Source organism: Podarcis raffonei, chromosome 4, assembly GCF_027172205.1.
Source record: "Podarcis raffonei isolate rPodRaf1 chromosome 4, rPodRaf1.pri, whole genome shotgun sequence".
NCBI classification, from domain to species: domain Eukaryota; kingdom Metazoa; phylum Chordata; class Lepidosauria; order Squamata; family Lacertidae; genus Podarcis; species Podarcis raffonei.
Window position 1 is genome coordinate 30,860,073 of NC_070605.1, and position 144,179 is coordinate 31,004,251.

The 144,179-nt window shown below is 44.9% G+C and overlaps 1 protein-coding gene and 1 non-coding gene across 3 annotated transcripts; both read right to left on the reverse strand.

The window, feature by feature from the left end:
- Positions 1-9,444: 9,444 nt before the first annotated feature.
- Positions 9,445-74,832, reverse strand: LOC128412750 (galactosylgalactosylxylosylprotein 3-beta-glucuronosyltransferase 1-like). Of its 2 annotated transcripts, XM_053386073.1 has the most exons (8): positions 74,022-74,832; positions 43,375-43,474; positions 34,566-34,787; positions 28,102-28,246; positions 27,407-27,942; positions 23,937-24,233; positions 22,712-22,818; positions 9,445-12,174 (listed from the first exon to the last, which is right to left on the reverse strand). In XM_053386073.1, exons 4-7 carry the CDS (start codon positions 28,211-28,213, stop codon positions 22,732-22,734), a joined length of 1,032 nt encoding a protein of 343 aa, XP_053242048.1. In that variant the 5' UTR covers positions 28,214-28,246; positions 34,566-34,787; positions 43,375-43,474; positions 74,022-74,832; the 3' UTR covers positions 9,445-12,174; positions 22,712-22,731. The 2 variants fall into 2 exon arrangements, with proteins under 2 accessions (XP_053242048.1, XP_053242049.1); XM_053386074.1 differs by lacking the exon at positions 43,375-43,474.
- On the reverse strand, positions 26,326-26,402 carry TRNAN-AUU (transfer RNA asparagine (anticodon AUU)). The gene has a single exon. It is a non-coding gene; the product is annotated as a tRNA-Asn (tRNA).
- Positions 74,833-144,179: the final 69,347 nt, after the last annotated feature.

The following is a 144,179-nucleotide window of genomic DNA, read 5'->3' on the forward strand; positions in this document are numbered from 1 at the left end:
CATATCCCTGACAACGTGCTCTGCTTGCTGCAAGTACAGATATAGCCCCACATACCTGGTTTTCTCTTCTCCTTAGTGAAGACATATTCCTGAGATCATTCTTTCTATGTTTTTCAGTAGCGAATGATTCTTTACTCTTTACAGCTAAGGTGTATACGTTTAATGATTGTATTGCTGTCCGCATATGTGGAACCTTGATGACTGAAGGCTATATACTTTATATGTTTCATTTCCATGTAATAAACCAATCTTTATTTACATTATGGTGTACAAAGGTCTTTATGGGCATAAGGGTGAAAGGTGTACACCATTTTAAATGGAGACACGTACTGACTCCATGCAAAATATTCCAGTTCTCTCAGAGCTGTACGCTGAAGACGCATGTGCGGTAGGCGTGTATGTGGGTTCAGGCATACACAGTGTAAAATGAGACTACAGTTTTGGTCCAATTCTCACAGAGTTTGCTTCTGCAAAGTGACTCTTATCCGCATCCTGCACATGATAATTTCTTCATTGGCCCATTGAAGTAGTAAGCTCTTACATATGTAGTCCAGACAAGGATGAAAAGAATAACCTGAATATTGTATATGATTTTTACTTGCAAGAGATTTCACATTATGGTAAGGGTTGTGTAGACTTGGCTGGATTCCATCTGTTGGCCAAAGAAGAAGCAGTTGCAATTAATTTGTTTTCTTGCCGGAAAGAGCAATCTGCTCCAATTGTCAGTTACTCTAGGATTACAGAACTGAAGGGGAAGTTCACCAGATTTTCCTAGGAGGATACACTCTATTGTTGAAGGAAAGTAAATCTATTTTCTTCTCTTAAGCTTCTTGTTAATGCATGTGTTGCTGTAAACAACCAGAGGGCCCTGTTTGTGTAGCAATCTAGCCAGCATTTGTTGGTAGCTCTCTGTCTAAGTTAGCTCCACCCCTAAAAGCTGAGTCCTTTTGTTTACTCTCCAGACAACATATCTTCTATTTCTTCCCTTTTATCTCCATGCATCCTGTAAATAGTTCCTGCATGAATAAAACCTTTGAATTCCAGATACTGATTATTCTAATCTAATCCACCCAAGCTTCAAGGTCTGCTAAAACCTCTTGTCTTCTACACTATGTCCACAGTATCCCCCTGGTCCACCAAGCTTGTAACTCTTTCTATATATAAAAAAGAAATCATGTAGTGTCCTTGCATACTGAAGACACACCTCTTTACCCTTACCTTTGACACATGAGATATATTGATTGTATTTGTTTTAAACTGATTTTTAATATCAAAATTTTAAATTGCAACGGTAACCTGCCCTGGAACTTTGTGATAAAGGGCAGGTAAGAAATCAAATCATCACCATCACTTGGTGACATTCTCAGTAGCATTCTTTTTGGGGGATGCTACAGTGGATAGATATTTCCTATCAACTGGATCTTATTTCTGCATTTAGTCTTAGAAAATTTCAGAATGAAATGTCTATGTGAAATTTCCTTCATCCAGATCTATTCCCAGCCAACCTGTCATCAGTACAGAGTTATGTATCCACAGGGAATTCTTGTTCCTCCTGCTAAAGCATAGGAAGCAGATTCAATGGAGCAAAGAGCAACGCAACAGAGACCTACTTAATTCTACTTGAGTAGAAACTAATCTTTCTGCCATAGAAAGATCCTTGACAACTTATCCTGCATCCTGGAGTAATAAATGTTAACCGTGATAATGAGCCTAAAAAGACGAGCGGGAGCTTGTAACACAACAAGCAAGCTAGTTTTCCCCCCTCTCCAACATTTCCAGTAGCTCACAATAGCAATGTCAAGGTATTGTCAGTTATCTCTTGTGCAGATGCACAAACAAGCCCAGAGAAATGATTTGTTCAGAACCATATGGCTACGCAATGCATAGCTTGGAACAAAAAAGCATATGGTGCACGGACCTTTCCAGACAAAGATTAAAATGAGTTTTATTTTTAGCGCTTTATTAGCACGAGCCGTGATCCAGCACCAGTGATATAACTCATATCCTGCCCTTATGTAATGTTTCAGCTTGGGGGCATAACAACATCTCTGCAACGGAATGAGCTCCATATGGAACAATGTTTTGAGATCTGAGCAACATCTGTGCACGCTAAGAGAAACATCTGGAAAGTCCCTCTGCTTCTCCCCACACAACAAGGCCTTCTGGTGAAATGAACCCTTCGTAAGCAGGAGTCTCGACTGTCTTCTCTGCTCCCCGCAATTGACTGATGGTTAAAAGCAGAGATACGGTAAGAAAACCATATAGTAAGCACAGGAAGCAGATAGGGAGAAGAAGGAAGCCCTGGCAACCATGCAGGGCCGAAGATATTAAATGAAATAAACCCTGCTTTACACAGATAAGCTGGTGAATGTGTTCCCCGACTGTGACGCTTCAAACAGCAGGTGCAAGATCACTTGGATGAATGCTTCTGAAATGAAAAAAAGATTCCCAGGACGTTCAGAACTCATGTATTGTCGGGGTAGAAGGGAAGCTGGGTTGGACTCTCACATTTAGTTTTCTATGTGTGGTGACTTTCCATGTGGAAAAACATCAGATCATGCAAATGCTCCTCATCTCCTGCACACACCCTGAAGCAGTGAAGTCCAGGAACACTTTTTATGTCTTAATTTGCTGTTTGTGTGAACTAAGCAAATATCAATGTAATCGAAGAGCGCTATAGTTCGGAAAGGAGGGTTGCTGTGCAACCACAAACTCACTTTTAGCTCCCTGCAAAAAATAAAATAAATTATTTTGACAAGGTCTGTGAGCTTTCAGGTCTTATGGACTTTTATTGAGCTTCCAGAGATAACCACTTTGTGATTCCTTTGACCCCTAATTTTTTCCTCGTTCTCCATGAGCCTGTTAGCAGCTAGGGATGCACTGCAATACTTTGTTGCAAGTTCCCATTTGCTGCTGCTGCTTGTGAGACACAATTCATTACACTAGTGGGGAAGAATGGAGGAAAACGCTTTCTTGCTTTCAGATGACCGACTTTTGAGTGACTACAACATTGCCTTGATATAAAATGTACAGGGTTGCAGTTGGATGCTAACTTCTTGTGCATTTCTATATCACTGTGATATATGGCCCCTCAAATTGAGCTATTAGTGAATCCACAATCAGTTAAAAACAAAACACAAATTCCTCTCACCATTGACATATATCTAAGTAATTAATTCTCCTCCTGTAGAAAAGGTATCCAAAATATTTGTGGCATTTTCACCTGTATCAAATATGTTATGCCAGGCATAGGCAAACTCAGCCCTCCAGATGTTTTGGGACTACAACTCCCATCATCCCTGACCACTGGTCCTGTTAGCTAGGGATGATGGGAGTTGTAGTCCCAAAACATCTGGAGGGCTGAGTTTGCCTATGCCTGTGTTATGCCCATATGAATGTGCTCCTTGAAATTGTTTTCCTAAAACATCATTTGCACCTGTGGTTGTGTCACAATGGGTTTGCTGGAATGGCTTTCATATAATGTCTTCTGGCTTCAGAGGTACCTATGAACATCGGGTATATAAAGCCATTGTCTCTGTAGCACCATCTGTTTCGTTTTTGATATTTAGGAGTAAGATTGACAGAGCAAGAACTGAATTTGTTATTCATGAAGAGTCTTTGAATTTACAAATGTATGCATGATTGGAAGTGGATTCCTTTCTTTCTACTTTCTCCCCATGAATACACACATTTTCACAAGCAGCTCTACGAGATTGGATATCCATTTTGCAATATGGGATTTCTTTTTTGATATTTGTGTACGTTGTGTCTTAACATTTTCAAGCTGGCCTCATCACTTTTCAGTATTTTACAATGCTCAGAATCTATTTTAGTTTCTTTCCCATATTTTGTTATAAACCTTTTTAAGCATAGCCACTTTGAGGCCTTGTGGTTGGGTATATTGACAGAATATTTTATTGGGCAGGGTGGGGGAAGACTGCAAAAACCCTTTTCTGCCTGTGCCAGAAAACATCAGTGCTACAGGTTGACCACATAAAGAGCCCAACTTCCAATGGCTTTCAACTTTCCCCTTTTTAAAAAGGACATTCCCTTATTCCAAATAGGATTCCTCGCAAGAAAAGGGGGAAGTTGACAGCTATGGCTATAATTCTGTAAATATGAAACCAGTGCCACTGGTTTGTGAAAAGAATGGATGAAAACTGTGCAACTTCCACACTGGAGCTGTTTCCTGATGGGATTCAGTCGAGTACTGGCAAATTTAGGTTGTGCAATTAAAGGAGATTTGGTGCTCTTCTGTGACAAACCTTTTAAAAAGAGAGAGAGAAATACATTTGTGGTAACAAAAGTGACTGGAAAGTGTGAGATAACGAAGCAACATCATATACTCTCCCTGAAAACAAATCAGAATGGATCCTCAATAAACAGCCAACAGCCGGGTCCAATCCCTTCCGGCTTCTCCTCAGACCACACTCTCCAGCCCCATCCCACGTGGCTGCCCATCAATCCCACCACGATCCCAGGCGCACCAGGGAGGTGTGTGTGTGTGAGAGAGAGAATGAGTAAGTAAGTGAGAGAGCGAGACGCTGCCAGTTAGTGGCAGCTCCCTCAAACCACTGGGAAGGAACCACCGGTTCAGCGGCGGCCACAATTCCCCCTTGTTTCTCCTTCACATACGCTCCTCCTCCTCCTTGGTTGCCAGGTGAAGTGGGTCTGAAAGAGGAGGGACCGGCCCATGGACCAGCCGGGCCTGGAGCTGAGCCCGGAGGAGCCGCTGCTGCCAAGGAAGCCCTGTGGAAATACAAACGTAGTGCAAAGGTGCAGTGGCCGTCACCAGAGCCACAGCCGGGCTGAGGGTTTCTTGCTGGAGGGCACTGAGGGAGGAGCAGCCGAATGCTGCCGCCACCCAGAATGCCTCTTTCCTTTCCTCCCTCTTACTCGGTCACTCTCCTCTCTCTCTCGTATCCCCCCCCCCATTGAAATACTTATAAGTTTATGTTGATTCAAACCGTTCTTCATTTTAAATATTGTATTGTTTTCCCTGTTTTGTGTGTGTTCTACAAATAAAATATGTGCAGTGTGCATAGGAATTGGTTCATATTTTTTTCAAACTATAGTCCGGCCCCCAACAGTGTCTGGGGGACAGTGAACTGGCCACGTTTCAAAAGTTTGAGGACCCCTGGTAGATAACCTTTTCTTCTGCTCTGGAGGGTAGGACTCGAACCAATGGCTTCAAGTTTCAAGAAAGGACATTCCGACTAAACATACAGAAAAGCTTTCTGACAGTAAGAGCTGTTCAGCAGTGGACTCTCCTTTCTTTGAGGTTTTCAAACAGAGGTCGGATGGTCATCTGTCATGGATGCTTTAGCTGAGATTCCTGCATTGCAGGCGGTTGGACTAGATGACCCTCAGGGTCCCTTCCAACTCTAAGATCCTATGAACTCCAGTGTGCAGTTGGAATTGACGGAGAACTAGAGAGGCCTAGACAGAGAGTGTGTATCTCTGGAGTGTTAGTTGAAACTGGGTAAGTGACCTTGTGGGGCCCTTCACAAGTCCCTCTTTCGGGACTTTCCTGTCTATGGAAGGAGTGCCTGTTTGCTAGAAATGTGTTTTCCTAACATTGTAAAACAAAGCAAATACTATAAGCACTCTGTACAGTGTTCTCTCTTACAAATAAAACTTTTATTGGAAACGGCCAGTGGTCTAATTAAGCCATTTTAGACTCTGAGATGAAAGGTCTTACATGAGCCTCCTTTTTTAGGTAGTAATGTGCACTATATACTTCAAAATGTGGTAGGCAAGTTCTGCTGCAATTTGGACGTCACCTGATGGTTGGGACCTACATTCTGCCCCCAAAGTCTTGCCCTGACATCACCACCAGTGGAAGTTCTCCTTTGAAAAGCCTCTTTACTGAAGGGAAGATGAGTTATCAGCAGCGTCTGATTTTGGGCAGTGTGGGCAGCCGCTGCACAGGGCACCAAGCTGAGAGGCTGCAAAATTAAGAACATCCATCATTGAAAAAGATCCATTTGGAGGCACCAAATTTTGGCTTCGCACAGGGTGCCATATTGCAAAAGATTACCAAAGTCCGCCCTTGATACAAGTTATCTCCATGTGCTGTTTTCATAGCATGTTTAATAATAGCCAAGTGCCCACCATCATAAACAAACATCACAAAACGACTTCGTTGACATTTCCTCTCTTTCTCTTGTTAACACCGCGGTTGTTTTCATTTTTGCTTTGACAATACAGAAGGTTAATGTCATTCATGAAATTCAAGGACTACACCACTGGTCCCAATGAGATGCCACAAAGCCTGCTTGAAGCCTTTCTTCACAGCTCTTTACAAACAACTCACTCTTCTCAAAGGACCTTTCTCTGTTAGTTCTGAAAGCATCCTTCTGCTGGTCTATAGCATACCTGTTACAAGGTCACACCTATACCATATATTTAAAACACTCTTATACCACTTCAGCTGCCATGTATTCCCCCAAAGAACCCTTGATAAGCGTGCTGAGAGTTGTTAGAAGACCCCTCATAGAGCTACAATTTTCAGCATCCCTTAACAAACTACGTACTGGGGCAGCAAAGCTCCTGAATGCTGTTTGGTGGTCCCGGTTGGCTACTGTGAGAATAAAATGTTGGACTAGAAGAAGAAGAGGAGGAGTTTGGATTTGATATCCCGCTTTATCACTACCCGAAGGAGTCTCAAAGCGGCCAACATTCTCCTTTCCCTTCCTCCACCACAACAAACACTCTGTGAGGTGAGTGGGGCCGAGAGACTTCAGAGAAGTGTGACTAGTCCAAGGTCACCCAGCAGCTGCATGTGGAGGAGCGGAGACGCGAACCCGGTTCCCCAGATTACGGGACTACTGCTCTTAACCACTACACCACACTGGCTCTCTAGATGTGCCATTGGCTTGATCCAGGAGACTTGTTTTATATTCTAATGTAACCACAGTTCCCATGAGTCTCTGGGAAGAAGCCATGGCTGTTAAAGTAGTATAACAGGGTTTTAATTGTATGGTTTGGATGCGACCTTACCTCATACAGTTCTGCTGGTCAATTACATCTCCTCATCACAAGGCAAGGTCAAAGATGCCACAAACTCTGTCCCATTTATTTTCATTTTCTGGAAGCTGGCCTGTCTCTCCACATATGCAACGCAGGTGAGGGCTCTGTATTAAGTGGGACCTTTGGAAGTTATTTATCCAGCTGCCAGAACATTTCAAAGGCATGCCCTCAAGCTATGTCCTTCTTCGATCTGTGGCTCAACAGAAGGCTGCCATCAGGAGCAGGGAACCTGCAACACACCAGATGTTTCTGAATCCCAACTCCCAGCCAGCTTGGCCAATGGCCAGGCACGATGGGAGTTGTAGTCCCACAACATCTGGAGAGCCATCCTTGACAGGAATCCTGAAGTCCTTCCTGAAAGCTCTACTTCACACTCTTCACACACAATCCTACCAGCATTCCACTTTCTGCATTTTTGTTTCAGTAGCCTCTGGATAGGCAAACAGTCCCCAAGAAGCAGGAAGCAGGAAGCTGGCGCTGGCTCATCTAGTCTGACAGGAAGTGGCTTTCTGGAGATTCAGACAGGAATCTTTCTAACCATGTGTGGAAATGCAGGGGCTGAGACCTTTTGCAAAGTAAGGCGTGTATTTTACCAGGATGGCCTGTGACAGCCGGAGACTGCTACTAGTTCCTAGATAACACGATGACCATGTACATACGCAATAGACAATCTTTATAGAATTCCTTCAAACCATAATAAGTACAAAATGAAATCTTTAATCTAAAAGTCTCTGAAAATCCTTAAATGAAGCAAGGTACCACCAGACTTTGTATGATGAAAGACAAGCTGTGAAGCTTTGTGTATTCAGCAAATATGAGGCCCAACACTGAACAGTGATTCCGGATATTGACTACTGTTTCGTAAAATTCTTCATCAGCGTGGTGGGAGGATATAGAATTACTTCATAACTGAAAATAAAATTTTACAGACAATGACCTGCATGACATATCACTTTACAAAAATTATAAACTATAATACAAACAGTAATGAAAAAGAGTACATACTCCATCTTATTTCGAATGAATGCATATAAATGAAAATATCAAATGCTGTGGAACAGTGCTCATATAATAATGTAGTCACTGCTACTAACAGATTTCATTTTGTACTTATTATGGTTTGAAGGAATTCTATAAAGATTGTCTATTGCGTATGTACATGGTCATCATGTTGCTTAGATATTGCTGATGTTCTCTTTGCAACACAGGCGTTTGTTTGGTTCCTAGGTTCCTAGATGGCAGTGACACTTCTGTGCATACCAGCTAGGAAGTGAGTCCTATCCAATTCAATGGGGCTTGACCTGACTAAGCATGCTTAGGAGCAGATAAGAAGGCACAGGATATGCAATGTAGTTACCCAACTCTTGTTGCTAGCAACAACGTGACACACAGAAATTTAACTGATGAAGCTTTCCCTGGTATGATTTTAAAAGAATAAGATTGCTGCTACTTTTTTCTTTTTCTTTTTGCATATCAAGCTGCTCTTAAAGTCATAGCTGCAGGCCAGTAAAAAAAAAGTTGGCAACCACAGTGGAAAACCTGGTCACATTTAGAAAGGGGGTCTTTCTACCACCATTAACCATGACTGCCCTTCCTTCCTCTATTGCCTGCAAGCTTGAGCTCAGAAGAAGAAGAGGAGAAGAAGAGTTTGGATTTGATATCCCGCTTTATCACTACCCTAAGGAGTCTCAAAGTGGCTAACATTCTCCTTTCCCTTCCTCCCCCACAACAAACACTCTGTGAGGTGAGTGGGGCTGAGAGACTTCAGAGAAGTGTGACTGGCCTAAGGTCACCCAGCAGCTGCATGTGGAGGAGCGGAGACGCGAACCCGGTTCACCAGATTACGAGTCTACCGTTCTTAACCACTACACCACGCTGGCTCTCTTTACTGGGGAGGCACAGTAGGGGCTTGAAAGGGTTACAGCAAAGTTTTAAACTATTCCTGCACACAACGCAATGATAGGTGAAGCTTGAATAATTGGATGATGGGGGATGTGGAAAATTGGGTCGGGGGGTTGGCAGGCCACTGGGGAAGTCTGGGCAGTCTGGATCAGTTCCTTCCTTGCCCCTGCTAAAGGCTGTTATTTAGCAAAGCAATTGCAATTTTGCAAAACAATTAAGAAAGGCATTCGGGGGGGGGGGATTCCAGATTATCAGTAGTTTCAGATGGGATTCAATCGTATGCCACCAAATTCATGTTGTGCATTTAAAGTGTATTTGGAGATCTTGCATGACAAGCCCAATCTTCCAGCCTTGCTCCCAAACTGGACTATTTACAACAAGGAAAGTCATGGGGGAAATGCCCTGCGTAGTGTGGGGTCACTTGCTTGATGCAACATTGTATAGCTTCCCCACATATAAATTGGCCCTCAAAAGCACAGCAGTAGACCTGACAGGAAGAAAAAACACACCTTAAAGAGGTGCCAAGTTCATATAATTTCTCTTCTCAGTTGGACCTCATCCTTCTCTCAGTGAAAAGAACAAAAGTGGCTTGGTCTTAATGCTAGAGGTTCAGTATGGGCCCTAGTCCCCAGTCTTCAAATATTTTCTACAGCTAATGTTCTCTGAGATTTCCCAGGATTCTCTTTGTTCTATAATGAGGTGACCTCCATGATTTCCCACAGAAGCAGCAGCTGGCAAGGGAATCAAAAAGCTTGACAAACCTTTCCTGCCAACCTTAACTCCCACATAGCCTCTTTCTCCTTTAAATTATACTTTCCTCATTACTGTGATTCTAATTATTTTGCTAATTTAAGACACCACTTCTCTCCCCCCCCCCCCCCGTAATGCAGCGAGCATGAAATATATATGACATTTCAACGGAGAGTATAAAATTGGTTATTCCCTATTGAGATTCAGAAGAGCAGGGGGGGGGGAAAGTATATTTTCCATAAAACACGCCAGGCGACCCAGGTTGATATAAATGGCATAGGCAGAAAAGACCCATGTTACAAACAAGCTAAGAAACAAATCGGTATTCTGCCATTTCTGAATCATTTTTAGGGGTGGCTCAGTTGCTAAAAAAAGTGTCCTTCTAATTCTTGAGTGTGAGAATTTCCACACATATGTAAAAACACCAGCAGTGGGCTTTTGTGAGCACAGCCCACCACAGAAACAAACATTTGTGCTATCATGTCATTCTACCTTTTCAGGTATTTGGGTCCATCGATTCTTTGTTTCTTTGACTCTACATTGGCCCCATACCTTATTCATGTGCTGACAATACTTTTCCAATTACAAATATAAGAAATTACTTGTAGGTGATTTGTTTCCCTTTAACACTCATAATGGATGAATATTTCTGTTTTCAGTAGTCATTTCCCTCCCCAGTGGTTCCAAGTCTTGTTTCTGGGTGATGCTGCATTTTTTGCCACCATCACATGTATTTAAAGCTTGGAGTCAATGGCTCAGTATGGCTGAATGCTCTCTGCTCACTCCAAACATGTTGGTTTTGTTGGAGTTCATAGCTGTCCGGACAGGAAATGAGTTGAGTTTGATCATGCGAGTGCACCGACAGTTCCAGAATGTGTAATAGTTCTACAAAGCCACAAGAATAGAATAACTGACCAGCTGTATCTAACCAAAAGTCCACCTATTGCAGTATCACACTCCCAGCCATGGAATTTCATGAAGCCCCTGCCTAGCTATTAGCCAGGATTTCACCCACTTGAAGAAGGAGAGGGAAGCTCTGGAATCAGAGCATCTTCTCCTGTGAAAAAGATTTAGCCAAATAATACCGCACACAAGGATTTTATCCTGATAGGTTTTAGACAATGGTGTCATTCACACATCATGGTAAACCATAGTTAATAGTTTCCTGTGCACATGCTGGTCTTAGCCAGTTTGCCCCTCCCAGCTTTCAGTGACAAGTAACAAAGCACATTCACTGGCTTAGCATTACATCTGAACCAGGGACCATGGTTTGTTTCACTCCCAATAAATCATGCTCTGTACCCAAGGCTTCTTCTTGGCTTACTGATCATGGTTTGTTGCAGCAAACCAAGCCATCCTCCCTGGTTCAGATATAGCACTAAACAAGGGATCATGGTTTGTTTTCTTCATACACTAGTGGGGAGGAGAAACAGCCCCCTTTGTGCATTCACAGCAAACCATTACCTATGGTTTACTGTGACATGCAAACTGGAACAATGAGGCTCTTGGGTTCAATGGACCCACTTTCTAGCTCAGTTTATCATTCCGATCCAAGAGGAACTGGAGATGGCTGGAACCATGTGTGTCACTTTGGATCTTATATACAGTGGTACCTCAGGTTAAGTACTTAATTCGTTCTGGAGGTCTGTTCTTAACCTGAAACTGTTCTTAACCTGAAGCACCACTTTAGCTAATGGGGCCTCCTGCTGCCACCACGCCGCTGCAGCGTGATTTCTGTTCTCATCCTGAAGCAAAGTTCTTAACCCGAGGTACTATTTCTGGGTTAGCGAAGTCTGTAACCTGAAGCGTCTGTAACCTCAAGCGTATTTAACCAGAGGTACCACTGTAAAGGGAACTGATGCAGAACTCAACAAAGCCAAAGAATGAACCACATGTACCTCCAAGCATGAACTGCCCTACCGCATTCTTCTGGGGGGCAAACCCCTCAGATTGAATGAGGCTTTAAGCTACTCTGAGGGCTTCTCTTCCCCCAAAGTGATGTTGGCATATTCCATTGTTCCCATTGCAGGGACGGCCTCCTTTTGAACTGCTGTGGCATGGAGCAGATTTGCAGAAGCCCTCATCCCATTGCTTCACAATGCAGAGCTTCAAAAATCAGGATGCGAAGTTACCAGAAAGAGCTTTGTCCAGAGTGAAAGCCTGGTTCTTCTTCCCTTGCCCTGGAAGGGGTGTGTGTGTGTGCGCGCATGCATGCGCATGCACACATACACACACATTTATATTTTTTAAAAGTCCTTCAAGAAATAAATACAAACGCAGAAACAATTTCTCCTAGCTGCAAGATGAATGGCCATTGTACAAAGCAACTGGACTTGGGGTTCCACATTCCCTTCCTTTCAGTCTTTCTGTCTTTCTTTCATGGCTTTCGGGACGTGGGAAGCTGGTAGCTATGAACACAAGTAGGATGTTATTCTTCATTGCTGCATCAGTTTGCTGCTGAGCAAGTGTAGAGATGAGAACAGTTGCTACCTGCAAAACAAACAAGGGAGGGGGGATTTTTAAAGAAATGTGATTAGGTACTCAGCATGTCTTAGGACATAGTCAACCAGATCATTGTCAAAGAACACCTTGCATCAACGCAGTAGAATCTCTGCTTACGATAAGGTTACCAGATTTCCCCCCCAATGAATCCAGGGACACTTCAATCAATCAATCAAATAAATACTACATGTTCAGGACGTTGATGCTGCAGAGAAGGCGGTGGCAGAGGGGCGGCCACCGCCTTGACCTCAACCACCAAATTTCCCCTTCCTCTGAGGCTTCTATCTCTTTTTTCCATGAGCCTGGGCAGCCCCTGAATTGTTGGTTCTTCGGTGGTGGTGGTGGTAGGGAAGCGATGCGTGGTGCGTTGTGCATGGAAGGCGGAGAAGGAGGGCCAAGAGTGGCGGTGGCGAGGCTTGGGCACCGCGATGCCTCCCTTCCCATCAGAGCAGCCTCAATCCCATTCCTACTTGCATGCAAGCAGGAGGGGGCGGGGATCCCTCAGATGGGAAGGGAGGCTTCCCGTTGCCTAACTGAGAGATCCCTGCCTCCGGCTGCTTGCATGCAAGCTCTGATAGGCAGCGTGAAGCCTCCCTTCACAGCTGAGAGATCCCTGCCCTGCTCCTGCTTGCACGCAAGTAGTTGAGAGGCTGTGCCGATAGGCAGCATGAAGCCTCTCTTCACAGCTTAGTTGCTGGGGTCAGAGAAGGTGGAGGCAGCCCAGAAGCTGCATTTTAGAGCCCCTGCACCACCATCATATGGAGACTTCCAAGCAGCTCTTGAAGCCAGCCAGAGACAACTGCTCCGGGCTGCTGAGACTGCCGCTGCTGCGTTTCCTGGGACATTAGATGAAATCCGGGGACATTCCAGGGATGGAATTTGCCCGGGGACTTATTCACAAATCCAGGCACTGTCCCCGGGAAACGGGGACGTCTGGTAACTTTAGCCTACAAGGTTTCGCATTGTTGCAACAGCTGACTCACCCACCTCCCAAACTGGATTGCGTGCATCTTTTATACTTATTCTTATGAAACTTCTTTTGATCCATTTTCAAAAACAATGTCTCACACAGGGGGGAGAGCTATCATTTAGGAAAGGCAAGCTCGAAGTGACCTTGGAACTAATTTCATGGCTGTAATAATATTATTTTTAATTACATTTTCACTCCATCCTTCCTTCGAGGGCTTCAGGGCTTCAGAAAAAATGGTCTTCCTCCAGTATTTACTTATCCTCACAACAACCCTGTGAAGCAGGTTCAGCTGAGAGAAAGTGACAGGTATAATAAGGTCACTACAGTTCCCAGCATTCTTTGAGGGGAAGCCATGACTGTTAAAGTGATATAAGAAATGCTTTCAACGTATGGGATGGATGTGACTGAAGTGTTATAATTTGCTCTGCTTCTTTCTTCCAGCTTTATGGAGTTAGCCAGGAAACCAAACATCATGTTTCTGAAACTAATACATATATTGTGGAGGACGTTTATCACAGCACTGAAGGGAAATGGATTATTCAGATGGATTTGGGCTTTTCAAGATGGCAGTGGTGTAACAATCCCAAGGGAATATTTCCTCATTCATCACACTTCTTTGCACTTCCTTCCCAACCGTTTGGAATGGATCCAAAGTTACAGGCAAGTTGCCCAGCTGAGCAGGGATTTGAACCCAGATCTCCTGGAAGGCAGATCAATGACTATCCTCACTACAACACACTGGCTCTGATGCAAGACCCACAGAAAATGAGTAGGAATCCCAGTTTTATTAATTTCAATAGTGTTTGCCCTTGAGTAGGTTTGGATGCCTCCCTCTGCCTGTCACAATCCAGCGCAGGGCCAAGCGTACTCAAGCCAATTTATTTTAGGGGAGTTAAGCTTGCTTAAGTCTGTGCTAAATTGTGCCCAGTGGGTTGAAGAATTTAGCTAGGTGGGGGGGGGGGGAACCACACCTGTGCTTGAACATTTTATTTTTTTCCCAGATCTGAAGAAGTTGTATTATAAAGAGGATTGTAAGCAACTATCTTTTACTTCCATGGTTAAGGATAGTTATTTATGCCATCCAGTCTCCTAGAAAAGCGGGAGATGGGAGGGGAGAGAGAAAATTAACTGGCGACTTGGAGGCAGCTCTAAGACATATGCTTGCTGCAGGCGGAAACAAGCTTTTTACATCAGTGATGTAGAATGGAGACAGAGCAGCTGCATAAAACAGCAAGAAAGGAGGGAGAAAAGCAACCCCCCCACTCCTTGTTATTGTGGGGGCTTATTATATAACCCCCCAAAAAGCAACCACAGTCATCTTTTTTATTCTTCTGGAGGGCATTTTTGAGGGTTGCAACAGCACAAATGAGTATTTTCAATCCTACAGCTGAAGAACATCTTGCAAATTGACCATTTAGCCTCGGGGTTCCCAAAGTGAGAGGAAGATCTCCCTAGAGAGATGCAGACAGTTGCTAGGCTAAATCAAGCTTTTCCACGAGACACTGCAATCTGTGTATGTGTGGTTGGCCCAGGAGGCAGCAGAGAATTGCAGGGGGGGGAGAGAGAGAGAAAAAACAACAGCAGCATTTCTATACACACACAAAGTGAAAAACTTGACTTTGTACAAACCAAGATGTCTGTGGTGGACTGACTTTGCTTGTTCTTGTTGCAGTTTTCTGATATCTGTCTGTCTGTCTGTCTGTCTGTCTATCTGTCTAAAATGAAGTGCAGGATGAGCTCTGAAGTAGGTATTAATATTTTGTAGACGGCAGGTAGGTTCCTGGCTTACAAAGAACAAAGTGATCTTCACTTTAGTGCTGGAGAAGGGGGAGCATACTGCATTTCGGGCAAGAGAGAATGAACGCAGAAAGATTTAATTTCTGGTTCACAAGCTGCGTTTGAAAAACAAGCTCTGAAAGAGCAAGCTTGCATACCAGGAATTCCTGTGGTTTAGATAAGGAGTTCCGTCCTGAGCAGGTTGCTAGGCAACGTCTGCCAGTTACTGAATGGCTGGGAAAGAGCCTGGGAAATCGAAAGTGTATCAGCGCAGCTGTGCAAGGGTTTTGAAAAAACAGCCCAAAGGCAAGCCTGCCAGTGAAGCAGTAAACAGAGACTTTTGGAGTTTTACTGGCTTGGAAAGTGAAAGCTGGCTTGAGATTGAGTGTAAAGCTGACCCTTGGATTCAGCATGGATGCCAAGAAGGGGGGAGTGCCCCTGAGTGCCGTGGTTCTAGAAGAACACAGCCGGCATGCTGCACTGGAAGAAAAGGACAGGGGGAGGGAGGAACGGAGTTCTATTTCCCCCACTGATGAGGCTACTGGAAAGGAAGCTGTAGCTTTGAACGCTGTCCGATGCTACAATTGTGGACAGGCTGGGCATCTTCAGCGGAACTGTAAGAAGCCACGTCAGCCAAAAGGAGCGAAGGGCCGCTCAGCAAAGCCTGAGGCGTCAGGCAAAGGTCATACCAAGCCTATGGTGGAACCTGCAAAGGCTTTGATGGCGAAAGGAACCACGCCAGATGTTGGGAACGCGTTTATTATCGACACTGCAGCGACGGTTCATATGTCCCCACACAGAGGACTCTTTTCAACGTTTAAGAAGCAAAGCTTCACTGTGACACAGGCCAATGGTCAGGAGCTAGAAGCGGCCGGCGTGGGGACTGTCTATCTTAAGAGTCTGGACTTGACAATAAACAATGTTTACTTGGTTCCTGAATTGAAGTTCAATCTGCTGAGTGTTTCGCAGATTGCAAAGAGAGGACTGAAACTGTCCTACGATGCTGAGAGCTGCAAGATCTACAAAGATGGAGAGTTATTTCTTTCAGCCAGGGAGAAGGATGGACTTTATTTGTTGACTTTTGCACAAAGTGATTACATGGAATGTAATTCATCTGTGTCTAACCTAGTTTCTCTTGCAGGTGTGAGCAAGAAGAAGACCGGAGTCAACAGAGCATTTCAGCGGGTGTATGCTGATGTGATTGGTCCTCTAGAACCATCTAGAGGCAATGCAAGATATTATCTTGTGTGTGTGGATCATTTCTCTAACTATGTCTGGGTTTATGTGTTGCGAAAGCCACAGGAAGCCTTGGAGAGGTTTCAGGAGTTTTGTGACAAAGTTAAGAGTATGCATGATGCTAACATTGATTGTCTATTCACAGATGAGAAGCAGATTTTTCTTTTACAGGATTTCCAAAGGTTCCTGCAGAAGAAGAGAATAAGACACAAGGTTGCTGTTTCAGCGGAAGCGTGGAACAGGGGTGTCTGTGTACGGGTGAACAAAGAATTGCAAAAGGGGATGGAAGCGCAATTGCTAAGTTCACATCTGCCACATGAGTACTGGGCCGAGTCTCTAATGTCGTTCTGTTATACGAAAGTGAGAAAGGTTTCAAAAGAGTTGGGAAGTTCTCCTTTTGAGAAACTGTTCCACAGAAAACCTTCTGTTGCCCATTTCAAGGTTTTTGGGTCTCATGTGAGAACAGAAGCTCCAGGTGGAGTAAAGAATGCCAGAGGCATTTTTGTGGGGTATGAAAAGGGTCTCTACAGAGTAATTTTGTCTGAATCTGGTCAGGTGATTCTCACATTATTTCTAGAGAGTGCTCCTGAACAGGAGAGAGTGATAGTACACACATTTCCCACTGAGGACGATTCAGATGATGATGATTTCACTGATTTCAGCTGTACAGAAAGTGATGACACTGATAGCTCGGAGAGCTCAGTTGTCACAGTCATTGAGAGGAAGTCTCACACAATAGATAGGCCTTCACAACTGAAGGATGAACCACTGTTTACCATTGGAACTAGTTCTCCAAAGAGTCCTGAGACTGGACCAGTGAGCAGAGAGGATCAGCACCTCATACGTAGGTCTGAGAGAGTTACAAAGGGTCAACCACCCAAGAGGTACTCAAAAGAGTTTGCAAACATAGCTGTTGCATGTGTTGCTGTTGTAAACAACCGAGGACAGGTTGGAGCTGTGTCTAAGTCAGAGACAAAGACACAACAGAGAGTTGCTAGCCAAGGTAATGCAGATGCACTCATTCCTTGGAAACCAGACAACCAGAGAGGTACACTGGGGAAACCAGTGGCGGGGAGTTCCAAGGGTGGAACTGAAACAACAGGGGAGTGTTATGTGTATAACAACTGTTTGTTTTCTTCTCTGGATCATGCTTTGCTTGCTGCAACACGCATTGATTCTTTTGGGGGAGGATGTTACGAAAAAGGAGCAATGCAGAAGCAAGCACCAGGTGGCTGGAATGGTAAACAGGATGTGGGTGATATTGGATTGTACCGTGGGAACCAGGCACAGTCTGTAAAGTGCTCTGAGAGCCGGATGTTACCTCAGAGCAGCACATGACCCTGTACTGGAAGTACATGGGTGGAGTTTATTCTCTCTCTGCACTGGGAATCAGAGTGTGCAGACATGTTTCTCTGTACTGGTGAAAGACAGGAATAAAGACATGTAGATATATTTCTGTCTGTCTCTTTCCCCCTCCCTGGGAGAGGAGTGGGGGAGGAGTGGTGTGTTCTCCTTCACGTTGAGGAGAATCGCCGAAGAGACCTCCCTTGATCTTGCCGGCAGGCGCTGGCAGGGGAGGTAAACAAGGATTCAAGCCGGGCACCTGGAGGGTGGCCAAATTCCTCTGGACTAAGAGAAGAGCTGGAGGCTCTTCTGGCTTGAATCCCGACATACACCACCCAAAGAGAGATGGGGAAGGAATCAATCTTCTTCTTCTTCTTTTTAAAGTAAGACAAGTGAGAGCTGGACCATAAAGAAGGCTGATCGCTGAAGAATTGATGCATTTGAATTATGGTGCTGGAGGAGACTCTTGAGAGTCCCATGGACTGCAAGAAGATCAAACCTATCCATTCTGAAGGAAATCAGCCCTGAGTGCTCACTGGAAGGACGGATCCTGAAGCTGAGGCTCCAATACTTTGGCCACCTCATGAGAAGAGAAGAGTCCCTGGAAAAGACCCTGATGTTGGGAAAGATGGAGGGCAGAAGGAGAAGGGGACGACAGAGGACGAGATGGTTGGACAGTGTTCTCGAAGCTACGAACATGAGTTTGACCAAACTGCGGGAAGCAGTGGAAGACAGGAGTGCCTGGTGTGCTCTGGTCCATGGGGTCACGGAGAGTCGGATATGACTAAACGACAACAACAAAGTATTTCTGAAATAGGGTATATTTGCCATGGGGAATGGGTAGCCTTTTACTCCTTGTGTTGTTTTTTTAGAGGGCTATAGGATGACTTATGCAGGGAGAAGCACTCATCTTTTCGTAGCAGTAATTAATAATGAATTTTCAAAAACTTGAAACAACATCCAGAACTGTTCAGTATATGGAAAGGAGGTGAGGAGAAAGGCAACAGAAGGGAGAAACTTTTTTAAAATGATTTTAAATATCTTTCATGGGTACTATCCCATATCCACAGAACCCTAAGGCCATTCATTTCCACAGGCAGCTCTTGAGGTGTTCCTGCTGAATGAAGTGTGACAGATGTTGACCAGGCAGAGGGCCTTTGTGGTGGTGGGGCTTCATCTGTGGAAAGCTCTTCCCAGGGAAGCTCACAGGTGCCCACACTGCTATCTTTCCAGCTCCTGGCGAATGAATAATGATAAATATATATTTATTCAATACTTTGCTTTTCAAAGAAAAAAACCCCTTAGATTTGAATTTGAAGTGATTTTATGTTGCATTACCTGCGGCGTTGCTGTTTTTTCCCTGGTCATATTTTATAATGTTATTTTAACTGAATGTTGTGCAAGTACGCTTTGATTTGAAAGGCAGTCTAGAAAATGTATTAGTATCTACCATGTATTTTGAAAAATGGCTTGTCTGTTCGTTCCCTGTGTGCTTCAATGCCTATCAATATATTGTCACTGAGAATTAAAAGCACAATGGTTACAAAGTGGGGGCAGAGATCTTTGTCAAAGTTCAGATGTTGCCCCCATTTTGATTCAAGATGGAAGTCTGGAACATCACTTTGGTGTGACTTTGCCCCCTCCGTGGGCATAGGTTTGGCTGCCTCTTGATATCGTTGCCAAATGCAGCATCAGGTTTCCTGAGGTGGGGGTGGCAGCTTTCACCATCATTTCTACATCAGACGCCATTTTGAATCTGTAGTGGCACCTGCCCTGTGGAACGCCCTCCCATCAGATGTCAAGGAAATAGAGTGGTACCTCGGGTTACAGACGCTTCAGGTTACAGACTCCGCTAACCCAGAAATAGTACCTCGGGTTAAGAACTTTCCTTCAGGATAAGAACAGAAATCGCGCAGCGGTGGTGCGGCGGCAGCGGGAGGCCCCATTAGCTAAAGTGGTACCTCAGGTTAAGAACAGTTTCAGGTTAAGAACAGACCTCCAGAACGAATTAAGTTCTTAACCCGAGATACCACTGTAAACAACTATCTTGCTTTTAGAAGACATCTGAAGGCAGCCCTGTTTAGGGAAGCTTTTAATGTTTGATGTTCTGTTGTGCTTTTAATTCTGTTGAGTGGCCAGGGAAACCCAGCCAGATGGACGGGGTATAAATAAATTGTTGTTGTTGTTGTTGTTATTGTTATTGGTGTGATGGGTCAAAACTCACAAATTACGCATTTAAAAATTAAAATACTTCTTGGTTTCTAAAAATTCTGGCACAACAGGAGAGAGAGATATATAGACTGTTCACACATTAGTGGCATAAAATGCAGGGAGATGTCTTCCCTCTGCTGTGTCATAAACCACATGTTTACATTGCTGTACACACCAGAGAGGAGCCGGGGTGTCTTCACCCGATGCACATTACCTGATTCATTTCTCTGACCTGCAACCTGCCCTGAACTCCTTTTCAATGAAACCACCATCCGTGCATGTGCTGCCATCTGCACGTGTTTGACAGACACCTGAAATGCACACACCTTAACAATGGCTGGTGTTTTCAAATCAGACAGAAGCTGAGAGCAAACCCATCAAACAGCGGCAATTCTCAAGAAGCTACAGGACAGATATGGATTGTGGCAAGCATCACGCGTACGCGGCTTCACACACCAGTGGTGGGAGCACAATGGAGCCGAAGTAAATGGTAATGTGTGCATAAAGATAGAGAGACAGAGATATAAAGATAGCTAGACCTGTATCTATTTCTCTATCTGCATATAGACAGAGGTAGACAGAGATAGACAAAGATACATAAGATTAAAACATTCACACTAGGTGTTCTGGAGGGAGAAAAGGTAAACATGTGGCTGCTGTTTTCTGTGGCAAGCCCACTGCAGACCCCAGCACTGAAGTTAAAAGGAGCAGGTGACATTAATGTAATCTGCCTGGGAGCCATTCCAGTCAGAGTAGACAAGATTGGGCTGGATGGACAAGCAGCCTGACTTCTTATGTTCCACACTCAGCATTTAGTTTGGCTCCCAATTCAGGTCATATTTTTTTCCACGCTGCTTTCCCTCTTTAATCTACAAGCCAAGCCCAAGATGGACAACAACCCATTTTTATATGCACAGAGAATTAGGGCACCGTCTTTCAGAAACTCTGACATAAATCCTGTTGGAATTAACCGGAACAGAAGCCTCAGTCCCTGAAAAGCCGTGTTTCGGAGTCGTCAGCAGATACTAATTCCCCTCACTTTGTTACGCTGCTCCAAAGGTTTTACAATATGTCTTTTCTGTGAAGCCAGGATCAGATTTGTAGTCCCTGACCTCTGCCAGGCTATGATGGCGCTGCCTGAGGGTAACAAACTTGGTCGTGTCCGGGCCAAGAGGGCTTTATCGTTTCACTTCGCAAAGATAGCTAAACTAGGATTTTCTCAACAAATCGTCTCTTCTTTTTTTTGTAAAAAAACCTAAAAACCACAAAGAAGCTAATATTTTGGAGAACAAAGAAGTATTTATGCTGCAGTGCTGCATATAGGTGGTTTCAGATTCTTGCCTTTGGGCAAGTTTGACTATTAAAGGAAATCAAGCCTTCCCTACCTTTGCCTTCCAAGTCCATTCCACCGGCTGAACCTAATGCTGTGATGTAGAATTCATTTCAAGGAGGTCCCTTGCGGCATGAACTGTGTTTACGTGACATACATAGCTAAAGGAAAACCTTTGCAAGACTAAATTAACCATTGCCTATGCCCTGGAGACTGCCCTGACTCTTATTTACACAGCCAAACACTTTATTAGAATCTGTACCAGAGGTTGTTCCTATCATGGGCTGAGTCAGGGCCACTCCAGACTAGGCAATTTGGGTTTCCCCCCCCCTGCGGTATATTTTGCAATATGTCATTGTCCCCAAAATGGTACATTAATGCTGCATTTGTACTGGATCATTCTGCTTTATTAACTGTTCTGCAGTGCTTCTCCAACATTACCACTTGGAAGGGCACTCTTGTGCTATAGAACAACAATGACGGGATGAAAAACAAACAAAAACCCAGCAACATTTTCAGTTTTAAAAAAAATTACAGGGTTTCTGCAGAAGCTAGAGGGCATGGAAGTAGGATCCTGTAGAATTGCCCAAATATCATCATGAGCACAAATCATTATGGCATCTGCAAAGGCCCTGAGTTCCAGTAAGTTAGGACACATTAATGCCATACATGTAAAGCACTATGAATACCACTTTAAACTGCCACAACTTTCTCTAAAGAGTTGTAGATTTTGTTAGGAGACCTCTGTTTCCTTCCCAGGTCAAAAATTCCCAGAGTGGTTTAACAGCCAATTCCTCTTCACAGGGAACTCTGGGAACTGGAGTTTTGTGAGGGGAATACAGGGGTCTCCTAAAAACTCTCAGCACCCTTAACAAACTACAGCTCCCAGAATTATTTGAGGGAAGCCATGGCTGTATCATAGTGCTTTAAATTTATGGTGTGAATGTGGCTGTCAAAGATAGTTAGGATGACTGAAATATCTTAATGTTTTCAGGTTCTGCATCCTACATGTAAGTTATTCAGGAGAGCTATTCACAAGCCCACAATGAAGTACAGACACACGCAAACATGGGCGTAGCCAGGATTTTTGTTGGGAGGGAGGGGGCAGAACCTTAGTTAGCTATGTATTTTTATTGATTTAGGGTGGGGCAGCTGCACTTCCCTGTGTTAGAATTCCTGCTCCATGATTGCAGTCATGGGATTTTTGTCTTTCACATGACGGTATATGTTTTGACTCCACAGAGTGGGAAGTGATGGAGACAGGATGTTTGTGTTCCTGTGTTCCGTGAAGTGGGACTATTGTCCTTTGTTCTTTTTCCTCTTTGCTGTCTGATACTAGAGAGAGAGGGAGCCATGTTGCAGTGCTCTGTGTGTGTTTATATGTAAATAAAGTAGATCAGCCAACATGCTGAGTTGCTGAGTTCTGTCATGCAATGCTGCGAAGACTCTGTGGATCCCTAAGTGTGCCGGTGTTGGTTGGCATTGGTCGCTGTGATGTTCGGGCAGAAGAAAGCTTTTGAAGCTCCCGAACAATCGACCAGGAGGGAGAGAACATGCCAGTCGGGCATGTGTCTCTGCCAGGATCCTACTCGAGTGTAAGCCAAACTCCCGACACCCTGCCCCCCCCTTTGGATATGCCCATGCATGCAAATACTTACAGAATAAGGTGATTTCCCGATTACACCTCCACCCTTGGATCTGTGAATCCGCGTTTGCCTTCATTAACCAGTGTTGGTCTTTCTGTCCTCGTGTGCCAGACCAAGACCTACGGAGAGAATGTGCACCTTATTAGGATGTCATGGCTGAACCTGAAGGCAAATATTGGCAAATATGCAAGGCAGCCATCCATGAAGCCTCTGGAACATATACATCTGTGGTACCATACCATGGTACCCCATGTACCCCAGTATACTTCTGTCTGAACAGAAGAATCTCTGGAACATGTATACATCGATAGGAGCTGCAAGCCTTGTTGGAAGGGTATGTTGATACTGCTCTTTCTATTAATGAATTAAATGTATATTCCGCCCTTTGTCACAAGATCTCAGGGCGGTTCACAGAATAAAATATAAGATAAAAACACCAAGTAAATAATTAAATCAAAAGATAAAACAAAGCAATAACCTTCTGTTTTAAACGATGAAACAGGATTTCGCAAAAAACAAAATCAATTAAATAACAATCACTCCTACTAATGTGGGATTCATTTGAGTTGAGGTAATTTTAATCTGTTTCAGTTTTTTAATTGTGTACTTAAATTAGGCTTGTAATTTTATTTTATTGCTTATCTTTCTGTAAACTGCTTTGAGGTGGGTTTTGTTTGTTTTTTACAATCAAGCAGGATATAAATTTTATGAAACAAACCAACGAACAATTCCATGAGCACTGATCCCTTTGTAACCAAACAACCCCCATATTTACACAAGAGGGAGGGGGAGTGGAGGGCTTGGCAGAACCCCAGTGTTTGGGAACACCCCAAATGAAGACTAAGCACGCTCCGTAGCCACAGAATGTTGAGCCATAAGACATTACATAAAATATCAGTAAAACGTTAATGTTCATTGCAGTAAGATGCTAAAACATGTTGGAAACACTCAGCAGTGGGTGCCTACCCCGTGGCAGACCTTGGTGTCTCAAATTTCAGTGGCACCCCTGTGGGTGACGCTAAATCCGGTCCTCCCCCCCACCTTCCATTGGCTGTTATAGTTATGGCACCATCTGTGGTACCCCAGAAGCTCTGTGCCCAATACAACAGAACTGGATGTGCTCCCCATAATATACCTTTGGCCTGCCTAATCTCTGATGAGAGGCACCTTCCAGAGTGGAAGTGGATGGCAGGGGGTGGGGGGAAGGCTGCTGCGCAAACATTCAGGCCATGCTAACCTTTGTGCAGTTGGCGGCTCTGGGCTCCAATCCATCCATTGTAACCAGATCCTTCAGCAGACTAGTTTCTTGGTAACCTTCTTTCACTCCGTCCAGCTTGAAAGTGGCCTGAGGCTTCTCCAGGATCAGCCTGAGGCTGATGGCAAAGCCAGCCATGTCGATGGCAAAGGGCCGGTTAGGGTCGAACACGACCTTCCAGCCCACCACTTTGCCTGCCGGGCTCACCTTTGGGGACTCGTACCTGAGGCCCCCGGCAAAGGCGACTGGCCAGACGGACACCTTCTTTGTGTAGCGCATCTGCTTGTCAGAAAGAAAACAAAATTGTGATGGCCGTTCCTCTGAGAATTCCTCGAGTGTTCCCCTTTGATTCCTCCGACTTCCCTTCTATGCACCCACCTTCTGAAAAGCCCGACAGGTTAATGAGCACAGCAATAGCTTTGTAAAAAATGGTAGCACAAACAGCACAATCCTAACCATGTCTACTTGGAAATAAATCCCATTGAATCCAATGGGGGTATGCACCCAAGTAACTGGGGCTAGGGTTGCAGCCTACACTTCGTGCTTACTCAGAAATATGCCCCATTGTGTTCAATGGGCGGCAGTGTGCAAAGGATTGCAACTGATGGTTGTGATTGATGATAGTTCTTGCACCTTTATTTTTAGATCTTATTATGATTTACTTGGAAATCATTTAAATTTGGCTGTGTTTGGAATTTAGTGATGTATGGAAGTGAGAGCTGTACCATAAAGAAGGCCGATCACCAAAGCATTGATGCTTTTGAATTATGGTGCTGGAGGAGACTCTTGAGAGTCCCATGGGCTGCAAGAAGATCAAACCTATCCATTCTTAAGGAAATCAGCTCTGAGTGCTCACTGGAAGGACAGATCTTGAAGCTGAGGCTCCAATACTTTGGCCACCTCATGAGAAGATAAGACTCCCTGATGTTGGGGAAGATGGAGGGCACAAGGAGAAGGGGACAACAGAGGATGAGATGGTTGGACAGTGTTCTCGAAGCTACCAGCATGAGTTTGACTAAACTGCGGGAGGCAGTGGAAGACAGGAGTGCCTGGCGTGCTCTGGTCCATGGGGTCACGAAGAGTCGGACACAACTAAATGACTAAACAACAAATGTTTGGAATTAATAATAATAATAATAAATAATAATAAATTTTATTTATATCCCGCCCTCCCCAGCCGAAGCCAGGCTCAGGTCGGCTAACAACAATAAAATAAAATAAAAATTTTCTTTCCAGTAGCACCTTAAAGACCAACTAAGTTAGTTCTTGGTATGAGCTTTCGTGTGCATGCACACTTCTTCAGATACCAATAAAATAGTACAATATTCTAAAAACATTTCATTATAAAAATTAATTAAAATCAAATTGTTGGCAACCATTAAGCTAAGGTTCTGTGGAGATTGCTAAAGGAGGGAGTCAGGCTGTGCCCTGACCAAAGGCCTGGTGGAACAGCTCTGAATTATGTAAATCTTTTCATGTTGTAAGCTGCCTTGAACATGGTTTTAACTATGGAAAGGCAGCATACAAATAAAATGAGGAGGAGGATGAAGGTGGATGAGGCCAGTGGTCCATCTAGGCCAGCATCTTGCTCTCAGGTGCCAACCAGGTGCCCATGAGAAGTCTGTACGTAGGACCTGAGCACAGGACCACTCTCCTCTGCTAAGGTTTCCAGCAACTGGTATTCAGGAGCATTACTACCTCTGACTATGGAGCTAACCATCGTAGTGAGTAGCCACTGATAGCCTGATCATCCATTAGTTTGCCCAATCCTCTTTAAAAAGGGTAAGGTAAAGGTAAAGGGACCCCTGACCATTAGGTCCAGTCGTGGCCGACTCTGGGGTTGTGGCGCTCATCTCACTTTATTGGCCGAGGGAGCCAGTATCCAGCTTCCGGGTCATGTGGCCAGCATGACTAAGCCGCTTCTGGCGAACCAGAGCAGTGCATGGAAACGCCGTTTACCTTCCCGCCGGAGCGGTACCTATTTATCTACTTGCACTTTGTGCTTTCGAACTGCTAGGTGGGCAGGAGCTGGGGCCAAACAACGGGAGCTCACCCTGTCACGGGGATTCGAACCGCCGACTTTCTGATTGGCAAGCCCTAGGCTCTGTGGTTTAACTCACAGCACCACCCCTGTCCCTATTTTAAAAAGGGTAGTTGGTAACTATTACTACCCCTTATAGGAGTAAGTTCCATAGCTGAACTGTGTGAATAATTATTTTCTTTTGTCTTCCTATCTTAAACTTCACTGGATGACCATGAGGTCTAGTGTTTTGAGGGAGGTGTGGATTTTATTCTCTAACCGGTTTCTCTACAACATACACAATCTTATGCACTACACAGCATCACAGATTTGTAGAGTCCAGGAATCTTTTGCCCAACGTGGGACTCGAACCCACGGCCCTGAGATTAATAGTCTCATGCTCTACTGACTGAGCTACCCTTCGGGGTACTTCTATCCTGTTGCCTGTTCTCTAAATTAAAAAGCCCCAAGTATATTAACCTTTCTACACAGAGGAGTTTCTCCATCCCCTCGATCATTCTGGTTGCCGTTTCCTGAACCTTTCCCAACTCTACAATATCCTTTGGGAGGTGAGATGACCAGAACCACTGTACACAGTATTCCAAATTTGGCTGTGCGGTAGATTTGTTTCATGATATTCTTTCTATTGGCAGTTTTATTTTCAATTCCCTTCCTAATGGCCCCTAGCATGAAACTTGCCTTTGCACAGCTGCTGCAAACTGGGAGTAGAAACCGAAGGTCTGTCACTGCCAGCTAAGATACCATAAGCATGCACATGAAATTCAGATTTTGTACTTCACTTTAAGGTTGTTTACAATGATTTACATTTGCCATTTTGACACTCATTCACTCAGTTTGGAGAGGTCCGTCTATTTTATTGTAGAAAATCCTTTTCTTGTTTTAATGACCCTGAACAGTTTAGTGTCAGCAGCAAACTGGATTACCTTACTGCTCACCTTGATCAATTATGAACAAGTTAAAAAGCACAAGGCCCATTACTGATCCTTGGGGGCGGGCCTCCACTTTCTACATCCATCCATTGGATGGACCATTTATTCCTACTCTCTGCTTACTGATCCACAAGAGGACCTCACTTCTTATTCCATGACTGCTAAGCATAACCAGGAGTCCTTAGTGAGGTACTTTGTCAAGAGTTAGCTAACTGTTGTTTACAATGACTGGCTGAAGCTCTTGAGGATTTCATACAGGCCTATCTTTTATTTTAGACATGCAGGGGATCCAATCTGGGACCTTTGGGATTAAAAACAAGTGCTCTTCCACTGAGCTCCAGCACCTCTCATTTGTCATATGGCTGGCATCTCTTCCTATCCACCCAAATAACGCTGTCCACTATGGCTAGGCAATGCACTCAACCAATGTGCCTAAATCATGGACCCCAAAGATGAAACCACCCTAAACTCGAGTCTCATACCTCTTCAAAGAGCTCTAGGCTGTAGGTGTTGTCATCATCAGCAAAGTAGACCACACCCTCTGGAGGGGGTGTAGTGCCGAAATTCTCCCTCAACCAATGCAGTCCAAGATTCCTCTGCAACGTGCCCCTCGGTTTGTGAGATGGGAGCCAGGAAGGGTTCTTCAGACTCTTAGGAGTCTCAACGTTCAGGTGCGTAAAATTGATCCCTGTCTTCTCCAGCAGATTGGATACTAGGTTGGTCCTTCTGGGAGCGTCTTCCACCACCACCCAGTGGAGGTTCTGCACGTGGAGGAAAGTATTGGCCAGACGGGTCAGCTCAGCCTTCTGCACTGGCCGGCTGTAGGTAGGGGTGATCACAAAGATGGAAGGCAGAGCCTCTGACCACGGAGGAGGCCTGGAGTACACATAGCTCCGGATTATTTTTGGAGCTGCCCCAACAGCCGGCTGCCGAGCACATGATGAGAGTCCATCCTCCCTTGTGAGCGATGTGCTATTATTGAAGAGAGATTTGGCCGTCACGTTTTCATCTGTTTCCTCTAAGGCAAGTTGAATAGAGAGAATAAATCATAAAACACCCACTGCAGTGCCACCAAGACCTTCATCACATTCACATTTGTATTTTAATTATCCCCGAGCATTGTAATTGCTATGGGGGAAAAAGAAGCTCTTTGTAAGGTTGGGCCAGGTACACTTACTTCTCAGAATGCTGAGGTAGCGGGTAGTTGGGTACTGATGCCACAATGTAAGAAGAAGCCCCCATGGCAAAGCAATCAGAAGTGTAGTGAGAAGGTTACGTCTCCTCAGCATGCTGCAGAGATGTCCCACTGTCCGGGCATCTCCCTACATTTCAGAACAAAGTGGTGGGGGGAGATATAAAAGTGTATGGATAAATATAATGACACTTGGAATACACTTGTAAAATTATAATTCTTTTTTAATAATTATATACTCGTCGGAATAATAGCATTACTTACTGTATTTTTTGCCCTATAGGATGCACTTTTCCCCCTCCAAAAATGAAGGGGAAATGTGTGTACGTCCTATGGGGCGAATGCAGGCTTTCGCTGAAGCCTGGAGAGAGAGAGGGGTTGGTGCGCACCGACCCCTCTCGCTCTCCAGGCTTCAGGAAGCAATCCGCAAGCCTTGGGAGCACGCGGGAGTTCCCGCCGGGCTCCCAAGGCTTGCGGACAGCAGCCTGCAGCCCGAATCCTGGGGAGCGCAGCGGAGCGCACCCCGGGCTTCGGGCAGATATCTGCAAGCCTGGGGAGACCGGCGGGAGTTCCCGCCGGGCTCCCAAGGCTTGCGGATAACAGCCTGTTCTGGGGGCTGGGGTCGGGGGAAGGTCGGGCTTCCCCCGCCCCAGCCCCGCGCCTGGGGGGGAAAATATTTTTTTTCTTTATCCCCCCCCCAAAACTAGGTGCGCCCTATGGGCCGATGCGAAAAATACGGTATATACCTAAATACCGTATTGTATTACAGTCCCCCCCCCATTTATTATTTCATTTGCATTTTTAAAAACAGGAACAGGGAGCATACTTAGCCCCTTCCCTCCCTCTCCCTGTTCCACTTACTACTTCGTACCAAATACAGCATGTATACATATACCATATGGGTTCCCTTCCACCCTTATCCTGGTTCCTTTGCTTTTCTACTACTCTGCGTAATCCACATCTTTTTAATCATCCAATTTCTTATCTATTAAAAACTCTATTTCAACTCTGCTAGATTTACTAAAGTTCTGCTAAGCTATGTATTCGTTTATACTGGTTCTTAAAATATTCAATAAACATTATCAATTCCTCCTTTTTTACTTATACTCATTTCCTCTTATCCTGTACGTCAGACCAGCCAGTTTGGCATACTGAAGCATTTCACACAGCAGTTCCTCCTTAGTGGGTACTATACTTGTTCTCCACCTTTGTGCCGACAAGGTTCTAGCTGCGGCATTGGCGTATAGTGTTTTCTGGGGACCTCCGTTGTTACCATCCCCAGGAGGAAAATCACAGGTGGGGAAAGTTTTCTTAATTATCTTTTAAAAATTCATTATATATAGTTTCTCAATATTCCTTAATTACTTTACAGGACCACCACATGTGGAAAAAAATCCCTCATTTTCATTACACTTCCAACATATACCTTTTTCTTTTTTTATACATTTTCGCCAATCTTGTGGGTGTTATATACCATCTGTGGGTCATTTTCATCATATTTTCTTTTATTGCAAAACATGTCATGAAATTCCTATTTATTTCCCACAACTTTCCCCATAATTCATAATCAATATTGTGACCCACACCTTGTGCCCACTTAATCATTTCACAAATTCATCGTTAGTTGTATTGTACAGCTGTATTGTATTACGGTTTAAAGCACCTTTTTGTTTTCCTTTTTCCCTTTCTTTTACTTTATTTGTCCACTGAAAATTTTCTCATATGTTTGTGTGTGTGTGTGTGTGAGAGAGAGAGAGAGAGAGAGAGATTTCTATCCCTGACAATGTGCTCTGTTTGCTCCAAGTTCTGCTATATCCCCACATACCTGGTTTTCTATTCTACTTAGCGAAGGCATATTCCTGAGATCATTCTTTCTAGGTTTTTTAGTAGCAAATGACTCTTTACTCTTTGCACCTAAGGTGTGAATATTTAATGATTGTATTGCTGCCTGCATATGTGTAACCTTGATGACTGAAGGCTATATACTCTATATGTTTCATTTCCATGTAATAAACCATGGGTAGGGAAACGAAGGCACGGGGGCCGGATCTGGTCCAATCGCCTTCTAAAATCGGCCCACGGACAGTCTGGGAATCAGAGTGTTTTTACATGAGTAGAATGTGTCCTTTTATTTAAAATGCATCTCTGGGTTATTTGTGGGGCATAGGAATTTGTTCACACCCCCAATATAGTCCGGCCCGCCACAAGGTCTGAGGGACAGTGGACCGGCCCCCTGCTGAAAAAGTTTGCTGACCCCTGTAATAAACCAATCTTTATTTACATTCTGGTGTACAAAAGTCTTTGAGCATAAGGGTGAAAGGTGTACACCATTTTAAATGGAGGCATGTACTGACTCCATGCAAAATATTCCAGTCCTCTCAGAGCTGTATGCTGAAGACGCATGTGTGGTAGGCGTGTACGTGGGTTCAGAGATACACCTTGTAAAATGAGACTACAGTTTCAGTCCAATTCTCCATAGAGTTTGTTTATGCAAAGTGACTCTTATCCTTATCCTGCACATGATAATTTCTTCATTTGCCCCTTGAAGTAGTAAGCTCTTACATATGTAGTCCAGACAAAGATAAAAAGAAAAACCTGAATATTGTATATAATTTTTACTTGCAAGAGATTTCACATTTTGGTAAGGGTTTGTAACTGGGTTCCATCCATTGGCCAAAGAAGCAACAGTTGCAATGAATTTGTTTTCTTGCCAGAAAGAACAATCTGCTCCAATTGTCAGTTACTCTAGGATTGCAGAACTGAAGGGGAACTTCACTGGATTTTCCATGGAGGATGCACTCTATTGTTGAAGGAAAGTAAATGCATTTCCTTCTCTTAAGCTTCTTGTTAATGCAGGGGCCCCTGTTTGTGTAGCAATCTAGTCAGCATTTGTTGGTAGCTCTGTAAGTTAACTCCACTCCTAAAAGCTGAATCATTTTGTTTACTGTTCTGTCTTCTATTTCTTCCCTTCTATCTCCATGCATCCTGTAAATAGTTCCTGCATGAATAAAACCTTTGAATTCCACATACTGATTATTCTAATCTAATCCACCCAAGCTGCAAGGTCTGCTAACACCTCTTGCCTTTCAGAAAGCCTGGCACCATCCACTGGCTGAGAAGGTGCAGCTGTTCCAGTGCTTCTCCACCCCCTTCCTTCACTCTGTATTCCTTTTGTATAATGTCTGTTAGACTGTAAGCCCAAGAGTAGGCAGAGTCTTATTTTGTAAGCTTTGTACAATACATAGAAAAAAAGAGGCAATTTATAATATTGCTAAATAATGGTGACGAGAATGATGTTGCTAGGTATAAGAACTTGCAGGCGACAACATAGTTTTTTTATTTTTGTGAAATCCTAGCACTTTCAGATGTTTTTTGCAAAACCCCAGCTGGATTTTCTGCTATTATCTGCAAGAAACCTGAGACAGGCACTCACACAGAACTGTCAACTTTTACATTCAGCTTTCTGTGGCATTCACTCTATCAAGAAATACTTGGGAATTATTTCAGTAGTTAGTCCCACACTTTAACAGCTGCCTTAATACATTTTGCCTCTGCAGGCTCTGAGACCGGAAGTGAGTTTGTCATAGATATTAGGGATGCGCATCAGATTCGGACAAACCCTGAATCCTGAGCTGAAGCTGCTTTGGGAAAGATTCTTGTCTGAACCAGAATGGGGTCTTTCCAAAGTGCCCCCTGAAGTGAAGCTGGGGCAACCAAAGTGATTTGGAATGCTTTGGATATTCAGGCAAAAGGCTAAAAGTGAATTCTTTCCTCCCAACTTCGCCATATGCGGAAAACTCTGCAGAGGTGACGGAGAGGGTGGGATGAGAGCCATTGATTTTGGAGCCATTCTCTTGGCTCTCAGATTTGAAGTACCTGCTAGCTGTGCCTGCCACCCAGTTGCTAAGTGAGCCCCCAGACCACCAAGTCCAAACTCCAGTGGCAGCCCCCTGAAATGAGCCACCATTGGCAGCAGCAGCTACATTTTACGTTTAAGATAATACTTCATTTTCTTGCTAATTATGCCACTTTAAATGTGCATTCTATACCTGACCTCCTTTAGTAATGTTTCATTTTGAAATGTCTAAGAAAATATTTTGTCTTAATTTTGCTGTGTTAAATGTGTATTCTGTATTTGACCTTCTTCCATAATGTTTTATTTTGAAATCTTTTAGATAGCATTCTATTTTCTTGTTAATTACGTTGTTTTCATACAATCATAGAATTCTGGAGTTGGAAGGGACCTTGAGGATCGTCTATTCCAACGCCCAGCAATGCAGGTATACACAGCTGTCCCATACGGGGATCGAACCTGCAACCTTGGCATTATCAGCGCCACAAACATCCTGCTCCCTTTTAAGGTGGAACGGAAATATCCTAACACCAACCAACCGGTCCAAGATCACTGAGTATATATATTTTATATTTGAACCTCTTCTGTAAGAAGTTCTGCTTTATTTTTTAATGTTCTATTTGATGTTTTAATGTAGGCTTGTAAACAACTTTGAGATTTCCCCCTATTTATAAATAGAAATGAAAAATAATGATAATCAGAGGGAATAATCTTACCAGTGTTTTCCAATCACAGCAATGCATCACCTTGATCTGCTCTGCGCTTTTGCTAGTTCTGCTACTGATGCTTGCTTACTTGGAAAATGCTGGGCATTTAACTCCTTCTGCCTTTGCCAATGCCACACATCCACTCCCATTAAATCAACTCTGCACTTAAGTTTCTGTGGCTTTTAGTGCCAACTGAGCATCAAACAAGCCTGAAGCTGTTTTTCCTTTCCTTATAACTTATAGCCTATGCACCTGTCTTTCTGGTATTTTGTAAGTTACTTTCCTAAAGGCAACTCTACCATGCATGCCATTTTCATGCAAAATTGTTGCCTGCAAAATGTCAGGGATGGGGGAATGACTCCCTTTTAGTTCTCCTCAAGAAAATCAACTTTAAAAAGTACCCAGCACAAAAACCCCTGCACCAGTCCTTTTGAATTATGGCAGCTTTCTTGCTTTGGGACACCTGTCTGATATGTATTATTTTCACACACAATTATTTTCACACCTATTGCCCACAAAACAATAGGGGAATTAAGTTACGGTAACTCTTTTTAAAACCACCTCCAAACTGTAAATGCTGCCCTGGCAGGTAAAGCACTGCAGATGTATTTTGGCAGAATTCATCCTCTTAGAAATGCCTGAAAACTTCATCCATTTCTGCCAAAAACAAACAAACAAACTGGTCAATATTTTAATCAGGCAAGAGACATGAAAATGAAACAAATATTGGTCTTAATTCATGAACTGAAATTCAAGCATGAACTAACGGAAAATGGGTGGGGAATCTTTTTTAGCTTGAAGGCCATATTCTCTTGTGGATTTTGCCAGAAAAATCATTGTTTCCTTAGCTACTGGGATGTGATAATGCATCCATACAAAGTACATCCTGACAGGGAGCAAATGTTGAAAACAATGGAGCTTGGGGAGAGGAACAGGTTTGACTCCACACTCCTAGACAGTCCCATGAGTGTAAAAAGTGAACCATTGCCACTCTGTTGCAGCTGAACCAGGGAAAACATGTTTAATAAATCAGCACTCTTATGGTCTGATCCTTAGTTCTGAGTAAATATGCCAGGATTGCAGCTAATTGCCTCTCTCTCTCTGTGTGTGTGTACACACATAAATTAAACAATATTTGTTTTTAAAAATATGGATCTCTTTAGAGATATGGATCTCCAAAGAAGTTACTATGCTGGACCATCTTTTTCTTCAAACACTGAAAGCATAGGATCCCCATCTTCTTTCTTCTGTACTAATGCTATTGACACCTGAGCAAGAGGCAAAACTTCAGCGGGTGAAGCTTTTCCCTTAACTGAATTCCCACTCTAGAAAAAGGCTCAGATGTGGCAGCAGTTTTGCCTGTCATAAAGGTGCCAAAAGGCCCTGATGGAAAGAACCCAGCAAGTCTAACGAACTGTCAGCTCTACGTGCAAACAAGCAACGGACATCTTCCATAATCAGTCTCATAATTACATTCAATTACCTAGTTCCGGGTAGAGGAACAAAAACAGTTTCAGCAGTGTGCCAAGTTTGTTTGGTGTTTTATGAAATACTTTCAAGTTAGCCAGCAAAAGCAGAACACTGGAAGCAGTAGCTGCAAGAGCAGGTTGATAGGCAGGAACAGAATAGCTATGTCATAATCCTGTCAGCCATTTCCAATCCCTCTCTAGGATCGCAGTTTTGCTGATCAAGGCTGACAGGAGTCCAGGAACATTTCAGGGACCGCAGGTATCCCACCCCTGAGTCAGAGCTGTGATTCTCCTGTCCCTGCCTGCAATATGTAACTGCTGACAGTTTTGAAATTTAGGAGAAAACCCTATTCATAATAACGGCATTCCTTCCCTTGCTAGGCGAGCACACCTCATCAGCCATGCTGCAAAATGACTCACCAGTTATCTGTCACAACAGAGGGCATGCCTTGACACCAATGGCTTTGAGGAAGAGAGTCTAGCTGGCAGGTTTGTTTAGCCCCCTGGCCTTCCTGGGATCTGCCAGGAGTTGGTGCCCTCTGAGATGCTCCTCAGGTGCAGAGTGTATACATTTGGCACTTCCTTGCAGGCCTTCTTCCACATTCCTGTCTGTCAGGGGGGGACGGTGCTTTCTCTGGAGGCCTAAGCAGACACAGACCTCATTAGTCACAAAGCAAAGTTTCTCACCTGCTTGGAAGAAATACGACCGTGGCCGTTCCTGATACGAAAAGCACAACTACAAGTATTTCATTTGAAAAGCTGATTCACATACTTACTAGGCATCTTCAAGAGTCCCTGTGCTACAGCCATACGTTTACAAAGTCAATTACGTCACTGCTTTAAAAAAAACAAAAACTGTTGCTAAAGGGTTGGATATTTTTTTTAAAAAATAGCTCTATTTTGTTCTCTCTAGGCTGAGTACATACATAGGTGCTTCAAGCCTTTCCTCAGATGACAGGTTTCACTTGAGCTCTGAATCTTTTCTGATTTAGCAACATGCTCCTGGAACTGTGATGTTCCTAGTAATCTACATGAGGCCTTGCCAGTGCAGCATAAAACATATTATTCCTGCTTGAGCCTTGGGTAGAATGTTTCCATAAACCAGAATTGAACTGGCCTTTTGTGCTGGAGTGTCGCATAGCTGACTCACATTCAGTTTGTTCTTCACCACGAGTCCAATCTTCACTTTACATGTGCACAGCTAGTCTTCCTTCCAGTGTTTAATTAGTGTTCTTTCCAAAGTTTACAGTGACATTTGAGAAAGACCAAGCAGTCATCATCAGTCTAGTGCTCCAATTGATGTCAATAATTTTGCCATTTTACCCCATCGTATAAAAAGGGAATGTTCTGAATGGGAAGGAGAGCACTTTCGCCATGACGACACACCTTTGCCAGCATGCGCTCACACCTCACGTATATAAGGGTCGTCCTACTAGATCAGACCAAAGGCCTATCTAGTCCAGCATCCTGTTCTCACAGCAGACAACCAGATGCCTATGGAAACTCCACAAGCAGGATAGGAGGACAAACACTCCCCCCCCACTTGTTATGCCTAGCAACTTGTATTCAGAGGCACACTGCCTCTGACACTGAAGACAGCACAAAGCCATCATGACTGGTATCCATTGTTAGGCTTATTCCCCATGAATTTGTCTAACCCCATTTTCAAGCTCTGGAAGTTGGTGGGCATTATTACTACTTCTTGTGGGAATGAATTCCATAGTTAAACGATGCACTGTGTGAAGAAATACTTATTTTGTCTGCTGTCAATCTTTCAGCATTCAGCTTCATTGGGTTTTAGTGTTACAGAGAGGGAGAAAAACATCTCTCTCCATTCATAATGTTATACACCTTCAGGTCAGCTCTGGGTGCCCAGTGTGTGCTTGTGCTGTACCGCCCCTAATATTCCACTTAAAAACCTGGGAATGGAAAAATGCCATGAGAAGTTTTGAGAGTTAATGGCGTTCTGCAAAAACTCAAGCAACTTTTGTTAGGAGTTTAGAAGAACTGTGAAGGGCAGTGACATATAATAAAAACAGATGAATGGAAAACAATTAATGCAAATTAGGCACTGGGAGACGTAGAGAATGACTAAAGAACTATATGCAACAGGAAAAGATCCACAGCTGGCAGGGGAAAATGCTATTGTGAGTGTGTATTTAAATATACCAGGGACAAAAGAAATCCGAACAATGATGTAACTTGTTCTCATTACTAGAAGCAGAGGGCAAAACGGTTAATAGTGAGCAGCGAAAGCAGTTGTGTTTAAAACAGATTCCCAGATTAATTATGGAAAGGAGTGGGATGATGCATTCATGACACATAATGATGATGAACTACTTCCTGTTCCAACTGTATCAAGGGACAAACACAAACAGATTTAAACGAGCCAGCCTGGATAACTTGTTTCAAATCATATTTTGGATTCTGAATACAACACATGCATAGAAAAAAGTAGTTAACACAACATTTTCACCCAGTCCCTTTACTTTTTCTTGCAAAGACCCATATCACTGAGACACGTGCTCACATGGCAACATCCCTTTAATTAACACGGTGTCAGATTTGTAATGTCTGAATGCACTAGACACTTTCTAGAGGGCTTTGCTCAGGAGCAATGAAATAACAGCAACCAGCGGCTGCTTTTTTTGACGTTTCACATTCTAAATGCTGCTCTAAAAACTATGATTTCAAAAGTACAGCTACAGGACTCAAAGGATGAACAAACCAGTGTTTGGAAACACATCACCCAAGTATACTGGTCAGGTAGTCACAATTGGTTACATCTGGGTGGCCACTTACACAGAGTCAAAAAATGTGAACTACATCACCAAAAAGAGACAAAAATGGGGCAGATGTGCATGACATTTGCCTATACACTAGTATTAATAGTTTAAATGAAGCTTGTAAATGTTGGAAGGGCCTCTGAAAGCTAGGATCAGAAATGAGCTCTCATCACTCCCTATTCCCTTTCATCACCTTTCTTCTTTTCTGAGGTTTCCTCTTCTCAGCTCCCATATCTGTTAATGCCTGCTTCAGAACTTCATTCCTAACCACCTATAACAACATTCACTGGCCGAATGATGGATGCCTTCAATATGCTGCCTAAGATCCTTGAGCCGATTTCCAATTATACACGTCTCGCTTTAATTTCAGCCATCCATCATCCGTTTTCCTTTTATATAGAGATATCTAAAGGAGAGCTTCATAATTAAAAGTTTGAGACGCAGCCTTTGAAACAGATGCTTCCCCTTTAACTTAAGTGTTCCTGTCATCTACGCAACCAGCTAATAATTGTGGGTGGGGGTTATGAGTCAGAAGGATTGGCTAAATAAGCATGGGGAACCTGTAGTCCTCCAGATGTGTTGGCCAACATCTCCCATCATCCCAGCCCAGTGGACAAGCTGTCTGGGGCTGATGGGAGTTGACTGGAGTCCACCATCATTTGGCAGACCACAGATTCCCATCCCTGTATCCAAGGAAAGCAAGTATTGGTTTCAAGTCAAAGAAGTGAAATGAATATAATTTTGTATGTGAAGAAGAGGAGGAGGAGGAGGAGGAGGAGGAGGAGGAGAAGGAGGAGACTCTTGGAATTAGCAGCCATTCAAAGATTGTTGACAGTGTGAACAAGCATGCTTTAGATCTGTCATTCTACACATATCTGCCCATATCTTTACAAGCAAAATCTCTCCGTAGGAAGCAGATTTGCATATCCATCTACGTGGAGCCCCAAGAAAAAGCACAGAGCACAACCTTCCATTTCACATGCTACACTCGGCAGGTTCGTTTTGAACAGTTAAGTATGATACTCAAATTATGGAGCAATTAATTTTAACCAGCTGCAAAGGTAAAGGGTGTGACAACCTGTATACAAGGGATTATCTCTCCATAAAGAAATATGGCCATGTGACACAATTGGCTACATATATTTGTTAGTTTGTCCCTCAAAGCTGGTTTCTATAAAAACTTTATTGGATAAGACATGATGTTACACACCGTATTTTTCGCCCTATAGGACGCACCGTCCCATAAGGCGCACCTAGTTTTTTTGGGGGGGGGGGAAATAAAGGGGGAAAAATTATTTCCCCCCCAGGCACGGGGCTGGGGCGGGGGAAGCCCGAGCTTCCCCCGACCCCAGCCCCCAGAACAGGCAACTCTCCGCAAGCCGTGGGAGCTCAGCGCGCCCAGCCTTGGCATGCAGGCAACTCTCCGCAAGGCGCAGGAGCCCAGCGCAGGGCTCCCGCGCCTTATGGAGAGCTGTGCGAAGTCTGGGCGGGCTGAGCTCAGTGAGCCCATCCTTCGGCATGCAGGCAACTCTCCGCAAGCCGTGGGAGCCCGGCGTGGGCTCCCACGACTTGCAGAGATCTGCGCGAAGCCTGGAGAGCGAGAGGGGTCGGTGCGCACTGACCCCTCTCGCTCTCCAGGCTTCAGCGAAAGCCTACATTCGCCCCATAGGACGCACACACATTTCCCCTTCATTTTTGGAGGGGGAAAAGTGCGTCCTATGGGGCGAAAAATACGGTAAATATGTGGTTCTTTTAATTGTCTTTTTTTCTTTTTTTGTCACCTTTAAACCTTTCTTCGACCTTTTTGAGGTGACGAATTCTTTTTCTTCTTCTTTTTTGTGCTAAATTTTGTTATACTTACCTTTACTGTATGATTGTATTTTAAACTAATAAAGATTTATATTTTTTAAAAAAACAAAACAAGCAAACAAAAACAAAGCCAGTTTCTGTAATCACTGGCTCCGGTGAGTAGGCCTTGGCAGCTGGGTTGCTGTCCAACTGCTAGCTATTTCCATTCTAGCTGCGTATATGAAATTGGCCCATACAGGGGGAGATGACTGGGATGGACGCTCTGATGGTGGCGATGAGAAGGAAAGGGGCTTTAAACCTCCAACTGCTGCTTATCTGGATTAGGCCCTTGCGCATAGTATTTATACTGGAAAGAAACATCCCCTTAACAGCAATGGAAGACATCCTAATGCAAAAAACACATTTGGATGGCCCAGTCTTTGCTGTGGCAGGCAAAGTTCCCAAACTGGATCATTCAAATATGGACATATATATGAGCCTCTCTCTTTCTTCCCCAGGGTGAATGGAGCCAAAATCACCTCTCACCAGTGTAACTACAACGCTTAGGTCAAATTCACCTCATACTTTTAAAGCATGTGGCTTTCCCCCAAATAATCCTGAGAACTACACCCTAAAGAGCTACAATTCCCAGCACCCTTAACAAACTACAGTTCCCAGGATTTTTTGGGGGGAGATTGTTACGAAAAAGGAGCAATGCAGAAGCAAGCACCAGGTGGCTGGAATGGTAAACAGGAAACTGATGTTATCGGATTGTACCGTGGGAAACTGGGACTGTCTGTAAAGTGCTCTGAGAGCCGGATGTTACCTCAGAGCAGCACATGACCCTGTACTGGAAGTACATGGGTGGAGTTTATACTCTCTCTGCAGTGGGAAGCAGAGTGTGCAGACATGTTTTCTCTGTACTGGTGAAAGACAGGAATAAAGACATGTAAATATATTTCTGTCTGTCTCTTTCCCCCTCCCTGGGAGAGGAGTGGGGGAGGAGTGGTGTGTTCTCCTTCACGTTGAGGAGGATCGCCGAAGAGACCTCCCTTGATCTTGCCGGCAGGCGCTGGCAGGGGAGGTAAACAAGGATTCAAGCCGGGCACCTGGAGGGTGGCCAAATTCCTAAGAGCCGGAGGCTCTGCTTGCTTGAATCCCGACAACTGGTAGCAGACCGATGGTTATCTGATCTATGAGAATCTGCATGAGAGGTGAGAGGTCGATGAATCGTTGCCATCCTCTGCACCTAAGGAGATAAAGAAAAGCGTCTGCCTGCAGCCAGAAAGCTGAAACAGACAGCTGGACACCGAGAGGAGTGTGTTTCAAGGCAACGGAGCCCCAAGAAAAGGTATGCTGCATTTTGGGGGAGAGAGAATGAACGCAGAAAGATTTATTTCTGGTTCACAAGAGCGGCGTTTGAAAAACAAGCTCTGAAGGCAAGCTTGCATACCAGGAATTCCTGTGGTGAGATAAGGAGTTCCGTCCTGAGCAGGTTGCTAGGCAACGTCTGCCAGTTACTGAATGGCCTAAAAAGAGCCTGGGAAATCGAAAGTGTATCTGCGCAGCTGTGCAAGGGTTTTGAAAAAAATAGCCCAAAGGGTTTGCCTGCCAGTGAAGCAGTAAACAAAGACTTTTGGAGTTTTACTGGCTTGAAAAGTGAAAGCTGGCTTGAGATTGAGTGCAAACTGACCCTTGGATTCAGCATGGATGCCAAGAAGGGGGGAGTGCCCCTGAGTGCCGTGGTTCTAGATGAACACAGCCGGCATGCTGCACTGGAAGTAAAGGACAGGGGGAGGGAGGAACGGAGTTCTAATTCCCCCACCGATGAGGCTACTGGAAAGGAAGCTGTAGCTTTGAACGTTGTCCAGTGTTACAGTTGCGGACAGGCTGGGCATCTTCAGCGGAACTGCAAGAAGCCACGTCAGCCAAAAGGAGCGAAGGGCCGCTCAGCAAAGCCTGAGGCATCAGGCAAAGGTCGTACCAAGCCTATGGTGAAACCTGGAAAGGCTTTGATGGCGAAGGGAACCACGCCAGATGTTGGGAACGCGTTTATTATTGACACTGCAGCGACGGTTCATATGTCCCCACACAGAGGACTCTTTTCATCGTTTAAGAAGCAAAGCTTCGCTGTGAAACAGGCCAACGGTCAGGAGCTGGAAGCCGCCGGCGTGGGGACTGTCTATCTAAAGAGTCTGGACTTGACAATAAACAATGTTTACTTGGTTCCTGAATTGAAGTTCAATCTGCTGAGTGTTTCGCAGATTGCAAAGAGAGGACTGAAACTGTCCTACGATGCTGAGAGCTGCGAGATCTACAAAGATGGAGAGTTATATCTTTCTGCCAAACAGAAGGATGGACTTTATTTGTTGACTTTTGCACAAAGTGATTACATGAAATGTAATTCATCTGTGTCTAACCTAGTTTCTCTTGCAGGTGTGAGCAAGAAGAAGACCGGAGTCAACAGAGCATTTCAGCGGGTGTATGCTGATGTGATTGGTCCTCTAGAACCATCTAGAGGCAATGCAAGATATTATCTTGTGTGTGTGGATCATTTCTCTAACTATGTCTGGGTTTATGTGTTGAGAAAGCCACAGGAAGCCTTAGAAAGGTTTCAGGAGTTTTGTGACAAAGTTAAGAGTATGCATGATGCTAACATTGATTGTCTATTCACAGATGAGAAGCAGATTTTTCTTTTACAGGATTTCCAAAGGTTCCTGCAGAAGAAGGGAATAAGACACAAGGTTTCTGTTTCAGCGGAAGCGTGGAACAGGGGTGTCTGTGTACGGGTGAACAGAGAATTGCAAAAGGGGATGGAAGCGCAATTGCTAAGTTCACATCTGCCACATGAGTACTGGGCCGAGTCTCTAATGTCGTTCTGTTATACGAAAATGAGAAAGGTTTCAAAAGAGTTGGGAAGTTCTCCTTTTGAGAAACTGTTCCACAGAAAACCTTCTGTTGCCCATTTCAAGGTTTTTGGGTCTCATGTGAGAACAGAAGCTCCAGGTGGAGTAAAGAATGCCAGAGGCATTTTTGTGGGGTATGAAAAGGGTCTCTACAGAGTAATTTTGTCTGAATCTGGTCAGGTGATTCTCACAAAATTTCTAGAGAGTGCTCCTGAACAGGAGAGAGTGATAGTACACACGTTTCCCACTGATGACGATTCAGATGATGATGATTTCACTGATTTCAGCTGTACAGAAAGTGATGACACTGATAGCTCGGAGAGCTCAGTTGTCACAGTCATTGAGAGGAAATCTCACACAATAGATAGGCCTTCACAACTGAAGGATGAACCACTGTTTACCATTGGAACTAGTTCTCCAAAGAGTCCTGAGACTGGACCAGTGAGCAGAGAGGATCAGCACCTCATACGTAGGTCTGAGAGAGTTACAAAGGGTCAACCACCCAAGAGGTACTCAAAAGAGCTTGCTAACTTAGCTGTTGCATGTGTTGCTGTTGTAAACAACCGAGGACAGGTTGGAGCTGTGTCTAAGTCAGAGACAAAGACACAACAGAGAGTTGCTAGCCAAGGTAATGCAGATGCACTCATTCCTTGGAAACCAGACAACCAGAGAGGTACACTGGGGAAACCAGTGGCGGGGAGTTCCAAGGGTGGAACTGAAACAACAGGGGAGTGTTATGTGTATAACAACTGTTTGTTTTCTTCTCTGGATCATGCTTTGCTTGCTGCAACACGCATTGATTCTTTTGGGGGAGGATGTTACGAAAAAGGAGCAATGCAGAAGCAAGCACCAGGTGGCTGGAATGGTAAACAGGAAACTGATGTTATCGGATTGTACCGTGGGAAACTGGGACTGTCTGTAAAGTGCTCTGAGAGCCGGATGTTACCTCAGAGCAGCACATGACCCTGTACTGGAAGTACATGGGTGGAGTTTATACTCTCTCTGCAGTGGGAAGCAGAGTGTGCAGACATGTTTTCTCTGTACTGGTGAAAGACAGGAATAAAGACATGTAAATATATTTCTGTCTGTCTCTTTCCCCCTCCCTGGGAGAGGAGTGGGGGAGGAGTGGTGTGTTCTCCTTCACGTTGAGGAGGATCGCCGAAGAGACCTCCCTTGATCTTGCCGGCAGGCGCTGGCAGGGGAGGTAAACAAGGATTCAAGCCGGGCACCTGGAGGGTGGCCAAATTCCTAAGAGCCGGAGGCTCTGCTTGCTTGAATCCCGACAGAGATATGCGATCTTAGGGAGGGAAAAAAGCACCTTTCTATCTGTACGTAGAAAGTGATTTTGGCTCTGATCACACTATGAAAGCAAGAAACAACCCTCCCTTCTCTGCATTAAACCTTCCCTGAAAGGATCACACACAAGCACATGCTTAAGTACACACCCCTCTGATTAAAGTTCAAACTTAACACACAGCTGTATGTTTTATATCAAACAAACATCTCGCTTTGCTCTCAGAGGGCAGTGAATCTGGGTCAGGCTGTAAATGCTTTATCACATATTTGTAACCAGGTGTGTGATGATGCCAAGAAAGAAATAGGAACATTAATTTCAAGAGTGGGATTAAGGCCCTTTTCTCTATGCACCAGGCATGTGGTTGGTGTGCAGATCTGTGTGGAGTCTGGAAGGGAATTTGAAGTTTTTTGGTTGGTGAGATTCACACAAATATCTGGTGCCCCTTACGTTACCTTTAATGCAAACTGATAGGCAGGAACTGCAGTCCAGGAATACACTGGAGGCCAGCTTTTCTAATCTTCCTACATCCCTCTAACGAAAACCAAACCAAACCTAGGAGAAGAAAAGAGGAAGGAAGTTTAATAAAAGTTTTGCCATGCTCATGAAAACCAATTATTTATTTGTGCCACAGAGTATTTAATTGCAGAAAGATAAAACATGTTTTCTTTCCTTAAAAATGGTGCAATCTGTGTCTTTCAAAGGGAGAGTTTAAATCTATGACCCTTAATGATGACTGGAAGATCTGCACTCAAGTGTATTAGGCTGCTTGAGACAGTAGGTGAGGTTGGGGGTGGACTTTCTGCTATGTGCTCATTCCAGTGGTGGAAATGGCATTGGGAAGGATCTCAAACATAGGAGGGACCCCCATATGAGGTCTGTGTTGGTTGGCAAGGAAAAAACAGTTATATGAAAAGGAAAGTTTCTGGATGTCAAGATCCATGCATGGGGCAAGTACTCTTTGGGGAGAGAACACCAGCAGAGATTTAAAATCACAAAATATGCAGCAAAGTAAAGCGTGGAAATACAGGCTGTTAGACCTTTACAATATGCCCTTGTGAGTTCCTTCCAAAGTTTCCCTCTTCCCCCAGCATAGAAAAAGACCACACATTTGGTAAGTTAAAAATGGCTTACTTAATAGCTCAGATTCATGTGCTTTTCCATATAGAAGTCAGAAAAGCTGCACAGGCAGTAAAACTCTTCTTAGTTACTGTGGTGAAAGAACCTGAATTATTGGTATAGGAACACAAGCATGGCTTGTGAAAGCCATGTGGTCTGAGCTGCAGCAACCATCTCAGATCTCCTCACGCGTTGAGCTTCTCTGGTAGACCGAAGGAACAAAGACTTGATTGCACAGTCCCTCCCAAGGTGAGCTAAGTCTGGCAGGACAGCTTACTTTATGGTCTTAACCCCTGCATGCATAAGATTTAAGCATGTTGGTTATATGAGTCTAGTTATTCCACAGTCTGGAGGTGACACACCAACCTAAGTGCATTTTCCCTGCCACTTTCCTAATCGCAAAAGACATTTTTAAAAAATAATTGGACTGGTAGCGCTTGGGCAACAGAATGCTTTAATCCACTTTCATTGTGAAAACCTAAACTTCCCACTATCCACCTCACAAAGCTATGACAGTCTGGAGGTACCCTCTAGCATCCAGAGACTCAAACCAGGTTTGGACGTATCCTTAGTGAGCTGCCTAGGTCTGTCGATACTCAGGCCTCAGAGCCATGGAAAACCACTCCCTGTGATTGGCAGCCTCTGTATAGGCCAGGCCTGTACTGGCCAGAACAAGAACAAGAACAAGAACAAGAACAAGAACAACAACAGGATATTGGGCTTCTGTCCAGGCCTGATCAACATATCAGTGGCCTTTGCCCACTGCACATCAGATTCAGCCCTAGTTTAGCACAGACCCTGCTCAAGTCAAGTTCTAGCGCCAGACAGCAAGGCTCTTCCTGGGCCTGGTTTCAAGTCCAGCCATGCATGGCCCAGCCCTGACATTCAGATATGCATCACATGAGTATTTCTGCTTTTAAAAAAACATAACAGGGCAGGCAAATAACCTGCCCATCTGGCCTTAACAACAACACTGGAAAACTTGGAGAAGTGACTCTTTTTTCCCTTTCTTTTTCTTTTAAACTAAACAGGACACTGTGCTGGTGAGTACAGATGTGTCTGCCTTAAAATTTGTCACCAGTTGGTGAAACAGAGTCAGTATTGCAAGTCCCAAGCCCGTATGCACGAGCTGCAGTCAGCTGCATTTCACAGGCAAGTGTGCATTTGTGGGCCTGTGCCAGAAAGGATCTAATCAGATCTGCGCAAATGAATCCCGCACTCATTCGGTGCCTTGTAAACATGCACAGAAATTTGCCGCAGCTCGATGTGCCGGTTGCTTCCTGCTCTGCGGCTTCTTCCCCCCGGCAGCCCATAAACACCCTGAGAAAGTCCATGCAGATTTCATGAGTTGTTGGTGCTGGAAGATGCAGGCAGAAGGCAGAGCGGGGAGCCTTTCCTCCATTATTGATGAGGCTGACCTCTCTTCAGACAAGGGATGCATAATTCATGCCAGCTCGGGTGTCTGTGGCGCTCAGCAGCTCTTCTTTCTGCTCCCTGAAATCAGGAGGAACGTCCTGTTGCCCATTGCCACCCTCCTCCCTCCACATCCCACTTGGAAGGGAAGGGCCATAGCTCAGGGGCAGATCATGTGCCCAGCATGTAGAAGGTCCCAGTTTCAAACCCTGGCATCTCCATCCCTGTCTGATATCCCAGAGAACAGTTGCCACCCAGTGTAGACCATACTGAGCTAGATTGTCAGGGGACTGCCATCGGAACAGGGAAGGGAGGGAGAGGGGCGGTTGGGATACAGGGAACCTTCGAAAATCTTGCCAAGCAGTTCCTCTTCCTGCGGTGGGGAAAGCCACACCTCTGGTGGGGAAGAGAGGAAGGGACCAGAGGATGCTGCTGGGAGCCCCAGCACCGCACCTCTGAGGGTGGGGAAAGCCTCACCTCCAGGGTTAAGGAGGGGAAAGGGCTAGAGGATGCTGGGGGCAGCCTCAGTACCACTCCTTGCAAAGCCGGCCAGGAGGGAAGCACGCCTCTTCCGTTGCCCACCTTGCGCAGAGGGGTAAAACACAAAGAAGGAAGGAAGGAAAAGGCTGGGGGTGACTAAGCTCTTTTGTTGGGGGAAGACACAGAAACGACCACTCCCAGATTCTGCTAGCGACTGAGGCAGACATGAACTTGTGGTTTTGCACTGTAAATAGTTTTGCACCATAATAAAACCTGTAAAAGACAGGTCGGAATCCTGACTGGCTACTCGCGAGCAACCACCATTGCCATCTGACACAGATGGACTAACGGTCTGACTCAGCATAAGGCAGTTTCCTACTATCTCAGAACAAGCAAATGTTGTGATATGGGGTCAAGAACAGAATTTGCTATAGATCTGTATCTTTTCACCCCCTGCCTGCTTCAAAACACCCAGGGTTATTTTTTTTCTATTTAAAGTATTTTCCTTGTGCAACGAAAGATGCCGTCATTACCAAGCGAGAGTTGTGTGCATTCCAGATATCTCTTTGGCCGAGTAATGCTTGCTATCAGGATATTGTGTTTTCCCCAGCAGCTACACAGCGGTGTTTTTATTACTGGGGGGAAAGCAGTTGTCTCTACTCCTCTGCTGTTAACGTCAGTTGCAACGGCGAGGGCTGTGTGAGATACAACTGTGCAGATGTCATATGTACCTGCTGGAGAGTGCCTGTGAGGAGCACAACAGTTGTGTGATTCTCCAACCACCCACCTGTATCTTGAAGTGGTAACGTCACAAAAATGTGTCACATTTTCTGTGCCCCCCAGAATGAGGTAGGTCAGCCCATAAATACACAACTGAGGGGTATGTGTGTGTACAAGTCCTGGAAAATCCATACACAGGATATATATTCATTATCTACTTTGTCATGTTTATATCCCACTTTTCCTCCAAGGAGCTCAAGGTGGTGAATGTGATCCTCTCCATCATTTAACCCTGACAACAATCCTGTGAGGTAGGCTAGGGTGAGAGGCAGTGACTGGCCCAAGGTCACCCAGTGAGCTTTGCGGCTGAGTGGAGATTTGAACCCTGGTCTTCCAGGACATAGTCTGCAAAGGATAAAGTAAAGGTAAAGGGACCCCTGACCATTATTCGGTCTAGTCGCAGCTGACTCTGGGGTTGCGGTTCTCATCTCGCTTTATTGGCCGAGGGAGCCGGCGTACAGCTTCTAGGTAATGTGGCCAGCATGACTAAGCCACTTCTGGCGAACCAGAGCAGCGCACAGACACACTGTTTACCTTCCTGCCAGAGTGGTACCTATTTATCTACTTGCACTTTGATGTGCTTTCGAACTGCTAGGTTGGCAGGAGCAGGGACCGAGCAATGGGAGCTCACCCCGTCGCAGGGATTTGAACCGCCAACCTTCTGATCAGCAAGCCCAAGGCTCTGTGGTTTAACCCACAGTGCCACCCATGTCCCTTTCTGCAAGGGATACACTGGCTATAAAACGAGGTTCCAAAGCTGGTGTTTGGTCTATGGTTATTTGAGCCTTGGTGGCTCATGCCTCCACATGCCACAGGCGGCTTTTATGAAACAGCTATCCAGCCTGATCACATTCTTATTCAGGTAACTCTGAAAATTGTGGCATGGAAGGTTGCATTGTCATAGGAAAATGGTAAAGTGCCAATAGACCATCAGATCCAAGGGAATGGAGTCAGTGGATCCCAAACCTTTCCCACAATGGACCACTGGAAAATACTTGGGGGTCTTGGTGGACCACTTAAATGATTTTTTTCTGCAGCTTGTAATGTGCTGGGCTACATTCCATGTGGTTTTTAATTGTATTTTTTATCGCCACTTTCATTTCTTAAATTGTATTTTACTGTTTCACAATTTGAATTCCACAGAACTCAAATTGTAACCCAATAAAAATAAATACAAATGGTAATAGAAGCAATAAAAATACAATTGAAATCCATACGGATGTTTTAATGCGGACCCTCCTTTCTTTCAGACCACCTGAACGAAAACTTGCAGTTCACAGTTTGGTAACTCCTGCAGTAGTTGATAGCTGGCTTCTTCCAGTATTCCCTGATCACACCCCTCTATCTACCTAGAATCATAGAGTTGGAAGGAGCCCAAGGGTCATCTAGTCCAACCCCCTGCAATGAAGGACTCTCAGCTAAAGCATCCAGGACAGATGGCCGTCCAACCTCTGCTTAAAAGCCTCCAAGGAAGGAGAGTTCACAACCTCCCAAGGTAGACTGTTCCACTGTTGAACATCTCTTACTCTCAGAAAGTTCTTCCTGGTGTTAGTTAGAATCTCCTTTTCCAAATGTTTAGACAGAATCTCCTTTCTTGTAACTTGAAGCCACTGGTTTGAGTTCTACCCTCCAGAGCCGGAGAATACAAGTTTGCTCCATCTTACAACATCTGACAGCCCTTGAGATATTTTAAGATGGCTATTGTATCTCCCCTCAGTTCCCTCTCTTCCACCTCTAAACATACCCAGCTCCCTCAATCATTCCTCATAAGGCTTGATTTCCAGACCCTTGATCATCTCGGTCGCCCTCCTCTGTACACATTCCAGCTTGTCAACCTCCCTTCCTAAATTGTGGTGGTCCAGCTCTTCTGTGGAGGATGAACTGGTGCTTAGATTCCCAAAACATGGAATGCTTTGTACAAATTTGAACCTTTTTAATACTTGATTTGACTGGGGACACCAAATGGTAACACAGCAATCAACACTTAGCATCCATTCTGAAAAAAGCAACGGAGCACAACCAATTTCTTTTCTTAAAAAAATCCCACAGTACATTTTCCTGCCAGCGCACTGCAGTGAGGAGAGCTATGTATGCAAAGACGTTCATCCCCTGTTACGCAAAGGGGAGGTGGGCTAACAAGGGCATTCAAATCAGCTACAGCAGATTTATCAGAGCGGGTTCAACATACTGTTTGAGATTACGGTTTATCCATATCATTCTACAGACTATGGGAGCAGATTGTGGCTGATGGAGCAGCTGGTCACCAGGCATAGATCACCCTAAGAAACAGGATAACACTGACTCAAGGAGGTAGCTACTGAGATGGAGTTCTGCTAAGCATGGGCTTGGCTTCTCCTGGCTCTTTCATTGTTATGCAGACTTAATGAGATAGTTGTTTAAGCAGATCCTTCCCCCCCCCCAAAAGATGCACATCTGTAATGAGCAGGTTTCTCACACTGCTTTCCGCATCAGAGAACGGCTCTGCGCAGATTCACGGAACTGGTCCTCTTGTTATCTGGATTGTGTCAGAGCTCAGCTGCACGTTGGGGATGTACTGCTTATAAGGTAAGAAAAAGTTGCAGCATCGAAAGCAAGAGGAGGCAGGAAAGGAGGCAATAGTCACTCTGTTACAACCTGCACGGGGGTGTCAATGGGAGCAGTGGCAGTATAAGGGCACTGGGTGCCAATTCCATTTATTTAGCACATTTTAACCCCACTTTCCCACAGGGCCCCATGGAGATAACATTGAATTTATTTTTTTTAACTGTCAGTACAACACACACATACACATAGATATAGACTCATAGAATTGTAGAGTTGGAAAGGACCCTAGGTCAACCCCCTGCAATGGGGTTTACGGGACCGCCTCTCCTGGTAAACCCCGCAGAGGACCTTAAGGTCCATGAATAACCATAGTTTAGAGGTCCCGGGCCTAAGGAAGTCAGACTATCCTCCACCAGGGCCAGGGCCTTTTCAGGATTTAACCTCCTTCCGTCGGGCCTGTAAGACAGAGCTATTCTGCCTGGTCTTTAATTTGAATTCAGCCTGATCTTTTATTTCCCTTTATTTTATTTCGAACTGCTAGGTGGGCAGGAGCTGTGACTGAACAACGGGAGCTCACCCCGTCGCGGGGATTCGAACCGCCGACCTTCTGATCGGCAAGTCCTAGGCTCTGTGGTTTAACCCACAGCGCCACCCACGTCCCGTTCCCTCTTTAGCTGCCTCCTAATACAGATTGTCTAGGCCAGGGATAGGGAATCTGTGGCCCTCCAGATGCTGTTGGAGGCCAGCTCCCATCAGCTCTAGCCAGTATGGCTAATGGTCAGGGATAATAGAAGCTAGAGTCCAACCACATCTGGAGGGCTAGAGGTTGCCCTCGAGCACTCCCCATAATACCTCTTTATGGTATTACAAAAGTCATATAGGCAGGTGTGTTCCTGGCTAATAAGACCCTGTATCTTAGCCCCAACCCCTGCAGCAAGCTCATTTGCACTTGCCCCTCATTGCAGGTCCACGTTTTTTAGAAACACAGGACTCAACTACACAGCTGTAAATAAAACATTTTAAATCTGTTGTAAAGTACAATATAAAAATGTGACACTATATGCCGGCACTGAGCCATGCCAAATTCAATGTATTTTTCAAAACTTTTTTTAAAAAAATCATTTTCACAGTGTTTTTTATATGTGTGTAGACCACAGTTGCACCTCATGGTCCAGGAACTTCCTTCCAGCATTCTTGCATGAGCTATGCTTCATCACCATTAGGACAATCACAGGAAACACTTGGGAAGGTAAACAAAAGGCAGCCCTTCTCACCTAGTCTCAGGTTTATTCTGAACACATCCACTTATTACCTGGTTTGTGCAATTGGCTTTTGGTGGAGAGGCTAAATGAAGCTTTAGGGAGGCGGGAAGGAGAAAACAACAATAGTTTCAATTTACTGGAGCACTGCACTGAAAGATTTCTATCCTGTAGTTTGGGGGTAGTGCCTGAATAGAAGATTTTGTGCACATCTAAGTGTTGGCTATTTGCAGTTTAGTAGCGCTGCAGAGAGCTTACTGGGGAGACCATGCATTAAAAAGGGACTCAAAAATAACTTAAACAAGGTTTTAATTACAAAAACAAAAACTCCATTTACACTAAATACATCAACAAACATGACCCAACCACCAACCCATCCCCCAGGGTAATGAGAGAGCTAGGTGCTGCTCCTTATATACTACACCCAATTGCTGACACAGCTTAATCAATACAACTCAGCAGCACCTGCTATGTTTCACAGCTGTAAAGCTGGGTCTCGTTATTTTGCTCTGGCCCTTGCTCTGGCCCCTTAAAGACATACACATCAGGTGGAACAATGATGCACCTTTACATTTAAAGAAACCATTCAACACTAAGAACTGGAAAGGGACGCGGGTGGCGCTGTGGTCTAAACCACAGAGCCTAGGGTTTGCCGATCAGAAGGTCGGCAGTTCGAATCCCCACGATGGGGTGAACTCCCGTTGTTCAGTCCCAGCTCCTGCCCACCTAGCAGTTCGAAAGCACATCAAGTGCCAGTAGATAAATAGGTACCGCTCTGGCGGGAAGGTAAACGGCATTTCAGTGTGCTGCTCTGGTTCGCACACTGTCTGGAGCTGTCTGGAGACAAACACAGGCTCCCTTGGCCTATAGAGCGAGATGAGTGCACAAACCCAGAGTTGTCCATGACTGGACCTAACGGTCAGTGGTACCTTTACCTAAGAACTGGAAGGCCATTTCCCCCCAATCTTTTCAGCAGCTCAAGTACACCAGACTTCAGAAATGGGCTAGCATGGACATGTTGGTCTAAGATCTTTTGGTGCTGTGGTCTTTCAAATCATGTATTTTATATTTGACTTTCACATGTATTTTATATTTGACTTCACATAATAATAATAATACTAAAGGTAAAAAGGTAAAGGACCCCTGGGTGGTTAACGCCAGTCAAAGGTGACTATGGGATTGTGGCGCTCATCTCGCTTTCAGGCTGAGGGAGCCAGCGTTTGTCCACAGACCATGACAGAAGGCAGAGCGCACGGAAACGCCGTTTACCTTCCCGTCAGAGTGGTACCTATTTATCTACTTGCACTTTGACGTGCTTTTGAACTGCTAGGTTGGCAGGAGCTGGGACTGAGCAACGGGAGCTCACCCCGTCACGGGGATTCAAACCGCCGACCTTCCAATTGGCAAGCCCAAGAGGCTCAGTGGTTTAGGCCACAGCACCACCCACATCCCAATAATAATAATAATAATAATAATAATAATAATAATAATAATAATGTATTGGATATACACTTCCATTCTGGATCTCTTAGACTGGGTTCCCCCTTTTCTCCCATTCTGTTGGTTACAGTGGCTTATTGATTTCTAACAAGGCACCCCTGTTCCAACCTTCGTTTTCATCTCCTACAGCACTCAGTGGACTCATGATCACCCTTTGTTTTATTTGGTGTTTTTTTTTAAAAAAAAGAATAGCACATGTAATATACTGGGGCCAAAATCTCATGCACATTTAACTGGGAGAAAAGCCTAGTGAACTTATATCAAAGTAAATATGCACAAGTTGTTTGCATAGGACTTGTCATTGATGTACTTTCCCTACCTGTTGCCTGGTTCTTTCGCCTTTCTGCATCCACCAGGTTGTTCCAGCGTTAGATACAGGTCCCTATAAAGTGCTGTCCTAGGCAGCCACCTAGTGGAAAGGCCATCCTGGTCCTGATGCAAATGGCTAATTAGGCTGTATTCAGAAACACCACTGCCAAAAGGCATGTAGCACCAAGCCAACCACAAAACTGGGAAAGCACCACTTGCAAGGGGGAAGAAAGTCCAGATGTTTCAAATGAGATTTATTCTAGCCCTGTCACACGTTGGATCAAATCCTTTCTCAGGGGCACTATAAATATACAAATAGTATATGCCCTAAGAATGGGATCATAAAATGTAGGATATAATGCACTCTCATAGTCCTTCCACTAAATCAAATAAAATTATCAAGTTCCTTTAAATGTTTCCCCCCTCTCATACACACATATATCAAAAACCCAAATGTCTAAAAATCAGACAACTCTCAAACATGAGAACCACCTAAATGGAGCCTAAAATTACATGCAATGCTGCCTGAACAGCAAATGCAAAAGAATAAACTAAATATTTAAACAGTAATTTTCATCAAATGCAAGGAACACAACAGCAAATCCTGATGCAAGACGCTTCCAAAATGTTGTGTGTGTGGGTGATACCAAGAACCATTGTCTATGTAGCCAAGTGCTACTAATGAACTCAGGGAATATGTGTGAGCACAGCTTTCATATCCTAGGTCTGTTTGTAGGGGACTTACTTTTATTTCACAGTCACACTCTGCTCCAGAGAAGATGCTTGTACATGTTGTTGCTTGGAGCTTAAAAGCCTGATCTCGTGCTGCTGCCGCCAGCCCAACTGACAGAGAATGTTTCTTATGTGCATTCAAGCAAACCCACCCTGCAATCAGTGAAAAGATAATAGCCGAACTGGATGGATGATATGGGCCAGAGTATAAATGCATATCAAAGCCCACAGGAATCTGGCTGGCCACTGTGAGAACAGACTGCTGGACTAGATAGATGGGAGTTCATGACATACAAGTTTCCGTGCATGGCGTATGTAGTTCCTTAAGATGAACTCACCTGCTTAAGAACACACAGGCGACTAAGGCCAGCTGTCGCATGCCTTGTATCTACTACAGCTTACATGCTGGGGCACAGGGGCAAAAAAAGAGCAAGCAGCCTCTTGTTAAAAGTTGCTGGACAGAGAGAGGCTGAAAACCTGCATTTTCCATAGCAGCAGGGGAGCACAAAACCACGTACTGCATGATGTTCAAGACATTGGTCGTCTTTAGAGCAGGATTGAGAAACATGGGGCCCTTCAGGCGCATGTGGACCCCAATTCCCATCTGCCCCACCTAGCATGGCCAGGGATGATGGGAGGTGCAACACCTGGAGGGTGTCCTCTGCTTCAGAGTATACCATGTTGAATCACGATCCTTCTCCCGGTGTCCCCGGTTTATATGCGGATTGTGCAAACTTTTGTAGTAGATCCAATAACTGTGGGTTGCTTCGGGGTGGGGGGTGGGGAGACCCAAAAATAAAGAGGCAAAACATTTAATTAGGATCAAGTAAAATGCCACAGTGCAGCTGGCAGGCTTTTGTGTTCCCCTGATATTCAGACTGGATCAGTGTTCGAAACTCCCATTGTTCTAGGCACATTTTGCAACAGGGAATTTCATAAGCACAAGCAGTTTCTGAGCTCTGGGCGCAGTACTGCGCCTAAGATTTCAGATTAAAACTGCAGAGTAAAAGGAAAGAAGGACCTTTTCCTGCCTCCCCACTTCCAGCTACTCTCTGAAGACTGGAGAAGAGACCCTCTTAAGAATATTAGGGGTGTGTGCAAGGTAAGGGCTAGACCATGTGAAAAATGCACATAATATTTTAGCTGCCATTCATTCATTTTCAGTTTATTATTCTTGTTATAAAAAAGCACACCTAGACATTCCATTGTTGCGCCCATAACCTAGGTTTAAAGTGCCATTTAGCTCCTAGCTTTCATATCTCAGTTTTTAACACTGGACTGAATGTTAGGCTAAAAAAAAGTTGGGATGAGAAGGAAAAGACCTTGAAGTCTAAAGTTTGTAACAGTTGCAAGAAGGAGGTGTTAAGCACAATCCCATGCCTACTCGCAGAAGTAAGTCCACTTGTGTCCAGTGGGCATCTGGATACAGAATGGCAGCTTTAATAAGGTTAGAATCAGTGTGTTTCAAACCTGGGTCTCCAGTTGTTTTTGGACTGCAATGTTCATCATTTCTGAACACCGGATGGTGGGACTTGGGAGTCCAACAATATCGAGAGACCCAAGTTTGAAACACACTGAGTTGGATCCTAGTCAGTGCAAAAAACATGGCAGATTGCACTAAGGTTGTACTGGGATCCAAAAACAAGGGCTGTTCCCCATTGAAAAGATAAAAACCACTGGTTACTTGGCTCTGCCTCCAGGCGTTGTGGGGAGATATTACCTTTTGGCTAGTTGGTCCCCCCCCCCCAGTGAACTTTCTCAGACAGCACAAAGGGTAACTGAGGGCACTGATATTTTATTTTGATGAAAGCAACACTGGCTCTTTCTGGATGACAATACCATAGGAAACAGATGGGTTTTGATAAAACAAGTTATTTATATCTGTGACTAATCTTAGTTACTCACGTCATGCTAAGAATCACACATGTGCACCCCAGAAGAATCAGTGATCAGCAAGAACTAGCACATTTCTTTTGGGGTGGGTGGGGTGGAGAGGTATTACTTATAACAAGCCCAGAGCCTTGTTATGAGGCAGCAAGGAAGCCATGCTGCTGACATGTCATGTGTGGAATCGGCACAGCTTCCTCACCTCCAAGTGCCTGTAGTGGTTCCCTGGGGATGCCTTGACATGTAGCAGCAGCAGCAGCTGCCGGCAGCACCAAGTCCTCTGCCTAGTTGCATACCTGTCAACTGTCCCGCTTTGAGCAGGACATCCCGGAATTACAGAAGCCACACCGGCTTCAAGATTGGAAGTCCCATTTTTGTTGAGTGTGTGGACCTGAAAGATGCTCATGTTTGGGGGCCATGCTCTCTTGCCGGTTACCTGGATCTCGCAATGGTGCAGCCCTGATGACGGAATCCAGCCGTCACAAATGGTGCACAGCATAGAAAAAGGACACAGTGAGACAGCAGTATTTTCAGGATGGAGCAGCTCCTTCGACTTCTCCCTGTCCCGTAACTTTTATTATCCTTTGTCTCTCTCTCTCAGCCTGCATGGCCGTCTGCCAATGTCTCACGTTACATCATCCGGTCATGGCTTTTACTACTCCCATCACCATATAAGGTAATCACTGCCCAGAGGGAACACAACTCCATATAAGGTCAATACATTCTATACATTGTAAGGCACAGACATGCTGGTCACCGAGGTCAGCAGGCACCAGGCAGCATTTACAAGCCTCTGCCATGGCTTTATGGCTCCCACACCCTGAAAGATGCACGTTTTGGGGAGCCATCCTCTCGGATGAATCCTGTGACTCACATGGAAGTGCAGCCCAGAGAGACACACATCCTGATTTTCCTCTGCAGGATGTTGGAGGGTATGTATTTGGTCAACTCATCAAGGAGAGACCCTGCCTCTCTCACTGGCTTTGCTTCCCCATTCCATCTTCAGCCGGGGGGGATGGGGTGCCAACATGGTTGCTGCTGTGTCACTAGCTCCTGTTTGGATCTGAGGCATCGCATGAAATGAATGGCACTACAGCAAGAGACGAGGAAATGTATTTGGCCTGAGGGCCACAGTCCTTCCTGAGCAGCCTTCAGAAGGCCACATGCCTGGGGTGGGGAGGACTAAAGAGACATGTAGGTGTAGCAACAATGGCCATTTTTTTACATTTGTTCATTTGGTTAGCTGCTACACACACCCAGGCAAGGAAGAGGCATTTGATCAGGCACATTCCAACCAGGCAAAAACCCTTGGGGTGCAAGAAACCAGAGGCCTTTCTTCTTGGAATAATAGGTTTGGAATTGCCCAAGAAAGATGTTAGATTGTTTTTGTATGCCACAACAGCTGCTAAAATTTTGCTGGCCAAAAATTGGAAATCACAAGAAGTACCAACAGTGGGAGGAATGGCAGATGAAGATGATGGATTTTTCGGAGCTAGCCGACCTGACCGGAAGAGTCCGCAACCAGAAGGAGGAGGAGTACCAGCAGGAATGGATGAAATTTAAAGACTATTTAGCTAAATATGCTAAGATAACTTAAAAAGAAATACTTGCAAGTACCGGATTGGCTTAGGATTTAAATATGTGATGTTATTCTATATATCTAAAGTTAAAATGAAAAGAAAGAAAGATGTTAATTGATTAAGTAAATTTTATGAGAAATTAGTTTTGGAAAACTGTTACAATGATATACATAGAAACTCAGCCAGGGGGATTTGAGGAAGTCACCTAACAATGTTAACAAAATGGGAACTAATATAGTTAGGATTTATGTTTGTTTGTTTGTTTGCTTTTTGATGTTTGTTATAAATTTGGAAAATCAATCATTTTTTTGGGGAAAAACCCAAAAAACTCTTGGGGTGCAAAGTAGGACCAGTAAAGGGTATGGCCTGGGGAGAGTTATGAGGGCCAGATAGAGAGGTCTGAAGGGCTGCTTCTGGCCCCCAGGCCTGAGGTTCCCCACGCCCGTGCTACAGGTTGCCATAGGTGTCAGCAGAGGCACCCACAAACTATGCAGTCATCCTGCAAATTATTTGACTCATGATAGAATTAAGCAGAAAAGCCTCAAGCTCATTGAAGGACCTGGGCTCCAGCTCCAGGCAAGTACTGAACCCACCTTTCGTCCATGGCCCATCCAAGCCCTTTCCAGATGCTTCAGAGATGCATTGCCTGTCATTCATTTCAGACAGGACAAGTGGCAGCCTTGAGCCAAGATGACTGAGGGATGGGCTCCAGCTGCAGAGTTCACATGTGGATCTAAAACTTATCCGCTGCCTGGACAGGTGGGGCTAATGTAAACAACATATTTTATTTTTGTTTTATTTATTAGATTTATATACCGCCCTTCGTGGGATGCGGGTGGCGCTGTGGGTTAAACCACAGAGCCTAAGACTTGCCGATCAGAAGGCTGGCGGTTCGAATCCTTGCGACGGGGTGAGCTCCTGTTGCTCGGTCCCTGCTCCTGCCAACCTACGAGTTCGAAAGCACGTCAAAGTGCAAGTAGATAAATAGGTACCACTCTGGCAGGAACGTAAACGGCATTTCTGTGCGCTGCTCTGGTTCACCAGAAGCAGCTTAGTCCTGCTGGCCACATGACCCAGAAGCTGTACGCTGGCTCCCTCGGCCAATAACGCGAGATGAGCCCCGCAACCCCAGAGTCGGTCACGACTGGACCTAATGGTCAGGGGTCCCTTTACCTTTTACCGCCCTTCAGCATAAGATCTCAGGGTGGCTCACAGGATAAAATACAGGATAAAAAAATACTGCTTAGTAGTAGTCGTGGGAGTAGGGCCACTAGCTGCAGAACTTGCAAAAGTTTCCAAACTACTGTTAAAAACATTGATGAATCTTGTGGCACCTTACATAGCAGCCAACATATTATGGCACTAGCTTTCACTGAATGTTTACATCTTTTCCTCTCTATCCATGCATACCTGCCAACTTCGGGTAGCACTTAATTTATCTGATGAAGTGGGTTTTTGCCCGCAAAGGCATATACCACAGTTAATCTACTGAGTGCCAAAGAAATCTTTATTGTTTACTTGCTGCAGCCGACTACCCTTGCGACTGCCCTTCTGGAAGTTAGGCTCCTTGAATCCCATTCATTGTTTGGGGTTGGACAAGGTAGAACACATCAGGTAGAACAGATTCATTAGGCCCCATCACAATTTATTTATTTTTCAGCCTCATGTCCTCCAATCATAATATAAGTTTAGATCTCGAGTTTAAAGGATGCAAGAAGGCAGGGTCTGGGTTTGGAATTGATATTGCCAATTGAAAATCTAATTCCACGGTTCAGGGGCCTCCTTGGAGAGGAGTTGGACGTAAAGTTAGTGGCAAAAGCACATTGCAGATTCTGCCTGGCGCACTCGACGCTTGTGCCTTGATTGGATGTGCAAGCCTGCACTTTCCCATCAGCACCAATTGTTACAGTCTGAATTATTAACAGTACATCACGGCAATCAAATCCTTCCAAATCAATGATCAAGATTCATTTATTTGTATTTAGTCATCGGACCATCACAAAACAAAAGTTTAACAAGGTAACATCAATGAAAGATAACTCGGCCCCAAACAAAACTACATGCAGCATAAACAAACTTAAAATGCCGAATTCCTCTGGCAGATCACAGCATATCGCTTTCTGACATTCTCACAAATTGAAAGTGAACAAAATCTTTGAATGTTACTCACATCCCTCAACCTTCCCTCATCTCCACTTTTGCTGCATTTTAGTTTGCTCCTCTGTTGTTGTAAGTGTGTGTGTGTGTGTGTTGAATTGATATGAACTAAAAACAAAATTTGATTACATATAAATATGCACATATGCATAGTGACAAAAGTTCATAAATCTTCATCCATAGCCACAAATGATCCAGAGAGAAACCACATCTCTCCAACAGAACAGGAAAATTATCAACCAATAGGTTTGGGAGGCAAAAAGCCACAATTTCTATATAATTGGGCATACATATATCCCAGCAATATCAATGCTGCATACATAAACCTTTTTTAAACCAACCAACCAACCAACCAACCAACCAACCAACCAACCAACCAACAAACAACCTCCAATGAGGGAGATTCTACCACCTTCTGAGGTAGCCCGTTCCATGGTTGAACAGTTCCTACCACCAGAAAGTTCTTCCTGATGTTTAATTAGAATCTCCTTTGTTGTTATTTGAATAACAAGACCCATTGGTTTGGGTCCTACCCTCTGGAACAGCAAAAAAAGCTTGCTCCATCTTCCATGTGACAGCCCTTCAGATATTTGAAGATGGCTATCAGATCACCTCTCAGCCTTCTCTTCAAGCGTTTGTATGGCTTTCACGACAGCTAATGTGTGGTGAACTTTCTATGCAATGGCCCCCTTCGTCAACCTGGTGCCCTCCATACATTTTGGGCTGTAAGTCCCATCAGCCCCAACCAGCACGGGACAGCACTAGGCATGGCAAAGGGTGCCACAGAAATTTCTCAACCCTTCCCCAGCTCTGCTTCTCTGCCATGCAAGCATATGGAATTGTTCGCAACTCTTCTGCTTGAACAGAATCACATAAGCTTAAGGGGAAAGCCTGGGCATATTTTTGGTTGTAATTCAAGGAGCAGAGCCTCTGCCAGTCCGGAAGCAGCAGGATCCGATTCTGCTCACAGGAACACAGAGAAATATCATGTATGGGAAATGAGAACAGTCAACATGTTCCTAGGTGTTCTAGTTTCAAAGCAGTGATTTACCAAGCTGACTTGCATTGCAAGCTTCCAGTGTTCCATGCCGGAAGAGAATGCAGGATTTGTGGCTGAGGAAACTGAACGCCACAAAGAAGACCCATGATTCACTGAGGAGTCACACAGAGTGTGATATATATCTAGTACACCCCGGCTCCTTTTCAAATGCACAAAATGTTGTACGGCAATCTGGATCCTGCTCTAGAGTGGACTTACAGAGGCTGACCTTGGGCAAATCATTACTCCTCAACCTTGGCTTCCCATCAATAAAACGGGAAGGAAAAAGACACAATCTACTTACTGCTATGAATTTGTGGTGGGTGGGTGGGTGTTAAAACTGTGTGCCAGACTCTTCTAACCCCTGGATCCAGCAAGTATGAAAAGCTAATCAAGCCTTCTCATTCTGGGAAATAGCCACACTAGCTTCCTGGTGAGGTGATGGGCAAATGGGAGAGAAAAAGCCACAGCTGAGAGCAGAGTTGGGGCCGGGATGTGAGCTAGAAGCAGCAAGCTGGAGAAACATTTGAGAGCAATGTTTGGTTCTGTTTGAATCCAAGGCTGCAACTATGGGAGAAACAATACCTTTTTGGGGTGTTGATGCTATGAACCCCTCCATCCGTCCAGAGGTCCTTTACCTTTTTACTTTATACAATGGCCCCCAATATTTACCTGGTTTGCACAAACAAATATCTGAAGGGGGAAAGCCATCTCCCCTGAACTGGGAAGCAAACTTAAGTGTGTTCTTGATACTGCTAGCGATTTAGCCATACGAATTCTACCTCGGTCTGTTTTTGGTAGGAAAAGGCAAGCGTCAGGAGTGAAGGGACAAAAAGAAGAAGGTGGGGCAGGATGGCGAAAGATGCACAATGGTCACAGGTTCGATCCCAGGCGTCTCCATGTAGGTCTGGGAGCTTCTCCTATCTGGACCCCTGGACAGCTCTCCATAATGCTGAAAACATGGCCTGATTCTGCATAAGGCACCTCCTTGTAAGAAAGCAGAGATGGATTACGGGGGAGAGGTGAAAAGGGGAAGGGGGCTGAGTGCGAGAGAAGAAGAAAATAAAAGGAGCGGCGTCTAAGAAAAATAAAAGTGGGGATAAACAGTCGGCCGAGCCTCTGCGGTTTCTCCGAAGGCAAATTAACTTTTCTTTCAGGCTCTCGCCTTAAAATTGCAAAGAATGTAGCAGCACAACATCAGCTCTCCGATTTATTAATTCCATCCTATCCTACAAGGCCGCCAAACAAAAGCATCTGTGTTTCCTCTGGAGGAGAGGATGAAGGGGCTCATTCATGGTGGAGGTGGGGAGAGAAGCAGCAGATAGAGGAGAGCCATCCCTGCCTCATTCCTCGCTCCTTTTCACCTTTGTGCGGATTTGGGGAAGGGGGAGAGAGAGAGAGATGGGGAGGGGGATTGCGCATGGAGATGAAAAGCAACAAAAAGGGGGTACAATGTTATGGAACGGAGGAGAACAAGATCAGATGGCGCTTGGAAAAGTCCAGGCAAGCTGCTCAGCAAGAGCACTGGCATTTCAGCACTCCCTCACCCCTGCAAAAGAGCCATCTTAAGCCTATGTGGCTCCTGTCATTTTCCTTTAGAAAGCAACTGTTCTTCTGCTGAGGCCATTTGATGTGCCGTAAAAGTCTACTGGAGCATCTGCTTTGCATGCAGAAGGCCCCAGGTTCAACCCCGGCATCTCCAGGTAGAAACCTTGGTGTGAAATCCTGGACAGTGCAGGCAAAACTGAGCTTGATGGATCAGAACTGAAGTAGAATTGACTTATTACAGTCACAGACTGGAAATGAGCTTGATGGACCAATCAATGGTCTGACATAGAATCATAGAGTTGTAAGGGAATCTAACCCTCTGCAAGGCAGGAATCTCAGCGAAAGCATCCATAACAGATGACCATCCAGCCTCTGCTTAAAAACCTCCAAGGAAGTCCACAACCTTTCTGTCAGAAAGTTTTTCTGTATGTTTCGTCAAAATTTCCTTTCTTGTATCTTGAAGCCATTGTTTTGAATCCTACCCTCCAGAGCAGAAGAAAACAAGCTTGTTCCCTCTTTCATGTGACAGCCCTTGAGATATTTGAAGATGGCTATGGTCTACTCTTTTCCAGGCTAAACATCATCATCATCATCATCATTAGAATTTATATACAGTCATACCTTGGGATGAATACGCTTCAGGTTAAGCATTTTCGAGTTGTACTCCGCAGCGACCCGGAAGTAATGGAGCATGTTACTTCCAGGTTTTGCCGCTCGCGCATGCATAGATGCTCAAAATGACGTCAAACGCATGCACGGAAGCGGCGAAACGTGACCCGCGCACGCGCAGATGCGCAGTCGTGTGTTATGTTTGCTTCAGGATGTGAACGGGGCTCCGGAACGGATCCCGTTCGCATCCAGAGGTACCACTGTACTGCCCTATACCCGGGGGTCTCAAGGCAGTTCACAGAATAAAATCAAGATATAAACATACCCAACTACCTCAACCGTTCCTCATAAGGCGCGGTTTCCAGACACTTGACCATCTTGTTTGCCCTTCTCTGCACACGATTCAGCTTGTTAACTGGTTTAAAGCCATTTATAATTTACAGATACCTCCCCCTAACTATGTTTTTGAAACCCCAGGCCATGGTTTCTCAAATACAGCCACACAGGGGATGATGGGGTATGGTCCCAAGGTCACTACATTAAATTTGGAGCCGCATAGCATGACTCTCCTTGCTCCCACCAGTGACCACTGCAGGAGGAGGTGAGGATCCCATGTTTCCCTCGCCCTGTGAGCTCCTGACATTCGTTGTAATATTGTCAGCGCTGCCCAAGGTCCCAGCTCACACAAGACCAACGCTGCTTCTTCCTCAAGTTAAAAAGTATTTATTGAAGTTCAGTTTCATTTCCAGACGCGCAGCGCGCAACGCTACGTCTATGCCTTAGACCGTAGAAGTCCCATCTGAATCTCCTCCCCCCTGACACCAGCTTAAGATTCTAGCCTTACTCCACCTCTTCCTCTGTTCCTTCTTTCTCTGGGTCCTCCTGCTAGTCGGAGTCTCAGCCCTCCTAGATTCTTCTGACGCTGAGTCCGCCGACTCTTCTCCCCCCCTCCTTCAGGCTTTAGGACCTGGCTCCCAATCCGGGTTTTCTGCTGTCCCGCGCTCCTCCACATTTGAACTTGGCACGCGCGCGCAGCCTCCCACTTTCCTTCTGACCGTTACACTTGTGTCACTGCTCCCTCTTTCGGGGAGGCTAGCTGGACCTGGCCTTCCCTCCGTTTCCCCACTCCCCGATGGAGGAGAAGCTGGTCCTGACTCATGTGACTCTTCCCCCCCACTGTGCTCTGGTGGGGGAACTGGTCCTAATCCTCCGCTACTCCTTTGGGACTCCCCTCTGGTTCCTTGTTTATGGATCGTCCCCCCTGGGACTCGCCTCGCCCTTACCATAGGCGCCCCCTCCTGGGAATCTTCTGATTCGCTGGAGAAGCTCATGGAATCTCTCGGGCCACTGTCATATTCCCCTACGCTCCCCTCTGATTCCTCTCCTCCGCTCTCTATTTGCTCTCTCCCCTGCTCTTCTGCTCCTGAGCCTCTGACAAATATGCTGCCATGTTGAAATTTCTTGGGCTGTGGGGCACACCACAGATTAAATCATGAAGGTGTTCAACTGTGAACCAAAGTATAGGGAACGTGCACCTGCAGGTGACTTTGTAAAGAAAGTTAAGGACAACCACAACGATAGCATTATGCACTGATGCGCTTAAAGGGCAGGTGAGGCCAAGGAGTGGGGAAAGTCTCAAAATACAAGGGCATTACTTTCCGTGCTGATTATTTCTGAGTTGTCAATTGCTTTCAAATAAAGTGGCGTTCTTCCCCGATTCCTTCCCGCGGCCCCTCCTGCCCCCCACCCCCGCAACTCATCACACTCCTGCCTTGAAGCCTCTTGGAAACAGGCTACCAATTCTCTGAGTGCCAGACAGAAGGAATTTCCTGGCTGATTGATTTCTGGCTTGAAGTAGCCAGCAATTGTGAAGTCTCATCCTAGGAAAGCAGCCAAACTGGGGGAGTCTGTAGATGGGACCGCATCCAAAACCGTGGAGTGGGGAGGCTGGGGCAGCTGGGCGGGGGCATACGAAACGGCGTCAGGAGACGGAGCCCTTTCTGCCTTATGCTCGGAGAATAAACAAGGAGAAAACGTATTAAACAACAGGGGGATGTCCGTTGTTAAAGCAGAAATAAGTCTTTAAATTAAGCCGGGCACTTTGCTGAACCTTGGGAATTTGCATATGCTTAACCAGGACAAGCCGGGAGCCAATGGATATTGCTGCACACCTTCCACACTGGCCTCAAGGGACTATCTGATATACCGCAAACAGTGACAGCCCCCTCTCCTCCACCTTTCCAGTCGAATGGAATCTGTGTTCGATTGCTTTTTAAGGCATCTGTTGTGCTACTGTTAATAGGAGCTAACAGGTTCTACATCGGTCAGACCACCTTTGATTGAGACGAAATCAGATCTACAGTCTGAAGGCAGGCAACACAACATCACTCCCCACAAGCTAAGCTAGCCAGAGTCTGGCTAGTGCTTGGATGGGGGACTGCCTGGGAACCATGTACATGCTGGGTCCCCCTAGGCTGTCACTAATTCTCAGTAAGAGTTCAAGAGTATCCTGTAAGTTGAAGTTTGCACCATTACCCCTCATTCCTCACCCCTCATGCTCTCCCAGCTGAAATAAGGATGTGCTTAGCTCAGTTTCCTACATAGATCTTGGACTTGCTACTTCTTTCTTTAAAAAACAAAACGAAAAGCTTATGTGATGACCCTGAAATTGTTACCAGTGTGACTATGGCTGCTCAGTCATTTCATCTTGTTTAGGGAAGTTTTTAATGTTTTATCTTGTTTTTAATATTCTGTTGTGAGCTGCCAGAGTGGTTGGGGAAACCCAGCCAGATGGGTGGGGTATAAATAATAAATTTATTATTATTATTATTAGTGAATTAAAGCACTTCCTCACCCTGGCGAAACAGACCTGCTTTTTAACAAGAAACTGACCCCTCTTTTTTTTTAGATTAGGAAAGTGACAGGGAAATGCATTGTGTGGGATGAACAAATAATCAACGGGGAAGAGGATGAACACTCAGAAGCAAATCAAGAGGCTCGCTCATTGTCACAAACGAAGCAGAACAAATGTCCAATGAAGACTGGGCACAACGCAAGCATATCAGGATGAATGCACAATAAATAGGTCAACTGGAGGAACCCACTCTCTTGAGTTCCAAAAAAGGGGGGAAATAGCATATGCATGCAGGGAATAAATAAAATGAAATCCCACTCAATCACACACACACAAAACAAAACCTCAGCATTTATAAACATTATCAGATAAGTCACACATGAGACCATGCTCTACTAGACCATGTTTGTTTATCCAGAATTATTATCATCCCCTGCTATGCATACCCAGCATCACAAACATGGATTTGAAGCCATGCCAGTTTTGCATTATACAGGGAGACAGAGAAAGCCCTCTCTGGGGCCAAGCAGCACTGATACAGGAAAGAAGACCATCATTTGCCTGGCCCCATGTAGGTCTGCTTTATGGACCACCTCGCTGAGAAAAACCAGACCAGCTGAAATGAGTTCCTGCACACTGCAAGGACCATGCATGAAAGCAATTAAAATGGTGGTGGGAAGTCAATATGACACTGCGCTTCCAGAATTCTTCAGAAGTCCCTTGACACCCCCCCCCCGCCTCTTCTGCTTCAGCATCCAAGTCTGAACTGCTCCCTGTCACAGGCTCTTCCTGCTCACTAAACCCTGCTGTCACTTCGGTATCTGGCACCTCTTCCCACTCTTCCCCCTCTGATCTATCCTTAGTGTCCCAGCACCAATCCCTGGGCTCTGAGCCTTCCACCTCTGGGGTTTCCATTGGGTGTTGCCAGTGCTATTTTTCTAGAAAGAGAGATGCTGGAACTCACTGTGAAAACCTCCCTTGTTCTCTTGGAACGGCAATGGCGCCCACCTGGGAGACCCTGGGGGTTCTCTTGGGGTTTCTCTTGGGGATTCCCCAGCTAGCGCTTCCTACTAGTCACTGTCATCCAGCCAGCCCCCGACACCAACCCACACTGCTCCCTACAGTCGTGTAAGGAAAGGGCACGGTGGCTTGGCGAGTTGTAAGGGGAGGGGGGGAGGGCTGACGAGGTCTAAGTGGGGGTGGGTGGGTAGGTGAGCAATACAAGCAGGGTCACAACCCTTAGTTCTGCACAAAACTGCAGAAACTAGAAATTGAGAGAACCAAAAATTGACAGATTCATCCATCCCTACTTTGAGCACATATAAGCAAGGGCCCACGCACCGAAGAAGCATAATATGATCTTTTCACAGTAGAACTGTAGTGAGTCTATCCAAAGTCTGTGATGGGCTGGCAGCACTTCTTCCAAACAAAATTGCTTTTGCTTTTCTTAACGTACTGCAATATGTAGCCACATAAACCTGGCAACTCTGCACCATTACGACTAGCCTTACCAGGTTTGCATCAAGTGTTTAAATTTTATGAATGCTCATTTCTCCTTTTTATTACATTGCTTCATTTAGCAAGCAGAGAGCTACCAGAGCTGTGGCCATTGATGCAAAATACCTGGGACAACTGAAAGCACACCGGCTCAGAACAGTTTAGCCCGGCCTTTGTATTCCAGCGTGGTTCGTAAAACAATGCCTCAAACAGGCTTCACAGCTGATTGCAGTGTCCTTTCCAAGGAGCAAAGGGCAGCGCAAATTATACACTGAACCGTCGGATTCAGCTGCATCCAATTGTTTTTGCTCTTGAGCTACAGGAAACCTGTTGCGTCTGTCGGTGTTCTGAGCACTGAGATATAATGAATTATGCTTCATTTCTTCACGGAATGAAGCAGCCCCCCAAAATGACTAAACCTGCATTATTTCCACGGTGACACTGATTTTCATTCCCTCCTTTCGATGACATGAGGTGCTTTTCTTCAATGAATAAATTGTGTTTAATTGCAAGACACCCACTTTTTAGATAATGTAGCATGAAAGCTATGTGCTTTTAACCATTAACACCACTCCCCCCCAAAAAGCTCTTTTCAGTTCTCAATAGAATCTCATAGAATCAGAGTTGGAAGGAAACCCTAGGATCATCTAGTCCAGGCATGGCCAAACTTGGCCCTCCAGATGTTTTGGGACTACAGTTCCCATCATCCCTGACCACTGGTCCTGTTAGCTAGGTATGATGGCAGTTGTAGTCCCAAAACATTTGGAGGGCCAAGTTTGGCCATTCTAGTCCAACCGCCTGCAATGCAGGATTATGCAGCTGTGCCTTACCTGCAACCTTGACATTTCCAGCTCCATGCTCTAACCAAATGAGCTATTCTGTGAGGCAGTATCTTTTCACTGGCGGCCATAGGCTTAAACCCACCACCACCAGTTTAATCAACAGTTGTTTCCCATTTAGAAAGATATAAAAAGTAGTTGTTTCCCATTTGAAAATATATAATTTTATGAATGATCACACAGGGCCATTCCAGAGTCGCTTCTGCTCCAGGGTCTGCTTCCTCTTAGGGTCAATGTGCTCCATCTGCTTTCTGCACTTCACACACTTTGGGATGGAGGGAAGTGCTTGAACTGTAGGGCACTCAGATGGGTGGGGTACAAATAATTTTTTATTATTATTACATTACATTTATTTATTACGTGACCGACTCTGGGGTTGCGGCACTCATCTCGCATTATTGGCCGAGGGAGCCGGCGTACAGCTTCTGGGTCATGTGGCCAGCATGACTAAGCCACTTCTGGCGAACTAGAGCAGCACACGGAAACGCTGTTTACCTTCCCACTGGAGCGGTACCTATTTATCTACTTGCACTTTGATGTGCTTTCAAACTGCTAGGTTGGCAGGAGCAGGGACCGAGCAATGGGAGCTCACCCCATCGCAGGGATTCGAACCGCTGACCTTCTGATCGGCAAGCCCTAGGCTCTGTGGTTTAACCCACAGCGCCACCCGCGTACCACATCATCATCATCATTATTATTATGAAGGTGCTTCCAGATAGGTGAGGAATGTCAGGAATCTGCCATATACTGAGTGAAGTCACTGGTCCAGGACTATCTACACTGACAGACAGCAGATTTCAGGCAGGCTTCTCTGTCTCAGAACTTCTGCAGATGCTTCACCAATAAGCTGCAGCTGTTCCCAGGTGAGGGCTCACTGTGGGATCCCTGCTCCCTGAGTAAGCAGGTTTTTGAGGTCCACGTGACATTACGGGCTTCAAAACGCCAGCCCACATATTTCCCACCTTTAGAATCTTGTGAATTAAAAAAATCCTGTTGCCAGCGCTCCATCTACAATATTAAACCCCCCATGTGGAAGCTCCCTTAAATGGAACCATCCCAGGGGGCAAAGGGCCATGGGCCGTGTAGCTTCATAGCAGGCACAAGTAGCTTATATGGGTACCAGGTGTTGTAGAAATTACATGGTCCAGGTGCCCCTGTGCAGAGGATGCTGTTGTTGAGGAGAAACAGCATTTTGCAGGGTTCCTGGTGCCTGGAACTTTGCTATTTCAGCGAGAGAAAGAAGGATTTGCAGGTTGCCAGAGAGACCTCCTGTTGACACCATCAGGTGAGTTTCAAAGAAAGTGAAGGTAAGAAAAGGAAAAGGCTGGTCATTTTACCAGCTTAGCTGTGTTTGTACACGTTTGTATTTTATACTCGGTGGCTGGTGGCTGATGCAAATAAATATCTATCTATAAATAGGGAAGGGGTTCAGAGGCTTCTTAGAATTTGAGTTTTCAGGGGACAAGGGGTGAATTTGGACCCTGGTGGCTCCTGATTATGTCACTGAGAGCATCACAGTGTCCAAATTTCAGAGCAGGCTCTGAATAATACATTTTTCCAAAAAACAGAAAATAAAAGTACAAAGAAAGCGTTGTAAAGATTATGAGGAAAGAACATAGATTAAACACCACACAAAAGCTACAATTTAAACTAGTCTGCAAAGCTAACTTCCTTATCGCTACAATTTTTCATTGAGACAATGGAGTTCCAGACATCTTAAGTTTTTTTTTTTAAGTATGAAATCATTCCTCCTATCTGAAAACCCGAAGACTCCTTGTATAAAGCAAATCGTTGGGGACTAGCCGTTCAACATCTTTTTATAGGATTTTCAAACAAGTTATTAAATGCTTTAACTAGTGCCCCCTCCTTTTTAACTCTATCTTGCCAGGACTTTCCAAAATCTAGTACAAATAATTATTGCCAAAGTCAACATGAAGAACACTTGCTTCTGTTTCTCCGCTGCGACACAACATTTCACGAATTTCAATACATTTTCTGATTCTGGGGGTGAGGATGGAATAGTTTGCATTAGCCAAAGTGAAGTGAGCTCATTAATTACACGTAGCACCGATATAATGCATTTGAAGCACATAACAATCATATTACATCAGCCTTGTAACATATTCCTCATGTGTGTCTGTGCACACTTGTGCATGCTATGGGCACCAACCGAGTTTGGCCTTGGGAGAGACCTGAATGAGATCACAGTTCCACCACTTATGTTACACAAATGCCATTAGATTTACAGAGCATCACTCTTCCAAACAAAAATTTAGACTCGCTGCATGCAAAATTCAGACCCCTTCTCCTCTTGCTCCAATGTCCGTCGTGTCCACCCTATGTGACGTTTTTGTGCAAACGTGATATGCTGCTTCCCCTCACATCAAAGGTGGCTGCCTATTCCTGCCCCCCCCCTTCAGCAATGCTCTGTCTAAAAGCACCTAGGATATCACACTTCTCTGGGCAACCGTTGCTCAAAAAGTGGAAATGATTCATTAATGGATATTCAGCGTGTTGGTACTTTTGATTGGCTCTGGCATACAGCATGCTTTTAATTCTATATCAATAGACTTTCAAAACACACAATATAGAGTTTTAATTGCTGCAGGGTTCCCTCCTCCTCCTCCCACTGGCCTTTTATTCAGTGCAGAGTTAAGTGCACTGAAAGTGATGCTAAGAGGCTGCTGGTGCTCCTTCGAGACAAGCATGGCAATCATACTCTGTGTGCTTCTGACCCCCCTGCAGGGGGACTCACAGCTCTCGCTCAATGAACAGCATTTAGGTACAGAGTGTGCCACATACATAGCCAATCCTATATTCAAGTTACGCCAGCTGCATGAGGATGGCAGTCACTACTAAATTCCTGTTGCACAAGTGGGAAAAGGCATTACGCCGGCAGGTGATCTGAGTTCTATGCAATTCACGCTAGCTGCTGATCAGCAATTCGTTTCCAGGTTCAACAGGAAGGTGCTGGTGTTAATCTTTTAAATCTCTTAACAGCTTGGGGCTTGGATTCCTTAGGAACCACCATTTTCTGTACGTTTTACACCTCATGAGCCATCATCATCTGGGGGCCTGTTCCAGTTCCCTCCATCTCAGTATCCAAGGGTTGGGATTTGTGTTGTGGGATTTGTGTTGAGCGAAGTCAATTACGCCCTATCACTACACTGTGCTGGGTGATCACTGAAGACGCTGCTGCTTTTTTTTTTTTAAGGTTTTTAGTTAATTGCATGATTCTTGCTGGCTCAGTTCCATGTCACCTTTGTGCTGCTGGAGTTTGTTAAACAGGTTGGATACTGCTAACTTTTTTATTTAAATGTCCATTGTTGTATTTCACAGACTATGCTTGTTTCATTCTGATTTTTTAATTACAGTTTCTTGAGTCATTTTGGAGAAATTATAAATGTTTGTGTGTGTGTAAATTTATACTGTGACTGCAATACTACTGCAAACCATAGAATCAGAGTCGGAAGGGACCATAAGGGTCATCTAGTCCAACCCCCTGCAATGCAGCAAACTTTTGCCCAACATGGGGCTCAAAGCCATGACTCCGAGATTAAGAGTCTCATGCTCTTCCGACTGAGTTATCCAGGTCAAAACGCAAAGCACAAATTTCATATTTAAGGTATGGGGCTACATTGCTGTCCCCTCATGCCTAGACACACATGGTGAAATACGTGGACACTCTGGCAATGGGAAACTTGGGGAAAAGCACTTGGGGCATTGCACTTGCCAATCAGGACTAAACTCCCTTCTCCCCAACTGCTGCAATCTCAATAATTATTTCCCAGCAGCTGTGAAAAACATGCATGCTAAATACAGCCGTGCAAGTAATGCCAGGTTGCCTTGAGTCCCTTGAAGAGGTTTGTCTTTGGATGCAAATCCCTCCAGAAACAAATGCAACTCTCGCAGGGGTGACACTGGTTCCTGATCCTGCACCAGAGGACACAGCACATGTACGTAGCTAGGACTTGGGAGCTTTCTACACACAAGACACAGTTTGACGTGCATTCAGCTCATTCAAAGGTGGGTAACCCCGTCCTAACCTCAGCATGCAACATCCTTTGCTCTTGGGTCCTCTCCTCTCCCCCTCTGCTATACAATGGCCTACAACATGCACCTCCAATACTTTCTGCAGTTCTAGTTCTAACCCCCCAACTTGTAATGCTCCCTTCTTCTCCCGAGGCCAATTCACACATTACACAGCAAGAAATGAGCCAACAGAAAAGCCCTGATCACAATCCCGTCTCATAGACCCAGCAAGACCCATGTTGGGCACATTCACACTTTATCCTTTTAGGTGTGCCCTAAAACAAGTAATGTGTGAAGACACTCATGGCCTCTATAGCAGGTGTTCCCCACGTGGCATCCTTCAGATGTTGGCCTCCAACTTCCATCAGCCCCAGCCAGCATAGTCAGAGATCATGGGAATTGGAGTCTGGCCACATTTGGAGGGCTCCGTGTTGTTTATATGTGCTCTGTAGATCAGGCCTGGGCATGACAGCCAACATCTGCTTCTAACTGGGAGAGAGATTTTACTCTTCTTCTTCTTCTTCTTCTTCTTCTTCTTCTTCTTCTTCTTCTTCTTTTGCTTCCTGCTCCACAGCATGCCTCTCTTATATCCGCTGCCTTGGCAAGAAGATTTTACAGGACGAGAGCCGGGCAGTGGATGTGTTTGTAACCCATGACACAAACGCTGTATCTTAGCGCAAAGTCAGACAGCCGGGCACCATGTTGAAAGGGGCATTTTCTCCACCTCCTGGCGTTGCTGGCAGGTTTTTTAAAAAATGGTGTGGCAGAATATACAGGAAGCTTTCCCCATTGGTCACTTGAACCAAATTTATGGTCACCACTGGCGACCAGGCAGCCATATTTCTGAGCTCTTGTCTAGTGAAATCGGCCATTGCCAGGCACTCTCAAGCTACTTACTCCTCTACCTCTTCCAGTCTTTGGCTCCCATTCCTTGGCTCTGCTTCTCCCCTTAATCCTCATTGCCATTTCAGTTCTACCCCCCCCCCCCAGCTGTCCCCTAGCACCTTCCATCACTTTGTAATAGCCTCAAATAAAACAGGCTGGCAGCCCCTCAACTTTCTCCAGGCACATCACGGTCCTGAATTTCAATAGCCACTTCAGGTTAGCTTGATCAAAATGCAATTCTTCTCCCCCCCTCAACCAGCCCACGTATATAATCAGGGCTGCAATGGCCTCTTCTCCATGGTCCCTGTTCTAAGCCAAGCATAGTTGCGTGTGAGAGAGTATGCTAGACTGCTAAGGCTGTTTTGGACTGTAGAAGCAGATCAGGCTATACAAAAAGCACGAAAGTCCTACACTTTCTCCAGTGGAGATATGATCCTTTACTTTCTCTTTGGACTGAGGGCAAGATTCATATGAGCAAATCTGGATCAAAAACTGTCTCCCCTTGTTTTTAAAATCGATGTGGCAGGGAGATATTCAGCAGATACGGCTTATCTATCACTGCAACACCATTACAGAAGTTGTACCTGCACAACTTCCCCTTGGAATACAGATTCCCAAGGCACAAGAGCACCTTTCAGATATCAGTAGCCTGCCATTTATCCTCAGACATTGTAACTCGGCTCGGCACAGATGTGGGACGCCTGCCGTCCGGAGCACATCTATTAAACGTTCTCCTGCATTACATCGGTACAGAACTTACACGACTGTAGATCTTCACTGCCTTGCATGCTCTGTGCGTTGATTAATGTGAGCTGCATCTCATCAAGGGCTTTGCTGTGGGATCTCTTTAATGTCACAGCTCAGCACGGAAATACGCCGATCCCCACGAGCGAACACCGAGTGCTCACCTCTCGCCAGTATGCAACTACAATTTGCCCAGGGTCCCTCCTGTACCTGATTATGGCTTCCAAGTCAGAGAGTGAGGATGCTGAGCTCATGCCTCTCATTTGGGTAATTAGACCTTGTTTGCACCTGAGTGGTTTAGAGTGGCAGGGAAAGTGAAGCTGTTACCCTCATCAGATTCATCCTCCCCTAAACAATACCTAATTACATCCTAGAAAAGGAAGAAGATGCATCCTAAATAGAAACAAGCACAGCAAGGGCAAAGGAGGGAAAAAAGAGAGAATATTTTCTTCCACTTAACGTTCTAAAAGTGGTCCAATCTTCTGAATCTTGGATTAATGCCTCTTGCCAAGTTGTCATAGTTAAGACTTTTTAAAAACATCCTGGAACCTTTTTCTTTTGTTAAAGTACCGCGACTCCCCCTCCCCCCTTTGTGTGTGACTCCTTTTGTTTAATCCAAACAAAAGAGGAAGATTTGATTGGGAACTGGAGAATGCAGTGGGTCCTTGCATGCCCATCTCTGCCGCTGCTTTCTTATCCTTAGGTGAGCAGGCTCCCCGGCAATTTGCAACAGCACATCTATTCCCCCCTCTTCCAAACGTAGTTAAACACAGGTGACATTTCAGGTAAAGATGATGGGAGGGTTAAATAATGGATTGGATAATATCCTCTAGGATTCTTTCACCGGAGCGTTAAATATGGGAGGGATGTAGAAAAATGCATTATTCCATCCCTTGTAAAAACATTCCCACATCTCTCCGTCTCTCTTAAATCCATCAAATTTGCTGAGGATGAGAAAATATTCGTACCTAAGGAGAAGGGTGTTATTCGAGCCTTTGTATTCGAGCCATTATATATCTTAAAATTCATGGCAATTGTTTGCTTCGCTTAGCATCTGTTAAAGTTAACTGTGTCCAGTAGAGACGGGACTCTTACAAAAAGAGGGGGGAAAGTGGGCAATGTCAAGGGTGTTTAGTCTTAAAACATTGTCCCCCGAGAGAGAGAGAGAGAGAGAGAGACTCTCCTGCCCCCCTCAATATTTATTTATTTTATTTAAAAGAAGAAGAAGAATACGGTGAAGATCTCTCTGTTCATGGCACAGATCTATTCCTCTCCATGCGGTTTTTTGTTTTTACCTGAGGAAATAAATGCGTCGTCTTGTTTCGCGGGTAAGTTGCGACGAGGATCTCCAAGATCACCCAGGCGAGGGTCTCCGGCATCTCCCGGCGCTTAAAGGCGGCCGCGGCACCCTGCTCCAGGACGTGGAAGCAGGCGGGCAGGCGAGCAGGCAGGCGTCCGTCCGGCTGCAAGGCTACAGGTCTGCCGGCTGCGGCTGCAGCACGTGCCCCAGTGGCGGCGGCGGCGTCTTGCGCGCGATCCAACTCCGGGCGGCCGCCGCCTCCTCCTCCTGGCCAAGCCTCCCGCCGACTGGAGCGCAGCCGCTTCGCCGGGCGCCCTTACAAAGCAGCGCCGCTCGGCGCACCTCGAAGCTTGCGGCTCTGGGTGGAAGGAGGCGAGGAGGAGGAGGAGGAGGGTTTGCTTTTAAGGCACCCTAGGCGGAGGAGACGCCGAGCAGCGGCCCACATCCCGGCGCGCCACCTTAAGAGGAGGGAAAGCGGGCTGAGAGCGAGAAGGGCGACCCGGGAGGAAAACGGCACGCGCGCCTTGGTCCCGTCTGGTGCAGAAGGGCTCGCTTGCTCGCTCGGCAAGCAGGCGGCTTGGAAGAGCCTGTCTCATAATTCTCCGACACCCCGCCTTTTTAATCCCCAGGGGGTGCGGGGGTGCACCGGAGCGGAAACCCCTACGCGATTTCATTCCATAGGCCGCCGCCGGGTTCTTCTGTTCCCACGATCGCTAACCCGGGTTGGAAAACGAATAAGCTACGCACATACCCGCATGCGGGGAAAGACGGGGGCTGTGACTGTGAGGAGACCGGGGAGACGCTGGCTGGTGGGAAAGCTCCCCCTACCCCCAATGACCACGGTTTAATGATGCGGATGGCATGCGCAAAGAAGCGTGTTGAGGGAGGGGCGCTTCCTCATGGGGGTTTGGGGTTGCAAACGGGTCGGCTTTAGAAAGGGTGAATCTGGATTAGATTGGGAGGGGCGGCGAGCGGGCTGACAGGTTGATGGCAACGCGGTGCTGTGGGCGCTGCAAAGAAACTTGCAGGCGCTGATCCCAGGACAGGCAGTCTTATGGAAGGGACCTGATACGTAGAAAGCGGCTTTGCGCCTCCTGGGTGTTTTCGGTGCCAAGTGTTGAGAGCGGGGGAGAAAATGCAGGAGAAAGCCATGTTGAAAGGACTCCGAGCTTAGCAAGGCAGCTCTGCCCTTTGCACGAGAACACCTGTATGTATTGCACCTGCGTGTCCCATGACAAACGCGCAGCGAGTGGGCGCAACATACTGGTCTGTGCTCTCTAGGAACCGGTAGGCCATTCATGGTTAGTAGATGTGTGTGTCCAGTAGGGGTGGAGGGGAGAGGGGAGAAAACTGAGTCTCACTCAAAGGTTTGTCCATCTTATTTGTACTTTTGGAAACAAGGCATGAGCCCAAAGCACAACCATCCTTTGAAATTTGCACTTCTCTGAATTCTGCAATGCAGTTCTCCTGCCAAGCAATGTGTACAAAAATGCATATACTAGGGTGAACTGTCCAAAAAAAGTGCATATAATGCAAAAATGCATTGGATCAGGGGGGAAATGGCTTGCAAAAATGTGTGTATTAGGCAGCACTGCACAATTTTTTTAAAAAAGGAGACTTTTGCACTAAAACACTGTTGAGCGTCATAAGCACTTGAAACAAAAATTTGCAAACTGATGTCAAAATGTGGAGAACTGAAGTTAAGACTGGAAAAATGAGAAACTGAAATTGACAGAATCGCCCATCCCTCCTATCCAGGGAGCTTGAAGACAATTGAAAGGCTTTTTTCATCTTAGAAAAAAGAGGGATGATGTGGCAGAGATTATACAAGCATGCATAATGTGAAGAAAGCATATAGATAATATTTTTCCCCCTCTCTCATGATTGGGGTCATTCAGTGAACCTGAACGTTGGAAGATTCAAGGCAGGCCAAAGAAAGCCCTCTCCTCAATACAGCATGCAGTTAAACTGTGGAACTCTCTTAAAATAAGATGTAATGATTGCCACCAACTTGAATGGCTTTAAAGGAAGACTAGGCAAATTGAGAAAAAGGCTGCCAGTGGCTATTCATTAGGATGGCACCTCCGCTATGAGAGGCAGTCTGCCTCTAAAAACCCATTGTTGGGGAGTGCAAGTGGAAGAGTGTTCTTTGGGTCTGATCCTGCAAGGCTCTTACGTTTGATGCAACTCCAGTGTTTCCCATTGACAGCTTGAGCTCACTCCCAAATGCACACTCCTCCATTCTGTCTTCTGAGACGGATGCCAATTAAAGTGTTCCCCTTAGCAGTTATATTGATGCTGGAATATCATTAAATAAATGGTTGGATCATTTGGTCAACTTTTCAATCACCAGTTCTTAAAAACTTTAATCAGGCACTAAAAATAAAAATAATTAGATACAGGGTTTTATAGAATGCAAAAATGTAGGTGGCAGATACTGTCTTAAAAGAGACCTTGCCTTTCCCCCCTCACATAGACACACACATAATGGCATGCCTAAGACGCCTGCCATCTTAGACATGTTGCATTATCTACAAACAAAGGAAGTATTTTTGCCAAAGCTATTGTTTATTCATATGCAAATATATGCAATTTAATTAATCAATTGACTAAAGCTCTCACTGTTATTAATCCAACCTTATACTAATCCTCGTTAGGTGATCTTCAAGTGCGCTTTGCATTTTTTCACATCCCTGTGCAACTGAGCCAGCAACCTGCCAGTGGGATCTGTTAAAAAAAAAAAGGAGAGAGGCTGGTATAGGGAGAGCTGAAATTGCAGAATTGCTGAAATGGGGAATTGTATGAATTCTGCACATTTGCAAGCATTCAGGTCCAATGCGAGTGACTGTGAGTCCTGTAAAGCTCAAATAAGAGCACAACAGCATTTCACCTGAGATTCCTAACAACTGGTATTTAGAGACATCCTGACAGTGGAAGCAGAACATAGCCATGGGTTGCTCATCCTTCCATGAATTGGTCTAATTCACTTTCAAAGCCATCACTGCCTCCCGTGGAAGGGAGTTCCATTGTCTAACTATGTGCACAGCAGTGACCAGAGAAGGAATGACCACTGGGAGGAGCACAGAGAGAAGAAATGCTGCCATGGTGCATCTGCAGCAGCTCAACTGGACGCCTTTGTATGCCCCAGCTGCAGCAAAACATGTCTCTCCCATATCGGTCTCTACAGCCACTGCAGACGCTGTAACTCTCCAACAGTTTGACTCCACCTGCAAAGGAGTACATTGTCTCCTGAGACAGACGGATGCCAGCAACTAAGTGCGAAGAAGCTCTTCTTTTTATCTGTCCCTTATCTTCCAACATTCATCTTCATTGGATGTGCACAAGTTCTATAAGAGCAGGAGAAGAACTTCTCTATTCACCTTCTCCATGCCTTGCACAATTTTATGAACTTCTGTCATATTGCCTCAAACTCATATTTTTCTCAGATGCTGCAGCCTTTTCTTATAGGAGGGCTGCTTCTTTCTCTTGATAATTTTGCTTGCCCTTTTCTCATACGAGATACTAATCCTGTGCACACATGCACACTGCAACCTTTAATTTCCTAAGGGTTAGTCTCTTGCAGCAGACACAACAAAGAGTATGATTTAATTCTCCATCTTAAATGCATCTATTAGTCCACAAAGGCTGAGGCCATAATAAATTTTGTCACGTGTTAAGGTGACACAAGACTATTGTTTTACTTCTGTAGTCACGACTCCTGGAGATCCCTTTTGCAATTTACAAGCTGCATCATGCATATATTAGGGTACTTCTCGATAGAGGCTTAATATTGCATGTAGTCATTCAGGCATCACTTTGACAACAGGTCCCCTCCCCTTGTTTATCTTATCAGACTTTTCCACAGAAGGGAGAAATCCAGATCAAATTGGTGTGTGTGTGTGTGTGTATGTATGTGGGCTGCCATTTTTCTGCTATTGATGTCATGTGGATACTGAAAAAAATTACATGCATGAATAACATCAATCCCATAATAAACATCCACCTGGAAGCACCCTAAATCTTGTTTTTCTATCAGCTTTCGTTTCAGCATTAATAGACAGTTGTTGTTTCTAGAGAGAATAATGGTGCTTCCAGATAAAATGGTTCTGAAATTGTGTAGAACTGAACTGATCAGATTGCTGATCACTCCTAGCCCAAATAGGTGATGGACCCATCACTTCATTTAAACAGCAGCAGTGCTGCCAAACTCCCATGTTATACAGTACCCTTAAAAGTAGCCCCTTTTCTGCTTCAGGGTTGGGCATCTCTGGCTCTCCAGAGGCTGCTGGACTCAGAACTCCCATTAACCTAAGGCAGCATGGTCAGTGGTTAGCCGCGATGGGAGATCTCATCCAGTAGCAACTGTAGGACTTCAGGCTGAACACACCTGCCTTGCGTCTTGGTCAGTGCTAACTGGCATTGGGTAAAAGCAGCTGTTTGCAAGCATGCCAGAATATGAAATGCGCAAACTGTAGAGCTGCTTCCCAGTTAAAGAAATCTCTGACTAGTAATGTGATTTGTAGCCAATTACGTGATTAAATTTGAATGAATTTGCATATGAATACAGCATTGATCTGAATAAAAATTGCATACTTAGTTCTTAGAACATTCGCCAGCCATTATCACCTTTAAAATGAGAGGGACATTTGCTACATGATTTAGGTGCCATTCTGCAATCAGGATTTCAGATAAATTAATTACTTGCAGTTGTGGAAAGCTAGAGGGGTTTTTTGTTGGCTTTTTTAAGGAGGGGAGCCTAGGTTTGGCCTGTTGGCTCACGGTCTTCTATTCAGCATTTTAGCAGCTTTCTAGCTGATGTGCTTCTGAACAACCCCCTTCCCACTGCTCTGTTGATTGTCAAGTTATAAGAGAGCTCATCGAGGAGAGCACTGGAATAATATTTTATTTTTATTTTTACCAGGTTTTTAAAAAAATGGTTGCCCCGATTAGTTGTGTGCTTGTTTTTAATCAATTAGAATGTTAATCTAAAGGATTAATCAACTAAATGTTGTAGCTGAGGAGAGAGCTTGCTACAGACCCGGCTTCTGTTAGGTCGGGCTGTTAATCAGCACAAGCCTTGCATTCTGCGGCAGCCGTGAGCAATTAATTTCTGTGAAATCCTGGTTGCAGGAGAACACCTACAGAAGTTGATGCTTCCCAAAGCAGCTGTGTAATTTAGCAGTCATTTCTCTAGGCAGGAGAGAGAGAGAGAGAGAGAGGAAATGCCGAACAACCAGGGTTTGGTTCCGCTCGGTCCCTTCTCTGATGGTTTTAGTCCTTGCCAGCAGCAATGTGCCCTCTTCCCTTCTGCCCGCTGCATTTGCACTCGTGCTTGGAGGAAGCGGCTCCCAACAGGATCATCAGGGCAAGGTTCCTCAACACCCTCATCCATCCAATCCTAGCCCCAGCTGGGCAGTGTAAGGAGAGGCAGAGCCTTGTCTCTAACCTCTGGCCTTGCTTTGCTGGGCTCTGGCAAAGAGGCATCATTGACACGGCAGTGTATATATATCTGCTCTGACTGCCTGAAAAACCATCTGCTCCTCTTTCCTGCTTCCAAGCAAAGCAAAGGGCTGTGAGATATTGCCTGGGTCCAGGGTTCTTTGTCCTCACACCCAGCCAACCTGCCAGAGTGTCTTCCTCAAGTACCTGCATTTCTGACCCACGCTGCCATGTTGTTGTTCTTGTTTAGTCATGTCCGACTCTTTGTGACCCCATGGACCAGAGCATGCCAGGCACTCCTGTCTTCCACTGCCTCCCGCAGTTTGGTCAGACTCATGCTGGTAGCTTTGAGAACACTGTCCAACCATCTCGCCCTCTGTCGTCCCCTTCTCCTTGTCCCCTCAATCTTTCCCAACACCAGGGTCTTTTCCAGGGAGTCTTCTCTTCTCATGAGATGGCCAAAGTATTGGAGCCTCAGCTTCAGGAACTGTCCTTCCAGCGAGCACTCTGGGCTGATTTCCTTCAGAATGGATAGGTTTGATCTTCTTGCAGTCTATGGGACTCTCAAGAGTCTCCTCCAGCACCAGAATTCAAAAGCATCAATTCTTCGGCGATCAGCCTTCTTTATGGTCCAGCAAACTGAACTGCATGCAAGTTATGCATGCCAAAGGTATACATCTCTTTGCTTAAACAAGAGGGACTGTTTGACCTCCTGCGTTGCCAGTTGGTTCCTCAGCTCAGTTCAAGGTGTTCACGTCAGCAGACCCTCCAATGGTCCATATTTTCCAGGGGCAGTCTGGGATTTAAAGAAGCCACCCCAGTTTCTGATTTGATCCTGTAATGTCCCGCTGTTCCTTAGGATGTTCTTATTTTCATCGGAGAAATGTTGGAGGGTATGCTTAGTGTTTAAAGCCCTAAACTACTTAGGGTCAAAATATCTGAACAACCACCTCTTTCCATACAGACCCATGGATGTTAAGATTGGCAGAAGGGACTTTATCGGTTGTTCAACCACCCTTGGAAGTTCAGGGCAGGGGAGGGCAGGGGAGGCCTGGGAGAGGGCATTCTCTGGGGCAGCCCCTAAGCTGCCGAACACCCTTCCTACAGAGATGCATCTTTTGGCAAATCTGGCCTAGGTTTATTCTGCTCACTGTGACCTCAAACAAATAGGCTTTCTAGGTTGTGGGTTTGACTCACAGGAAAAAGGTACACACCCACCTACACATAGACACACAACAAATCGTGGAAGGTTAACTTGATACCAGCCATTCTGGGGAGCTTGGGAGATTGAGAATGCTGTCAAAGATATCAAACTGGATTTTATAGGCAAAATGACATTTATAAAGCTGTAACATATAGGGGATATCTAGCAGTTGGCAAAGCAAAAAGCGTGATGCCATTTTCTGCTGACTGCTTTATATCCTTGGGCCATCTTGCACATGACACAGCCTTGCTACTAAACATCCACTCAGGGAGGAAGTCAACTAATCCTGGCACCATTTTTAAAATTTTTTTTATTATTTATACCCTGCCCAGCTGGCTGGGTTTCCCCAGCCACTCTGGGTGGCTTCCAACAAAATATTAAAATACAGTGGTCTGTTGAACATTAAAATCTTCCCTAAGCAGGGCTGCCTTCAGATGTCTTCTAAAAGTCTGGTAGTTGTTGTTCTCTTTGACATCTGGTGGGAGGGCGTTCCACAGGGCGGGTGCCACTACCGAGAAGGCCCTCTGCCTGGTTCCCTGTAACTAGGCTTCTCGCAGTGAGGGAACTGCCAGAAGGCCCTCAGCGCTGGACTTCAGTGTCTGGGCAGAACGATGGGGGTGGAGACGCTCCTTCAGGTGTACTGGACTGAGGCCATTTAGGGCTTTAAAGGTCAGCACCAACACTTTGAATTGTGCTTGTAAATGTACTGGGAGCCAATGTAGATCTTTCAAGACTGGAGTTATGTGGTCTCGGCGGACGCTCCCAGTCATTCTGGATTAGTTGTAGTTTCCGGGTCACCTTCAAAGGTAGCCCCACATAGAGTGCATTGCAGTAATCCAAGCAAGAGGTAACTAGAGCATGCACCACTCTGGCGAGACAGAGGCGAGACAGATAGGGTCTCAGCCTGCGTACCAGATGCAGCTGGTAAACAGCTGCCCTGGACACAGAATTGACTTGCACCTCCATGGACAGCTGTGAGTCCAAAATGACTCCCAGACTGTACACCTGGTCCTTCAGGGGCACAGTTACCCCATTCAGGACCAGGGATTCCCCCACACCCACCCGTCCCCTGTTCCCCAAAAACAGTACTTCTGTCTTGTCAGGATTCAACCTCAATCTGTTAGCCACCATCCATTCTACAACCGCCTCCAGACACTCACACAGGACCTTCACCGCCTTCACTGGTTCTGATTTGAAAGAGGTAGAGCTGGGTATCATCTGCATATTGATGAACACCCAGCCCAAACCTCCCAGTGACTGCATGTAGATGTTGAAAAGCATGGAGGAGAGGACAGAGCCCTAAGGCACCCCACAAGTGAGAGCCCAGGGGTCTGAACACTCACCCCCCCCCCACTTTCTGAACACGGCCCAGGAGGAAGGAGCGGAACCAATGTATAACAGTGCCCCATGACGAATATATCTGTTTAACATGCCTGTTTGTCACATCCACACAATTGCCCCCCCCCAAAAAATGTGGCTTTAACTTTTGTGTTTGCTGTCATACCCTCAGATTCAGAGCAACTTATGCTTTCATACCATTGGATTTGATAAAGGGAGCTGCTGCCTGTGTTTTGGCAGAAGAAGCAACTAGGGAGCTATTTGGAGCCCAGATTCTTAGAACTCATTCTTCCCATATTCAGACAGTTGTTAGCAAGCAAGAGGCTGTGGTAGACAGAGGAGGTTTGGGGCATGAGGTTCCTTCCCTTTCAGGTAGGTTGAAGGCTGGAGTAGACCAACAAGTGTGTGTGAGGGGGAGCAGAGTTTGGAAAGTGGGAAACCACCAAAGAAAAGCTGGGTGTCTGATGCAAGGGCTGTGGATGGCGTGTGGGTGATTTCACTTGGCACGTAGCCCTGCCAGATCAATGCAATAAATAAAAACTAAAAACTGCAAGCTCATCAGATGAGAAGGTGCAAACGATGGGCAAATCATGCATCTTCCTCTGTGTTGTTCTACTGCAAGTTGTTCTACTGCCTTGTTTTGGACTGGAGCTCTGCCAATATGTTGCTGTAGCAGCAGGAAGAGTTTGCCGCTGTTTCTTCTCCACTCCTCCTCTCGTTCCTTAGAAAGTGTCACCAACATGCACAGGCCACCACAAGGTTTGTGGAACGCCCACCAATGTGGATGAGTTTGAAGAAGCCCTGTCAGATACCTTTAATGTCTCTGGGAGTTCAGAGGATGTGTAGAGCCTCTAATTACCTCTGATTAGCTGACAGAGAATCTCAGAAAACATCCCTCCCCCCACCCGGTTTTCCCTCTGTTTTTTCACTCCACTCTTTTTATATATCTGTTAATTTAGTTAAAGTGTGTCTTATGTGATTTTGGCATTCTGAGATTAAGATTTGGGTGGGTGGGTAAGGGGAAAGACATTTGAAGGAGAGGGTAGTTTTATGAGAAAAGGCTGAATGGGCTGAGAAAGGAGGAGGGTGAATTTATTAGGGATCAAATATTTTCAAATACACATTCTTTCACTGTGTGGTTTCAGATAGAAAACTGTGAGTAATAGGTTGGTTTTTTTAAGGGCCTGGTCGACCATCAGCTGTCAGATGTTGCAGTAAAAGTTCTGCAAGTGATTACTGAATTATCTAATAATAATTAAGAGCACCCAAAAAATTTCCTTCATTCATTCACAAAAGAAAAGCACTGGATAACACCCTACAATTATACCTTTTGGCTGCCCAGAGGATTCCACCCCCCCATCCACATTTATAATTGGACGAACCAAATTCCATTTCTCAGGCCAATACATGGATTGGAAAGTAATTATCCTTCAGATTTTGCATCTCTTCTGAATTTTGTGATTCATTTCTTGGTGTCATGAGTCTCATGGAGATATCATGGTGGGGATGGCTGGATCCCCAATGGGAGAAGCTCAATGAGTTGGAGCTGAACGACCCTGGGAAGGGTCCTAGTGGGATAGGGGAGGTGAAATTGGGACCTCAAGAAAGGTGTGAGCCCAATAATCTGGGGAATGGAGAGCTGGACCCGGGGAGGGGGGCAAACAAAGTAGGTTAGCAGAGGAGTGTTCCACCCCATGACACACCCTAGTCAGATGCCTCCTGCTGTGGATGGCTATCCAGGGCCCACTGCCTGTCAGTGAGGAGACTCCCCTTTGTAAGAAGGCGACTGAGAAGTAAATCAAATGGGGAGCTGGCACCGCCATTGTCTCCAAGGGCACAGATGCTAGCACTAGCAGACCCAACCCACTTGGAAGAGTGACCATTTGCTTGCCCAGTCATGGCCACTTGTCGTGCTAAAGTTGTGCCCACCCTACTCAGAGGCATACCTAGGTTCCCTTGCGCCTTTGACAAGGAGCTGTATCGGCGCCTCTGAAGCTGGGAGAGACCATGGACAAGAAACTCAAAAGGTTCATTTTTTGTTGCCTTTCCTGCTCTGCCAGTGACTTCTGAATGGCCGCCAGGGTCAGGTCTGCTCTGCTCTGCCTCCTCCTCCTTCCCTGTAGTCCATCTGTCTGATGGGCAGGCGGGCTCCTAGCCACTCCAAGCCAGAGTGACGAGGCACAATTGCACCCCCCTGGGACTGGACCCTTCGCAGGGTCCAACCAGCTAACCCCTAGCTATGTTCCTGACCATGCTCTTCAAAAGGAAATGTGGGGGGGAGGCTTCATGCTTGCTGGACCAATGTCTTAGCTTGTACAGGCTTCATCCTGTAGCCTGTGCCTTGCCTATACACCAATCTGATTTACACATTAAAGCCTTTGGCAGATACAGAACTGGGAGTTTGAGTTCCTTGTCCAGCAGTGAGGGACAAAAAATTGTGCCAAAATATGTTTAGAAGCTGTACTTTAGGATATGTTTTTTTAAAAATGCACATTATTAATTTTGTGGCAAAATATCATTTAAATGTGGATTTCCATGTGGATATTTTTATTTTTTTAAGAAAAACACAGGTTAATGCAGAAAAGGGGTGGCTTTACAAATGAACAGATACAAAAATGGCCATGGTCTGTCCATTGGATTGTTCTGACTTGGATACTCTTGTACCTTGAACTCTTGCAACCTAAAATGGAAAATTGTGGAGCCGAAAGATGGGGGAGATGGAAAGGTTTGGTGTTTGCATTTCTGCAACGAGCTACTCATTTTTTGCTGTATTTGAGCATGGCCTTTACCTTTGCAGCATCTGTCTTCTCCTCTGGATTCTCCAGGCTACTGCACAGCAGCTTGCATAGCATATTTCACTATTTTACGACGGAGAGGCAGGGAGTGGAGCTCCCATTCCTAGCTGTCTGTTGCCAACTTCCTGTTCTGCTTTGCCAGGTAGGAACCACACCTGTGGTAGGACATCAGAAAGAGCGCAAGGCACTTTCGCAGAAGTGTCAAGCAAAGAATTCAAGAGATAGTTATATACTGCATGTCTCCTTATTCGGAGAAGGACCCCTGGGCTTTTCTAGCTTTCTGTTCAGCTATATGTAAAGCTCTACCTGACCTCAGAGTCAAAGGGGAAGCTCAATGCAGAGGGACTGGGCAGCTGCTGTGAAGCTGTTGCAACATCTGGCTCCTCCTTGTCCTCTCCATCAGATCCTGAGCTCAAAGTGTGTGCCTCTGCACCCAGACCTCTCCTTGGAGGGCTCCCTGCCTCTGGTTCTTCTTGTTCATTCAAGCCTTCTGTGTCTTCCACCTCCCAGCTTCCTCTCTGATCTGTCTTCTGTGTCCCACCACCAGTCCCCTGGGTCTGAGCCTTCTTCCTTGTGGCTTCCCTAAGCCGTTCCTCAGCTGGAGCCTCCCACCACTCCTTGTCATCCAGCCAGTCCCTGACAAGTAGTGATGACTCTTCTCCTGTGATGTGATTATTACCATTAAAAGACTGTCTGAACCCACTCAGTGAGGAAACTCTAAAACATTAGCCCACATATAGTGTGCCATAATCAGAGGGGCCAAGTTACTTGTAGTTCAAATAAACCATTAAACTGAACTGAGCATTTTAACGTGGAATGGTTCCTTTGTGGGAAGAGGCCATCGTTCAAGAATAGCATGTGTCCCCACCTGCAATTATCACACTGTTCCATTTCCCTTTCTTTCTCACAGACTTCTTTTACTGTCTTTTCATTAATGACATTGTTGCGTACCTTTTAATTTTTTTTAAAAAAAGCATTTTCAACCACCTAGAAGTGAAATATAGACCAACACACAAGGTGGTGAACTATCATTCTTTTTAATTTTTAAGGGAGGAACTACTGCATGTTAAATATGAGCACAGATCTGGTCAAGGTCACACAGTGAAGTTGGAGAGAGAGAGAGAGAGAGAGAGAGAGAGAGAGAGAGAGAGAGAAACAGAACCCAGGAATACTAATTGCCCATCACCTCTTCTAATTTGACTGGAGACATTAACTTTCTCACTGCTGGCTAAGTTGCTTGGCTCTTGATCTTCCAAGCCTGCCATTCTGCAAAAGGTATGAGCTGCTATGCCAAGGTAGCTAGCATCTGCAATTTAAAGAGAAACTCGAAAGCCAGTTCTGCAAGCTAAGCTCTGCATTTTCTTTTCCTTGCCTCCTAGCAGCAACAGATCTATACACCAATCAAGCTATTTTTGCTACAGCCTGGGGGGACAGAGAGAGAGAGAGTGATGGGGAGAGATTGTTATTGTTCTGTCTATTTTTAAATGCTTTGGAGGCATTCCATTACTACAAAGATTTTGTTTGGGGGGGGGGCAGGAGGTGCATATATGATCTAGAGACAGATTGCTTGTGCACCTGTTATCCTAAAAACCTGGAGGATAAGCTACCTAATTTATTCATTTAACAATATTTATTAGCTGCCCTTCCTCAAAAGATGGCAGGGCAGTGCACAAGACTGCGAATAAGATTCATGCAACATATAAATATAATTTAAAACCAACAAATAATGTTGAGACAATGAGACAAAATTGGAAGGAGACCCCCCCCCAGCTAAAAACAGAATAATACACAGGTTCAAAAAATGTGTTTGGAAATACATTGAAATAGAGAATTACTGGAGACTGGAGGTTAACATTAACCATGGCTTTGCATTATATGTGAACCAGGTCAGTGTCGGTTATAAGTAGGAATGGAACACGTATAATAGGTATGTGGAATTTCCCTTGGAAGTATCAAATAGTCAAATGGTCAGTTTATGAACTCAAGGTTGTACAGACCTGCTATAGACTGGTCTACAAAGGCTTGGTAGATGAGGTAGTCCAAATCTGTGGTTGGGGATTGGGTTAAGACATCTAATTCTAAGATTATATAATTGATCCAAGAAACTACAAGGAGAAAGCAGCTGGAGGGAACGATTCATGGTTCAGTTGTCTCTACACAAATGCACAGAGTATGGGAAACAAGCAAGACAAATTGGAGCTTTTAATACAGGATGACAAATATGACCTGGTGGGATGAAGACTCATGATTGGAATGTAGGAACTGAGAGGTAAAACCTGTTCAAAAGGAATATACTTAACAGGAAGGGTGGAGGAGTAGCATTATATGTAAAGGATGTGTACAGCTGTGAATAAATCCATGACCTGGAGCATGAAAAGCAGACTGAGAGTGTATGGGTAAAAACTGCAGGAGAGAGAAACAACAGTGACCTTACTGTGGGTGTCTGCTACAGACCTCCAAGACAGACTGATGACTTGGATGATGCCTTCCTAGGGCAGATTACCAAACATTCAAAATGGAGAGATATAGTAGTCATGGGAGACTTCAGCTTCCCCGATATCTGTTGGGACTCAAATGCTGCCAAGAATGTAAGGTCCGACAAATTCCTCCATTGCTTTGTTGACAATTTCATTTCCCAGAAGGTGGAAGAAGCATTCATTTCCCAGAAGGTGGAAGAAGGGGATCATCCATCTTGGACCTGGTCCTCACCAACAGGGAAGAACTGATTGACAAAGTGTAAGTACTTGGAAACTTGGCAGGAAGTGTCCATGTCCTCCTGGGTTTCATGATACAGAGGCAAGGGAAAGCTGACTGTAGTCAGACTAGAATGCTCATCATCCCTGACAATTGGCCATGCTGGCTGGGGCTGAAGGGCACTAGGTTGGCTGCCATATATGTGCCTGCACTGCTGGCCCTTTTCTGGTAGTCCTCCACATTGCAGAAGGATGTTGACACGACCCTGATTCTGGGGGAGAAGTAGTTTCTTTGTCAAGGAAATCTCCCAGAGTGCTTTGTGTGCTCCTGGTGTAGTGCTGAAAACTCTGTGCAGAGGTGTTGTGGGAGGCCAATCATCTTTTTGCTCTGTTGCTACTGTGAATAATGGGTGGAAGACTCTTATTGTAGATGCTTGTGGGCAACAATTCATACCCGTCAGGGTGAGAACCTGAATGGGTTTGAATGTGTGTGTGTGTGAGAGAGAGAGGGGGTGTGTGTGTCTTGTCTCTCAAAAGCCACAGAGTAAGAGAGAGCCCATTGGCACAGAGTGGGGCCCTTTTTGTGGAAGAGGTAGAGAGGAAAGGAGGGAGCTGTCATATGTGAAAAGCAGGGTGGGAACTGTCGCTAAGACCTTTCGTTGCGAAATCTGTTTCAGTCGGCTTGAATGTCTTGTGTACAGTTAAATTTGAATTATTATTGTTATTATTTTTGCTTGTTAACCTTATGAGAGAATTTTTAAGACGTTGTTTATTGGAGCTGTTTGCATGATAATTTCTGTAAATTGTTCGTTTTCCCTTTGCTTACTTTTTACTGCCTTATTCCCAACTCGGGGACTGAAAATAGTCAATGAACAGTGGGCTGTAAGTACTGTGAACAACCAAATAAATAAATAATTTTAAACCAGAGTAATGGGTTATTTCTGTATGCAGCTTGATTCTGGCGCATGCTCCTGAACCACAGCACCACAAAAAGTCGGGTGTCATAGACCAGAAAAAAATCCAGCCTCTCCTTCAGGAACCAGCAGTGTCGACCCAGCTTACATGCTGACAGATCCAATCTATGCAGATTGCTGTCACAGCAACTATTAAAGGGAATATTAATTTGATATATGCAATTATGGGAACTAAGCTGCTTTTCATGCATGATTTTGTTTTTGCGCAGATGCCAAATTCTTCTTTCACCCCCGTTTACAAAATGCCACATCCTTTGTACAGCTCCAAAGGGAGGTGAGAATGGAAAGCATCCAAACAGAGGGCGCTTGTCACCCAGTTGCATTGAGGTTTGAGAAAGTAGCCTCTATTCCCCAGCTCCTTTCTGCTCAATGGCTTTCATCAAAATGGATTTAAACAAGACTGCCTTTTGTCCGGTGGGAATGAATAGACTGAAGAAGGGTCAAACAGATATGCATGCAAAGGCTGAAACTGCCCTTATATAGCACTGCTGTGTTACTTGGCTCAATTCTGGGCTCTTTTGAACAGCCCAAGAGACCATGGAGACTTCCTAGCTGACCCAAGGAGAAAACAGAATCAAATGGCCTTTTCAGTGCTTTATTAAGGCACACGTCTAATACAATGCAATGCAGACACACTCATGGAGGTTCCTAAGGCACACATCCTAACGCTATAGATCTAGTATTAACAAATAAGGAGTATTATTTTATTTAAACAAACCTAAAACACACTGGTTGGTTGATCAGGCCTGTGGGGATGTCAATAGATGCTAGGAGAGGATAAATTTATTAGATATTATCCCTCCTTCCTCACATTTGTGAGTTCAGCAGAGTGCAACCCTTTGCAACTTAGAAGGAAGCTTAGGCTAGTTTTAGCTTTTTAGTTTAAGGAATTCAGGATGCTTTAAGGCAGTGGAGTCTCCTGGTATTTCCTCCCTTTTCTCCTCCTTAAAGCAATAATCACATAAACAGTCCTGCAAAAGCTTTAAAATAACATTTACTCGCTCAGAATACTTGTTGAAGAGTAACAGATACAGCAGTTTAGTTCAGGCAGGCTTAAAATGGTAATTCAGTTATAAAGGCATACTTTAGTCTAGTTTAGTCTGAGTATTGGAGCTTAGACACAGCCTAATGTTCTTCACGTTTCTGGCTTGGTGATGAGATGGAGAGGTAAGAGAAGAAAGAGCAAAAAGAAGATGTGCCCAGGTAGGTAAGAGAATATATATATATATAGCTATGACAATCCCAATGTCTCTCACAGAGTTCTCTCTAGCAAACTTACAGGAAAACTTCAGCTCCTAGCATGTGCCTATCTAGCAAAACATGAGTTGTTGGTTTTGACTGCAGTTTAAATATCCCACATGGCCAACTAGTGGATACCGATCTTACACAATACATTTAAAGCAGGTATCTCCAACTTTTTCTCACCCAGGGCTCACTTTTACCACAAACATGCCTTTGGGGACTCATTTCTTAATCTTTTACCATATATTTGCATGGCAGTGGTGCTCCTGTTGTGACCCACTAGTGAGTGGGTTGAAGACCAGTGATTTAAAGCACGTCTCCCTACTGGTTTTTTTCCACAGCAAGTTAGTCTCTATCAATCTGTCTGTCTGCCAGCCTGCCTCTCTCTCCCCCCCCCCCCCATTCTATGTATTGAATGCCTTATAATTCAAAATGCAAAGGGATGGAATTGTGCATGAAAAGCCACAATGACTTAGCACTATCCATTCCTAAGTTCCAGCTTTCTGTCACTCCCCTCCTGTGGCTGTCCTGCCAGTGACCTCTTTTGGGTACCAACGAGGCCACTCTGTGTAGGCAGCTGAAACGGCAATTCAGTTTTCGTCCTGTTTCTTCAGTGGCAAGGATCTTTCCCACACAGGCCCTGCAAAAGGGCTGCTATTGTGCAAGGTCAGGAAAAGGTGGGTGTGATTTGCTGAGTTCACACATAATCTCATTTCCCATTTTCTCCTGATTCATTTGATGGGTGGGGGGACGGGGAGGGTTGCTGTCTTAAAAGGCCAACACATCTCCCTAAAAGAGCTGGCTCAAGACTTTCTGATGTCTGAAATGGGATGGCTGCATCATGCTCCCCCTCTACCAAGACACTAATGAACATGGGGCTCAATCCATCAAGACAGTCACTGCTGCATGAGGGCAACTAAGACAAAGAGAGCTGTGTGACTGTACTAACCACCTTTAAGGCAGGTCTTTGCAGCACCCTTTATTTTACAGTCAGGTTCAGGTAAAACAAAAAATTTAAATTCTACTCAATATTGATCCAGAGCAGACTCCAATGTATAGCTAGCAGAGTAAAAACTTAAACATGTTGCAGGATTCCCAAAAAATAGACCAGAGGCAAGTGTATTTCATTCATAGAGCTTTACGGCTACTGAAGGCAAATGAGCATAACTGTCACAAATCCAATACATTCAGGATTGGCACTACCCATAAGAAATCCAGTTGCAGCAGACATAACTTAAACTTACAATAACTTATAATAAGTCTAAACCTTAACACTAAGCATACTATGTACAGAACACCACACCAGAAGGAAAAGAGATAGACAAAGCGAAACCTTCTGGCCTCTGGTCAGCATGACCTTGACAGAAAGAGATAAGAGAACCAGTTTAAATCAGATGTACTCAGCTTCTCTGAAGGTATAACCCAAACATCATGAACCTTCTGCTTGCTTCTTTCACACAGAAAAGCTTCCAGAACCCTCTTGAATTAATTAGAATAAGAAAGATCTCTACACATCAGATCAATACTTTCTGCACTAAGAAATGCAAACTGACATGGACTGAGTCAGGTTACATTCTCACCATGTAATTAGAGAACATTTAAAGCTCAAGGCTGCCCCTAAAGAATCCTGGGAATTGTACTTTACCCCAATTCTCAGGATTCTTAACAAACCACAGCTTGAAGAATTATTTGTAGGGGTGTGTGTGCGCCATGTGCTTTAAATGTATAGTGTGGCTGTAACCTCAAGACTTTTGGTCTATCCAGTTATAGTTACTCAAGCTGTCAGTGGCTCTCCAACAGAGGTGTTTTCCAGGATACCACTTGATCCTTTAACTGGAGTTACTGGAGACCAAACCTGGAACTTTCTGCATGCTAAGCATGTATTCCACAACACTTGGCTATGGGCCCAACCAGAGGAGGACGGGCAGATTTCAGGTTTCAGAGATCTACTTATGTTTTTTCCTAGAACCTCAAAATCTACCACCCCTGAGCCAGTTGCAAAAGGCACATAGAAATAAAGAGCAGGGGGTCTCTGAGCAGGTTCTGAGCCAGGGAATTTGCTTTGAGGACCAGAACTGATTGGAGCTCACAGTCCTTTCACCCAAAAGGCTGGAGGTGAAAGAGGAAGATGGGAGCATTTCGTTCATCCGTTTGTTTTATCTGTGTGTTTCTTTTCCACACGCATCCAAGCGGCCTATGACAAGGAAACAGGAGTGCATTTCAAACAGAAACAATTTCTTGACAACATAGCAAAATGATAACCTCAGAACAATTTCATAATAACACGGGGTGGGGAGGTGGGGAGACAACAACATGCAAAACCCCACATTCCAATACTATAAACAGAACACAAATACTTTAACTAGAACACAGGAGTGTAACAGTGACTTCATCGGCTCCATGCCCCACAAGGTGGTGTCTGACTGGATTTGTGGAGATCTTATGGGATCTCTTTGCCGCTGCTGCTTCTCTCTTCTCTTGTGGTGGTGGTGGGGCTCTCCACCTGCCTTGCTGCCACTGGAGATGCAAGGAGAAGTGGCTGCGCTTTCCAGGTGAGATCTTGCGCACCTCTTATGAGATCTTATCGAAACCCGGAAGCTGCATCTGCAGCCATGTGACCCTGGTGAGTGAGGCTTCCATGCTGGGGGAGCAGCGGCAGGAGACCAGGCTCCTTCCTATTTTGCCTCAGGCTGTGAAGTGGGATGGGCTGCCACTGTTGGTAGCGCACAGCTCTCCCCAAATAAATTCTGTTTAGCCTTCCCTTAGCTACAATTCCCAGCCCCCTCAAAAAACTATAGTTCCCAAGATTCTTTGGGGAAAAGCCACGTGGTATAAACAAATATGTGGCTGTGACCTCAGGATGTGCTTGAGTCCCTCCCACACCATCTAGTACAGTGGTTCCCAAAGTGGGGCAGTACTGTCCCCCCCCGGGGGGGGATGGGTTGCCTAGCAGGATGCTAAGAGGCAAGGGGGCAGCAGGGGGAAGGGCATGGGAGGTGGTAAATGACTATCAGACATTGAAAAGCTGGTTTCACTGGATCAAGTTCATCAGCTTTGTTGAATTAATTAAACTAGTTTGAATTGGGTTTTGAAAAAAATGTGCAATTAGTTGTTACTGTTTTGCATTTTATTGAGCTATCATCTTCCTTAGTGGGCCATGCAAACGGCTATTCTGAACAATATTTTTTATTGTGCAGGGTAGCAGGCACTGAGGATGAGTTTATGGAACCAGACAGTTTGGGAACCACTGGTCTAAGAAGCATCCATTGAGGTCCTTCTGCCCATTTCTGCATTCTTCATGGCATCTCATTAAAGCGACCCGCAGTAATAACAATGAAAGAAGCATCTATTTGCTGTTTTATAAACAGCAGCTGCTTTCTGCTCACTGAAATGCAGTCTTGGGTGAAGCTGCAGGAAGGATGCACTTCTTGATGTCAGAGCAAGGCCTATATGCACATTGCTATTTATTTTCAAGGGCCTCTGACCCCTGGAAAGAGGGAGGGCACAGGAGGAGATTCTGCACTTGGCAGCTTGGCATCCCATCGGGGTGCAGAATGTGTGACCTGGCTAGAAGCCACCCAGGATCTCCTGCTCTGCTTTAAATAAAAGCACTAAAACAGTAAAAACCTCAATTACCAGAGTTGCAATTAGCCATCAAATTGGTTTGTCTGAATAGAGGATGTGTTTGACATGCCAAATTACCAGTTCAGTTCGCAGTGAAGATAAATGGGCTGGGAGACAGGAAAATGTGTGTATGTGTGTGTAGAGCAGGGGGTGGTTGGGGGCTGGAAGACTGTTTGTGGCAGAGGATCCAGGGCTTAATTGGAATCAGGGTTCAGTAGGCATTAGCGCTGGAGCATCTGAAGGAACAGTAAAGGATGCTTCTAAAGCCTGCGTAGCAGGCATTGTCTCTGCCGGTGAGAAAAATGGTCCACGGAGAGAGCAGCAGAACATCTGCTTTGCATGCTGAAGGTCCCGGGTTCAGCTCCTGATGTTTCTAGGGAAATATTCCAGCCTGAAGCTCTGGAGAACTACTGCCAATCAGTATAGACAAATACAGAGTTTGATGGACTTATGGTCTGGCTCAGAATGAGCACCAGAGCTCTGATCTCCAAAACAGGACAATGTATGGGGTGTTTGGGGGAAATAGACTGCTGCTGGCTGCCGTGTTTGCTGCCTGAGGCAACTGTTGCATTTTGCCTAAAGATAGGGCCAGCATTGGCATACAAAGAAGGGATAGGGACATGGGCAAAACTCCAAGCTATTTGAAAGAGAAGGGGGATAAAAAGGTAATGAAATGAAGTTACCTGGTCAGTGCAAATAGTGCATGGGACTGCAGCTACCCCATGCATGCCCACAGAGGATTGTTTTGTTACTGACGGTAATCAGAACAAACTCTGGAGGAGGAGAGCGATCTTAAGACGAGGTTCGCAAAATTGGAACCCCCGCAAAAGGAGCCAGACACCTTCGTGGTATCTGACAATCCCTGTAATTTTCCAAAGCCTCATTTATATGAATTGGTTTCATGTTCCCACTCAATGAGGCTTTGCAGTAAATGAACTAAATGCATCAAATGATATTGCCTTCGGGGGAGACAGTCTGTAGCAGAAGTTGGCAGCCGTTTCTACATTCTGTCGCTTTGGCTGGAGACGAGCAAGCAGCTTCTGTTAAAATATGACCTAGACGTGGTCTTGCTTCACCTGACCTCAATTTTAGGTGTTCAAATCAGACTCAGGGTTTTGGCCCGGACTCATCATGTTTAAGACTCAATGCCAAATTTATCTGTAAATTGGATTTTTCTTTTCCAGTCAAGGGGCAGACAGGATTTGTCCCTCAGATACCCATCTGGATTTGAAGCTGGTCTCTTGAAGCTCTTTTAGTAAGTATTTATTGGATTTTGGACAGTCTTCCAAACTGTGTTAACCAGTGTGGTGTGCTATGTTGCGTTATGACCCGAAGATCCGGATTCCAATCAGCCATGAAACTCACTGGGTGACCTTAGTCCAGCCCTTGCCTCTCAGTCTAACCTGCCTCTCAGGGTGGTTGTGAGGACTGAATGCGGGAAAGGAGAGCAATGTGCATCAGATTAAGTTCCTTGGAGGAAAAGGTGGCATATAAACAAAATAAGTAAATAAAACAAACCTAGGCTCTTCCCTAGTAAGAGGACATCGATTTTCAGTATCAAGCAGGAAATACTCTGCCAAGGAAAAGTGAGTGCCAGTATAATGAAATGGGAAAGGTTATTGAGATGAAAGGAGCGGAAAGAGATACTCAGGGCCAAGCCATGAACTTTACCATGTTGTTGTAACTTTTAATGCAGATTGACTGGGATTTTTTAAAACACAAATCGTCAGCTCAGAGGATAATCTCTGGATTGGGATGCTGTCATCCTTTACTGCCTGCTGTGGTCTCTATTCAGACTGGATCCTCTGTGTCTGTAGACATTTGCCTCATTGGGAGCTTCCCTCCACCGCTGTACAACTTGGGCCCACAATCTGGATTCAAACCATAGAAAGGCAGGGCAAAAGGCTAAATGCTAGACTTCTGATCTGAACTGGGCCCCCCCACACTGGCCATTTGTGTATAAAACCCAGCCTCCACTTCACTGCGGACGTAACATGATGGTGTTTGTCTCTGAGTAGGCATGGACAATTCTGCGAATTTCATTTCATTCCATTCCTCATTCATCCAGCCTTGAGTTCTGTTCTGCTAATCCAACCATCCATGTTCACGTTTTATTGAACTTATTAAGTTGTGGGCGAACATATCAGACGACACAGCGATTCTTCAACAGCTCTTGTTTATTCCGAGGCCAGAACAGAACTGAACTGAAGAGCTCAGTCAGCCTGCTTATATAGAGCTCCAGAACAGCGTAACTGTTGCAACTTTCTAAAACTATCCAATCACTGAACGTCACTTTCGATCCTTCATTTGCATAACTATCTACAGTATCCCCTGCTGGCCCAGGGTGAGAACTTCAGTACATAACAGAACTGTATTCGGTTTCTTTAAAAAAATAATAACATAAAATAATGTGTGGTCTGTGTCAGGAGAGGGAAAACCTGTGGACCTCCAGATGTTGCTAGACTACAACTCCCATCAGCCTCAGCAAGCATGGCCAATGCCCAAGGCTGATGGGAGTTGTAGTTCAGCGACACTTGGCAGGCCAAAGGATTCCCTGCACCTGATCTATGTTGTGAAGACACCACTCTAGAATATGACTTGGTGAAGAGCTGTATAGAAATGTCTAAAACAGATGAACAAATACTATAACTGGTGTCCCAGTTCAAGACTCTGAAGTAAAATTACAGTGGTACCTCGGGTTACATACGCTTCAGGTTACATACGCTTCAGGTTACAGACTCCGCTAACCCAGAAATAGTACCTCGGGTTAAGAACTTTGCTTCAGGATGAGAACACAAATCGTGCTCTGGTGGTGCACCAGCAGCAGGAGGCCCCATTAGCTAAAGTGGTGCTTCAGGTTAAGAACAGTTTCAGGTTAAGAACGGACCTCCGGAACGAATTAAGTTCTTAACCTGAGGTACCACTGTATTCTAGGGTGCTGCAACACAGTCTCTCTTTCTCTCTTTTCTCTGGCCAGCCAGTGGCAGAAATGAAAATGAAAAACAAGAAAATATCCATCTATATTATAGGAAACAGTTTGCTTGGTTTGCTTGGTTTCGGTGAGGCAAACCACAGGGGAGGCGGGGAAGTGAAAATGTTTCCCTGGAGTAGCCGGCATGCAGGAGAATGGACGAAGTAAATTTTAGATGCATTCTGTTGCAGTCATTGCACCAGCTTTTTAAAAGTCTGAAAGTTTCACAGAGAAGCTAAGAATCTACTGGGGGCTGATTTAAGTAACTATCGCTATGGGTTTGAAAACCAGGCTTTGAAAACCCAAGATTGGACAACTGACAAGAAGCGACCATATTTGGCCAAGGCAGTGTCCTTTAGTTGTCGCCTTCAGGAAAATCAACCCATAGTTGGACGACCGATAATCCATGGAAGCCAACAAAGCCTCGTTTCTTTGGACATTCTCACAACTGCTCTTTCCATCTGCTGGCGATCGCAGCAGACAGAAATGAATTTTCTCTGCGCTCATCACCTCTGCTGAAGCCCCTTTCCAGCTCTACATACAAACTCTGAATCTCTGCAACCCTAAATAAAACATGTCAGCAGACACATCACAGCTCCTGCCAAAGCTGTGCCAGATCTTGTTCCGTCTTCCTCGTGGCCCCTAGTTAAGGTAGGCATGGCAACCCCAGGGCTTTTTAGGAATTGTTTCTTGCCGCAGCCCTCAAGGAAAGGGAGTTCAATGGAAGAAGCACAATAAAACAGGAAAGCCAAATATCCCTTGCAGAAAGACAGAAAGAACTAAAGCAATAGCAGTGCTAAGCTGCTCGGCTCCATCTGTTCGCTGTGTGGATGTTGCATCTGTCACTCTTTATATGCCGAAAAAAATGACCAGCAGCCATTTGGCTGGGGCAGGAAGCTGGGGGGGGGGCGGTCAGCAGCTGTGGCCAGATTCAACTGAGTCTAGGCAGAATTGAGCTTCTTTTAAAGATCTACTTCCTTTGGTTTTGGCCTTGACTTTTTATAAAAGCTGATTCTTAACAACCTACCACCATCTGGCCCTCAGCCTAATTTCATGTGGCCCTCGGCCTTACTTCCTGTTGTGGCAGAGCCAGAGGGAAAGGAGCAGGGTGGGATGGTGGGGGGAAACATATGGTGGGGGGAAGCTGAAAAGAATGTAGCGATGGAAGGAGGAGAGGCGAAAGCCCTCTGTGGGCTAGAACTTCGGCAAGTCTAGAACTTCGGCAAGAGTGGTCTATACATCTGTTGGTACTAAAGGGTTAAGAGGTAACAAGTCGCTCTAATCACTGAGCAGCTGGAAGTCATTAAGCATCCAGGAATGTGAGTTAGTTTGTATAAATAGCCAGTTCACCCGTGTGTTTTTCCCCTTGACCTGACTCGCAGACTCAGTTTGTGGCCATGGGCGTGTTTGCTGATATGAGTTAATTTTAGAGTAAAGTTTTCTTTATGCCGGAGATAAAAGCATGTGTGCTTTATCGCCAGGGTTTTTCTTTTGTAAATAAAGTTTTTTCCTGAGTTCCAAAGTGCTTGCTCCAGGATTCTTCATTGAAAGGTGCTGACTCTCCTGCCTTCTTCAACCGCTGCACGAAATTCTCTGCTGAGATAAGATTTATGGCTTTGGAAGCGCACTGGATGTTTACTTAACATTAAACTAATTAAAGTTTAATGGACAACATCCCGCAGAATCTTGAGAGCTGTCGTTTGTTAAAGGCGCTGGTGAGAGTTGACCCCTATTCCTACAGGTAAACCATTCCTACAGAGTGGTTTAACAAGCAACCCTTCACAGCAAACTCTGGGAACTGTAGCTCTGAGAGGGGGACTTTTAACGCCTCTCATCAGGGCCCTTAACAAACCACACTTCCCATGATCCTTTGAGGGAAGCCATGAAGAAGCACCATAGTGCTTTCAACATATGGTGTGAATGTGGCCATTGTGCTCTCTCTGCCTTTATGGAGAGGAGCCTGGCTCTCACTGCAAGGGACTGAGAAGTAAAGAGGTGCCTTGTACCCGCCCCAGGGGTGCTGCAATATACAGGCCCCTGCTCCAGTTTCACCCCACCTGCCATGTTGACAGGCATTTAGCTAGTCAGTGCTTAATAAAAGTAGCGGTGTACGTCTCTGTGGTAACCACCACCAGGATTTTCATCAATCTGTGTGCCGCAGAAACGTGATTGAGTCTGCTCGGAATGCTATCAGTGAGGTCAGGCTCCAAGCGAGTGGTGGGCCGGGGAGGCCAGCTGCAACACTGTATTATTTAATGGAGAATTGCTTTCACGGCCTCCCTATTGGTTTCATGCTTCTGATTTCACAACCTAAATAAGATATCAAATATTAATACAAAATATTCCCCCTTCCTCGGGGACTCACAAGCCATTCTTGGAGTGTACCCCTGGCTGCCATTAAACAGCTTGGGGCTACGATTCTATTATTTTCTAGCAAGATATTACTTTTTTCCCCGGTGTCAGAACTCAGTACTCAAGGAAGAAAGGGAGGGAGGAGAGGAAACGCAGCAGGGATAGGCCAAGAGGGAAAGATGCAGCAAGGGAAGCGTGAAGATTAAGGAACAGTGGAAAGAGAGAGATGCAAAAAAATGGGGGAAGAAGTTAAAAGAAGTGAGGGGCAAGCTGATAAACTCCAGGTGTGTCTAGGCAAGACTGGGATGAACTCAATGGGGTAAACTCAGTCGAACAGCCCACTAAATCCCTGTTCCAAAGATAAACTTGTGGATAGGCTTTATTGAGAACTGAATTCATAGAATCACAGAATCTTAGAGTTGGAAGGGACCGAGGGGTCATCTAGTCAACCCCCTGCAATGCAGGAATCTCAGCTAAAGCATCCATGTCTGAAGGCCATTGGGTGAGAGGAAACAAAATGTCCAGGAGCCTGACTTTTGGCAGCTGCATCTCGCCATCTAAAAAGCCACCCAAAAAACCCAAAAATGCCAAGGGAAGAAGATCACCACAGAAAAGGGGCAGGCAAACAGAAAACAAAGGGTACAGGGGTGATAATGCTTTGGATCCAGACACATCAAAGAAGCATTTCAGTTAAACGCGTTGTAAACTTTGTACGAGAAACTGGGTTGGCAAAAACAGAACTCCACAGCACCATCAGGTGTCACAGTATTATAATGCATTTACAATGCATATCAAGGGCTTTTCCTTTGCCAAGGTAGCTGAGTCCCAAACATAGAAGAGGAGCCAGTGGGGGAGGAAGAGCTCTTTCATTCAGACCATCTTTCCGTTTCATTCTTTGAGAGTGAAATAAAAAAAGGTAAAGGTAAAGGGACCCCTGACCATTAGGTCCAGTCGTGACCGACTCTGGGGTTGCAGCGCTCATCTCGCTTTATTGGCCGAGGGAGCCAGCGTTTGTCCACAGACAGCTTCCGGGTCATGTGGCCAGCATGACGAAGCCACTTCTGGTGAACCAGAGCAGCGCATGGAAACGCCGTTTACCTTCCCGCCAGAGCAGTACCTATTTATCTACTTGCACTTTGACGTGCTTTCGAACTGCTAGATTGGCAGGAGCTGGGACCGAGCAACGGGAGCTCTTGAGAGTGAAATAGCACTACTTAAATGAATGAAGAGAGTGGACAATATACCAATAATTAAAGCCACCCCCACTCTGGGAACAAAAACTAGCAGATTTACAGGCAATTAAGAGGTGATTGGTCAGTTATCCACTAGTGCTGAGCAGGAAATATTTAGAGGCAGAAGCCACAAGGGAGGTTTTAATTAAAGTTGCAGAGGACCTTTGATGAGCAGTACTTGATAGAAAAATCATAAGGGGATGATGCTGTATAAGATACAGTGGGAACATAGGAAGCTGCCTCATAGTGAGTCAAACCATTGGTCCAACTAGCTCAATTCTGTCCACACTGCCTGGCTCTGCAAGGTTTCAGGCAGAAGTCTCTCCCAGTCCTTCCAGGAAATGCTATGGACCTTCTAGGAAGATGCTTTACTACTGAGCTATGACCCTTCCCCAACTATAGCATGATACTATGTGACATTTGGAGCGATTGTTCGTCCGATTCCTCAACAGCTGTGCCTTGGTAGCTGTGGTGTCAAAGGACCCTGGCTGGCTTTTCTCAGCTTGAGCTTTCAAAGAAATAGCCTACTCAGTCTAATAAATCTGCACAGGGAAGCGATAGACAGGGGATGATGCACTTACAAGACATCTGTGTCCATGCACATAATAGCACTTAGCAGTTATATTCCAGAGGGAGCTCTGTGTTAGTCTGGTATATTGAAAATCAAAAAAGAGTCCCGCAGCGCCCGGGAGCTGCTTGCTGCGTGAGGCAAAACCACAAAGCTAGCAACAGTACGTGGGTTGTTGCCTGCTGGGAAGGCCAAGGAAGTGGGTAGGTTGCCATGGGGCAAACACACCACCAGGAGTGATAGACTGGCTCCGCTGAGGCATTTGCACCATGCTGCCCTTACTCTGCCCCCTTTCCCGGTAAGCAACAATCACCTGCCTAGAAGATAGTGTAGTGACTCTGTGCCACACAGTGACACTTTAGAGGCTGATGCATTTATTATAGTACAGTGGTACCTCGGGTTACAGAAGCTTCAGGTTACAGACGCTTCAGGTTACAGACTCCGCTAACCCAGAAATAGTACCTCGGGTTAAGAACTTTGTTTCAGGATGAGAACAGAAATCGCACGGCGGCAGCGCGGTGGCATCAGCGGGAGGCCCCATTAGCTAGAGTGGTGCTTCAGGTTAAGAACAGTTTCATGTTAAGAACGGACCTCCGGAACGAATTAAATACGTAACCAGAGGTACCACTGTACTAGGGACTGCACCCTGGCTCACTCAGTTTGCCAACCCCTCTGCCACCCACTTGCCATGTTAACTCACTAGAGTTGGATTTTTCTTCATGCAAAGTCAGGATTGTGATGCAGCCTTACAGATCCTCCAATGGGGGCTGTGTGATGACAGCCCGACCTTTTAATGTATATAGGAAGAAAAGCTGCCAGAGGGCAAGAGTCCACATCATTAGATAGCTTAAACCACAATAAAATATTTAAAGTATTCATGTTGTGTTTTCGGGTGTCCAGAGATTTCACATTGCCGAAGTGATTTTTACAACCATTTTATCCTGTAGACTAGGATTATCACACTCCCATATTGCAGATCTAGGGGCTTGCCTAATGACCCACTCGTCAATTCACGCCTTGAGTCGAAGTCTGAGCTGGGGTGTCACAGCTCACAGCAGAAACTCACAACCTACTGTACTAGCTCTCATGAAACATGGATTAACAAAAGAAGCCACCCTGATTATTGGAGCACTAAAAATGTATTCCATCAAATGTCAAATGGAAGGCAATTTACTTTCTTGTATTGAGAGACCTAAGATAGTCCTCATTAAAATCCCGAGAAACGCTATCTGGTTTGCTATCAGATTCCAGGGCTGAAGTCTCATTTCCCAAATGACCTTTAAAATTCTTCTGTTTAAGTTGCAACTGTAAGATAGGAGACAGGAAAGGCTGGAGTGCTTCCCGCTTTACAGGTTTCAGAGCGTTCCTATTTTTAATGTCAAATTTGCGCTCATTCATTCCCTCGCACAGAGATTGTGCTGCTTAGACTATATATAAACCACTGACGGTTATTAATGGCGGGTGATGCCGTATAGCAAATTTGTGGATGTGCCGATGAATGATTAACCCTTCATGTTATTAGGTCTCCAGGCCAATGGAGATATCAGAGCCAGTGGCACTGGGTGGGGAGGCACCAGCTGGCAAACCCCCAGTAGGCTCAGAGCTGCTGGTCAGAGGGAAAAGATTGGGAGGAGGCAGCGTCGGAAGCTGAAGAGGTAGCAGGGTTTAGTGAGCAGGAAGAGGCTGTGGCAGAGAGGAGTCCAGAAGCAGAGGCAGAAGCAGGAGGGCCCCAAGGCAGAGATGAGTTAGGCTGCTGAAGAAGCCAGGGTGTCTCCCCCTCCTGCTGTGACCAGCTCCGTTCGCTTCTGGACTCCCAGGTGTGAAGAGGTATGAAGTGGGAAGAGCACAAACAGGCACGCCGGCATAGTCTCAGATTGCTTGGGAAGGACCCAGGAGAGGAGGAGACTCAGCCGGGGGAAGGCAGGGATCTTCAGTCTCCCCAACTGCCTCACAGGGGCAAGTTGTTGTGCTCATCAGGTCTAGCATTCCTGAGCAGACCTTGTTTCTTAATAAAGAGCTAACTTCACTTCCTCCATGTGCTTTCTTGCTGACCAGCTCCTGACAGTTACCAGTGCATGAGTTACAATGAACCTTATTTTGCAGAGAGCATTGGGGGGGGGGGAGAAAGAAATAGGAGAGAATTTGAGTAATCAGAGAGCAAGGCAGGAAAACCGAAGATGGAGGAAGACAAGGGCAGGAAGGAAGATCGGGTGAAGAAAATAAAAGCATGTTGCTGATTCATTAAATTGAGGCACAGTTCTAAGAAGACCCTGTAACTGCTATGGAAATGCTGAGGCATTGAATTTGATTTACATTCAGCAGCTGAATTGAAACTTTTTTTCCCTTTGGCTTTTTCCCTTCAAAAAATTAAGATCAGTGTAGTGCACTACAGCAGAATCTATTCATTCTAACCTCAATGATACAGTCCCCCCCCACCCCAAAGCAGATGGAGGAGTGCTGGTTATAAACAATGGTGCCATTCTCAGGAAACAATTTGACAAAAATCACTTCCTACATTGCAAATGATGCCATTGAAATAGTTGCTGACATTCTGTTTGCTTAAAAAACAAACAAACAACTCAAACCCAAATTGAATGATTGGGTTTGGAGGTTGTTGTCGAAATGTATATGTCATATTTGCAATAAAGTAGCTGCAAAAAGTAACCATCCGTTGAACAACAAATGCTTCAGTGGCAGAAAAATAGTCCTGAGACAACTGAAGTAACTTTAAAATAAAAACAAAATAAAAGTATGTCAAATCACTTCCCATTGGTACTGTGCACTGCTGCACCTGTTGTGGGTTCATCCACACATTAAAGGTAAAGGTAAAGGGACCCCTGACCATTAGGTCCAGTTGTGGCCGACTCTGGGGTTGCGGTGCTCGTCTCGCTTTATTGGACAGCTTCTGGGTCATGTGGCCAACATGACTAAGCCGCTTCTGGCGAAACAAGAGCAGCGCAAGGAAACGCCGTTTACCTTCCTACCTATTTATCTACTTGCACTTTGAGGTGCTTTCGAACTGCTAGGTGGACAGGAGCAGGGACCGAGCAACAGGAGCTCACCCCGTCGTGGGGATTTGAACCGCCGACCTTCTGATCGGCAAGTCCTAGGCTCTGTGGTTTAACCCACAGTGACACCCGCATCGCCCATCCACACATTACGTTGCTACAAACCCAGGTTTGCATCTGCATTCTCACTCTACACTGACCCACAACCACTGACTTTCTAACAGGTGTACTGCACATCATCACATTCTCCTTTCTCTAGGTATAGAACAGGGATGGGCAACCCATAGCTCTTGAGATGTGATTGGACTACAGCTCCCAACAGCTCCCAGCCTGTGTGACCAGTGATCTTTCTTCCACTCCCAACAACAGCTGGAGGGCCACAGGTTCCCCATCCCTTATTCAGAGGAATGCATACTTACCTGACATTCAGTGTAAGGTAGCTGAAGCAGGGCTGGCTCTGTCCTTAGGCAAATAGGGACAAATGCCTAAGGCATCAGATGCTGGGATACAGTAGCAGAATCTCCCTGGCAATTCTTGTCTGGTGGAATTCTGAACTGTGTGCGCTACATGGCCTGATGTGCTCCTGAAAACTAGTATGCTGCCTCAGGTGCAGGGCGGGTGCTATCCCATCACCCTTCCCAAAGCACAATTCAGCAGCCAGGCACATGGTGGCACAGTAACTCAAAGCCATGGGTAACTCCCAACATGCCCACAACAGTGCAGCATGTAGTGTAGCCCATGGCCACTAGGTGGAGCTTGCCCCAAGGTACTGTAGGTGTCTGATGATGCTGTGTGGGTAGGTTTCTGTTGGTTCTGTTACAAAACATTCCACCCTCTTCATCTTTCTTAAGCAAGCAAGCAAACAAGCAAGCAAGCAAGCAAACAAACAAACAAACAAACAAACAAACAAGAAACCCCATTCCAGCTTTTGGATATTGTTAAGTTTGTAGTTATGGGTTATGGGGGAGGGTAATTTAGGAGGAAATGAGCAGTTTTGTTGCTGTATTGTATTAGTATACACTAGTTTCTGCATTCAGGTTGTTGCTGTGGGTTTTTAAAACAATTTTGCAGTGTTTGCAATGGCATGGTGATAATAGTCTGATCCCTATGAGACAAAGGAGGTGGGAGCCTCAAGATGCAGAAAAATCCTGTTATTCGGCCCACACATTTGAAATAAAGTATTTCCCAGGGCCTGTGGAAGAAGGACAGAAGGGTGTGACGTTCAACCCTTTCCCCAAAGGCCATTTCTCCTCTCATAATTGCTGCCCTCAAGCTGCTTTTCTCCCTAGAAGGAAAAAGCAAGGAAGGGAGCAATTGAGAGAAGAGAAATGACTGGCAAATGCAAAGCTAAGCATCCCTTCCCTTCATTATTTCTTTCCTCATCACCACACCTAACGCCAGTTTTTCATGAAGGAAAAAAAAAGAAGGAAGAGTATTTACACAGTATATAGTATATAGAGTATATAGTTCAGAAACGCTGGACTTTGTGGCCACCACTGGTGGTGTTAATACTTCCGACGTTCATCTCCGCCTATAAGTGTGACTTATACTTAACACTGTATCCGGAAGTAGCCCAGGCATAGCCATTTTGCAAGCCCATCAATATGGCTTTATTTGACTATCCTGGCATGTTAAGAGGGGATATGAAAAACTGGTATAAACATCTGAATCGTAGTCAGAGAGCGGCACTGCAAGTTGTAACATTCAGAATGAGATTGACTCAGTATAATAAGAGTTACACCATGATCAGATCACCAAGGATGCTTTTGACTCTATAGATAAATCCCCTTCTTCACTGTATGCTACCAATATCTACCATTTCCTGTGTATTTATTTCCACCGGGCTGTTTCTCCTGTTCCAATGAGGTGCTTCAGGTCAGAGATTGTCAGGAGGTTGGGAATCGCTGACAATACCTCACCCTCTTAGGAGCCTGACTGGCATTGTCGGAATAGTATGAATGAATCATAGGTTTGAGTCTTTCAAGTGAGAGTCCTTAGTGAACGGAAAGCAGCTGCTGTTTGTCAGGGATGGATATTCCCCCCACGCCTTTCACTCCATCTAAAGAAAAGGATCCAAGTGGACTCTATGGGAAACATTTGTGTCTGAGCCACAAGTGAGAACAAAACGATTCCCGATGTTTGCAGGAGCAGCCACCATTTTAAGTACTTGTTAGGAACATAGGAAGCTCCCTTCTGCTGAGTCAAGCCATTGGTCCATCTACCTCAGGGTTGTCCACACTGACTGTCAGCAGCTGCCCAAGGTTTTAGACAGAGGATACTTGGAGCCCTACTATGAGATGCTTGAGGTGAAACTTGGGTCCTACTGAGCTACTAAATTGTCGTAAGTCTCACAATGGACAATAGCTTCATTGGATTGACACCATTTCTGGTGTTATGAGTTATCTGAGAGAAGATGAGGCCGGGAAGAAACTAACACAAGGGGACACGTATTTCTTTAAAACAAGTGTAACTGTTTATATCAAACATATTTTCACTCAACGTCTAATCTTCACATTACATGGCTCCCAGTACATTTCCAAGCACAACTCAAAGTGTTGATGCTGACCTTTAAAGCCCTAGACAGCCTTGGCCCTGTATACCTGAAGGAGCGTCTCCACCCCCATCATTCTGCCCAGACACTGAGGTCCAGCTCTGAGGGCCTTCTGATGGTTCCCTCACTGAGAGAAGTGAAGTTACAGGGAACTAAGCAGAGGACCTTCTCAGTAGTGGAACGCCTGTGGAACGCCTTCCCATCAGGTGTCAAGGAGATAAGTTGCTATACAACCTTTGGAAGACATCTGAAGGCAACCCTGTATAGGGAAGTTTTTAATGTTTAATGTTTAATTATGTTTTTGTATAGCTGGAAGTCTCCCAGAGTGGCTGGGGCTACTGAGTCAGAAGGGTGGGGAACAAATAATGAAACCATTATTTTTATTAATAAGTCTTAAGGCAACAACAAAAGGGTCATAGCTCAGCAGCAGAGCCCATGCATTGCGTGCCGAAGGTCCCGGGTTCAAATTCAGCATCTCTAGGCTGGGAGAGACTCCTTTCTGAAATTCTGAAGAGCTGCTGCAAGTCTGTGTCAGCAACGTTTTTTAAATTTACTCATTATTATTATTTAAGATTTTCTTGATTTGCAAAAGGATGTGCGTTGTCTCTTTTCTCAGGCTGTAAAGCCTCTTCTATATATCAGTAACACATGATGTGAGAGATGAAGCAGTGTTCTGCCTCAGAATAAGGCATCTTATCTTTTCTGTCAATCTCTGGCGCTTGACGCACTGTTGTAATAGCTCCGGTGAAACTCGTCCAGGACACACTTGGTCACCTCTCTGCTGAGTCAAGCCCTTAAAAAAACTGTGTTATCAAAGGAAGTGACACACCAGCTGTTCCCCTGGCATTTCATAGCGATGCCTGCTCATTAAGGCTCAGCGAGAGCCCCGCTCCATCTGAATGGCATTAATTGCAGCCAGTTTGTCAGCAGCACCAGAGGCAAATCGTTGCGCAGCAGTGCGGTCTAGGAGGAGCACATCTCTAATGAATCCGGGGGTTCCTGGAGTGATGCTGGAATTGGCTGCTCCTTCTGGAGCAACCACAGTGGACAGGATGGCTCGGATGTGCAGATCGTTCTTAACCTACGGGGCAGGATCCTTACTAGAGTTATGTCGGATTGCAATATCCCAGCTCTTCTTGCAGAAAAGATCCATTAGCAAGAACTGGCTTCGTGCTAATCTTTCATTTCTGTGGAATGGATCCCTTCCCTGGTGGAGAAATCTGGTGGGGCTGGGTGATTATGCTAGTGCACTGCCAATGTGTTGACTGAGGGCATGTGACAAAGAGGATTCTCATTGTTATGAGTTTTTTGTGGCGGAGTGTGTTGTGTGCCGAGACCCTTCTAATTCCTGGATCCAGCATGTGTTAAAATTGAAGGAAGGATTCATATTGTTGGAATAACCAGATAAGCTTCTTGATAATGGCCCTCTAAATATAAGTCGTTAAGGTAACAAAGAAAGGAGCTCTGTGCCAGATGGAAAATGGATGCCTAACCCCCCTTCAGCTCGCTGGTAGTTAGTTAGAAAAGACAAAGGCTAGAGCTGAGTTGTGTGTGTGTAAACTAGAAGCTGGGGGAAGAAGCAAACTGAAACCTATGAGAGAGACAGAGCCATGCCTGATTTCTGCTCCCATCCAAGACTGCAGCTGTGGTTGATAAGAGCCTCTTTGGGTTTAAAGGTTAAAACCTCTCCATCATAGGCTCAGGTTGTATATATGTGTAAATAAACCATATATCATAAAGACCATCTCTAATGTACCTCATGAACATGAACAAGAACAACCTGAAACCCCTGGAATCTCACACTGCTCAGAGATTGGGGCTGCATGAAACAATATTAATGACAGTGAATGACAGGTGACTGTGGTCTTCATTCACTTCCTGGCAGAAGTTGTCAAAATATTTCTGGAGCAGATAGAAAGTTGAGAGTAATTAGAAATGTAAGGTGTCCTTACATCTCCCCCCAAAAAGGTCTAAAAAATTAGAAATTTTACTTCCTTAATTCCTTCAGTTTTAATCTGCCTTTCTATCAGGAAGACAGAACTTATAATTGGAAGTTTCCCTCACAACAGTAGCAATATAAAAGCCAAGGCACTGACAGCTCTGCCTGCATGTTATGTAGGAACGGAGGAGAAATTTGATTTGAGTTTGCATTTAAAGGTGAGCCTACCAATTCACACCTTCTGAAACTTCAGGAGAACTGAACCATAGCCATCCTTCATAATCTGCAGATCTCCAAATTTTGCAAGAGAGTACTCCAGCCCAATAATGCACATGAAGATGCATATGTTTGTGGAAATAACATACAAAAAAACCATTAAAGATGGGGAACTGGCTTTGCAAGGATGTGCACGTGATGCAAAATTGCATACAAAAGCATGTACAGTGGTACCTCAGGTTACATACGCTTCAGGTTACATACGCTTCAGGTTACAGACTCCGCTAACCCAGAAATAGTGCTTCAGGTTAAGAACTTTGCTTCAAGATGAGAACAGAAATTGTGCTGTGGCGGCGCGGCGGCAGCAGGAGGCCCTATTAGCTAAAGTGCTGCTTCAGGTTAAGTACAGTTTCAGGTTAAGAACGGATCTCCAGAACGAATTAAGTACTTAACCCGAGGTACCACTGTATATGAGGAGAAATTTGCACTAAAATGCTGTTGAATTTTCATGCAGCTTTTTTTAATAAAAAAAAAAACTGGCAGATTCACTCATCTGTAATATTTTGTGAAGTTCTGTGATTCTTTCCTCAGTATGTTCTAACCCACAGCAGCCTGGGGATGCCTGAAAAGTATGGAAAGACTTAATCCTTTCCCCTCCACTCTTTCTCCCAGCTTGAAACCCCAAATGAAAAAGCAGCTTGGAGTAAGTCTGAAGTGGGAAATGGCTGGAGGGTAAAGGGTAATGCAGTCTCTCCTCACCAGTCTTGCTTCTCAGCTGCTGCCTTATCCCAGATTGCTCTAGGTTAAAAGAAAAAGATAGAAGCAGTGCTTTTTTTCCTGGGGGGATGCAGGAGTACGCATACCCCTAAACATTTTGTGAATCTAAGTTTGGCCTCGTTGTGGGGCAGCATTTCAATATGAGTAGGAAAACGAGAGTACCCCTAAACATTATCCCCCCCTGGATAGAAGAATCACCGAATTCCAAGTTAAAGGAGTATCGAACCTGAGATAAGGAACATCTCTCCTCTCTGCAGTTCATCAGAGTGGTGGCTTTGCTTCCCACAATGGTGGGCTGGTTGTTTTAAGTCACACGCTTTGAGAATCTGTCAGTCTGATCAAGGTGAGAACTCTAGCGTGGGTCAAAACATGCCTACTGCAAAATGCCAGCTTCCTAATAGCGATATTAGTATTTTAGAAGGCAAAGCATGCGATGATGAGCGAGACAGAGAAGGGGAGAGGGAAGGAGAGGGAGAGGGAGAGAGATACTACATGCTCTGGCACGGAAACAAAATGCCTGAAGGTAGGGAGGCAACGTAAAGATTGCCGAAATGACTGAGGAGAATAAGTGAAAAGAGCCCAGTCAATTAATACATAGGAGAAATGTGTACTGCACTGCTTTGGTGCAGAAAGGTTCCATATTCTACCCAGGCATCCTCCTGTTTTTCATATCCTTTCTCACATCTCAACGAGGCTTTTAAACATTTATTGCAATGGGAAAGGAATATTCTATCATTTAGTTGGTTATTCCCCCCCCCCAACTAGTGCCAGAAATAATAAAAAGTCATGGATATGCATAAAGAGATATTCAAAACCTGAAGCAGAGAAATGATAATAAAACCTATATCCCTGTAAAGAGGAATAGCAAAACAATGCTTTCAAATATATTTCCAATTAATTCCTATATTACTAGAGAGAAAGGCAGAAGAAGCAATTGAATATATAATTATTATTTTCTAAAAAACCCCAGTAAGTAATGATCTTTTCTCCCTGTACAAGAAAGAAAAATGCAGAATCCATTTCACCTTTTCTTTATCCTACAATGAACAATCAAAAAGATAATGCATCAATACATTGCAATGGCACAGGGACCTGAGTGATTGTCTGATAGAAGACTTTTGTATCTCCTAATCAGAATTATTATATTTTTCAAATGGAAAAGGCCTCCTTTATCAGGACCTAACAAAATTCAGTTAAAGTTGAAATACAAATATTAATTTACATGGGTAAGGAATAGCAATTTGTGAGAAAATCACGGGAATGAAAGGAGCTACGGGTCATCTAGCACACTGCCAATCACCCATGAATCAACTTGCTTAATTTTGGGTCTTAGCCAGATATGCTTAGCTTTCCTATATGTGCAGGCATGTGCTGAAATTTGCAAGGAAGTCACATCATTTTGTCATTATGGGGCTTCAGCACACCTTGAATGATTTTGACATTAGCACTTATAAGCCACTTTTCCACCTAAAAAGTGGTGCACAGTGGGGAGGGGAAGAGCATAAAATACTACAAAAATCAATACAATAAAAAGCCCATTTGTTTAACTTGTTTAAGTATTTCTTCCCCGCTTTGCAAGGCAAATGACCTCCAAATAGCAGCTTACAATATAACTTGTACAGTGGTACCTCGGGTTAAGTACTTAATTCATTCCGGAGGTCTGTACTTAACCTGAAACTGTTCTTAACCTGAAGCACCACTTTAGCTAATGGGGCCTCCTGCTGCCGCTGCACCGCCAGAGGACGATTTCTGTTCTCATCCTGAAGCAAAGTTATTAACCTGAAGCAATATTTCTAGGTTAGCAGAGTCTGTAACCTGAAGCGTATGTAACCTGAAGCGTATGTAACCCGAGGTACCACTGTACAATGCTTTAGAAATAGAAGAAAACTAGCAGAAAGTGCCAGGCACTGCCCTGGAATTCTAAAAACAAAAACAAAAAATATTGTGATGTTTAAATGGTAGTGAAATTTGTGAGTTTTGGGCTATGCACCCACACATTGATGCAGGACTGTCAAGGATGCAAAACTTTTTTCCCTTCCATGCCACCAAACTGCCTCTCGTACTGTGTTTCACTGGATTAAATCCTTGGGGATCTTTAAACAAAAAGATTTTTTTAAAAAAATATATACTTTAATCACAAGAAAAATGAAACAATAACCCTTTCATGCAGTTAAGAAAAGTAGGTTAGCTGCTCAGCAGACCAGGGCAAGCCTTCAATAAAGTTCAAGCCCAGGGCCAGTTGCATGATCTTTCATTGCCAGGTAGCCCAGGAGGAGGGTACTTTTGCAAACTGCGCTTTGCTTCTGGGGACTGAGGTGACGGAGTTTGGATGCTGCTGCAATGGACTCGTTTGTACCTGCTGGCAGGTGCATCCCATTAATATGCGAGGACCCACAAGTTATTTTTGCATCTTTGCTTAGCTCAGCACTGGAGCTTAAGGCCAAGCAAGATGAAAAAAATTAATGCGTGATTGCATTTAATGTATCTAATTTTTTTTTAAAAAGTCAGGGAGCGTAGCAAGGGGAGTCAAGACTGGGATCAGGACACACAGGTAAGTCAGTTATCCCTTTCTCCTATCATGGGCCTGGGAAAATTGCTCACCTCCAAGCTACTATTCATCACAAGAAAGAACTTACCACTGGCGGCAGCAGCAGCAGCAGCTGTGCACCACAGTCCTGACCAGCACCCACATGAATGACTGTGTTATTTAAAATAAAACAAACCCTACATATGGAATGCAATCATGCTTTTAACATGCAGTCTTAGTCCGGTCCTGAGGTGCTTTTCCAATGGGAAAGATGCCAAGGAATCCCCACGACAAATTTTGAAAGAGAAACAGATAAGCAAAGCAACAAGAGAGGTTTGTCAGCCTTCAAGATGCTGGGGCAGGGGCGGTTTCTCTGCTCATCAGGATTCATCGCAGCACCAAGGCGGGCACCCTTGCGTTCACCCTTGGGCAACCGCTGGCAGTCCCTTGGTGCTGACTCTGGGATTTTTCTGCTCTTATAAGAACTTGAGGCTGAAGTTTTTGACATAACGGAGCTTCCAGTCTATCTGTCTTGGCATATGCCAGTGCAGATAAGACATTGTCCACCTATAGGACGAAGCTGGCTGCTATAGTCTGACAAGGGATAATGTTGTTTTTAAATGTAAGCACTGTCCTCAATAAACATAGTTGGTAGAGATGAAACGATATGCTTTTAAAAAAGAGTCCTCCAAGTTAGTCTTGGGTTTCCGCTGGTTCAAACCTGACTTGCGGTTTTTTTCTATGGGGCCTGAATCACACTTGGACTGAGTCCTTTGAACATGTCCTTTGAATGCTAGGAATATCCTGTGTTTGGTCTGTAATAGTTAATTCACAGCTCTGTTGATGAAGTGGGAGCAAGCATTTATGGATCAGCTGTGCATGTCATCATTTGCTTCGAGCTGTCACTAAAACCAGTCTGACTGTTATAAGGCATCTGCCTTTCTGTAGAGCAAGGAAGGGTTAATGACGTCTCTTTGGAAAGTATTTTTAATTAAACAAATTTTTAATACACAAAAATGCAGAAACACAAATGACACAATCAGGTGGACATGTGAGGGCGACACCTGTCATTAACTCTTCATACAAACAAGATAAATCACCATTTATCGCAATCCAGCCAGTCATTGGCTATTGAATATCTGGTAGCTATGTTCATAACAGTTTTCTGCTATAACAGACATTGCCATGGGACATCTTAAACACTGATAGATTTGATCATTTCAATAATTCCTCACTTCTTCAGCAGCCACCCTTTCTCATTTGGCTAATTCTTGTCCTTTCTGGTGGCTTGCACGCATTATCCTTGCACGACTAATAAGGTTAGTTAGCACCATTTCTTGTTAATTGCCTTTGTACATCATTTTTAAATGAAATTTAATGGAGGCACCTGTAGATCCTGACATTCATCATTTCATTAATTGTTCCAACTCCCTCTCGTCCAGCATTTCTGAGCCCATTTCCATTTCCATTAAAGATTAAAGAAATAGCCCTAAAGGTTCATGACCAGGTTTCTCCACAGCTAGTTTTTATAAATGTTATGAATCTTCCATGATGCTATATGTACCAATGATTTGTCGTCTTAGAAAGGCTCCCTCTTAAATTTAAGCTGACTGAAAACTATAAAGAGTAATGCCCAAATATCAGCATTGATTTTCCACTGTGCTTATCTTTATCCCACATCAACCTACAAGCTTTTCGCCAAGCACAATTCTTCGCCCCGACAAGTTGATATATTTCTGAAAATGTCTTCATGTCATTCTTTGCTACAAGCTTTTCGAAAGCTCTTCATCCCCCTCTAAATGCGATATCTCCTTTTATGTATGTTCTAGAAATTTCTCACTCAAAAATGTTTTGTTGAAATAGCCTCCATGAATGTTGGGCACAACTTTGGATCCAGTTTTAAAACGCTATAATATCATTTTGAGATTGTTGAAGGAAGCATATGCCCTCCCCACCTTCCTCTGGGAGAAGTACCTTAAAGAAGAAAAACTCAAAGAAAATGGGTCTGCTTGTGAGTTTCCCATAGGCATCTGGTTGGCCGCTGTGAGAACAGGATGCTGGACTGTCCGGCCTGATGTAAGGTAGTTTCCTTTGTTCCCACTGTGACGTTAACATATGAGATAGTGCTGGAGGTGAAATAGTTAAACAGGTTACCCAATCAGAACCCAGGGGGGTGGAGTCAGAGGGACTATAAAACCAGCTCTGGGAGGGGTTGAGAGTTGGTTGAGGAGTTCGTTGGGAGTTGGGCGGTTGGTTGGAATGGGAGTGAATTGGGCTAGAGTTTGTGGGTAGGTTGAGCTAGTGTAATGAAATAGTCAGGAACAGTGAGGGGCTAGGCAGACAAGTAAATATCTGAGAGGTGGTTTAGTGAGTGAGAGCAGGTAGCAGAAGTTATAAGTCTGGATAGGCACCCCCAGAATATAATTGACTGATACTGTTTATGAAACCACACACTTGTTAAACTGCAATAAATAAACAGAAGCTTATGTTCCAATTTAAGCCTGACTGGACTCAGTATTGTCCCAGGTAAGGCCTGGGTGGTGGCAGCGAGAAATAAAGTGGTGGCACAGGGGTCAATAGACGGCGAAACATCCGGGGACCCTGTGTGATCGCCACACCCACCAGCTTAGTCCCTGCTCTGGGTTCCAACAATTCATGTCCCAGAATTTAAATTTGCCTTGAGCCTTGCTCAAATTGATTAATGGACTCCATGTTTTGCAGAGCCTGCTGGAACATTTCCCCATCTGAAAGACATGTACTCTCCTTCATGGGAGGTTTTTAAGCAGAGGTTGCATGGCCACCTGTCAGGGATTCTTTAACTGTGTTTCCTGCATTTCAGGGGGTTGGACTAGATGACCCTTGGGGTCCCTTCCAACTCTGCAATTCTGTGTTTCTATGACTAGATGGGCTATTGGCCTGATCTGGCAGGCTCTTCTTGGGTTTTTATGTGCTTATGCACCATCAGCATAACAGATGTTTTGTAAGTGCTTTTCTGGGACCATCCCCTGCCCCCAAGAAAATCCCCCCACCTGCTATGATAATCCTATTGATTTTATTATGGGTTTCTTAATGGGTGTGGGGAGAGAGGAGAGTGGATACAGCGGTACCTCGGTTCTCGAATGTTTCCGTTGACGAACGTTTCGGAACCTGAGCAGCGAAAACCCGGGTCTATAAGACGCACCTGACCATAAGATGCACCTAGTTTTTGGAGGAGGAAAACAAAGAAAAAAATATTCTGAATCTCAGAAGCCAGAACAGCAAGAGGGTTCACTGCACAGCGATCCTTCTTGCTGTTCTGGCTTCTGGGATAGCTGCGCAGCCTGTATGCGCTCCATAAGATGCACACACATTTCCCCTTACTTTTTAGGAAGGAAAAAGTGAGTCTTATAGAGCAAAAAATACGGTAAATGCTTCCATTTCTGAACCTACCTCAGAAGTTGAACTGCTTCTGCTGTGTGTTTTCCAATTTTCTCAATTGCATTTGCAGCCAGCCCTTTGCGCCTCAGTTTTTGAACGTTTCGGAACTCAAACAGTCTTTTGGAATGGATTATGTTCGAGAACCAAGGTACTACTGTAATGACTTTCATAGGAAAATATCTGCCCCCCAAGCCTGCAAAGATTAGGACAAAAGTGAATAAAACAAACTCCCCAAGCCCAACACTTGCCTTGTCCTAAATATACAAAGACTTTTGGGTAATAATGAGGTAATCATGCACACACACCAAGCCAAGCTGGAAACTCGCTTAGTCTTGAGAGGGGGAAAGGTTCTTGGCCTGTGCAGAGATCAATCCATTCTCTCCACGTCGATTGTCAACTAGCCGGAGGATCCAGCAGCTTCCTGTTATTACAGAGTCAAGCGGGACTTTAGAAGTCAGAGGCACCATAACCCTTCTGCAGTTTACTCAGCCTTTCTCTCCCCAAGGCAGGCATGCTAATCAGGCTTCACATCTTTCCTGCACATATGGTCTCCTGGCTACAGGGCACTGTATCAGACTGCCATGCTCACAAGGCAGTGGAGAAGAAAATGTTCCTAAGAGAGGGGTGTTAAGGACGCTGGAGAACTTCCAGTGTATTTTTAGGAGCATCATATGGTTGTGAGGAGAAAGCCACTGAGATAAACTCCCAAGACAGGGCTTGGGATATTTCAAATCATCATCACCAACATCATTTTTTGTTGTTGTTGCTGTGCTTCACTCATCCAAAGGTCCATCTGGTCCAGAGCTCTCTGTCCATGAGGAGCCAGCTGACGGCTTTTTGAAAGGGTCACAAAAAGGGCATGATGATAGGGACAGACGTTCCCAATTGTCCCCCAAATTTGATAGTCAAAGGCACACTCCCTCTTTGGATATGGAAGTTCCATTTAACCACTGAAATATCTGTGGGAAGGCTTCTGTAATTCCAGGATGTCCCTCTCAAATCAAGACGGTTGAGGAGTAGGGCAGCACCACTGTTTCCACATATTTTTGGCTGAGTGGAATTGAAAATACTGACTAGAACAAAGCATCAAGTATGCCCAGGTGCGAATGAAGTTGTGAGAGCCTTGCAGGATCACATAGAGGGCTGTCTCCTCCAGTCTTCTAACTCCAGTCCTGAAGAGCTAGGTGTCTAGGACGTTCACAAGCGGGAGCATCAAAGCAACAGCTTTTGTCATTCCTAGCCTCCAGCATTTGCTATTCAGCAGCATAACACTTCTGAACACGAAAGTTCTGTCAAACTATCACAGCTCATGGCCATTGTGAGAACTATCCTCCATTCATTTCATTTCGTTTTGTTTCAATTCATTTATTTGCTTCCCTGATTCTACCTTGCAAGTATGCTTATGTATTTAGTTTTACTGTTCTCTATCTCCCTGCCTTGCTTTGAGACCAGAAGAAGGTAGAAACTTGTCCAGAGTAAGGCATTTGCAGCAAAGAACTGGTGGCATTGGAAAGGGTTAAGCAAATCCCCGCCTCACCCTGGTCATTTTTCACTTGCAAAAACAGTGCTCCCTACCCAATCACTACCTTCACATGAACCAGTTCTGGAAATCCATGCTAGCCAGTTTAGTGTAGTTTTGCCTACAGGATTAAAGAAAAACTTATCTCACCACAAATCCATCTATTCCTCAGGCCAGCTATCTGTGGGTGCCACCAGGCTGATACTGTTACACAGGGAAGATTGCACATGCTGCAATTGTGGTTTCTCCAATTATAGTGGATTGAAGTTCTAGCACAACAAATCCACTTTCAAGTGTGTGTGTATGTGTACATAGATTGCATATGCTGAACCGAGAGATGAAATGTTGTGTACGAAACAGAGAACAAGAGGCAGCAAAGCTTTGGTGAGCACCAGAACTTTGTCAACAGGAACAGAACACACAAGGATTCCATCAAGGCAAAAAAAGCTCAGCCACTTCCTGCCATCCTCCTTCTCCAGGCCATGAACTCATCAGCAGATGCGAATTAAGGACATTCCTCTCAGGGTAGAACTACTGTAAATGAAAATGCATAAGGAGAATGGGGAGCTTCTATTCCCTCCTGTCATCTCCTCTAAAGCAGTAGGCAGTGGCTTCTGTCAGATACACAATATCAAAGAAGACAGAAAGCAAACATAATTTTGCAAGAAAGCCAAATTAGAGACATTTGGAGAAATCTAGTCTTTGTAAATTCCCATATGAAGTGACCTGAGGTGGTAACCAACAGAATTTTATCCACGGTCCTCATCGGTAGAGTATGAGACTCTTAAACTCAGGTTTGTAGGTTTGAACCCCACATTGGGCAAAAGAACCCTGCATTGTAGAGGGTTGATGACCCTTGTGGTCCTTTCCAACTCTGCAATTCTAGACTCATTAAAATTAGTGGACTTTATTCATTTCAATGGATTTACTCTGAGTAAAACATAGGCAAATGCCACTTCTGGTCTGCACCTCAGATTAATATGCCCATTGGATCTTACCTAGCTATTCGATTTCACACTTTTCAAAATGTGAAGGTGTGGTTCACACTGTTTAAAAAAGAAGCAGACCAAGCTGCTCACCTGACCTCCCTCTGGCAGAGTCGCTGCTGCATATGGGAATGGAGAAGGGGGGCTGAGGTTGGCACAGTGGAGACACACTGGCAGAACCAATCTGACACCCCTGCATGTTTGCACTGCTCTGACCTTGCCCTTCCCTCTGCTCTGTCCTGGTATGCAGCAATGACTCAGCTGGAGGGAGGTTAGCTGAGCTGTGCAGCTCCACCATGGTAAAAGCTGTATTAACGTGTAACCCCGAAACTTAATGAAACGCTGCATTAACCATACAGAAAGACACATTTATATGGATATTTTGAGAGAGCACCAATTAAATATGTTTTAAGACCTAAGTAGGATTTTAGAAAATGTTTTAGTCTTTAAAAGGATTGAAATTAAGCCAGAGAAGGCATTTTGAGAGGAAGTTTTAAAACAAAACTCACAGCTCAATGTAGAAAAGGATTTATTGGTAAAAAGATGTGAAAGTAGTACACACTGGAAATATAATGAGTCTCCTCATTCCTCAAACCATATTGAGCAAATTCCGATACCATAAGAAAGGCAGCCACACTGCTCATTGACCAAACAACTTTAACTGAAATAATTGAAAATCTACTTTCACTGGAACTGGGTGAGCCCAGGAGCTGAGCCATCCCTCCTCCTCCTCCTTCTTCAAATAAGGACCCAACTTCCTGATCTAACTGGCAGCAGCTGAGGGAAGCTAGCCAGAGCTACCAGCTTAGTGCGGCCTGGCGAGGGAGCCTATTCCATAAGCAAGATGAGAACCCCAGAATAAAGCATCAAGCCAAGGTATCAAGTGGTTCTGGCAGCTATGCAAGGAGAGAACAAGTACCAACTGATTGACTGATGGGTTGACTGACTGAATAATCCTTTAATTAAAGCATTAATTTAAAAAGAATCAGAGCCCCCTCTGATTATTTCTACTGTTCCTAGAAAACAATGCCATCTTCATTGTTCTAGTAGACATACTGCGGCAAGCTGGGCTGAAAAACTTGGAGCCTAAGTTTCTGTAGAGTCTAGCAGATCTCAGGGGTGTCCTGGGGCTCTCTAGAAAGCTACTCTGCATGTTCTGAGGCTCTCAAATCTCCCACCTAAAATGGCACCCCGGCATCCCAAGGACATCCTGGGACATACATGGCTACCTTCTCACATCTTCATGAAATGGAAGTAGAGTTTCCACTGTGACCAGTTTCTGCATCAGAGGACAATGGGCATGCAAGACAGGCATCTAGCACAGCTTGGAGATGGTCTAGTATGCATTAGACCTACACCGCACATGCCTGGAGGCTTGTGATGGAATGGGGCAGGTGAAAACCTCACCCCGCACTGGAGGTTTCCATTTATTTCCCGTATGGAACCAGGTTCTAGTTCAATTCCAGAAGTTTTTCAACCCCATCAGAAACCTGGCTTTCCAACAGGAGTAGATTTAGGGCTGTGCAAACAGTGTGCACACACTGGGAGCTGAATTGAGAGGGGTGCCACCTCAAAGCCTGGTAAGCGAGGCATTGAGCTTTGGGAAGGAGACATTAGGCTTTGACAGGGTCCTAGAGTCCTCCTGCCTCCTTTTTAAAGCCTTAAATACAAAACAAACAAACAAAACAAACAAACAAACAAACAAACAAACAAACAAACAAATGTGATCTTTTCCTATGCTGGGGGAAGAGGGCAATTTTGGAACTCACTCGGAAGAGCATATTGTAAAGGTCTAACAGCCTATATCCCAATGTTTCTATTTTGATGCATGTTTTGTGACTTTAAATCTCTGCTGGGGTTCTCATTCCCACCCACCAACATTGAGATGGTAATGTGTATTACTTCACTTGCTTTAAAATGTGGCATACCAGTTAGTGCTGTGTTGGGTGGGTGGGGAAGCTCCTCTTCATCCTTCTTAGTGGGGCCCTGGATGTCTCCCCTAAAATCCTGCTCTGATGGTTACACTGTTTAAGCTGCCATAAGCCCCTTTGTTGTTATCTCTACTGACACTATGACTACTCTGTCAGTTCTTAAGCAGGCCCCTTATTCTTTGAAATGCTACAATTTCACTTCCGTTCACCTGGCTGTAAGAAGCATGGATTGCTAAGGAGATGTATCCTCTTCTCGTCTCTTCTACTTTTGCTTCTTTCAGGCTGCAAGCCTGTGGGCAGGGACTGTCTTTTTAAATTCTGCACAGTGCTCAGATCGTTTTGGACACTTGAGAAGTACATAAACAAATAAAGAGCAACTTCTCTTTAGCTGTGCTTGTTTCATCTGTGGAGTGGGTGCATGTATGCCCTATCAGTTATCAACTGTAGCTCTGAGCTTACTTTGAGCTCTGTACCCAGGAGAATCTTTCATGAACAAGCAGGATTTTGACTGATGGAATCGAGGCATCGGAGTGTACTTAGCAGTGCTGTGTCTGCTCAGAGTTCTGTGTGGATAGGATTGCAGCCTAAAGCATCCCCTTTGGTCTCTCCTCTTGCAGTATATCAGCCAACAGTTATAATTCGAATTACACTAAAATAAGCAAAGTGCCAATATGTAGTCTAGGTAGCAAAGAGAATTAGATGTTACAGATGGTTCTCAAAGGAACCAGTGTGGCAGGAGAGGATGGCAAGTGTGGCAGGAAGATTCAAGGAAAATAAAAGAAACATTTACAGTGGTACCTCAGGTTAAGTACTTAATTCGTTCTGGAGGTCCGTTCTTAACCTGAAACAGTTCTTAACCTGAAGCACCACTTTAGCTAATGGGGCCGCCTGCTGCCACCACGCTGCCAGAGCACGATTTCTGTTCTCATCCTGAAGCAAAGTTCTTAACCCGAGGTACTATTTCTGGGTTAGCGGAGTCTGTAACCTGAAGCATATGTAATCTGAAGCTTATGTAACCCGAGGTACCACTGTAATAGTATAGTATCAAAATATTTTTGGGGGGATATACTGCCAGAAACAGTACCCATGCCTCTCTTCAAGCAGGGGCATAGGAAGGGGGTGCGGGGGGTGCGGGCCGCCCCGGGTGTCATCCCTGAGGGGGTGACAAAATGGCACACCGTGGGAGGCGGTACTTACTGCGGGACCTGGCCTGCAGCGTGCCTGAGCCACGGGTCTCTCCTGGGAGTAACGCGGTGGCTCGGGCCCTGTGATGCCTGAAACGCCAGCGTGGGGCAGCTCATTGCGCCACCCGCCTGGGCGGATCACCGCAGCACCCCCACCACTCCGGGTGCCGGAGCAGCTAGCTATACCCCTGCCTATTCTTATACAGTACTCCACAACATATTGTTGTGAACAGGGATTTTCAATTCTGACAAATATGAAAGAGAAGGGAACCAGTGTAATAATGATTTTTATGACTTAGGTTGCACATGTAGCTTGAAAAATGTCCTGTTGAAACCAAAGGAGCCTTCTGAGTTAGGAGCAGACTGTCAGTCATAAAAGAGTCCATTAAATTATCTAACCACATTGCATAAATTTTCCACACACTTTTCAATGGTGTGTGTGTGTGTGAATTATTTCTGTGCATCTGGGAGAGATGTCTAGATATAATGGGAGAGGTGAGCAAGGGGCAAAGCAGGAATTAACAACCTCTTCATGTAGCTTGTGGAAATAAAATCTGCTTTATTCTTGCAAATGCTTCTTTTGCCTACCCAAGCAGGGGATAGAGAATTTGAGCCAAATGAGATACGTATCTTGTTTTCTTTAACTAATTATAGGGATAGAGGAGTCCAATTTTTGCTGCAAAGTCAATGTGTGGGAAGGAGAGGTTTATGTCTGCACCCCCCCATTGAGATCAGAATGCAGGTTGCTCCCCACACGGCTCAGAATAGCTATGAGAAACCTGCCAGCATGACAGGTGCTTAGGAGGGAAAGTCCTAATTTGCACTAATTCACTCTTTTTTCTCTAAGACCAGGAAATAAAACACACTCTCTCAATGGGAGAGTAGGGAAATAGGCTAAGCTTTTGGGCCAGTAGGCATATTTGGAATTTTGAAAAAGGGCTTTGGGTGCCAGCCACAGGGCATGGCACAACACAAAATGGCTGCCCCAAGGCATGATATGATACAAAATGGCGCCCACAGGGTACCATATACAGTAGTACCTCAGGTTACATATGCTTCAGGTTACATACGCTTCAGGTTACAGACTCCACTAACCCAGAAATAGTACCTCAGGTTAAGAACTTTGCTTCAGGATGAGAACAGAAATAGTGCTCCAGTGGTGCGGCAGCAGCAGGAGGCCCCAGTGGCGTAGCGTGGGGGGTGCCAGGGGTGCCGGCCGCACCGGGCGCAACATCTGGGGGGGGCGCGAGTCCAGAGGGAAGGGACAAGCAATCGAGGCTTGGTTGGAGTGGGGGGTCGTCGTCGCCGTTTGGCCGGCCCCCCTCGAGGAAGCGGGAACCTCTCCAAGGCGCAGCGCACCGTTGGTGGAGGGAAAAGGGCCGCGCAGCAGCAGCAGCAGGATCCGATCCGAGCCTGCTAATCGCTTGCTGGGAATTAGGCGCCTCAAAGAGGCAAAGGAAGAGGTGGAGCCGCTGGCCCGGCCGGGAGGAAGCTGGAGAGAGCAGCGCGCCTGGGCGCGCGGCGAGGTTGGGTAGGTGCGCCCTGGCTGGCTACCCGCCTCCCGGGCTCAGTGCCTCCACGACCCCTCCAGCGGCGATGGGAGAGATGGGGGGGGGTCTGGAGCAGCCCCGGCTGGCCTGCTCCTGCTTCTCCCCCGCCTCTTTCCCGTTGCCGGCGCCTTGATCTCATCCGGATCAGGGACAAAACACGCCCATCCTTCGCTACTCCTTGTCGGGTCACTGCTTCATTTCTCCAGGGAGAGAGAGAGGAGAGGAGTCAAAGGATAAGGTGAAGCTACGGTATATCCTGTTCTGCATTTATTCCCTTCACTGCAGTCCTTTTATGCTGGATTTCACTAATGCAAACCGAAAATGGGATTCACCACAGATTTACTGGAGAGGAGTCCACTTACATGCTAAAAGTCACTGAGATCCATGTGGGAATCTTTTTTCAGCTGGGCGCTGCATTCCATCTTCTGCAACGTTTCACGGACCGCATCCTAGCGGAGGGCGAGGCCAGAGGGAACAGTGTGTGGAGCAAAGGATAGGATTTTTGGCTTTGTACAGAAAGCCTGCCATCCTAACCCCCCTTATGTAGGAGATAGCCCCACTGAATTCACTCTACGTTCTATGTAGACAGGGCTAGGGTTTCACTGTGTAAGCTGCAAGCTACAACTGGTCCTAAACCAATGGATTCATGTTACAAGAAAAAAGATTCTGACTAAACATCAGAAAGAACTTTCTGACAGAGCAGTTCAACAGTAGAATGGTCCTCCTTAGCAGAGGATGGACTCTCCTTCCTTTGAGGTTTCTACACAGAGTTTGGATGGCCATCTGTCATGGATGCTTTAGCTGAGATTCCTGCATTGCAGGGGGTTGGACAAGATGATCCTCAGAGGTTATGCCCAAAACAGGTACAAGCAGTGGCGTAGCGTGGGGGGTGCAGGGGGGCCCCGGCCGCACCGGGCGCAACATCTGGGGGTTAGGGTTAGGGGGCGCAAATCCACGGGTTAGGGGGCGCAAATTACTTGCCTTGCCCCGGGTGCTGACAACCCACGCTACGCCACTGGGAGGCCCCATTAGCTAAAGTGGTGCTTCAGGTTAAGAACAGTTTCAGGTTAAGAACAGACCTCCGGAACGAATTAAGTACTTAACCCGAGGTACCACTGTATCACAAAATGGCTGCTGTGGGGTATGGCAAAATAGCTGCCTAAAAGAGCAGAAAAAGAAACAGGATCACGAAGTGGTGTGGGCATGTCCCCTACCATAAACTGCCCTTCAGTGGGAAAAAGGCACCTATATCAGCCACTGCCATGCTCATTCATAAAGAGGAACTCTTTGCACCTCTCTTCTGATCAGGATGGATGGGAGGGTGGGCATCCAGTGAAATATGGTCATGTTCAATGGAGTGTGTTCAAAGTAGAAGAGGGTGAGTCAGTGCAAACAGGAACCGAGTCTCTTCTGCACTGTGGATTTTTGAGGGCACTGGTACCTTTCTCAGGTGCCAAAGGGAGGTACTGGTGGGCACACTGATGCCCATGAGTGCTGCATTGGCAATCCCCGGCCTATGTATTTTAGTGCACATCTGCTCTGTGCCCTTGCTATGGTCCCCAGGCCTCTTACTTCGCTCGTTTTTCCTGCCTATCAAGCTCACAGCAATGTAGGATCTAATTTGAATCACGAAGCAGACCCAGCTACTTTCACCATGTGGCATAATACCTGTAGGAGGAGAAAGGTTCCCATTACTAATCAGCATTCCTCTGGGTACACTACTGAAAAGGGCCATCAAAATGTAATCTTTGAATAGGCCCCTCGAGCCTCGGTGTCTGCAGTTCAACACCATGCCCAAATGCTAAAAGTTTTTGACGGCGCTCTGCTCATAATATCCAGATTCATTAGAAGTGGCAGCTGCAGACGGAGGATTTACAAGCAAAGGAGGTAGAGCAGGTGGCGTTAGAGCTTAAATCCAACAATTCATACCACAAGTGGCAATTTGTGACAAGCCATCTGTGAATCCCTAAATGGTCACTGTGCACCCGTAGGGAGTGGAGAAGGGACGGAACAAAATGCCTCTGCTTCAAAAATGCTGGTAGCATGCCTTTGGGGGCTTGGTGCGAAGTGCTGTTGGTCGCCAGAGAGTAGTCTGGAAATGCCTGACACAATTCTTCTTCTGAAGGTACGTAAGTCTGGGCTTGGGCCAATAAGATGCTTGGAGGGAACTCTTCCTGGGAACTATATGAAAGGGAGGCATCTCAGAGGAAGACCAGGAAATAAGGACAGTCTTCCTATTTTGAAAAGCATTTTGTTTGCTATATATTTAAACACCTCTTAAGATACTGTAACCACATCTGGTATGGTGGTTCCTGAGATCATGGAGTAGGCAATGAAGAAGAGCTGAAGGCTGCTATTGAAGCATCCTGGTCTTCCATAACACCTCAGCAGTGCCACAGGCTGATAGCATCCATGCCATGCCGCACTGAGGCAGTAATTGATGCAAAAGGGGCCTAAACCAAGTACTGAGTACATATGCATGCTTCTACTTCTCAGAGGTCCAATGTTGCTCTATTTGCAATCCTTGTTTTGCTGATTTCATTTAATATTCTAATTTTCTGAGATTGTTAATTTGGGGTTTTCATCAGCTGTACGCCAGAATCATCACAATTATAACAAATAAAGGCTTGACATATCTCACTTTGCATGTCACGAGTCTATCGCATATATTAGTTTCACCTTTTAAGTTGATTTACTGAAATAAATGAACTTTCCCACGATATTCTAATTTTTCGAGTTTCACTTGTATGTTTGGATGCATTTGGACCCCATTTTGAAGCAAGGTGGCAGACTGAGCTTTTCAAAACTGCACTGATTTTACCAAAATTCTGCATGATGGTTCCTGGGATCAAATTTATGTCTGTGTTTGGACAACTGGACACCAATTTTAGGCTGTGTGAAGAATTCCCAAGCAATGCTTAGTATGAGGCTGCTAGTATATAAGTATACAAACTTGTGGAAGGATGGCAGCTCCATGGCAGAAGACATGCTTGGATGCAGAAGGTCCCAGCTTCAATTTCTGGTATCTCCAGTTCAAAAAAAGGTAAGAGAGCATGTGAGCAGAAAGGACCCTGCCCTGAAATCTTTGAGAGCTGCTTCCATGGTGTAGACAATACAGGACCAAATACACAAATAGTCTGACCTGGTATAAGGCAGCTTTATGTTTATATTGTGAGAGGCTTTATACAGCTATAATGCTTGGAGTGGGAACTCACTCCATGTACAACTAGGTTCCTTTGTGTATTTATAGCTGGTTTCCCTTGGTTTGACTCTAGATCTGATTCCAAGATGGCCAGGTGATGTGCAACACCAATTTTATAAGGTCACTCACAATCCTCTATCTCCAGTGTAGGGGCAGAGAACTTGTCCCCCACCCCACCCCCACAGATGTTGTTCGACTCCAATCAGACCCAGTCAGCATGGCCAAATGGACCACAGTAAGAAAGCTACAGGCTCCCCACCTCCAGCATGAAGACAAGGCCCTCAACCATCCAGATACAAGATCATCTTAAGGCATGCAGTGCTATATCTAAGGGAGCTTACTCTCTTACAGAGAGAGATGCAGGCAGAATAAAAAGGCTGGACTGGATCTGGAATGGATCTGCAGCTTCTGCCTGCATCTCTCTCTGGAAATGGCAGTGGGGTAATTGGTTCCAGTGGCAGCAGGAACGGAGGAGAAGTTACAGTTGCATATCCATCCCAGCCTTTTTCTTCTGCTTGTGTTTGTCTCTGTCTCATGCCTCTACCTGCTCTCTTTTCTCTTTGGCGATCACTCGTAGCCGAGTAAGATTGTCTTCCACAAACACGGTTTTAACAATGAGTCCGTAAGTAACTGTGGAGGCCAGTTCTGGATCCACGCATCCTTCCACAGTGGGGCCATTGGTTTCCAGGTGGGAGTTGATCATGGTGTGGATTTGCCAAGCGTGCCTTCCCCTTAGCACGTTTCTCGCTTGTGTCCTGAGTTCACGTGTCTTCAAAGCCCATGACACCTTTGGTAAAGGCTGTTTACTTGCATCCAAGCTTCACTGGCCATCTTTTTTGGAGCAAGATCTGTGGGGTGAGGGGCTGCTTTTGTGATGTGCAAGCAAGGAGGACGAGGAGCCTTCATGCCCTACCATCATGTCAGTTTGGTATAGGTCTTTTTCCTCTGCAGGAAAAATATGATGTTTTGGCTTCTTGACTATTCTTCTTGTTGTTCTGTTAGCTTTTTTGCTTCTTTACCACTTCCTTGTCCTTATTTGTTTGTCTTGTCATCCTCTCACCTTACTTTGCAGTATGTGTGTGTGTGGGGGGGAATCCCTCGGTCCACACCCTAATGAAATGTGCTGCACATGCCTATGATCAGAGATGCCATTTTTTGAACCATCTGTCTCTTTAGCAGCAGTTTGATCTGGAGCAATTAGCAGATGATACATTAAAAGCTTGCTGGTTTCTGCATATGAAAATTTTCCTAAAGGAGGAGGTTTGCCAGGCCCATTTTTTCCTTCTAGGCCAAATAAAAGCTTGAACTGTAGTAGATAGATTAGGAACCCTGCCAGTCCAACAAGCAAAACCCATATGTAAACAAACCAGAAAAGGAACCCAAAGCCTACCACTCTTGATACAGGCCCCTTCTGTACTTGGTCCATTCAGATACACACACTTTTATGAGAACAGAAATGATCCAGCCAAAATACGATTTGCATTTGAGTCCATTCATTCAAACTCTCCAGCAGCTGCTCTGCTCATCCCTTTTATCCTTTTTTTAATCTGCTAGTTCTGAGCATTCATACAAAAGTTTCGTTTGATTTCATATGAATGTTTGCGGAACATCTGGTCCAAAGCAGATTTATGCACCATCAAAGGTTTTTGCTGTTACTCATTTTCTTGGCAAAAAAATTAAATAAAAATGCATTATTCATGTGATAATTACAGTTATCACATGGTAGCACACTGAGTGCCATTTTTCTTTATGAGTCTTTGGTAAGGGAGTTTTCCACAAGTTTTTCTAATGCTTGTTCTGTGGCAGCAGGCTGCATACTTTCTAGATCCAGCACCCACCCCTAGTCCAAACATGCATTTGGGGGAGGAACTTCTTCATTATTAATTTTTAACATAACATTTTATAGCGAAGTGAAGGCGATTCTGTTGCATAAGAACTATGTAGTACATAACAACATAACAATAATAATTTAATAATAATAATTTATTATTTATACCCCGCCCATCTGGCTGGGCCTCCCCAGCCACTCTGGGCGGCTTCCATAAAAACCAAAAATACAGTAAAATATCACACGTTAAAAACTTCCCTGAACAGGGCTGCCTTAAGATGTCTTCTGAATGTCAGGTAGTTGTTTATCACTTTGACATCTGCTGGAAGGGCAGGCGCCACTACCGAGAAGGCCCTCTGCCTGGTTCCCTGCAGCTTTGCTTCTCGCAGTGAGGGAACCGCCAGAAGGCCCTCGGCGCTGGACCTCAGCGTCCGGGCAGAATGATGGGGGTGGAGACGCTCCTTCAGGTATACTGGACCGAGGCCGTTTAGGGCTTTAAAGTCAGCACCAACACTTTGAATTGTGCTCGGAAACGTACTGGGAGCCAATGTAGGTCTTTCAAGACCTACTGTAACAGGCCAATGGCCCATCTAGTCCAGCATCTAGTCAAGGCATCCACCAGATGCCTGTGGGAAACCCGTAAGCAGGATTTGAGCATATTCAGAAGCATTCCTGCCTCCAATTGTAGAGGCAGAGCAAAGCCATCATAGTCTTCCTCTCCTCCATGAATTTGTCTATTCTTCCTCTAAAGCCAGCTAGTGGCCATCACTGCTTCCTGTGGAAGTGAGTTCCAAAGTTTAACTGTGCTCTACATGAAAAAGTACTTTCTTTTATCTGTCCTGAATCTTCTATCAACTTCATTGGATGTCCACAAGTCCTAGTGTTATGAGAAAGGGAGAAAAACTTTGCTCTACCCACTTTCTCCATGCCATCATTTTGTAAACGTCTACCATGTCCACAGGTCCTGATGGAAGATGTAGTCCAAAATATAGAGAGAGCAGGAGGCTGCCAAAGGTGAGTGTTGTTGTTTAGTCGTTTAGTCGTGTCCGACTCTTCGTGACCCCATGGACCAGAGCACGCCAGGCACTTCTGTCTTCCACTGCCTCCCGCAGTTTGGTCAAACTCATGCTGGTAGCTTCGAGAACGCTGTCCAACCATCTTGTCCTCTGTCGTCACCTTCTCCTTGTGCCCTCCATCTTTCCCAACATCAGGGTCTTTTCCAGGGAGTCTTCTCTTCCCATGAGGTGGCCAAAGTATTGGAGCCTCAGCTTCAGGATCTGTCCTTCCAGTGAGCACTCAGGGCTGATTTCCTTCAGAATGGATAGGTTTGATCTTCTTGCAGTCCATGGGACTCTCAAAGAGTCTCCTCCAGCACCATAATTCAAAAGCATCAATTCTTCACCAATCAGCCTTCTTTATGGTCCAGCTCTCACTTCCATACATCACTACTGGGAAAACCATAGCTTTAACTATATGGACCTTTGTTGGCAAGGTGATGTCTCTGCTTTTTAAGATGCTGTCTAGGTTTGTCATTGCTTTTCTCCCAAGAAGCAGGCGTCTTTTAATTTTGTAGCTGTTGAAGGGGCTTGAATAACTCAGAGAAGCTATGAGCTATGCCGAGCAGGGCACCCAAGACGGACAGGTCATAGTGGAGAGTTTTGACCAAACGTGATCCTCCTGGAGCAGGAACCGGCAAGCCACTCCAGTATCCCTGCCAAGAAAACTCCATGGACAAGGTCAGTGTAAATAGTGCTAAATTTGATGGGCCAATGGTCTGACTCTATATAAGGCAGCTGCCGACACGCCAGGCCAACTAATATGTTTATGGGATCTGAATTAGGTACTTTGTGATCTGACGGCAATATTCAACTACTTTTTTGTGCTAGCGCAAGGGAAATTCTGTGTCTGTTCTCCCCTACAACACCCCCCCAACTGCTCTAGAGGGTTGGGAGGAAACACCAGAACAAATTTAGGGGGCACATGGTGGGAGGAGACGGAGAGAATATTCCCTTGCACAAGGGAAAAATATTTGTGCAGATGGAACATTCATTTTAGTGCAATAATGTATGAATACAATTCTCTGTTTCCCTATCTCTGTGGGCAGCTGAAATGTGTGTGTTGCCCATCCTAACTGAAAATCACTGTAACCTTTTTGCTATATCCCTAACATTTTGCTCCTGTTTTACCCAGAAATTTCCTCCCAAAGTGATTTTACTGTTTCAGATTTCTAATTCTTTTCTTATTAGATGATGTGCCTTCTTTAGCATATAGGATAAAGCCACCCCCAGAAAAAAACCTACTCTTCCTTTGCCTTAAAATTGTGTACCCTGGGATCCTGGCATCCCATTGATTTTAATTGTCTCAACAGGTTTCTGATATGCTTATTATTGCCTATATTCTCCTTTAAATGCCAGGCATTGCAATGCACCCACACTGACTCTTTGACATCTAACTTTTGCATAGAAGCCACCTATATATTTCCTCCACCCTTTCGCTGTCTCTTTTGTGTTTCTTGTGCGTATGTGTGGCTCCATTCATTTGACGGCTTTAATTGATTTTACGGAGTCTCGTTGGTCTCGCTGCACATTTTGTCAGCTTCTATTTTATTTTAAGGATCTAAAGTGTTCATAAAGTAATGCTAACGAATGAGTCAGCCTCCCTTAGCTCAATGCTCTACACTCCGAGACCCAGCAGACTTTCATCTTTCCAAATGTTAGTTTAATAGGCTGCTCACTGACTTTGGAAGCGGAAGTGGCAATGGCTGGGCTCTGTTTTGGTTGAAATGGAAGCTGTTTCTTTGGCCAGGGCCAGCTCAGATGAGTAGCCAATAAGAAGAGCCTGCTGGACCAGGCCAGTGGTCCATCGAGTGCAGGACTCTGTGCTTGCAGGAGCAAACAAATGCCCACAGGAAGCCCACAACAGAACCTGAGCACACTACCCACCTGTGACTCCCATCAGCTGGTATTCAAAGGCAGGACCATACCTTCCAACATTTCTCTGATGAAAATAAGAATGTCCTATTCAATCATCCATCCTCACTGTCATTTCTACCCTACCCATCTGACTGGGTTGCCCCAGCCATTCTGGGTGGCTTCCAACATATATACCACACTTTGGAGGTCCCAGGTCGCAAGGTGGTTAGATTGGTCTCAACTAGGGCCAGTACTAGCCCCGATTTGGTGGAACAGTACAAGAGACTAGGGCCCTGTGGGACTTGACATCCTTCTGCAGGGCCTGCAAGACAGAGCTGTTCCACCTGGCCTTTTGTTTGGACTCAGTCTGACCCTTCTGTTTCCCTCCCCTTACGGTTTTGATTTATTGGCTACTTTAAAAATGAGGCTGCATTTTAAATTGTATTTTAAATTGGGTTTTTTTCCCTATTATGTTTTTACTGTAATTTTACTGATGTTAGTCGCCCTGAGCCCAGCTCTGGCCGGGGAGGGTGGGGTATAAATAAATGTATATTATTATTATTATTATTATTATTATTATTATTATTATTACACCATATATAAACATAAGAAAACACTAAACATAAAAAATCCCCCTGCACAGGGCTGCCTTCAGATGTCTTCTAAAGGTTGTATGGTAACTTATCTCCTTGGCTTGGGGGTTGCATACCTCCATATCCTCCAACATTTCTCCGATGAAAATCCGGACATCCTAAGGAAAAGCGGGACATTTCGGGATCAAATCAAAAACTGGGACAACTTCTGTAAATCCAGGATTGTCCCTGGGAAACAGGGATACTTGGAGGGTCTGCAACACTGTGTCTGACCGTGGAGGTAGGGAACTGGGTGGTAACCACTGGTCATTGTTTTTAGAGTGCCGACAAAGCAAAAGCAGGCATTGCAGGGGATTATGGAGCACACCTTGTGGACTGAGTGCTGCTACTGCTTGGGGCAGCTAAATATACTGACCTTGGTGTAACTACACTTTCCAGGATTCCAGGATTCTTAAAGTGGTATAATAATGTTTAAAGGTATGGCATGAATGTGGCAACTGTGTCTCAGGTAATGAAGCACTTGAGGGTTGGAGCTATATTATCCTGCCATCGCAGAAAGAGACGTATTATATGTCCAGGAAATTACCTGAGAGTATGTTAACCTGGGTGCAGGCCCAGAACGCAGACACACACGCAGAGAGAAAGAGTTCATTTAGTGCTGAGATTCCCTCCTTCCTCATTTTGGCCTTTTTGATCACAGCCTTCATTATTCCCATCGGCCCTTGGGTGTAGATCAAAGGGATGCTAACATCGCTTTCAAGCTGAGCAGGGAGAATCAGAACTAGAGCAGCCACTAGCTTCATTAGGAAGAATTATAAGGTTCCTGTGGAGAGAAAATGAGTCATTTTTAAAACCATATCGGGACATTACAATGCTTCTACCCTGGAAGAACCTTTCAGCAGTTTGGGGATCTTCAGCTACTTTTAGTGCTACAAATGTCAGAAAAAGATGGCAACGGGCGTTATTTTTTCTTGCGGAAAAAGTCAACAGCAGCAACACAGGAATATACAGGGCCCTTAATTTTCAGCATCAGGGTACCACAATGCCGTCCAATCAGAGGATAGCTCCTGGTGGATCCCTTCTTTGCCTCTGTGGATCTAGAACCCACTGTGAAGACTGAGATCCTGGACCATGGTATCTCCCTACACAAATGATTCTTTTCCTGGACTCCTAGCTGCAGAAGAAGAAACAAAGATTCCTTTATACCAAAATGAAGATCTCGGGTAGGCAGTGTGTGTGTGTGTGTGTGTGTGTGTGTGGACAGAGAGGTCAAGGGGCACGAGGGAGGCTGTGGGGTGGGACGGATGCTGTTGCATAACAGCACTTCTCTTCCCCACATGCTTCTACTTACTACATCACTGGGAGGCCAAGGCCCCATGGGGAAGTGTGGGGGTGAGCTCTGCTCTGCCTTCATCTCCTTAGTGAGGGACGTCACATCCAATCATATGCACCTACTGTCCTAAGTAGACTTTAAGCTCTGCCTGAGAAGTAGAAGGGTTAGGTGCGGTTGGTTTGTCACAGCAACGCAGGAATGTGCTTTTATACCAGGTCAGGAAACTTGTCCATCTTACCCAGAATGACTGGGCAGCAGGCAGAGGTTTTCGTTTATATTACCTGTTATTGTTTTTCTAAAAAAAAATGAAAGCCCCAAACCCAGAGATGTTTCGGATTGAAACTGGAACCTTTTGCATTCAAAGCATATGCAATGAGTTGTGATCCCTCCACATCAAGGTCAGAGTATTTATCCATCCAGCCCAGGGGTACCAGATTAATAGGGGGATGCTGTGTTACATACGCAGCCTGGACACTGTTGCATGTAAAGTTATGAATATTGGAAACCCTGAAATCACCAGCCTTTGCCCTTGATCTTGACAAAGAATCTTAGAATCAGAGAGTTGGAAAGGACCCCAAGGGAAACTCAGCTAAAGCTTACATGATATGGGAAATATACGATCTTTTGTAATGGCTGTCATATCTCTTGGGGAAAATTCCTTCCAGCCATACCATCACTGTAGATGGGCACCCAAAATGTCTTACTGAAGAGTGTGTGTATTGCCATACTATTTCATTTCATTTCCTTTCTTTCTTTCTTTCTTTCTTTCTTTCTTTCTTTCTTTCTTCCTTCCTTCCTTCCTTCCTTCCTTCCTTCCTTCCTTCCTTCCTTCCTTCCTTCCTTCCTTCCTGGTGTCATAACGTAGATGGGATTTTATACTCTCTAAGCAAAAAAATTCACTCTGATTATCATGGGAACAATGCTGAGAGTCCTTTTGGGATGTCTGCCCCCTGGTGGCCAGCACTGGGTGAACCCGCTAATCAGCTTCCCAAACAGGCTCCGAGCTTTTTACAGTCTCCCCCCGCAAAAAAGGGGGAACAACCCTCATTTCAAGGGGCTTAACAAGCATTTGCTTCCAGAGAGACACCAACACCACTCCGTTCTCTTCCTAAAGCAGCCCACACAGTCTGTATAGCACTCACTTCAGCAATTTTCTCTATTTTAATTATCTCCTTTTAACTCAGAAACCCATTTCCTGCAAGGAATCTCTCAAACCAGCAATCTAAAGATTGTTTTCCTCTGAAGCATAGTGGGAAATTTAAAAGGATTGTTGCCGCTTAGCTGTGTGGCAAAGCAACAGGGACGTGCAGATACCGTGACTGTATTGCTGATTTTTTTTTTATTTGAAAAAGAGGGATGCATTTCGAGCATAATATATGGTGTCTCAGGGTTGTGTACGCAGGAGATGCAATTATTTTGCTCTCTCCAGCCATGCGTAGTTTGTCCATTATTTGCTTTCTCCCCAAGAAAGGAGGCACTTCCTTTGTCGGAGCAAGCAGCTCTTTGCATTTCCCCTCCCAGTCCAGGAAACTTTTATCTATCGACAGAGCGCTCAAGGCTCACGAGACAAACACTTGCAAAAGGACCCTCTTGACATTTTCACTTAGCTATTTAGTAACGGGTGGCTCCCAATAGAAGCAGGACACATTTGGCACCCATACATCCTCACCTGTGCTACTGCCACCCACTACACTGGAGTAAATATCCTCCAACGTCCCTCAGATGAAAATAGGGACATTTCTTACTTCCCCCCAAAGGACCCTCTGATGGGACACAGAGCACACACTTTCCACTGTCCTGAGAAAACCCCTCAGTCCCGATTTTATTTTATTATTGGGTAGATTTGCAAAAACACACACCAATAAATGAATTTTAGAAAGGGGCAAGATTAGATGTGGACACACAAAGCATTTTTTTTTAAAAAAATCAAGATTCCTTGTGCTCATCTCTATTCCCCCATTCCTCCCATCCAGGGCAGCCCTGCTCTCTGCCTGCACATCAGAGCCATTCTGTCATGCAGGGCTGGACCTCAGCAGCAGCAGCCACTCCTTGCCAGCCCTCCATCAGCTGCTATGACAACAACAACAACAACAACAACAACAACAACAACAACAACAACAACAATTATTTATACCCTGCCCATCTGGCTGGGCTTCCCCAGCCACTCTGGGTGACTTCCAACAAAATATTAAAATACAGCAATGCATCAAACATTAAAAGCTTCCCTGAACAGGGCTGCCTTCAGATGTCTTCTAAAAGTCTGGTAGTTGTTCTTCTCTTTGATATCTGGTGGCAGGGCGTTCCACAGGGCGGGTGCCAAGAAGGCCCTCTGCCTGGTTCCCTGTAACTAGGCTTCTCGCAGTGAGGGAACCGCCAGAAGGCCCTCGGCACTTGACCTCAATGTCCGGGCAGAACGATGGGGGTGGAGACGCTCCTTCAGATATGAGCTGCCCCAAGGGAGGAGGCTGGCAGTGATGGCCAGGGAGGGGCCACAGAGAGGCCACAGGATGTTCTCTTATAGCTGCCACTGCTGCTGCCGCCTTTCCTTGGAACAAGTGTCTGCTTCTCCTCCTCCTTGAGCTTGGTGCTGGTGGCACCTGCAGGGGAAACAGGGACATTCCGGGATCAAATCAGAAGCCAGGATGGCTTCATTAATTCCAGGAGTGTCCCTGGGAAATTGGGACGCTTGGAGGATATGTTGGGGTGGGCTTCTAAGGACATTTGGCCGAATATGCTGAGAAGCCATGCTTTTTTCATGACAGTCCTCACCTGTATAAGAGGAGGGTCTGATTTTGATAAAGCTCAGTTTGGTCAGAACATGCCAAATTCCATGTATCAATCCATTTAAAATGGATTACACCTCTGTCTCTAGTGATAAATCTAACAATCTGAACTTCAGTTAGCTGAACTATCGTTTGCTATAACCCTCTCAGGTAATGAAATCTCCTGCCTCTTGATTATGGCCCCATCTGCATTCTACATTTAAAACAGTATCATACCACTTTAAACCATCATGGCTTGTTCCACCAAAGAATCCTGGACTCTGTTTGCTAAGGGCGCTGAGAGTTGCTAGAACACGCCTATTTCCATCCCAGAGGTTCAATTCCCAAAATGGTTTAAGAATCAGTTTCTCTTCTCAGGGAAATTCAGGGAAGGGTGATATCTTCCCTGAGGTGGTACAGCATCTGTTTTGTGTGCACAAGGAATCACAGAATTGTAGAGTGGGAAGGGACCACGAGGATCATCTAGTCCAACCCCCTGCAATGCAGAAATCTTTTGCCTAACGTGAGGCTCAAATTCACAACCCTGAGATTACAAGTCTCATGCTCTAGCAACTGAGCTGGGAATGTCTCCCACCTGCAAACCTGGAATGCCACTGTCATTGAGTGCAAATAATACTGAAATACGGTGGTACCTCGGTTTTCCAACGTAATCCGTTCCGGAAGACTGTTCGACTTCTGAAAAGCGTTTGAAAACTGAAGCAGTTACTTCCGAGTTTTGGGCGTTCGAAAACTGAAACGGTTGACTTCTGAGACATTCGAAACTGAGGTACCACTGTAGATGGATCAAAGGTCTGATCTGGTTTGTCGCAGTTTCCTCTGATTCTAACTGTAGCTCTCTGAAGGGAATAGCAGTCTCTTGGGTCTGAGAGCATGTTTTGCTGTGCCTCGCGAAAATCTGATCTTGCCTGCTGAATCGAAGCTTGGTTAAGCACAGTCTCTCTTCAGATTTTCCATGCATCTATAAGATCCGATTCAGCGGGTAAGATTTTCTCAAGGCACAGCCATGCAACGATGGAAACAGTTCTCGGACCTTGGGGGAATTAATCAGAACACAACACGGTCAAAATAAGGATCAAGAACAAGTGTGGATGAGCCCCAAGGCTTGTGTCCAGCATTAAATCACTACTTTTTAAATAGTATCATGGGAAAGTTAAGGCAGGAGGGAGGAATCGAAAAACTCCAGAGGTGGACTTATTAGTCTAAGTGCTACAGTGAGAGAACAGAAAGGAGGGTTTTTGGGGGTTTTTTTTTTAAGAAAAAATATTAATTTGGGAAGCTGGGTAACTTACACCAATTTACCAGTGATTGAGCAGGCAGATTTGGACTAATTCCAGTTTGTATTGTAATCCTTGAACCATTATGAATTCAATCATTTGAAAGGCAAAAAGGCTTCATGGTGCCTTCATTGATCGGGAGGGGGCCTTTGATTCTATAAACTACAAAGAGGCTTGGCTAAAGTTTAAAGATCTGCGCATTGATTTAAGATTTCAGTTCATCCTGGGAATTGTTTACTGCCACAATCTATGGCAGGTTGGATCAAAGACTAATGGAGGGTGTATTGATTGTTTTCCTGTTTCAAGGAGTCCAGCTAAGGATGCCTTTTAGCACTGTTTCTTTGTAACACATTTGTTAAATATGGGGTTGATGCTTTAGCCTTTATCCTGCCTCACATATGATTATCCAATATCCTTTTAGATGTTTTTGTGGGATGGGGTGGGGTGTAGCGAGGCTATTGGTTTGTTTTGTTTTTTCCTCTTGTTTTGATTATGGTTTTTTTTGTGTTTTTATCATGTATATATATGCTGCGAAAGGCCCTGAGATCTTCGAATGAAGGGCAGTATACAAATTTTAATAATAATAATAATAATAATTAATTATACGCTGGTGATATATCATTATCAACCTTCTTCTGCTCTGTTGGGATTTGTGGGCTTTCTTGCCAACTGAGCTTATATATTAGACTTGCAAGAAAGTCTGGTGGACTTGCAGTTTAGCGGGACAGCATTGGTTCAATTTTTTATTTTAATGCAGACCTATCTAATTCACACTTCACATACCAAGATGCCAACCAAAAGTGCAGATGCCCTTTGAAATGTATACTTCTCCAAATTCTGCAATGTAGTTCTCCAACCACAAAATGTAAAAAAATATATATTAAAGGAATGTATATTTGAGAAAAGTGCACACAAAATTTCATATATTAGAAATATAGCATACAAAAATGTGTTGTTTTGTGGAAAATTGGGGAAAATGTGTATATTGGACCAGTTGCACATAAAAAGGTGTGCATCATTAGGAGGAATGTGTACTAAAATGCGACTGAATTTTTGTGAAGACTTTTTTTTAAATAAAAAATTGCAAACGGATGCAAAAATTGTAGTGAACAGAGAAAAACCAGCATTTACAGATTTGTCCATCCATATCTTTGTGGACCACCCTGAGATCTACAGATTAAAGGTAGTATATAAATTAAATTAAATCAATCAATCAATCAATCAATCAATCAATCGTCATCTCCAAGTACAGGTATTAAAAATACCCTTGTTTCATACTTTTTGTGTGGATATGAATTGGATTGGAGTTTCATTTGAATTGGATTAGCTCCTTAGATTCTTGAAAAGCCTTTCTTTGCCTGTCTCCCAGTTGTGTCATGAGGCAGCAGAAGCCCCTTCCACTCGGAGCATGTGCTCTAGCAGAGCACACAGCAAAATACACAGCAACCCTCCGAACAACTCTGACAAACCACCAGCCTTAATCCCAAAGACAAAAGCTCACCTTGTTCTGTGTCTTCCATGAATCCCTTTCAAACGCTTCTGTTTACTAGTCCTGCTCATGATCTCCTGGTCACAAGCCTCCAGAGACTGAGAACAGTTAAGTATAGACACTTCGCCTGCCATGGGTGAATGCCCTCTTTATCAGTCTTAGTCTTGTAGTTTAATAAGAAATAAGAGTTCCTTCTGTTTCAAACATATCCCTGCTTCTCCAAGAGGATGAATGCATTCCTCCATAACAGCATCTCTCCAGGTCTCTAAGCTTCTGTTGTGAGTTGTGCACTTAGTTTATAGTCTTGCTTTCAGGGTCCTTATTGTCAAGATGCAAAACCTGTGAATTTCTGCTTGCTGTTTCCATGGCTGTTGGCACCTTTACAGCTTTATCCCAGGTCAACCCACCAGCCAGGAATTGCTTTTGAATTTTAATAACCTCAAATAACGCCACACACAAATCTATCTTTCAGCATCTCTTCCAGAACATATCCTTTAAAACATATTTTTATTATTTAAATTTCCCCGGAGGCACCCCCTCCAATACATTGTGAAAACTTGTATTGTGAAAACCTGTATTCAACTGAAAACCAAACACAACTAAGAATTAAGAAGAAACCTCAACATGTCTTTCAGTATCTCCCCATCCTTACTTTATGCTTATGCTAATATAAAAAACTGTCCTGTTATAACCACAGCGTAGCACATGACTGATGGTGATATGGTGCCTTGTGTTCATGTTGCTCTACTGGCAGTGAAATACTATGAATGGATGGTTTTAATGTTGTTAAGAAAGGACAACAGAGACACCTGAAATTTCAGCATCTTGCACTGGGATTTGGGTAGACTTCCACCAGCACTGGCTGCTACTTGTTCTGGGAGTTAGAAGGAAATCCAAAGAACAAAGATGTAGTCCCCTGCCAAGCAGATGAAATTGAACTCTACTTTTCTGTAGTTCATGTCATTAACTTCTAATAAGAATTAATCATTTTAAAACCGGTCTTCGTAGGGTTCTCTCCGAAGATTTGGTCTTATATTTTACATATTTAAAAAGCTCAACTACCAATCACATTAAAATTATGAAAATCGGCTTTGAAATGATTAATATAAAGAATTCTATCTTTAAAGACTTTTAAAAGCATCTTAAGTCTTTTGAATTTTCCTGAAGAAAATAGGACTTTATTTTCAAGCATTTAAATAAAGCAGCTATATTTGGGGTCGTTGGGTTTTTTTGTTTTTTTGTTTTGTTTGCATTTTCTTATGTACAAAACTACCATGTGAAATTGTAATATCAGAAGCACTGAAATGGATTAAAATGATGACAAGCTCCCAGCCGAGGTGTTGCCCAGTGAATACAAACACAAAAACAATTATAAGTGGTTGACCAGGACCCTCAGTAATTTTCAAGTGGTGGTGGTAGGGAGAGTTTGTGAAATGCTGCTGTAGATCTTATGGCATGGGAGGTTTCCTCTCTCCCTCTCCCTCTCTATAATACATGCTGCCTCTTTCTCTGCCATCCTTTCTTACCATCTCTGCCCCAGTTCACTGTGGTCTAGCCTTACACAGTGAAGGGGGACGTGGCTGCTGTCCCCATCACCTTTCATTTCAAAGGACATGTGAGTTGGGATGGATGAACCTGTGCATTTCGGTTTATCCCAGTTTCTCATTTTTCCCATTGTAAGTTCAGTTCTGCACATTTCCATTTCCCAGGGCGTGTCCACAGAGTGGAACCTTGGGGGAACCTGGCCCCTTCATTTAAAATTTTTGGGTGCTCAGGCACCCAGGGCCCCATATAGTCAGTGCCTATGCTACTGTTACAAGGCTGGCTGGCTTGCCCCTTCTGCAGAGTGTTTGGAAACACTGGCCTGCAAGAGCTCCGATTGGAGAACAGCCTTTACCAAAGGTGTCATGGGCTTTGAAGACACTCGAACTCAGGACGCAAGGGAGAAACATGCTAAGAGGAAGGCACACTTTGCAAATCCACACAGTGATTTGCCTGGAAACCAATGTCCCCACTGCAGAAGGACGTGTGGATCCAGAATTGGCTTCCACAGTCACTTACGGACTTACTGTTAAAACCGTGTGTGGCGTTGGCCCTCCAAGGTGTGTGACATCATACTGGGTTCATAGGGAAAGGGTTAACTAATTGTAAAATGACTAACCAATGGGAACACAGGGGGCAGAGTTAACTGTGTATAAGATTTAAGCACAGAGGTGGGGTTTTTTGAGGAGAGAGTTAGAGCTAGGGTGGTTGAGAAGACAGTCTGGAGTTAGAAAAGACAGATAAGATAAGTCTGTGGGTTGGGCTAGTCTGGTGTGAGAGAGTGAGAGAATTTGTTAAGAGGAGTCAGTCAAACAGTTGAGATAAGCAGTCAGAAGGTATTAGGAAGGTATAGGCTGTTAAAGAAACTAAAGTTAAGGTACTGGCAGAATATTATCGGAGAAACCATAAACTTGTTAATGTTTGTAAAATAAACTTGGTTTTTTTGATTCACTTTTAACAACTGTCTGGACTCAGTGTTTTACCAGAGAGTAACTGGTTGGTGGCAGCGGGGAAGCGAGCACAGTGGTGGCACAGGGATCAATAGACCATTAAACATCCGGGGACCCTGTGTGATCTCCACGCCATGTTTATGGAAGACAATCTTACTCAGCTACGAGTGATCTCCAAAGAAGAAGATTTCCATTTCATTGTATTTTCCATTTCTTGTATTTTAAAAACAGGAAACTCTTCACGGTCAATTTCCTGGTATCTGAAAATATTTGTCCCTTCGTTAACATAACCCAAACCCAGTTGCTGCTGCAGAGTAGATTCACCTCGTCGTTTAATAACTACCAGCCTGAATCCTGTCTTGGGGCAACTCAATAAATGCCCAAGCATTTCCTTTCCTTTGTCATTTGGCTTGCATTTTCACCCCCGCCCTGAGCTTGACATTTGACTTTGAGCAGATGGTTGGATTTTTCCTCTCAAGGAATGGGGCGAGAGGAGGAGGAGGAACTTGCCTGCGGAAGCGAAAGGCAACAGCAGTGCACAACACAGGGCTGAGGACCATGAAGGAGAGCTGCAGGTTTCCAGTGACCCAGTTAGAGAAAGATGGAGCCTTTTGAAAGCACAGTAATTTGATAGAGGGAACCTACTAAGGAGAAGGAAATCAGATTCTGAAGCAGATGTCTGATTCAATATTGTCTTCCATAGACACATAATCAAAGATGGGGGAAAGCCCCGGACTGAGTCTCCTTCTGGATACGTAAGCTCCTTTTGACTGCCCTTGCTGCTGTAGCTAACACAGATAAATGTGACAAGTAAATCTTTGTGCTTAGCTCCATGGCAGAAAAAGCTTTCGTTTCACAAAAGGAAAGAGGATGAAGAAAAAGCTGGCTGTTTTTAAATGGACAATAGCAGGGGTACCAGGGGAAAAGTCGCTGCTCTGTGTAGCAACCCGAGCATGGAGTGCAGGTTAGGAATGGGTACACTGTGCCAGGACCCAGGAGTCCTGACTATTGACTAGTCCCATGGCTCTTGGCTCACAGGTCCTGGTTCACCCCAGACAACTATGTGCAGCGCTGACACACAGAGACTGAGTAAAGCAGGGTGACTCATCCCATGGCCTGGGTAGGGAGTTTCCAATTTTACATTGGAAGCTTTTTGCACCGGCCTTTCAAATTTATTCTGTGTTTTGAGGGCAGGATAATTCACCACACTTTCTTATTGTGTATTAGAAAACCAGTACAGCATCCTGGTGGACCTGCGGGCCACTCAGAATTGCTCTTTTAAATCTCCAAGGCACTTTTTAATCCCATGTTTGAACACCTGAGTTGGCACATCATATAGTGTGTGCTGTGGCAGTCCATCTTAAGTGCCCATCTTCTTATGCAGCAAATCCTAGCATTGCAAAGCTCATGTGCACTTGGTCAAAAGGCCCAGAAGCAATACAGTGCCCACACACCCCAGTCCTCATCTTACTGATTCCCACAATAACTCTGTGATGATAATTTTTGCAGATGGAATATCATGGAGAGAAAAGATTCCCTTGCATATTAAAAGACATGCCCTGCATCCTACTACTACTGTGCTTAAGAGGGATTACGTTCATGTCATTGAAAAGACACTAACCAAACCACAATCTTTTATTATAAGCCACATTTTCTTTTTCTTTTTTAAGTGCCAGTGTGGTAGTGCTTGGAGTGTTGCACTAGGATTTGGGAGACTTGAGGATAATTCGCACTTGACCCTGAAGTTCATTGGGTGACCCTGGGCTAGTAAATTATCTCTCAGTTTAGCCTACCTTACAAGATTGTTGTAAGGATAGGTAAGAGGGGGCAGGAGTATTTAAAGCTCCTTCAAGGAAAGGCAGCATGTAAATAAATTATATAGATACATATAGCAAGGTTGCCATCTAATTTTATTTAAGGTTCAAGGAAAAAGCAAGGAGATTCAACTAAAATAAGCAAAAAGCTTCCCACCACTCTGTTTTCTAGTCAATATTGTTGTCACTGGCAGTGAAGATTCTGGGGTTTCCTCCAAGCTGCTGCTTTGCTTTTTTGTGGGTGTCTTCTGTTCTGTGATGCTTCCCCAATGCTACCTCATTATTGCTGCCTGGGGGACAGTATCAGCTGCAGTACAGATCACATGTTTAGAGCCCATTTTTATATACAAGGCTTACCTGCTTCATGTCATCTATACACATTCTATTGGTCTAAACCACTGAGCCTCTTGGGCTTGCTGATGGGAAGGTTGGCAGTTGAAATCTATGGGTGAGCTCCAGTTGCTCTATCCCAGCTCCTGCCAACCTAGCAGTTCGAAAGCACGCCTGTGCAAGTAGATAAATAGGTACAGCTGTGACAGGAAGGTAAACGGCATTTCCATGCGCTCTGGTTTCTGTCACGGTGTGCTGTTGCACCAGAAGCGGTTTAGTCATGCTGGCCACATGACCCGGAAAGCTGTCTGCGGATGAATGCCGGCTCCCTCGGCCTGAAAGCGAGATGAGTGCCGCAACCCCATAGTTACCTTTGTCTGGACTTACCCAACCAGGCGTCCTTTACTTTTACCTTTTTAACACATTCTATTGGTTGGGGTCACATCAGATGTGGGGAATCCTGTGCAAAAGTCCACACTTGGGAAGATAACATATTGCCAAACGAAGCCCCACACTACTTTGATCTTGCATTTCGCTGATATTGCAGCTGCGCAAAAAAAAAAAAAGTTTTGAACACAAGATCAGGGCACTTCCTGTATTGAGATGTGTTGATAATGTTACAGACATTGGCCAATAAGTGCTTGCCCTGGTTTGATTTTCTCCTATTCATAGTGAACCATGTTAAAGAATGCAGAGCTGGCATTTTCTATCGTACAGCAGAAACAGTATGTGTTTTTTTGTAGTACAATGCCACCAGCATCACTATCAAACTACCTTGCTGTGTAAAAAAAATTACATTTGTTTTCATCCTAACTGAGCTTATTTCGAAATCAAGCAGTGGAGAGAAGGTCAGGGCCAAAGCAGAAATTTCTCAACAGAAGCTATAATTTGATTTATCTCTCCATAGCCTATTGTGTCTGCAACAATATGGTTCAGCTAGTTTTCACCCAGCTGCTGCATTTTACAAAGCTGGCGAAGGAGAACAATTCTAAGGTGATTGTTTTGGGTGAAGTTACCTGATCAGCAAATCACCAAAGGCAGTTCTAGTGCGCTCCTGTTACAGAGTTCATGAGCTGGACTCCTAGCATATTGGGGGGGTGGGGAGGGTGTTTTGAAAATTTGCAAATCAAACATGAGACTTCATTTTCTTTAATATATTTTTGAGTTCAAAAGTATGTCCTTTTAGAACTCTGACTTCAATTAATTCACTTTGGCAAACTCAAGACTGTTTAACTAAATGTCAGTGACTCTGACTGCACTTAATTTGATTCTCCCACTTTAATAAAATCAAAGCGAACCTTTTGTCTTTAATGGACACGTACACACAAAATTGAATTATTTGAAGGTATTGAGTGCAGCCTGGGCAAGCCACAGGTTATTTAAACAAAGGTTCATAACCCGAACTTCATGAATACCAAATAACATATCACAAATTCATGAATGCATCACATGAATTATAAACATGTATGCTAGAAAAGCTGTGTTTAAAATTTAACCAGTAGTCCATTATAATACATTTAGAAGTAATGAACTGATCAAATATTTGCAGATTATGAGTCCCTTTCAAAATATCAAAACATTTCCCCCCTGTCTCCTATTCGTTTTAAACAACAAGCCTAGCTACAGGTTCTAAGGGTATTGCTATCGTTTAGTTTTGTTAACGGTCAATTTCTCCAGTGACAATTGTGCCTCTAACATATTTCTTCACCAGATGGATGACAAAAAAAATTCAGTTCATTGTCTCAAACTAGTTAGCATCTAAATCTGGCATGGAAGGCCTCAAATTTTCAGCCAGGGACAAACACTGTCAAAACTCCAAAAGCAAACTCCCTAGTCATTAGGAAAACTTTGCCCCAGATGCTAAAGTTGCATTATCTGAGCCAATTTTGACAGTCAGTGCAGGCGTGCTGCAGGCCTCGCGGGGTGTGCCGATTGGCATTTTGTCATCCCCCTCAGCGGTGACACCCGGGGCGGTCTGCGCCCACCGCACCCCCCTTCCTCCGCCCCTGTTGGAGTGTGAGAGAAGGGAACCAGAGATGGAAGCAAACAGGTAGGAGGACTAGTGG

Bases quoted from the DNA above. Each gene is read 5' to 3' on its own strand.
- LOC128412750 (XM_053386074.1), bottom strand. From the start codon at position 28,213: ATGCTGAGGAGACGTAACCTTCTCACTACACTTCTGATTGCTTTGCCA. The intron at 27,943-28,101 runs GTAAGTGTACCT...AACTTGCCTTAG, and splicing joins CTACCTCAGCATTCTGAGAA to AGGAAACAGATGAAAACGTG. The intron at 22,819-23,936 runs GTTAGCATGGCC...TTCTCTCCGTAG, and splicing joins GAGCCGCCAACTGCACAAAG to GTCTTGGTCTGGCACACGAG.